The sequence below is a fragment of the Nansenia antarctica genome (genome assembly GCF_963989245.1).
Source record: "Nansenia antarctica genome assembly, chromosome: 4".
NCBI classification, from domain to species: Eukaryota; Metazoa; Chordata; class Actinopteri; order Argentiniformes; family Microstomatidae; genus Nansenia; species Nansenia antarctica.
Genome location: NC_137689.1, coordinates 18,487,549 through 18,601,692, shown reverse-complemented (window position 1 = coordinate 18,601,692; position 114,144 = coordinate 18,487,549). Strand labels below are relative to the sequence as shown.

The 114,144-nt window shown below is 42.7% G+C and overlaps 3 protein-coding genes across 3 annotated transcripts; 1 reads left to right on the top strand and 2 right to left on the bottom strand.

Moving 5' to 3' along the window:
- Nucleotides 1-3,969: 3,969 nt before the first annotated feature.
- On the top strand, nucleotides 3,970-4,965 carry gpr34l (G protein-coupled receptor 34 like; the record flags this gene model as incomplete). The annotated part of the gene is made up of 1 exon (XM_080529149.1): nucleotides 3,970-4,965. One exon carries the CDS (start codon nucleotides 3,970-3,972, stop codon nucleotides 4,963-4,965), a length of 996 nt encoding a protein of 331 aa, XP_080385275.1.
- Nucleotides 4,966-18,786: 13,821 nt separating this feature from the next.
- LOC308155775 (V-set and immunoglobulin domain-containing protein 1-like) lies at nucleotides 18,787-22,579 on the bottom strand (the record flags this gene model as incomplete). Its single annotated transcript, XM_080529148.1, has 7 exons — nucleotides 18,787-18,919; nucleotides 19,347-19,491; nucleotides 19,610-19,729; nucleotides 19,895-20,053; nucleotides 21,272-21,479; nucleotides 22,210-22,370; nucleotides 22,537-22,579. 7 exons carry the CDS (start codon nucleotides 22,577-22,579, stop codon nucleotides 18,787-18,789), a joined length of 969 nt encoding a protein of 322 aa, XP_080385274.1.
- Nucleotides 22,580-35,701: 13,122 nt separating this feature from the next.
- gabrb4 (gamma-aminobutyric acid type A receptor subunit beta4) lies at nucleotides 35,702-72,245 on the bottom strand (the record flags this gene model as incomplete). Its single annotated transcript, XM_080528448.1, has 10 exons — nucleotides 35,702-36,055; nucleotides 36,430-36,519; nucleotides 37,171-37,427; nucleotides 37,867-38,019; nucleotides 39,306-39,443; nucleotides 41,269-41,351; nucleotides 46,223-46,443; nucleotides 48,348-48,415; nucleotides 70,487-70,581; nucleotides 72,166-72,245. 10 exons carry the CDS (start codon nucleotides 72,243-72,245, stop codon nucleotides 35,702-35,704), a joined length of 1,539 nt encoding a protein of 512 aa, XP_080384574.1.
- Nucleotides 72,246-114,144: the final 41,899 nt, after the last annotated feature.

Genomic DNA, 114,144 nt, shown 5'->3' with positions numbered 1-114,144 from the left:
AAGGAGCAATTTTGACACTGAAAATCACTGTACAAGTGCGCCAATGCTGTAGAAATATTGCATTACACAGCAAAAAAGGAGGACCGATGCTTATGTGGGCGCCATACGGCCTACTTGAAGCAGTAGCAGAGTCATTATAGAAATAAAAATAAAATGGACGTAGACTTAATCGTTATTTATTATTATTATTATTATTATTATTATTATTCATTTTTAAGGAATTAAACCGATTTTACAAACATGTAGGACCTATGATTTGTCACATACGAGACCGAAGACGCGTGATAAAGATGAAGCCAAGCAGTGTTGAAAAATAACACTTTCCTGTCACCTCGTGGCTGAATTTGGCCATTGCAATTTGCAACAACCAGGCTTTAGAACAGGGAACTCCAGGCTCGCACGACCTACCTAAGTAGAAATAGTTATAATCGTTTATTTACAGCTGATGACAGAGTTCCTATATTTTTATTTTTATTTTTTTAAGAAAACAGATACTCCACATAATATGAATGCAAGGCAAACACCATTTTGCCACATAAGAAAAGCCCTGTAACTGCAGTCATGTGGGTGGTTATAACAAACATGTATTATTAAAGGCTCAAAACCATAACTCTCCTGTCTATATATCAAATATATATAGATTTAGATTTAACGGTAATTATTTTGGGATGTTTTATGGATCAGATGTATGATCAATATTTGTCTCTGCTTTGAATGCATAGCAAACAGTGTGACAACCTTTAAGTGACTTTAGGAGGAAGATTAGATGCTCTCAGCTTGACTAATGCAGCTGTGTTTTGTAGCCACACCAACCACAACCATACAAGTTAGCCACTTCTTCCTTCTCAGAAGAAGGGGATTTTGCAAAGCTATATGCTACTCTACCACATTAAACCAAGCCCACCGTAGGCATTTGCTGCTTCTGCTACATAGGTTTATGATACGTATGAAATGAAAATGGATTTCTGACATATATTTGTACAATGGGAAAAATAAGAAAGAAAGACATCACAGATGTCTCAAAAAGGTACTGTAGCTGATGACAGGGTGTGGCACATAGGGGTGGACATTGACACAGAAGAGAAAACACAGAAAGGGGCTACTTTTTTGAGATGGCCTGATATTTAAACAGGGCATAGATGCAGCTTGCTGTATTGGAACAGATTTGATACATTTCCATCATTAACCACACCATCATGCAGCTACAGGAATGCGCTACAGAGAGTCGTGAGAACGGCCCAGAAGATCACCGGCGCCCCCCTCCCCTCTCTGGAAGAGCTGTACAACACACGCTGCCTCAGGAAGGCCTCCAAGATCTCCAGAGACCCATCCCACCCTGGGTACGAACACTTTGCTCGGCTGCCCTCGAACAGGCGGTTCAGGACCATGTTCGCAAGGACAAACAGACTGAAGCTCAGCTTCTACCCCAGGGCCATTCAGGCCCTGAACACAGCAAAGACCTAGGTTCTGGGCCCTGGACAGTCTGGACGGATTGATGGCAGCTGCTGGATTGAAATCAGGTGTAGTGCTGAGGCACAAATGTGTACATTTCAAGCCTGCAAACTGCGACACTTTAAATTAATGTGCAATAACACTATGTGCAATATGACAACCCTAGGGTACATAAGGTTGCAGAGAATAGGAAATGTTAGAATAGGTATAGCATAGCATAGAGTACAGCACAGTGTTTTATTTGTATAGTATAGTATAGTGGATAGTGTACATAGCCTTTATTTATGTAAACCAGCTCCTTTCCCTTCTTGTTTTTTAGTTTTTTTCTTTCCTAGCACCAGGGGAGCCCCCCCTCCCAAATTTCGTTGTTTGGTACCTGTACTATATCAATGACAATAAAGACCATTCATTCATTCATTCATATTTGCAAAATTGCAAGATGGAATATGATTAATTGAGACAATCCTGCGTAGATACTTTACTTTTCTACTTTACTAGGTAAAAGGTAACTTTGGAGGTTTTAGTAGGCCTATGTGGGTGGCATGGGTTGAAACCAGTTAAAGGTCAATAATGTTGTCAGCTACTATGAAGAAAATGTTGAGCATGCATTTTTTGGTTACAATTGCATTTATCTTCCTGTTCTACATGTTAATGTTCTTTTTCCAAAGATGGAGGTCTGGTAATGCTGTACAAGGTGCACATTTTCATTACCACAACTGCAAAGCCTTGAAGACTTGCATCTTGATTTCCTGTTTAAGCAAATGTCATTTACCAGTAAAAGGTTGTGGTTAAGGGTCTGAGGTTTTATCTTGACAAGAAGTGAATTCCTGCTAATACAACGACAGAGCTGCAATAGCTTGTGGCAAGACAACAATAACATAAATGTCCTCATGATATGTTGATAACATGTGCATGCAAGTGTTAACAATGTTCCCAAACATGGTTTTATTTGCAACTATTTCATGAGCAAATCAACTTCATTACTGTTATTCATTGTTAGTGACACATTATCTGGAAAAAAGTAGGTATAAATGACACATGTAAAACCATTACACGTTTCTTGTATTGTATGTACGGTAATTGTTTAGATAGTAGAACACAATATTTGAAAGGTGAGACCCAATTACATAATTCTGAGTCTATATTAATGGGGTTAGCTGTCAGGAGCACATGATAACATGCATTAAAGTACCGGTAACACCAATAACTATACCGGTAACTAAATAACAAAACTCATTTATTTACATATTTTGTGACGTTAGAATTATAAGGTTCTATCTCAATTTTTGTCAAAATTGACTAATCCATTAGGTGTTTATTAATGCCTGTGTGGTGTTATTTTTTTTTTTACATTTTTGAGTTACTAATTCATAAAATACAAAGGTTCCATCTCACAAAACATAATGGAATGTAAAAACTTTGACGCTCAATATCTCTGAACTACCCTAAACGGAGATAGAACCTTATAATTCTAAGCTCACGATTTGACAAATATATTGTTTCATTTAGACAAGAAACACTATATGCATTATGTGTAATAATCAACATTGGATACATATTCTCATGCATTCTTGAGCAAAAGTAAGAACTTCCTGTGTGCACTTCCTGTGTTCCTCACAGTACCGTAAGTCATTTGGAAATGAATTACTTACTTTGTAGAAGTAAAAAAAGGAAGAGGAAGCACTTAAAAAATGTAGTTTTAGTGATTAAATACAGTATTATACTTGTTTTTATCCCCCATCACAGAGAATGTACCTGAATGGCCAGGGGCCTATATGCCCATTTAATCATTATTCACAAATGACAGACAAGGCAATCTGTGTCACAATGTCTCTACTCTGCAGACCCAAAGGAATTTAGTGATGACCTCTCTTGACCTTCTCCCTATAAAACTGATGTTTTAGGCGGACATGACTTTGCTGCTGTTTGCATCATGCTACCGGCTGAAGCAGCATTATGGCAGGTCCCTCAGACTATCTCAGTGTAATATCCAAGACATTGTGTGGGAGCTGCAAGATAGAGGAAGCCACTAAAGCTGCCACGTCAGGGGATATTTTATGGTTTATCACGTCACAGTTCAACGTTTCTTTGATGCAGTATCAAAAGCACTAACCCTACACAGTGACTGAGTTATTGCAGCCTGAGAGTGAAGAGAGAAGGCTACACTGGTAAGTTCTACCCTCAAATACTGAGGATACGGGTTATGATCAAAATAGGACTTCACACAACATGTAGGATTCAAGACACCTTTAGACTTTGTAATAGTTTGTTTCCTTGCATTATTAGAACATTCAGACATGTGGTAGTATAACTATTTATATATATAATAATAATTATATATAATATAATATATATCACTATAATAATAATATAATAAGTAAAGAAAAACTATGATGAATTATGATAATTGTGCCTCTGCCTTTTTTTAGGTGACTGATCACCGTACCCTGCCCTGTCAGAGCGATTCAGTATCCAGGCAAACGGGAGTTGACTGAATCCCACTGTGTTGGTGTAACGATGCGGGAACTGAGAGACAACTCCAGTGTTCCTTATGGAAATGACACCTGTGAGGTCCACGATGGCTTCCTGTCCCCAGCCATATCTATTCTCTACATCATCATCTGCTTCATTGGCCTGGTCAGTAACACCATGACCATATTCGTGTTCTTCCTGAGGAAGCAGTCAGACTCCTCTATGACTGTGTACATGAGACACCTTGCCCTGTCTGACTTCCTCCTGGTCCTGTGTCTGCCCCTGCGTGTGTACTACCATAACACAGAGGGCCCCTTCTACCTCTGCAAAGTGGTGGGCATATTCTTCTATGTCAACATGTATGCCAGCATTCTATTCCTCTGTTTGATCAGCCTGGACCGCTACTTGAAGATCATCAAGCCTGTGTGGGTGCTTCGTATCCACAAGGTCAGCTGGAGCCACAGGGCCTCCTGCTCTGTGTGGGCGGGCCTGATCCTGGGCATGTACCTCTTCTTCCTCAGTAATGACAGGAGTCGCCCCTGTGACAGGATCTGCTTTCACTTCCACCACAAAAGTCTTCTGGGGGGTCTGGTCAACCTCTCAGTGGTGGCTGCCTTCTGCGCCCTGTTCCTCCTCTTCCTCTGCTTCTATGGGAGAATCCTCACCAAGATAAAGACCATGTCCCTGGGCAGCCGAGACCCCAAGGCCCAGTGGAGGAAGAACAGGCTCCTCCTCAAGACCTTTGTGGTGCCGGTAATCTTCACACTGTGCTTCCTGCCATATCATTTGGTACGGGTGCCCTATGTGCTTGCACAGATGGATGTGATCCAGGCATTACAGATAAAGCAGGCGCTGCACATCCTGAATGAAGTCACACTGCTCCTGTCTGCCCTCAACAGCTGCTTGGACCCTATTATCTACTACTTCATGTCCTGTACTTACAGGAGAACTGTCCTCTGTGCACTTCAGGGGAAGTTCAAGACCATGTACGCCCTCAACCACAGACGGATCAGCATTAATCGGTCAGTTACAGAGATCTAGAGAACCATGGGTTGGAGATAATAAAAATATTACACTGATACTGTAAAATACGTTTATATGCTGTGTTGATAACAATAGAACAATATATCATTAATAATAATAATAATATCAATCATCATCATAATCATAATCATCATAATAATAATCATATATTGTATATAAAAAGTGTACTGGTTACTGTATATACTGTACATAAAAAGTGTAGAGTAAGATGTATGTGAATATAAGCTTGTTTTATTATTACTGGACAAAATGTTGGTCCAAGGAGAGTGGATTTGTTTGTATTTCTATGTTCTGTATGAGTACAGTACATTACTCATTCTAGTATGGTGACCTTTCTCTGGGTTTAAAGGTTACAAGTGTGAACAACATGACCTTTTTTTAACACCAAGAAGGTCATTTCATGTAAATTATCTGCTTACTCATCTGAGGGCAACAATGTCAAGTTGCATGAAGCATGTATGGTTTTCTGAAAATAAATAAATTGGCTACAATTCCCTGATAAAGGTTGCTACAGTTATAATGTGTCAGTCTAGTGAATTTTAAAAAATAATTTCTTCTCTGTCATGTGAAAATAAAGACATTTCAATGTTTCGATTGACAGCCTTGGAGTTTTCTGTTTTTTTTTCCAGTTCATTGCAAAACGTATATTACTCATATTACAAGTTACTATTCTCTACATTTTCAAACATTTCTATCATCAGATGGGTAAATTCCGAACTGGGTCATTCTGCAGAAATTATGTAAATGAATGTCCAGACTTTTGATGTAAAGTTAAATTATGTATTCCACCGTAATCAATAAACATGTTGATTTACCAATTTTATACAAAATCTGTAATTTTATACCACTTTCTATTGCAAGATGCATCCAAAGATTGTTGTAACTTTTAAACCTATATAGAATCAATTAAACATTGTGATTTGTTTTCATGAAATTAACATTTTCTAGGAATATATTGCTTTCTCTGATTTGCATAGGAATCAATTACACACTGTAGATTAGGCTGTCACTACCAACTCAACAAATGTAATAATTTTCTCTTGATCCTGACAAACTACCCTGTCCCTGATGGTGACAGGCATACCCATAACATGAGGCAGTTACCACTATTCTTCACAAGGGATGGTGTGAAAACTGCATTGCATGCACTAATTTTGCACTAAACTTAATGCTTTGTTCTAAAACCAAATTTCCGGCCACGTTCTTTGCTGTATCACTTGAATTCATTGTTGCAAACACAATTATGGATGTGAGAGGCCACTCGGTGATAGAACAATGCTGTAGAGTGGTTGGGATGCTTTCTCTCAGCCATTCAACTTTGTAGATTTTTGTCTCCCCAGGCCTCATTCCTGAGCAGTTTTGTTCCTGTTCATTATACAGTGTGTAACTGATTCTTATGCAAATCAGACCCTATAAAAACAAAGATATGAATTCCAAAATTACATGAACTATTATCCTTACATTAGGATGGACTCAACTCAACTTATTGAGTGATTTGTTGATGACATTTTTGCATTTCAGCCAATGTTAAGAGTGTCATAGCAAAGGGTCTGAATACATGTACATGAGGTATTCTGATTTTCAATTTGAATAAATTTACTGAAATGTCCAAACATATGTTTTAACTTTCTCATTCTGGGGAATTGTATGTGGATTGATGGCAAATTGATGGCAATTTTAAATTGAATCTATAACACAACAAAATGTGGAAAAAGTTGAAGGGTCTGAATACTTTCCAAAGGCACTGTATATGCATAAGAAACTCCTTCCATTGATACGTTAAAGCTTTGTACAGTACAGTAACTTATAGAGGAAAAGATTGGGGTCAAGTCTTTGAAAGTAGTATAGAATAAAAAATCGGGATCACGTTAGGCTTTATTGTTAAGAGAATGTGTCTATTATGTATGTAAATGTTGTAATCATAATGATCAAAAGTCACCTCTCACACATAGCTAACCCTAACCAACATTTTAAAGAATGTGTCTTTTTCCACTATGTTTCAGTAGTGACAATTTAAGCACTCTTAAGGACTCTTAAAAGGAAAATATATATACGAAAATATAATAATATTTTTTCCTACTCACAATTTGCACAATGTCTGTAGAATGACCAACTTAGCATCTGTAATGTAATTCAATTACATTTTGAACCTATACATTGTATAATGGGTAACACTAGTTTGTTTTATAGTGCTCAAAAACAGGTGTTTTGAGCAAAAAGACTCATCAGATAAAAACTGAGGCGCCGTGAGAGAGTGATGATATACTCTATACCTGCTGTTCAAAGCCAGGCTCTCACGTTGATGATATCACTGTCTGGTGAATCCACGGCAACCTTTCATTGCAGAGAACAAAGTGATTTCAGGTCTTTATCTTCAATAAATACTGATTTGTTCATATTTGTGAAATTTGGATTTGGATGACTTGGACTTTCCATTGTAATAGCTTAAGTAGTATTCATGTCCACATGTTGTTGACACACCTCTCCTCTGCCATTTGTAATTCTATTACTTTTACATTTACAATCATATTCTTATCTCTTTTAATGGTGCACACTGAACCTAATCTCAGACGCGTTTCCTGTATAACATCAAGTCTTTCCAATGAGCGACTCACCCTCAACCGGCACCTTTATCATGCACCAGTAAACCTATTGTCACATTCACATCTAATAATATCATGTAATGCCATTAATGGCCTCAAATCAAGACCAGATGGCAGTAAGACATATTAAGAGATTTTAAACTAAATTAATTTGGATTTAATTTCATTTGTCATTCTGAGCTTCCCTGGAGTTTCAGTTCCCTCTTCTGTTCATTCATGCTTCAACTTAGAAATAAATGTGTCTATTTGAAGAATACTGAAGAGAACCAAAGTCTGTCACTTGCCTATTTGAAGGATATTGAAGAGAACATAGACTCTAACCTAATGTTTTTTCAGCGTTGTCTCCCCTGTCTGTTCTGTTTGACCTGACGTCTGGAGTATCCCTCTGACTAGGCTCCTTCTTTACCTTTATGGTACTTTCTCTCTGACTCACCATCTGTCACTTAAGATGAGGACAGTAGAAGTAGAAGTAGAAGTAGAACATGGAGTCCTGGGCAGCCTGTTTACAGCTGATGAACAGATTTCTGCAGAGGGGCTATTTACAGTGCCCTCCACAATTATTGGTAAAGATGCTTAAAAAAAACCTTTTGCTGAATTAGCTGAATGTTGCGGGATGACCTGACCTGGAAGGACAACACAAAAGCAACCATCAAGAAGGCACAACAGCGGCTATACACCCTGAGAGTCCTCAGGAAGGAACACAGCAAGCAGGAGATACTGGTGACCTTCTACCGCGGCGCAGTGGAGAGCATCCTCACCTACGGCATCTGCAACTGGTTCTCCAGCTGCACAACCGCGGAGAGAAATGCGCTACAGAGAGTCGTGAGAACAGCACAGAAGATCACCGGCGCCCCCCTCCCCTCTCTGGAAGAGCTGTACAACACACGCTGTCTCAGGAAGGCCTCCAAGATCTCCAGGGACCCGACCCACCCTGGGTACGAACACTTTACCAGGCTGCCCTCGAAAAGGCGGTTCAGGACCTTGGCCGCAAGGACAAACAGATTGAAGAACAGCTTCTACCACAGGGCCGTCCAGGCCCTGAACACAGCAAAGACCTAAGTTCTGGGCCCTGGACAGTCTGGACGGATTGATGGCAGCTGCTGGACTGAAAAAAATCAGGTGTAGTGCTGAGGCACAAATATGTACATTTCAAGCCTGCAAACTGCGACACTTTAAATAAATGTGAAATAACACTATTGTGCAATATGACAACCCTAGTCGTCTATCTGTACAGTATAGTATAGTGGATAGTGTACATAGCCTTTATTTATGTAAACCAGCTCCTTCCCTTCTTGTGATTTTTTTTTAAAGTTTTTTTTTTTTTCTTTCCTAACACCAGGGGAGCCACCCCTCCTAAATTTCGTTGTTTGGTACCTGTACTGTAGCAATGACAATAAAGACCATTCATTCATTCATTCATTCATTCATGTTACACTGAAAAAAAAATACTTTTTAAAGTAAATGTATTCTAAGAACAAAAAAATCTGTCATCAAGAAATAATTATTTCTATCAAAACTATGTGTGCCACAATTATTGGCACCCCTGCATTTAATACTTTGTATTAATTTGCCAATAAAACACAGTCTTCTCCTGTAACATCTAATAAGGTTGGAGAATACAGAGCAAGGAATCTGAGACCATTCCTCTTTACAGAATCTCTCCAGATCATCCAGGGTCCTAGGTCGTGCACTCTCCTCTTCAGCTCAGCCCACAGGTTTTCAATGGGGTTTAGGTCAGGGGACTGAGATGGCTATGGCAGAAGCTTGATTTTGTGTTCAGTGTTCATTTTTGTGTTGATTTGGACGTATGTTTTGGATCATTGTCCTGCTGGAAGATCCAATGACGACCCAGTTCTAGTTTCAGATTTAAGATTTCCTGGTATTTCATGGAGTTCATGATGCCATGTACCCTAACAAGGTACTCGGTACTCCAGACCCACATCCTCATAAATAGCCATGTGCGCATGTGTTTGTTGATAAGACGGGCGCTGCCATCAAGGACTTTATCCACAAAGAAAGTTTCGTCGATCAACATACTATTCACGGGACTGTGGTCTGTCAATACACCTTCCGCTTTGTTTTTGGGTAAGTAAGTATGCGTTGTTTACTAAGCTGTGTGTATGTATAAGTTTATATGTTTGTTGCCAACACACCGACAGTGAGTTACATGGCATAGCCAAACGTGTTAGTTTGTTAACTAGTGTAGTGAGTTACATGCTAAGCGGTGTCAGTGTTTACTAGGCTAGCCACACAGGTGTTAGCTTGTTAGCTAGCTAGCTTTGTTAGAAGCTTGTTTGTTTGTTTTTAACAAACAAACATGGTTAACATGGTTTTGTTTGTTGTGTGTGTGTGTGTGTGTGTGTGTGTGTGTGTGTGTGTTTACTACACTAGCCAAACAAGTGTTACCTTGTTAGCTAGCTTTGTTAGAGATATTATAGAAAAGGTAAATGCTTTTGTAATGAACGGTAATGTTGTGTGGAATCAGTATGTAGGATGACTTCAACAAGTACAGTCAGGGCTGGACTGGGACAAAAATTAGGCCCTGCCATGTGGCTCAGACCGGCCCAACACAATCGGTCCGACACCGCCGATCAACATGCTGGCAGTCTGTTGAATATACCATTTGTAAAAAAAAAACTATAGAGCGGAGTAAGTGACATGGACAGCAAGTATACCAATGCAAGTGTGAACCAGTGTACTCACTCACTGTTGACGTACTCCACGGTGATGAGACATGGCTGCTGTATCTGTAGTAGGCCTAGCCCCCACACTCGATCCAGAGAACATATCTGTCAGTTTCTGACATTTTGAGGCATCCTCTGCTAGCTTCTTACTTTTTTTCTCCCTAATTTTCTGGGCACCCCCTTTCACTATCTTATCTACGAACATGACACTGCACTTGTCCCGACCGGCCCAAAACTAGCGCGGCCCACCTGCCAGCGGGCAGGTAGATTGTATGGCCAGTCCAGCGGTGAGTACAGTACACTGTGTTCATGAGAGTCCAGGGTGCGAAATAAGGGGGAGCTCGGGGAGCTATAGCTCCCCTAGTGGTGACATGAGCTCCCCTGGAAACATGGTTTGTGAAATTTTGGGGGAGCTCTAAAATATTCCAAATTGCGATGGATTTATTCCAAGTTGTGACGGATTTTACCTGGTGTAATTTGATTTGTAGAGGCATACAATCTATTTTGATGTTGGTATTAGGTATATAAATGATATATAATAGCCTATATAGCCTACATATAGGCCTTTATTGGCTACAACTATGCGAAGGTAACAGAGCGGGGTGCACTGACGCTGAACCCCTCATAGTGATAAGTAGGTGGACATGGTGCGTGCTGCTGAAATAGCCGACATGCGGTGTGTGGTTTGAAAAAAGTAACGCCAGCTCAGTAAATAATTCAAACTTAATGTTTACTTATAGGCTATGTGAATGTGACTGCACCACACATGTGAACAGTAACAAAGCAAATGCAGTTTAATTTTATGAAAAACATTGACAACTAAATCGGCGCAAAAAATAATTAAAAAATGAATCCGCTTAGCCTATATGCTCCTGAAACGACAGAGCAAACACGCTACATTACCAGGGATAATAATTACAATGAGCCATTCATTAAAAATAGAAAAAATAATATTAGGCTATTAAATCTCACTTAATGAGAAAACTGGCATCTCCCATCGGTCACTATTTGTTGGTGATATGTGGTGATATGGACGTCTTTGAGTGTCTAGAAAAGCGCTATAAGTCTAATGTATTATTATTATTTATTATTATTATGGACGTCACTTTAATCCGGCAGTTCTCAAGGTTTTTATGCACCAATCGATTAGTCTAGTCAGTGCGTCTGTATCACATTCATTGACGAAAAGGACGACTCGCATGTATAGGTGGAAGGGAACATTCATTGTGAGCACGGAAAATGTGAGTCTCACAACGGCTTTGCATTGATGAAACCAGGTAGGATGAACGCATAGTTCACTGTCCATTCCTAAATGCCCTGTTTCCACCGTCAACTTTCCTCTTTAGACCTTTGGAGAGTGATGTTTCTCTTGCTAGCAGGTTAAATGTTTAGCTAACTTCACCCGGCACGCAAACAACCAATCCAATAATAATGTGACCTTGTAAGTCTGGGAGGAGGGGGGAATAATTATCACAATAAAACTATGTTAAATAATTATTAGAATAAGTTAGGCTGCGCTACATCGTCAGTCCACACATTTATTATTCAAAAATATGGAAAAGGGTGAAACTACGTTTCAACGTTGTTGAGAATCACAACACAAACTTGCTAGTCAAGCCAAAATACTGCAACGTAATGGATTGGACTGCTACCTAGTTAACTACAACACTACTTTACATTGTTAGCAGGCTCATAAAACAAGCCGTGTTAGTTGACTAGCGATGTGTCATTGATTTTCGACAACGCGGAAATGTATTCACATTTTTCGAAAGAAAAGTCAAAGCATTAGAACGTAGAACGGAAAATCACACGCGCTTTGCGCACGGAAAGCCACCGGCCCCGATTTGGCCTGATTTTTTTTTTCCGCTAGGAGATATTTTGTTGTTGTTGCTTTAATCCCTGGGCTCCCCCGCACACCGTGATTTAATTCGCACACTGTGAGAGTCTATGGAAAGCATGCAAGCCTACACTATGGAAGTGTCCACACCTCTGACCTGAAATTTGTCTTACAGCATGATGAAGTGAGAGGTTCTGAGAGATGAGACCTTGATGTGAGTCACCAGAACTGCAGGTATTTTATGAACATAGTAATATTTTGTAAAAATGGTGTGTTGATAACAGTGGGCAATCATTTTAAATGTACTGTCTTCTATTTTTATTACAGCTTTGATATCCAGATGGGATGGGAAGGAACTACACTAAGTTCCACTAGATGCATTATGGACTATAATGCTAAATGTACACACACGTTATTATTGTTTCCTTTTTCCATTTTTTCCATTGCCATTTTGTTTTCCCTTGCTGGCTGCAATGTCGACTGAAACTGAAGCCATAAGAATGTTACTATCCTGTACTTGTATAATGGGATGTAATAACCTTTTGGCACACATGGCAATAATCATAACATCATGAATCTTGAATTAATATTATTTAGCAATTTCAACATGTCAGCCCTGCAAGTTTGTTTCCTGAGGGTTATCTGACAACCCCACAGACAGATGACAGGTAGTGTAATGGGGGAGTGGTTGGGGGTGGAGTTAACCAGCTATTGTTCCCACCCATTACCTGCTGGTGAAAAGTGTCTGTGAAAACTTGGAGGCAGAATTTCTCTGTTTGTTGATTTGGGGGGGTATCAATATTCAAATATACATAACTTCTTCAATTTGTTTCAGAATGTATGACACATCATTTGAAAGCTTACAATCTGCCCTTTCATAATCTGGAAAAAACTGATAAAGTATGTTGCCCTAACTGGGGACCTTTTCATCAGACCCTGTCACATATCCCAATTTTGGAGTAAGCCAAAGACTTGTGTGAGGGAGATATTCCACCAGTGCAGTATCATCGGAACAAACGGCTTCAGCCTCAAACCTGGGACTGTCTCCAACTACTACTTGACATCAGAGTACCGCAGTGCCTACCTGAGGGTCGAGGCGATTCTCAGCTCAATCACCCAGATTTATAGCTGCCCAGGATCAGAAGAGATGACATACAGTCCATTGTTGATCCTGGAAAACTGCTGGGTGAATCCACTATGTCCAGACGACATGTGTTTCAGGAAATCACACTCTACGCACACTACAGTTGTCAACCTTCTTCGGTACCAACTTTTCTGCTCCAGACGTGGGGAGGTCGAGTCCAGCCAGCTTCCACCATGTGATGATTGCTTATTCATGCATCCCATCCGTGCCAACTATCAGGCTGCAATCTGGAGACGGTCTCTTCAAACCCAGCCATCTGTACCAAGCCCCAAGGACCATGGGTGGACCACAGACGATGAGGGGCCGCTGGAAATCCAGTGGATGTGCGTCCAGATGTCGTCTTACAGTTGTTTTCCTGCAAATGTGTGAAGTCACAAATGTGTATGTCTCCCAGTTGTGTGTTGCATGCTATAGCTACCGAGCTGACTTAGCTCGTCAGCTAGTAAATAAGTCTCTGTATTGCTTAACTTTACACATATTTCACAATGTATTGATTTGCTGTGGTAGAGAAAGCAAGAGACCATCTAGTGTTCACACATTCAAGTCTCTCTTTTTAATTGTTGTCTGTGAGCGTATAGTTCCTATTATATAAATTCTCATCTAGATCTGTCTCAAACTATGCCGTGTTGGGTCCTTGAATTTGAGGGAATTGAGTCTTGAAAGTGCTTGAATTAGATTTTTCAGAAGGTGTGGGAACCCTGATGGGTATGTGTGAACGCAACTGACCAGGGAAATCCCCCCCAGGCAATTACCCGGGTCGGGACCATGTATGATTCCATGGAATGTACCGGGTCAGCTTATGTGTGAACAGAAGCCTGAACATTCCCTGGTCCTGCACACAGAGGGTTATGTTTGTCTGATGCAAGACGTTTTCACATGGAACAAGTTAACCAATCACAGCGAGTAGTTTCTCACTTGGTACTGATGTTAGGGAGTTGGCTAGTTAACCCACATCAGCCAAAGTAGTGATAAATATAATTCTACAACTGGATACTACTTTATTTCCAATCATAGTTAGCTAGATTACTTACTTAGCTAACTTATTTACTCAAATGTACATTTTGTGATATAGACGCATCAAGTGCTTTTGTTGGCGAGCAAACTTGGTGATGTAAGCATAATACGAGTTGACTCGCTGTTAAATTAATGTGAAAAATATTATGATAAATACGTATAAAACGGAGGTATGATATATGGCAGATATATGGTATATGACAGTCTCATGCGCCTGTCTCGTTTCAGTTCTGCATCCAGTTGTATGCGTGATTCAAGTAGCTTGCGCAGACCAGTGTCGGAGCCATGTGTGAAAAGGAGAACACAGCAATTGTCAGGCATTTAGTTTGACGACAAAAATCACTGGCGGACCCGGATTGGGATTCCATGTAATTTACAGGGAACAATGTGTAAAAGGGGCTAATGTGTCAGATGCTAATGTTCCATCTTGCTTATGTTGCGATCACTTTTATTAAGAAACTTATTTTTCTGACTTTTATTCAGAATTCTTTTTTTCCCCAGACTTTTATTTTTCCGACTTTTATTCTGCAACTTATTTTTTCAGATTTTTATTCTGCAACTTTTTTTCTGACTTTTATTCAGAAACTTTTTTTTCTGACTTTTATTCTTACACTTTTTTTTCTGACTTTTATTCAGAAACTTTTTTTTCGGACTTCTATTCGGAAACTTTTTTTTTCTGACTTTTATTCGGAAACTTTTTTTTATATACATATGCATATACTGTATATACATGAAAACACAAAAGGGCATATCAATTCAGCACATTTATTTATACATTACCATGATGTCAATGGGAAAAGAGCGGGGCAATGCTACCAGCGATCATTTCAAAACGGAGATAACCGAGGCTGCGTTCGTAAATACGCTCTGGAAATCTGATCACCACTCATGGAATGCCTCTTGTCCAATCAAATTACTTGGTCCCTTTATCACGTTGCACCTAGTGTGCGTTCCGGCGCTCTCAGAGCAAAATACGAACGCAGCCCAAGAAACGAGAGGAAACAAGTCAACTCCGACATGGATATAACGATTGCGCGCATGCGCCAACGTCTAACAATTATGTGTTAAATTATATTATATTATAGGTAAAAAATACGGGAGATTTACGGGAAAATATTTAAACGGGAGCACAGTGGGAAAGAAAGGTAAAATACAGGAGAATCCCGGGAAAAACGGGAGGGTTGACAGGTATGCTTTGGGGAGGTTGAACAACAGACAGCCGGTAGCATCCTGGATGAGCTTTTGATACATTTGATAAGTAAGTAAGTAAGCTAGCTAGCTAGCTAGCCAGCTATGTTTGGAAACAAATTAGTATCCAGTTATGGAATGTATCACCACTTATCACCACGCTGATGTGATGATGTGACGTGTTTTGTTTGGCTAGTTAACTAGTCACCTCTGTAACTTTCGTGTAGCGAATTATTGAAATTAGCATGCTAGCATGTAACCAAAATAAAATAACAGGCTGACGTTACAGCCGGCGTGTAGTTCACGGACAAATAAACACAACAGACTTGTTTATCACTATGAAGTTTCAAACAGCACTATGAAGCTCATAATTATAATAACAAAATGGGAGGGGGAGGGGTATTATTCCTTCTCGAGAAATACAGTAGCCTTGAACATTAGGCAAGAATGATTTATGCTAAGTGCAGGCAGGCAAAACATTTATTTTCTTTATTTTCTCTGTTCTTTCATGCTCTCCTTCTTCTCGCTACATCTTTCTCCCACATGTTCTGGCGTATTGTGCAAGAATGACACTTTTAAAGAGCAAATATTGCAATATTTATTACTATAATTTTTAAATTGTAGGAGTGACGGCAATAACAGGACGATGTAGTCGGTTTGCCGGTAGAAAAACAATCATGTGCTTTATTCTCACTCTCTGCATGCGTACTGACAACAACAAACATTCATTCAACTCTGTCCCACTTATATCCCGTCATATCAACCGCTAAGCAGCCTGGGTGATTGAGTCAACACCAACATATAAGAATGCTTTATACAAGGCTGGAACGCCGTGAATTAGGAATACTTTGCTCGCTAGCGAGCGGTCACTACACACGTCCCCCCAGAATTCACAAGAACCGGCCCCAAAAAACGGTCAGGGACTCTGATAACACGCCCAAAGCGACTCTGGCGCCCTTGAGCAGGCACAGGAGACCGAGGCAGGGGAAAAACCACAGGCGAACGTTTGGCCGGCCTCTGAAGGCAGGGCAGGGGGTCTGCAGGAGCTAGGGTCGGGGCTGTTTTAACAGGGGGGCGACCGCGGCGGGGCGGGAGGGCCACCTCGACGGGACGGTCCAAGTCCAGATGAGCTGGCTTAAGGCGATCCACCGAGATGCGTTCCTTACTACCCCCCATGTCGATAATAAAGAATTTGTCGCCTGTCTCCACGACCCGGTAGGGACCATCATAGGGCGGTTGCAGGGGGGCTCGATGGGCGTCTTGGCGGATGAAGACATACCCCGATGCCTTCAGATCAGGCGGGACACGTACTTTAGGAACGCCGTGGCATGAGGTAGGGATCGGCCGGAACGACTTGGCCTTGTCCAGCAGAGCACTTCGCTGTTCTGGTGCTGACCAGGGGACCGTAGCACAAGGGAGGAAATGATAATCAACTTTCTTTTTGAATTAAAAACTTTCTAGCATGTGACAAATACACTTGAAATTTGATTACATTATATACATTATATATATCATTTAATTTGTTCCATGTTGCATGAAAAAAAAAAACAGCAGACTCAGGCTTATTCATGTCAGATTGCACTAATCATTTTACCCGCTTCTCTGCTTCTCTACACATAGGAACATATGTATTTTTACAAGTAGCGATGTTGTAATTTTTCTCTTCTTGTGATATGAAGCCATGCTTTGGACTGTTTCTTCCTCAGCCATGACTAAAAGTAAGTAGGTGAAACAGTGTTGCGCTCCTAGTGTTAAGCATAGAGGTGGATCCATTATGCTTTGGGGATGTGTAGCAGCTGGGGGCACAGGCAATATGTGCAGGTGGAAGGAATAATGGATTCCACCAAATATGAAGACATTCTAGAGGCTAATGTTCAAAGGTCAGTCCAGAAATTGAAGTTGAAGAGAGGTTGGGTATTCCAGCAAGACAATGACTCGAAGCATACCTCAAAATCAACCATGAAGTACCTCCAGGAAAGACGGATGAAGGTTTTGGAATGGCCATCACAGTCCTCAGACTTGAATATTATTGAAAATCTGTGGAGAGATATCAAACATGCAGTGCATGCAAGAAGGCTGAAGAATATTTCTGAGCTAGAGCTATTCTGTCAGGAAGAATGGGGGAACATTCCAAAAACAAGAATTGAAAGACTCTTAGCTGGCTACAGGAAGCGTTTGCAAGCTATTGCAAGTTATAGTTGCCCGAGGAGGAGTTACAAAGTACTAGTTGACAGGGTTCCCAAACATTTGCGCAAGGTGTGTCATGTTTAACTTTGTACCATTAAGAGCTTAGATTCTTTTCACTTAGGTATTAATTGTAAAAGGCATTTTGACTAGGGGTGCCTACATTTTTCTAACCCACTGTATCTAGACATGTCTGTTGAACATGTTTCTACATGTAATACTAAATTGAAAAGAATAGAATGCACACCGTAGAAAATCTAGGCGAGGTACTGGCAAAGGAGCAAATTCCAATTGAAAGAAATAGAAGCCGCACACTCAGGTTCCAGATGCAAAAAGTGTGGTTTGGTTTGTCCTAATAAACCACACTGGAACCTGAGTGTGCGGCTTCTATTTCTTTCTACATGTAATACTAACAATCAGTAGTCCAGACACACCCCTGGGAGAGGATATAATGAAAGAAAGATGATTTCCAGGGAAAGCACTTTGCCAGTTTTGAATGACAGCAATCCATACTTTAAGGGGATAACCATTAATAAGCTGCCAGTCAGCAAGGTATATTATATCAAAATATAATCTAGGGATGTATAGGAATTAAAAAATCACAACTAGAATTTACCCACCCAGATGGTACTGGTATGTAACATTTTCGGTCTTGGCCCATGGACTATTAAGGTCAAGAGGTAAATCATACTTAGGATTGGGTGTGCTGCTCTCATTGGTGCTCAGGTTTTGTTCCATGTCATTGCAGAGCATGTGTACCCACATTACAAATGAGACACACATCTCAGTCATGCAAATGTCAGTTTTCTTTATTTCTCTATAAAGCATAGATGAGTCATCATTGGTTAGAAATGTCCCAATGAATATGAAATGAGAATTGGGACATTGAGTCGGGGAATGGATTTAATCATACTATTAGTATCAAATCAGTGTCCAGTGTGAGTTTTGGAACGCAATATATTCAGAAAGCTGAGAACTTTAAAACATATATCCCTTGTATCACTCAAAGCAGACATGAAGATATTGATTCTATTGTACAACACACACATCATACAAAAACGCAACCTGAGATAATGTTTATACACAGGCATTGGTAAACACCTGTAGCAGTATTACTGCCCCAGACTTCCCGTCTGTAGCCTTTTTCTTAGCAGCAGGCCTCTCTTATGCTTCCGCCTCCTCTCCATCAGCGTGGACGTGGCTGGGTGTAGTTGCCATGGAAACTCCTCCTGTGGCCTGCTGGGTGCTCCCCCTGGTGGGGCCACCGTCATGTGACGCTGTGCTTGAACTCTTGACTCTGGAGGAGGAGATATGTACAGTGCCCTGCATAAGTAAGGGGACAGTGAAGCATTTTGTTTTCTTCTTTTGGCTCTACACTCCACAAGATTGGATTTGGCATCAAACAATTACTATTAGTTTTTATTTGACCTGTCAAGCCAATTTTCCCATTACCTTTGCGTATCCTAAAATAGGGGGACTATCCATAAAAAGCGTTTCTGAAAAATGTCTGATTGGTTAAAGTAATATGTACACAAATACCATCAAAGCTGGGAATCTCTACCTCATCTTAACCTCATTGTAATTAGCCAAAACAAGAAAATGCTTCACTGCCACATTACTCAGGCAGGACACTGTATATCACAAGAGGGGTAACACTGCACACATGATTGCCATTGCATTATATCCAATTCATCACAAGGGCAGTGTAACTGTACCACACTCACTGCATCTCGCTGGTCTCCTGTGCTTTCACTGCACTGTATTTGTGCTTCTTCATCATGTGCAAGACAAACCAGATGATGAGGATGATGAGGACAACTCCTAGTATCGCTCCAATGACAGCACCAGCAATGGCCCCATCTCTTATTTCTGTACATTGGGGGGTTACCAATAAGTGTCTGTAGCAATATATGTATGCTTAAGATCCTATAGGACTACATATGTAAGTTCATTCAATGGAAAAGGCAAATAAATATGATACCCATACCATCATGATTGAGCTCCAGATTGCAAGTAGCAGATCCCACAACATTTGAGGCATGACACTGGTACTCTCCAAACTCAAACTGGGACACGTTTCTGATATACATGACTCCTGTCAGGTGATCTGAGAAGAAGAATGTGAGTATTGCATGTCCAGAGGAAACATTTCATTGCTTGCGCACATGTGCACAGACACACACACACACACACACACACACACACACACACACACACACACACACTGTATATACAGTATAGAACAGTCACTAATACAATATTAGAGACTCACTGGTATCTCCTAGTGGAGCTCGATGGGTCTTGGCCTGGTCCAGTTTGGTCCAGGTATAGGTGGGGGTTGGGCTTCCCTTCTCACTGTGACATGTAAGAGTAACTAGGTGACCAGACTCCACATTGCCATGGACAGCACAGAAAGGCACAGAGGGCTGTTCTAACAGACCAGAGAGAGAGAGAGAGAGAGACACACACACACACACACACACACACACACACACACACACACACACACACACACAGAGACAAGGTATTAGCCTTTGATATGCTGCAATCTGGTTGAAAAGTAGGTGAGATCACATCATCCTACACAAAAGGGTGACTCCCTGCTTACAGACATATCTCAAAATCATACCTGTACTTGTACAATGTTTTATTATATTTTTGTATTTGCATTTGTTATGTGTTTGGACCCCAGGAAGAGTAGTCTCACCTTGGTGTAGGCTAATGGGGATCCACAATAAACAACAATAAACATAAGCAACGATGCAGTTCAAATTTGCCAAGGCTGCCTTCAGTGGCTCTTACCAATGTGGGTGTGCCTCAGGGGAGGCCTACGCTATCAATTACAACATTCTTCAGTGAATCATATACACTCATTCCAATGTAAACAGTCTAGGAAAGATTATTGAATTCTTCGCATGTCTGCCTATTCTTCTATAGTACTATTGGCTATAGGGATAAAGGTGATCGGAAATTGCTGGTTATGGCGTATAAGATAAATGAATGTTTTCTTCTACAGTATATGTGTTTCAAATCAAATATAGAGGTTAGAAAATAAACGTGAGCCGACCACATCATGTATTACACACAGCACAATGCATCAATGTCATTTCTCTGGTGTGTTATACTGGGAATCGCTGATCACATGTTAGATTGAGAGCCATGTGTCTATCCATCCTATTTCTGAATAAGAGACATGTCGGGGGTGGTCTTGTACTGTGTTCCTGCTCTAATTTCTGACACTGACAATGAAGAGACTAGTCTGCTGCAGTTCCCATGGAAACTACTGTGGATACTGAGGCCAGCAAGGTTGTCCTGGTAACTCTGAATGAGCGGAATCACAAACAGCATGTAATTCAATGATCACAAAATTCAGAATAGGGAAAATAGGGTCACTATTTCATGTTTCTGTTTGTGTAGTCACATTCATATATAACTATACAATTACTGAATGTATCATTGCGTTATTTCATTTAGTGAGTGATGATATGATTACATATTTCAAAGCAGTATTGATTATACCATTTTGTAGACAACATGTTGGGAGTGGCCATATCTGAAAAATACAGCAACCAAAAGCAACAAACATTTACAATATGTACTTGTCTTCTGTACAGGAGATATTGTGCACCCTATGACTGACAGAACTTACCAAAGACGTGTACACCAATATTGCCCTCATTGTTCCCACTAATATCAGGGAAGTTGCGGACTTCACAGGTGTAGACCCCTGCATCTGCCACGTGCATGTTGCTTATGGTGATTGAGGCATTCAACGTAGTGTTAGGAGACGTAGGAGGTTTCAGTCTGCCAACATACGGTTTGGAAACGACATCCTCTCCTGACTGATAGTAATACACCTGAAACATAACAGTAATGTGTTAGAAGAAGATCCAAAAGAAAAACAATATATGTAGTAACGCATGATGCATTTGTTGTTGATAGTAGTATGTGCTGCATAAATAAAGAACATTGTGAAATACATCAGAAAAGGTGGTGAAACACTCCTGTGTTCCTGTGTAAATGAGACTGTGTGATTGTTCTGAATGTGAGAGGACTGAGGGTTTCTCTGATACGTTTGCTGTTTGGAGAGCAGGGAGCCACTGGTGCACTGGTGAATGTGCTCTTTGTTGTCTTGCCAGGGTGTGTCCGTCTCCAAATGGGCGCTCAACAGCAACCACCATATTGAACTAACCCGTACCCGCCTCAGCTTCTCTAAAACTACTCAAGCGTCATTGTTTCATGTCCTCATACCATATGTATACATCATATATATATATATATATACATATATATATACACCATATACCATAGTTATACCATAAGGACAAGTAAGAATGTAGTTTCTGAATTGACTTGACATGTATGATCATATCTAAATCATATCTAAATTGCCGCACTGTAAAAGCCAGTAAATACAGTCATATTCCCTTTACCGTGCTTTCACACTTGAAGAGTAGAATAGGCTTTCCTGCAAGTGGAGTTCTGGGTGTGGCGCGTGGCCCATGTGCTTAGAGGACATGAAGACAATGGGTTGACAATGTGGTTGTTCCGGAGCAGAGAGACAGCCACTGAGGGACTTCAACCTACCTGCTGTGGATTCATGGAGGACTTGGAAACAAAGGTCCACTGGATGGTGAGGTCGCTGGTGTCCTTAATGGTGGAGAAAGTGCACTGGAGGGTGACACTTGCACCCACTGTTACGTTCATGAATTTTTGAGGAACCTTCACTGAAATGAGCTGAACACAGCCTATAAATAAAGCAGAGTGAAAAAATATGTATTTTGCACTTTCACGTTAATTTTCCATCCACTGCACAAACTGGGCAAGACAGGCATTTTGTGAATACAAAATCTGTCCACTTCCACACAAGTGTTTTCATAGTAAAAGACCAAATACAGCATAATAGTAACTCACCCATCATGCCGAACAGCACCACGAAGCTCAATGTGGAAGGCATTTTAAAGAAAATGTTAATTGAATTGCTGGTACGTATTTCCGCAGTTGATAGAGTTGTCTTGCTCACACAACCTCAAAAGCTTTCAGAAAGTTTTCTCTGTTCTCACCTATCAACCCCTAGTTGTAATGGGCAACACCCAGCAAGAGCGTAATAACGTAACCTCACTGTACAGTATGTGAAAGTGGATGGAGTGATTTTTTGCGTCTAGATAGCAGTGGGGTTTTCAAGCAGGTGTTTGCACAGCCTTGTTTGCAGTTGACTGAATCACTCAGATTGGGCGGGAATACTTTGTTATTTTTCAAATTGTTCCATTTAGTATTTTTGATCTAGACCCACAATTTTGGCTGGTTTAGCAATGTTTCTTTAGATGAATAAGAATAGTACCAGAGACATTCAATAATATCTCAGAATAATCAAAGAATAATCAAATACATATCATTTTTTGGCATTCGCTTCCCAGAGTGATGGGAGCTTACTTTCAGTAGGCTACCGTCTCTTTTTCTGTGGTCTCACTTTTCTGGTTCCTAGTTGTTTTGAACTTTATTGCACAACTCTAAAAGGTATTGTCACTGAATGTTAATTCATTATTCAGTACTTTGGCGGATGCTCATCTCTCCCTCTTCTTTGCTCTAAATGCACCTTGTAAGTCATTCTGGGTCAGAGCTTCTGACAAAGGAATTAATGTAATGTAATCTCCACTTGGCCTTTATCACCTGGCCTGAGGAGGTGTGAGCCAGAGCACTACAAAACTCTGCTTATCTTTGGGGAGTTCACTCCCTGGTGCTGCTGACTTATTAAGGCAGTTTCGCCTGTGTCACTCTGCTCACACTAGAGCTGAACGACGGCGGAAGAGGGACAATTAATCACGTATGATTAATTGTGCATAATTACAAGAAGGTGACATAAGAAATTAACCATGTGGAAAATGTTGATCAGTCAAGACTGCATTGTCAAAGGGGGAGGGGGAGGTGTAGTTGGGGTTGTATGGCGATTGGGGAGCGTATCATCTCATTGGGCACAGAGCTTTCACTGTATATGGTAGTAGGGGTCATACCATCGTCACCAGGATATGAAAAAGAACAGGGTATGTTGTCCTGTAGCAAACTACTTGGTATCGTTGTGTTGAGCTGTGTGAAAATGTGTCACAGTGAATAAAACCTTTTCAAAGGTATTGTATGACTAAACAAACACACACACACACACACACACACACCCACACACACACACACACACACACACACACACACACACACACACACACACACACACACACACACACACACACACACACACACACACACACACATTGTTGATGATAAGAAAAAAAGTAAGCACCTGGGTTAATCATTGTAGGAACCTTTTGCTATGGCACTGCAAGCGCCTTTAACCGAAACACAAGAGGTCTGGAGGTTCAACACAACATCTGTTCATTAAAAAAAACTTGATCTCTCCATCGGTTGGTTGCCTGGCCATTATTAATTGTCTAAAATATAACGTACATCATGCTGATTGATATCATTATGATTGTGTGGTTGCTGCTGTTGTTTTAGTTGTTGTCCTTTACTTATACTGTTTTGTATTTAGATTATGGTCATAAATCAAGACATTCCAAATGGAAGCTAAATCTTATATTTCAGTGGACATTATTCTGCACAATAGCGGAGAGAAACGCGCTACAGAGAGTCGTGAGAACAGCACAGAAGATCACCGGCGCCCCCCTCCCCTCTCTGGAGGAGCTGTACAACACACGCTGTCTCAGGAGGGCCTCCAAGATCTCCAGGGACCCGACCCACCCTGGGCACGTACACCTTGTCAAGCTGCCCTCGAACAGGAGGTACAGGACCCCGGCCGCTAAGACAAACAGACTGAAGGACTGCTTCTACCACAGGGCCGTCAAGGCCCTGAACACAGAAAAGGCCTAAGTTCTGGGCCCAGGACAGTCCGGACGGATTGTATGGCAGCTAGTGCCGAGGCACAAACATGTACATTTTCAAGCCTGCTAACTGTGACACTTTAAAATAATGTGAAAAAATACTCTTGTGCAATATGACAACCCTAGTTGACTATCTGTGCAGTATAGTACAGTGGATTGTGTACATAGCCTTTATTGATGTAAACCAGCTCCTTACCTTCTTGTGATTTTATGCTTTTATGCTTTTTCTAAAAAAAAAAAAAAAAAAATCCTTTCCTAACACCAGGGGAGCCACCCCTCCTAAATTTCGTTGTTTGGTACCTGTACTGTAGCAATGACAAATAAAGTCCATTCCATTCCATTCCACTCTGTCACAGACAGTGCTTCAGAATCATTGTTGCCATGGGAATGCTCTTGACTGTTCCGAAGTTATCCCCAGAATTCAAAAAAGAGAATTTTGAAGTGCATTGGAAGATATCTAAAGATATATGAAGCACAGTGGAAAACAGTATTGCCTTTTCACTGATATCAAAGAAAAACCCACCCACAATATACAACCAACAACCAACTATGGTAGACAAGATGGTAAGTGGGCTGATTTCATCAACATATTTTATATTGCAACCTGAATGATATTAAATGATATCCACAAGAAACATATTCATAATAATGTGTATGAAGATTGGCATTTACAAGGGGTTGGGTTCCAATAGTGCACATAGTGAATTCCTTCCCTGCCTTCCTGTTCAGAATCAGCATACAGGAACTCTTTTGACAAAGTGCTCGCAGTCCATGAGAACCAAGCCAGTTCCTCAAGCCAGTGGGAAGCACCCCCCCCAGTGTATGAACCTACAGAGGGGAGCAGAGGCTGCAGCAGGGCCCTCCCAGCCCTCCCAGCCCACCCAGAACCACACAGTGGACTCCTCAGGCATGGGTCTCTACTACTCCTTCCTCAACGGGACACAACAAACATACAGGCCACAGATGAAAAGACGTCATGAGAGTGATCCTGAGGAGGGGTCATCCCAAACACATCAGTTTGCCACTGTGTCCTCACAGGTACTGACACTAACACTGTGGTCCAGGTTAATACTATGGGCAAAGACACAAAGGAAACGTTTTTGCTTACTCTTTCCTCAGAAATGTGGACCAAGCCCTCCACGAATTGTGAAAACAGCCCGGCGCCTTTACCAGCCAGTGCTGGAGCGGCAGGGGCATGTTTGGGACATGAACACAGGGCAGAGTGCCGTCAACAGTCCACACCAAGGGATGGATCCAGCAGAACCTGGTCTGAGCAGACCTATCCCAGAGCCCCAGGGAGCCCCCTGTCCTCTGATCCTGCCCACCAAGAAACGCTGGAGAGAGGCAGAGAGAGCCTTCCAGCCTCTCATCCTGCCCCCCAAGAAGCGCTGGAGAGCAGAACCTGGTCTGAGCAGACCTATCCCAGAGCCCCAGGGAGCCCCCTGTCCTCTGATCCTGCCCCCCAAGAAACGCTGGAGAGAGGCAGAGAGAGCCTTCCAGCCTCTCATCCTGCCCCCCAAGAAGCGCTGGAGACTAGAGTGGGAGAGAGCAGCCGCTCGTCCACTGATCCTGTCCCGCAACAAACGCCTGAGACGTGGCTGATCATCAAGATGCTTGCCAATGGTCTTGTAGCCCATGTCTTGTGCAGGTCTACAATCTTGTCCCTGATGTCCTTAGACTACTCTTTGTTCTTGCCCATGGTGGAGAGGTTGGAATCTGATTGATTCTGTGGACAGGTGTCTTTTATACAGGTAACTAGTTGAGAGGACTTAAAGTGAGAGGACTAATCTGTGTGCCTCATGGTCACATAACCAGTCTGTGGGAAACAGAATTCTTGCTGGTTGGTAAGAAATACTATACTCAATAAAAAACTAATATATATTTTTTATTCATATCATGTGATTTACTGGGATTTTGTAAAAAATATTCTGTCTCTCACTGTTAAAATGAACCTACCATTAAACTTATAGACTGTTCATTTCTTTGTAAGGGGGTAAACTCACAAAATCAGCAGGGGGTGAAATACTTAAATACATTTCCCCCACTGTATATCCATTAACACTCTATTAACACTAAGCTTGTTACCAGTGAGTCCTCTTTTTCTACATTAATCACACCATAAAAAAAGAGGCCCCTGTTACTCTTCCAGGAGTCGTGACATGGTCCTAAATCTGAACACAGACCTCTCTTTGCGCTCATTGATTTTTATGGTCTCTTAAAATTATCCCAATCAACTAAGTGTCAATGTTTAGTGAAATGATAAACTACGTTGGCTCCTTGATACCCAGTGGAGGGCTTCACTTACAGTTTTTTGATGAGAGTATTAGCCTGGAGGACACATTGAACGGGCTTGCCCCAAATTAGACATAATCATCCTGTATTAGATTACATGAGGTGACAAAGACATTTGGTTTTGGCTGCTGTTGTTGTTTAACCAGGGCAGCTCACGAGAGAGATGATAGCAGCAGTGTAATATGATAACCTGCCAGCAGAGTGCAGTCTTGGTTGCTGAATAATAATAATGAAAAAAAGAAGAAGAGCCATTTGGGAGATGGAGGTGCAGGGAGCTGGAGGCGAGCGATGACAACAGAGACGAGAGCGCCTCTCTGTCCTCAACATGGCTCACTCGTTGCCCCTCCTCCCATCCTCAGCCGCCTCAGGAATACAGGCCAGACATTTAGCATGACTTCATTCTGTCCCCACAGACACAGAAAATACCACCTAGAAAAGATAGGACGGCTACACAGTGAAATCACATGTGTGAGAACACACAACCACACACCACCACAGCCATGTCAAAGTCAGCCGATTGCTGGGGGGGTTTTCTGAGAAAAAATAAAATCAACATTCAGGATTTCCCCCCCCTGAATAGAAGCCAAATGCAGTGCTACTGAACCATCACCCTGCATTGCTGTCAACTGCAAGGAAGCAATATTGTTTTGTTTTCTTGCGACTGCGTTTGTTGCAGTTATTTCGTTTGAAGAGAGCTAAAATAAGAGGGGCATAGATGGAGTCAGAGCCAACCTCTCGCCTTTTTCCATCTCTGCTATTCAAAGTCTATTTGGCTAACATTTGTGAGGGTCTCTTTGTATGTGCTGAATAAATAAGGAAGAGAGAGAGAGAGAGAGAGAGAGAGAGAGAGAGAGAGAGAGAGAGAGAGAGAGAGAGAGAGAGAGAGAGATGGGGAGTGAAAGAAATACATTCAGCAGAGCAGCGATGATCACATTGTATGGATAAAAGAGCTGTGTCTTAATATTTTATTAGACGCATTCCATCTCCACTCCCCCTCATGTCTCTGCTCTCTCCACAACCCCAAAACAAAAACCCAAAAGCCAAAACATGGATGGTCATCCTAAAAATTGAAAATGGGAATGGACAGCCTGGGGTGAAGTGACTCTTTCTCCAGAAAAGCAACTCATATCGGTTCTCTCAATGAAAAGGCCATTTTTCTTTTACAGTTGCCATATGTTCCATATTTACATTGATACATGTTTCTTATATAAGAATCAACCATCAATTACCTAAATGTGTCACAAAGCTGTGGTACAGTGGGACTGCTGATGTTAAGCCATCATTTCACTCTCACTTTTATAGTACAGTATATTCTAGAAGAGCACGATAAGTCCTTTGGAATATTTCTGGCCTCTAACAAGCCATTTCATTCCCTGAAGCAATCTTCCTAGTCTATTTATAAGTCAACTCAAAAGGACACCAAAGATCTGTCTACATGAGATATTCGAAGAGATGATGCTCGGTCGCTTTTATCAAGCACAATAGTGAGGTCCACTGCCTTATGCTTCGTACAATTCGGGGGAACAATGTCTGACACTGTGCTTTACATTGCTATTTTCTGTACAATATTCTCAACACAACTCTGTTTGATCTTGTACGATGACTTTGTGCTATCACTGTAGGCTTATACTTGGCCAAAGGTGATTTCAATCCGTTGTAATGTATAATCATACTGCATGTGAATGGACCACCATACTGTATATCCACCACCTCCATCAATTCAATTGCAAAATAAAATGTTCACCATTCAACAGTGCAGGTTTAGGGTTACAGTAGCTTTGGTTATGCCAACATGTCTTTTTAGAGGAAAAAAATAAATAAAAAGCAGCAGAGAGCATGAGCCATGGAGTGAAAGCATCTTCTGCTTTTTTTTTTCCTTTTTTTTTTACCATTTTCTTCTCTTTTTTCCTCAGTGGAGCAGCCATCAATTTCTGGCCCATGTTAATGCACCTTTTCAATATTTGATGTTTTTATATGGAGTGCTGACAATAGAACATGGAAATGGAGGGCACATTTTGCCGATCTAGTTCAATGGCTCTGCATCCGTCTTCTTAACAGAGCAATGCACTCCAATTCTGGGAGTGCTTCTCCTCCACTGGGGCCATTTTCAAAGTTTACCATAGAAAGAAATACAGACAGACAGAAAAAACAGCCAGGAGGCCCAAGACGTTCTGCACTTGCTCCTGGATGATCTTGTCTGTCCCATCCCAAACATCATAGTTTATGGAGCAAGGAATCTAAAGAGGCTCTTGAATAACAGTATGTGACTATCCTGTTTGTACCACTGTGTTAACTTAACATGTTACAGTACTACTTGGTTTGGTACTCATGTCCATATTGTATATCAAGTCAATAGTTTAAAATACAATAACATCATTCTTGCAGATGACCTCCTGCTCTTTCTCCTCCTGTATGCTTTCTCTCCAAATGCCCTCACAAACTGCCTCCACGTAGTATAAGCTAGTGCACCAAAACAATAGGATGAACCAGGTGACCCAATGGTTCCCGTTTGACCAATGATTGGCTCAATGTAGACCTTAGTTTTTCCATTTAGTAGTCTCTCTCTCTTTCTCTCTCTCCCTCCCCTATATCTCTGGCCAACATTGGGAAGGGTTTGGATTTAGTTGTGCCAAGGCTTAAGTTGAATAAGGGGCAAACATTACACTTCTCAGCAGGAGTCACTTTGCGTCTTTATTCAGGAAATAGGGTATGAAAGGAGGTATACTCTCATTAATGTGTCATGGTTGTGATCAAATTAAAATCTGTAACAAGACGACTCTCTTGTCTTTTCTTTCTTTTGTACTTATGGCTGTCTTCATAAGTCAACAGCCCTTATGAAAAGCAATACACCAACAAATAGGTGAAACCTCCCATGACAGCCTGGAATTGCTATGGTATAGAACTGATTTTTATCCTCATTATATCATTTTTGTAACAGAGTATGCTATTTACCTTTTGGGGACTAACATGTCAAAATAAATTCATCAAAAGTTAAATGAAACAACATATATTAGTCCTCAAAGGGCAAACGAAAAGACATTAGCATTCTTTACTGTATAAGCCTTTATTTGTAAAAAGTCAGTTGTTTGAATGATAACCCTTTTTATACCACATACTTTAACACCTTGTATTTGTAAAAAACACATTTTGCTCAAACACCTAAAAAAGCTGATTGACACTTTAACATTAATTGGCACTGACAAAAAAGGAAATACAACCTCATACTATACAAATGTTGATTCCATGAGTACAACTCATACCCCAAATTAAATAAAACACCTCATTAGATAATCAAATAAAGCGCCCAATGTGAACAAAACATTTACAGTACAAAAACAAAATGTATTTTACTTCCAGGGCAAGTTGTAAGTAGAAATACATTTCCTTTTTATGATAAAACAGTAATAACAACAGTAATAATAACAATTCATAACAAAAAGCAACAAATACAGCCAATTACGAATGAAAAAAAACCCCAAAACTATTTACTTTTGATTGATTGATACTTTAAAATAAATCTGGGTTGTTGGCCTTATGTTTTTTTTTTCTTTGCCAATTTTTTTACATAATTCTTTCCCCTAGCTATTTGTTTACAAGTTATGTGTTCCCTGGTAAAAGCTCCTTAAAAGAGGGAGGTATACTGTATAATCGGGACTCAGCCTCCTGCAAGTATCATCATAATCAGCAACAGACCAGAGGCTACCTTTAACCTCCCAGACCAGAGGCTACCTCTAACCCCCCAGACCATAACCCCCCAGACCAGTAAAAAGTAAGTAGCCTTGAGAACCGATGGTTCTCGAGCCTAATGGCCCATAGGGCAGGAGCCTATCTCCTGTTTCCGTAGCATGAGGCGGCTTGATGTACAAGTACACCCCCTGGACATGACGCTGGTATGTCGCAGACCAGAGGCTACCTCTAACCCCCCAGACCATAACCCCCCAGTCCAGGGGCTACCTCTAACCCCCCAGACCAGAGGCTACTCATTTAAGAGAAACGGCAGGGACACCCACTCAGTGTGCAATCTCATGGCTTAAGTTCAGATGCTACTGATGAGCATCCTTTACATCCTTAACATCCTTGTAGTTGGAGGGCGATTGATGTTAGTGCTAAAGCTAAACCTGATAACACTACTGTATGGACTTGGTGCATCTATTCCAAATTGTATGTGCACAGTAAGTGAATATGATGGAGAGGTACATATCATTCATGTTGACCATGAATCATATTATGTACATTCAATTTTTTCTATTATTTTCCAGTTTTACGTAAAGTTTGTTTTACAAGGTTTTGTCGAGCTGGCTGTAAAACAAGTGCAACTACAGCATGTAAACACTGGATATTTCCTTTCCTGGCTGTGTGGATGATACTGATGAACAGTTCGGAATAGAAAAAATACGAAAATAAACCTTTCGAAACTTGGGTCATGCAAAACAAAACCTATATCTTGTCATCTTTTCATTTTTTTTTAGAGGTTTCGTTTGCAGAAGTATGCCAATGCTATAGAAGCTGTCCATGCCATTAGCAGTGAGGCTAGCTGCTATCACCAACTGCCCTGTTTTTGTTCATGCATTAAGAAATATTAAGTGAAAGATATCATATTTACAGTACAATTCACATGTAATTACACATATACACAAGAGGCAAGAAAATTCACATTGAAATCAGTTCAACAGTATTTTTTTTTTTTTTACCTCCACTACTCCTTGTACATGAGTGTGTCAACAAAAAAAAATGTGGCATAACCGAAATAAGTCATATGGAACCATCAATGGAAAAACCTTCCTCACAGCTTTAGAGATATGAAAGTGGGTACATCTTGTCCAAAAAGCACATTAAGTAGATGATGTGAGTCTTTAACATAATGTAATGAGTATATTAATTGCAAGCATGCAAGTGTTGCTATCCTGACAAATCATTAGTTCTTTTTTTGTTTTTGATGTGTTTGAAATGAAGCAAATTATGTTTTCTCCCCCAAAAAGTCCACAAACTACAGTAGTTAGAACTCATTGAAACATTGCAAAATATAGATAACACAAACAAATCCAACCAAATTAATTTCTAAATATCTGTCAGTAATTTCTATTAATAATCTAAAGAAGATTGCTACTGTAGTCATTATAGGTTCAAATCCAAATGTAAAGCATTTTATGGGGCGGGGCTTGTTTATCAGGACATCTGTCCTGCTTCACTCTGATTGGTCATGATACATTAGATCAAGACTATGGTGCAGATAACCCTATGGAAAGTAAGAATGCTTAATAACACTAGGCCTATCAAACATGATATGTGTGAATGTAAGACAATCAACTCTCCCCTGCCAAAGATGTATAATAAAAATGCCTGAATGTGCCTGATTCAGACTCTAATTATCCACTGAAATCATTAATCATCCCTTCAGCCATAGGTGGGGATTTTCATTGTCATTATTGATCACTGAGAGAGGAAAATCAAAAGGAGCTACATTGTTCATCTACTACACTGGCTATAGACAACACACTACGAAATAATGCCAGATCTGGTTGATCTCTGTGAAACATCCGGTTGAAGAGTGCTGATTTGGGGGCTCGAACAACATAGAACTCAATGACTTTGAGTGTTAACTTAAAAAAGAAATGCACATTGCACTGGGATACTTATGAGTTACCAGGACTAAAAGCCATAGCCTAGTATGCTTCCTTAAACATGGCATGACACATGGGTTACAACCAATCATGACAATCCATCAACGATCACTATCCAAACATTCTATAATTGACTGCCTGTAAGCTAATTATGGCAGCACCCTAGCAAACCTTAAGTCCTTATGTGACATCACAGAGGTCATTAGCCACAAAGAGATGAATGGTTACAACAAGAGTCATGTCATGTTTATGTATGTATTACTACATACTATGCCTTATGATATAGGCTACTGATCAATACATTACTATTACCCACTTAGGCCCAGTCCTTAAGCTGTTCTGCGTATTTTCTGCTACAGCATATAACCCAACCAGGTTTCATTTAATGCAAATTCGGATTCAGTCCTCTATTAGCTTCAAGGTGAGGCAGATAATAACTAGCCTACATCGTTAGCCTGGCTCAGCGCTCATTTTGGCTCCCCTACATGACACTTACAGAATGGACTTATCAACAGCATCAGGGTATGAAGCTGGAATTCAGCTTTTTTTGGGTGACCAGATTTAGCTCTTACACCCATTTAAGATCCAGGGGGGGGGGGAGTATCTCTCTGTTATCAGCAACCTCTACTTCCTCTCTCTTACAGTAGCTCTCTCTGCAACTCCATCGCTCCGTCCCCTGCTTTCTTTTTCCATTCCTTCCCTCAGGATACATGTCTTTTCTTCTCCTCCTCTTGATTTTATTCCCCTCCATCCTAGCCCACTATGCGTTCTCTCCCACTCATGTCTCCCCCCCCATCTCCTCTTTCTCTCTCTCTCTCTCTCTCTCTCTCTCTCTCTCTCTCTCTCTCTCTCTCGATAGGAGGGGGCCCCATGGTACATGTTGTTCTGTGTGAGCCCTCCTTTGGGCCAGGAGCCCCCCCCCCCATTACAGGTTGAGCCTGGCCATGCCTGTCTGGGCCAGGGGAAGGAGACTATAGGGAGAAAGGCTCCTGAAACTCAGGCCCAGTGAGAGGCCATCAGTGAGATCTGAGGAGAGCTCATCAGTCTCTGCAATGTGCAAGGCAGTAACTCTGACACTCTCGACATCCTCTCCTCTCCTCTCCTCTCCTCTCCTCTCCTCTCCTGTGTCCAGAGGTGCCCTCATCTCTCCTTTTTGGCTATGACTGTTTTTCCGATTTGGCACGTTGCCTCTCCCTCACAAACCCTGTGCTATTTGGTTACCATACAAACCCAGCAGGTTTCGATTCAACAATGCTCTGTGGAAGTTTCAACCATGACATTTCTAAGCTCAAATATTCCAATGCATTGCACCTCATGGCATTGTTGAATCAAAGTTATTCTAGTTTGAAAGATGGAGAGCCTGTGAATACCTGTTTGTGAAGAGATGAATGCATGAAGCATCTCTCTTTTCTCCTTTTCACTCTTGGCAGAATAAAATAATGAAAAACAAGGTCCAACTGTCGTCCTACACCCTGGATCAACAAGGCATGGTATCAATCCAGTAGTGGCCAACTCATGCAGTTACTTAAAATGCGGGAATGCAGTCACTTAAAATAGGATAACAGAAAAAATATAAATGTATGAGTATAGGCCTTTTGGTTGTCACCTCATTTCATGGCTATTTATTACACATCTTGGTTTGCCCCCTACAAACTCAAAACCCATTGTCCTGATTATGCTGATGTTACTAATCTTTGGGGTTTCACCCTCAGAGACATAACCTGTGTAGGGTGGGTGGGTCTGCAGTGTGTTAAGAGGAACTGGTTGTAAGAGGTGGAGTACTTTTTCTTCTTATCCTCCCGCCACTATAACCCTTACTGAATGAACAATTTAGGACACGCCTTTTGAAATTCAAGACAGGCACGTTACCGTTTCACAGGAACTATAACATTAGTATCCAACATTCTGAGGGTGAAAAAAAAAAAACGTTATACAGTGAGAGAGTACATACGACAACAGGTCAAACTATGGGCTGATATGTTGATTTCAATATCAAACACAATGGCGATATCCCCCTTTTTTTTCCCTTTTTTTTTTTTTTAATACACAACATTTCCTCACATCTTTATAGTGGAATAACTTCAAGTTGCTCACTAGGGTATGCCCCTTTCCTTACTGAACACAATATGGATATGAAGTCAATGAGTACTGTATCTACAGATTAGTGAATCACTAGGTGGTGGTTAAAAAAAAAAAGAGTACTGTACAATTATACTTGCCAACTATGTCCATGAGGATACTCAATGACAAAATGTACAGTATATGTCTAATTTTTTCAAACAATCAAAATGAGAAATGCATACCTGTGACTCTTTATCTAATAATGCACTAACTCTAGAACATGTTTTAAGTGACACTCTCCCAAACACAGTATTTCTTCAAGACAAAATAATAAATTACAATAATCATCATCTTCATAACTAGAATGAAAAATACCCCAAGGAACTGCTCTAGAAACCAAAATGAGAAGAGAAATGAGAAGAGGAGTTTGCACTGACTCTGGGCAGGAACGCAGTTGTTTAACATCCCATCCCAGATGGCCCTCACATGGAGACCATTGTGCCAGAGCTGATGTCCAATAAAGAGAGCGATGTCACTTGAAAAAACCCAAGGAACGGCACATAATCCAGACAAGGTTGCTGTACAGAGTAGAAGCGGAGAATTCCGTGCATGTTATCCATGGGAGATGGGAACAAAAACGCTGGAGATCAGGGATTTCACTCAGCCGATGCTCGAGCACACAAGCCACCTCTGATTTCATGAACTGCAGTAGAGGACGCTGATTACAGTGAGTGTCAATAAAAAGCCAATGACTCTAAGACGTCTCTTCTCTCCCTCTCTTTCTCTCCCTCTCTCTCCCTCTCTCTCTCTCTCTCTCTCTCTCTCTCTCTCTCTCTCTCTCTCTCTCTCACTCTCTCGAAAGAGAGCTTTCGCTTTATTTTTTAGCAAAAATATCATGCAGTCTTTAGTTCCAAAATCCCTCACAGGGATCTGATGTTTGTTTGTTTGTTTGTTTCAGGAGGAAAAGGAAATTCAAAGGCTTGAAATGTTTCTCTCACAATTATTCTTAAACATTCAAGTCATTATATTAATACTTTGTACAGGAGAAAAAGTCCTTCAGATTTACACACACATGTGTATATATAAATATAATATATAGAAATATGCATATACATATGTATCAACTTGTATATGTGTATACATATTTTCCAACCGTATCAAAGCCAATTGAATGTGCTCTCAAAATATGGCCCATGATTCCTAGAGGGATGCACATCAATTCACGTAGTACAACCAGTAGATTAGGTTGAAAAATCCAAAGGTGATGGGGAAAATGACCCGGGACCACTTGTCAATGGTGCTGACATCTGCCAGGTTGGGGATTTTCAGCTTGAGCTTGGACGAGCGCCGTCGTAGCCGACAGTTGGCCCTGCTCCGCATAGCACTCCGGTCCAGTGAGTGGTGGCTGAACCCATCCCGAGGCGCCATGGGCTTCCTGAACTGGACCCCGGAGCTGTCGAAGGACATGACTGAATTCCGGGAGTCGCTGACGCTGCTGCCGACGTCAGAGGGCATCACCTCATTATTCATCTCCAGCGTGGTGAGGAGAATGTTCCCGTATGCGTCCACCTATCAGGAGAGGAGAGGGAGAGAGGGAGTGAGTGTCAGGGATAACTAAGGCCCAGTGGTATTTCCCCCCCAAAACTCCTGTATTAATGCACCCCTAACCCCGTTCCACCCGTCCCTCCCCTCAATACAGCTTTTTCATTTTCAAGCTAAAGCAAATGTAATGATGATGAGCAATGTCATTTTACCATGCCTCTTTAAAAAGATTTATTAATCAAGGCACTTCTCAAATGTTCTCCCTTACAGAGTCTTACAGTGCTTTTTCACTTAGAGTAAATTGACACAAATTAATTGCCATCACTCTATCAACCTTTTTTTTTATCAGACCTCAATTAGTCTGCTGTCCCACAGCTCATATGATTTCTAAATGCATGTACCCCAACTTTTCTTTGTTCCTCGAGATACAGATTTCTTCGCTGTGTATATGACCTGAGGGTGTTGGTTTGAAACGGCGCGGAAATGGAGTCCTTGCAATGTGAAAAAAAAATGAAGAGAACATTAACATGCCTATAGAACACTGACAATTAAGCACATTTTTCTTAAAAATACAGAACGCATAAACATGTGGTTAACAACAACATTTTTCGCATAAGCATGGCATGTCATATTTCAGACACAGAGACAAGGGGCTTCATTCAGTCTGACCATTAGCATCTCCTTCTCTTTGTATTCTGTTGTTTCCTCCTGCATATCATGTTGATATTTGGAAATCTTTTGGGGGAAGTTGGCAAAGGTTTATCCAATGTTTCCCAGGTAAGGCACTGTGGTGAAACTGAATCAAGCCCACAGCAAAACATAGACAACCTGATAGGAGAATGAAAATGTCGTTTTACACCAATCTAGAGCTATACCTATATACTCATACTCATTCAATTTTAAGAGTCAGTGCTTGAAGAAAAGCAATGGATGATGGTTGTTGGATGCGTATCTGGTGAAGGGTGGCATCAGTATGCTTCTGAAAGCACTGTCTTATACAGGCTCACATAGGGGAATAAGGGTGTTGGGGTCTTTGTGGAAAAACAAAATAGATGCCTGTGCTAGGGATATCAAAAATGGTTGTTTTACACTGTGATTGACATAGTGAAGAAATACATAAATGGGCCAGAGAGAAGGCCAACCTGTTCCCTCAGACGCTTCTCTTCGTATCGCGGCCGCTCGTTGTTGGCTTTGTTCAGCCTCTCGTTGATTTTCTTCTGTTGTTGGGGGCCCCGGCCAAAGAACACGTAGTTTACGAAGGCATATTCGAGCAGGGCCAGGAACACAAACACAAAACAGCCCATGAGGTAGACGTCGATGGCTTTCACATACGGGATCTTTGGGAGGGTCTCCCTAAGGTGGGTGTTAATGGTTGTCATGGTGAGCACCGTTGTAACACCTGAAAAAACACAAACAAAAAGATATCTTTATTAGACACAAACCTGACGTAAAGTATTCAGTCTACAGGGATACAGGGATATTCAGTCTGATATGAGAATTCAAGGCAATGATTTTGAGGAGGATGTACAGTATGTGCCTCCAAACATTGTTGGACAAGTTGCTATTGCTGAGTTGCTGATATTATTGCTCTCTATATTCAATGGAAGGCACACTTTATTTGTGGTTGTAAGGGCTTCTTTGTGCAAGTGGGAGGTACACACTAATCTGTGTATGGCCATTCACAATTGTGCTGTGCGTAGCATTTTGCACTGTTGTGGCAAAATAAGTTACCGCAATGTTACAGCAACCTTGTGAGCAAAGTTAAAGGCAACCTTGCCTATTATGTTTACTGGGAATACTTGTTGTATTGAAACATTGCAGTGGTGGCAGAGCCTTACCCAGGGCCACCCGAGCTGCAGAGGCATCATAGTTGATCCAGAAGGAGACCCATGAGAGGATGGTGATCAGGATGGAGGGCATGTAGGTCTGCAGGATGAAGTAACCAATGTTCCTCTTGATCCTGAAACTCAGCGACAGCCTGGGATAGGAGCCTTTAAAGAGGGAACAAGGCGAGAAGATGGGAGGATTGGGAGTGGGACAAGGAGAAGGCAGAGAAAACACGAGTTAAAATGTTCCAATGAGAAAGGGAACAAATGCTAGCACAACTTATGAGTTCCAAAGTCTACACTTTGACAATGCGCAGGGGTAGTCATTTCTCCATTTGTTCAGACGGAGCACTTAATTTCCCCAAAGCAATGGATCCCTTCCCAGGGACAAGTTCGATTCCAATTAAACATGGCAGAAAGTCGCAAACACGGCAGATTTTTCTGCAACCCCCCCATCTCAGTAGGCAGCTCCAGCATCCCTCTGAGAATTGTCATGGAGAGCTGCTGTGCTTTTCTCTGTTTAGCACTTTCTCTGTCCTCTAAATATCACCAAAAGGGGATTTTAAAAGGTGCGTAATTGGAGAGCAAGCCTTCCTACTACGTAAGTGAGAGTGAGGGAACCACACAAGGTGCGGGTGTGCGGGTGAACCTACGTGATTACCATTTCTGCTTGTCCCAGAGAAACAAATGTCAGTCGCTTGTGATGAGATATTCATTGGTGCATTGCTTGTATCGATTATTCAAACGAGCCTCAACATCAAGTTGTTGATGTGAAAGAAATATCAGGATATTCCCTGTGGATTTGACTTTCCTTACTTCAGCTGAAGTGATATATTTACCGCTATGGATGCATAGCTCATTCCAACCAGGGACTTTGTATAACCACTTTATCAAAATGGGAGAAAGGACTTAAGATCGCTATGAATGGTTTTAATTTAAAAGGCAATTGACTGTGAGCTACACATAATGAGAAATGACCCCATCATCTCGCCCTTCCAATAAATCTTTTAATGAATCAATAGCTGGGCATACATATTTTATCCCTGCAGGTCTGTTCCTGGTTCCTGGTGAATCTACATAAATAAACAAGTATATACACACCAGGGCAAGACCACTTAAATGATGGCAACATTTTCTAAATGAATTCAAGCGAACTGTCACATGGAGATGACCTTAAATCTTCTTCGGGTCTCCTTCTCTGAATTGTTAAGCAGCTTGTTGGAAGTGCTGCCCATCAGAAAGAGATTAATAACGCACAACAGTGAGTGGCCGGATAAGATTTGCTCCATCCGGCAAGCAAAATCAAGCTCTACACAGCCATTACAAAGTGATGGAAATATAGAGAGAGACACCAAAATGTTGAAACACCTTTCTGCATTTTGATTGTGCCTCATAGAGGGCTATTGCGTATATTTGAACGAAAGTATGAGCTATGTGACTGGATCCCTTACCTGTGGTAAACCTGACCTCCCTGGATACCAGACGGAGCTCCACAATGGAGAACTGAGGGAGCTCCAGCTTGTCCACCCCTGTCACGGCACTGTCACCTCCTTGCCAGAAGAACACAATGTCGTCTGTGGTGTATCCATCTGTCTCAGGGGAGGGGAATGGGTGGAGGGGGGTAAAGAAATAATAAAGATTCAGTTTCAGTAATATCTCTCATTCTTGCCAAGAAAGGCTGAAAAGACAAACACAGAGTAAATATAACTGTTTTATTGCCATGCCATCGACTTGTCAGTCAATTGTTGACATTTGGTAATTTATGCTCTAGGCAAGGGGTTGGCCATAGATGGTGACCCTGGAGCAATTAGGGGTTTGGCGCCTTGCTCAAGGAGACCCCGACACGTGTCCAGTCGGGGTTCGAACCGCCGAACGGCTCTACCTCCTGAGCCACTGCCATGTGAGTTTCCTTAGTAACCCAAACTCACTTCCATGCCCAGTTAGCTAAACGATATCACTGCATGCATTACGATATAGCTAAGTGATGTCAGACACACAACATGAATATTTATGACATATGTCAAGACATGCTTATGTGTCTTGATTCATGTGGACTCTCAAGACGCTCAATCAAAAAAGGAATGGCATCAAAGACACCTATGATGGAGATTTACGTTGTGCAGTTCAAAGCGATGCCACCTCAGACACTTACTCTGCAGTAGCTCTTCATTGCAATCACTTTCATATGAATGCCCATGCTGTATTTCACATGTAATGACCCCTCTTTTGCCTGTCCAGGACCATATAAAACCCCGGGTAGTATTGGGATATATCCCATTTTAATCTGTTTATAACATTGGAGGTTGAAGAACTATGACTTACATGTTTACTGTACATATTTGGCTGCATCGTATTGTATACTATTAAGTTGATCATGGACACTACAGTATCCCCGAAGACATTCTGTCTTACGCCAACCTAGCTGGAACAGCAGCAGCACAGTGTGTACCTTCTATTGATCCATTTCAAGTGTGACATTCACATCATTTGCATTGTAAATTGTTGATGCACTGGGTTATAAAATCAAGTCACTTGTGTTTTTGGCTCAATAAATGCATCCATCCTTTGCCGTGATCCTGCGCTACTGTGCCATGAAAAGCACCATTGATGTTGCTACAGTATGACAGAGACAGTTCATCTGCCAGGTTAAGTAGCATTCAGTGGTCAATACATTGATATACCTGCAAACATGTTCAATATCATCTGCATTTGTCAATTGCAGTCATTGGCCTCTGAGCTATCTATAAGAAATGGTGCACACAGTCAGAGAAGCCAATAGTGCTGGCCAAGAGGGCTGCTTTAAATGATCCAAATGATCACATCTGCTGACTCCAGGTCTCTGAGGACACCATTCAAAACCACCCCAGAACCCAAGTTACAACAGCCCAGACTTCAACTTCGCACTAGTTTTTACAAGGAACGATTTTGACCTGAGGGCTGTGAAAAAGAACTCACATTGGATGAGAAGGTGATGCCAGATGAAGAATACGGCAATATGTTTTGGAGGGGAGATTGAAAATAGTGATTTTGTGAATATCTAAATGGATACATATACAGTATATCCATCAGTTATTTGGCTACAGTAGCCACAATAAAATGGAAAATGAATGACAGATCCAAATGTTTGATTGTGCTTTAAATGTATAGACAGACCGACATGAGCTAAACTACAAAAAAAAACTGCTTGAAATCATATAAGGTGCTTTAAAAAAGAATACTGTGATACCCAGTGAAAATAGCAGGATGACATTCATGCTGAGATGCTTGAGAAACGATGTGTGTGTGTGTGTGTGTGTGTGCGTGTGCGTGTGAGTGTGTGTCTAGGGAGGGGGGGTGGGGGAGGGGTTATTTAAAGGGTGAGGAGCCTCTGAGGAGTGGGATAGGTTGAGAGGTATTTGAGTTACGTCCACCTACAGCTTTCAATTTCCAGGGTGCAGTTCTGTTCGTCCAGGGGGTACCTCCTCAAGTCCATCATGCAAGCTGCCGTGGTGGTTATTCTGGAAAGAAAAGGAGAGCAGAGACATAGAGGGTGAGAGAAAAAGAGGGGGGGGGGGGGGAGAGAGAGAGAGAGAGAATCGCTGTTACCTTGGTAACCTTAAAAAATCGTAGCTTAGCCTTGACTGCACGATGTGAATCTTTAAATGAGTAATGTTAGGCAGTTGTCTCCTGTTGAAAAAAAGGAAAACAAAGGTATTGCAATCATTGGCAGGCCAGTGTTGCATACAACCTGCTCTGTTTCTGTGGCGCAAAAGAAGAACAGGAAAGGGGGAGAGAGAGAGAGAGAGAGAGAGAGAGAGAGAGAGAGAGAGAGAGAGAGAGAGAGAGAGAGAGAGAGAGATACACGTTGGTTCATTCGTCATAATCTGGCCCTGGGTTGGAGATCTTCTCTAATAGCGGTGGTCATTTCTTAATGAATTTTGAATGAAGGAAATAGCATTAAGTGACTTTGCTAAGGATGTGTTCTGACTGAGGCAAGTGGATTACAAACAGAGCGGTTGGAATACAACATGAATGCACCACAGTGAGCAGTGTGTTAGGGTGCGTACAGGCCTCATGACAGACTCATTTATGTTGTGACTGTGGACTCACAAACATCTTACTCAGAGTTGTGGGAGATAGAGGTGGGAGGAAAGGGTAAACAGTGGGAGACCCCACCACAGTCTTCCCTATACGTACAGTAGATACCTCCAACATGCATACGTGGCATTTTAGAAACATAAGAACATTACACCTCTAACCTAACCACAAACAACGTGCACCTCCAAACACATCATACCCCACATAAAATGTATTCTATCTTCCAAAAAAGCATGCCTTGCATAAGTAGAACAATTGAGCAATGCTGTGGGTTTGCTGATTGCGTGTGTGTTTCAATTTCACAATAAATTGTGATTGAAACAGAAATATGTTTCTGCCAGGTGTGTTTATGAGCGGTGTTTGCATTATATTCAATTTCAATAAATCCAGTGGCCCAGGAAAGCCGCACTGGTTACAGATTATTTGTGTGGGAGTCTTTGGCGTTTAACTGAGATATTTACTAGTGCAGCACATTTTTGTAATTACATTTGTGCTGTTAAATCATACCAGCTTTCTCCCGCTTTCAGGCTTCTTGTGTAAATGAAATAGGGAGCTCACTGGTTTGCCTGAATAGAAAAAGTAATTGAGTTTCAACTCATCACCTCTGTGTCAGATGCACCGACACATTCACGCAGAGAGTTTGATAGGTACACAGTTTGTGTGTTTGTGCGTTAGGGGGCAGGGGAGAGTGGAAGGGAAGTTTAGACTTAACAACAGCCCATATTACATCTGGGATAGATAATTTAAGGAGGCCTTGGACCATGCTATGTCTTCCAATCTGGTGTACAATCAGCCGCAAGGTTTTAAGATTGGGCATGCTTAGATTAACACAAGGGACCACACCTACAGATTGGGTAGGCTTAGACTAACACAAGGGACCACACCGACAGATTGGGTAACCTTAGACTAACACAAGGGACCACACCTACAGATTGGGTAGGCATAGACTAACACAAGGGACCACACCTACAGATTGGGTAGGCTTAGACTAACACAAGGGACCACACCTACAGATTGGGTAGGTTTAGCCTTAGACTAACACAAGGGACCACACCGACAGATTGGGTAGGCTTAGACTTAGACTAACACAAGGGACCACACCTACAGCAGCAAACCAATCTATGATAATACCTTATTGGTTAAATGAAATCCCCATATCGATACTGTATCATCAGCCTCACACCTTTTTTTTTCTTTTGGAAAATAACCTTGCATTCAATTGCATACAAAACAAAACTATCTCAATAAAGCAGATCTGGACAAAGCTAATCAATTAATGATGGCATATACAGTACATAGTACTGCATTTCATTGTCTGGTACATGTACTCTGCAATGACAACAAAGTTGAATCTAATCTAATCTAATCTAAGGTGCTGGTGAAGTGTATATGTTGTGACGGGGGGAGGAATGTGTGGTGCTGTGTTTTCTGCAAAGGCCAAACAAACAAGTCACCCTTGTTGTTGTCTGTACATTTTCATACTTGGCACGTTACAGTAAGTTACATTCCGTAGTGAACGTTGTCTGACTTAAGACGGCCAAAGAGGAGCTCATCACTCCTCTTTTTGCTTTGTTAACATAAAGGGACTTTTCACTCTGCACTGTGCACTGTCTCCATCATACGTTTACTGTATATGATTCCTGTAAAGCAAAGCAGCCAAAAGTTGTGAGAAAAAAACGAAGCCTCTGGCCTCTGGGCCCCAGGGCTCCGGCTGTACTCTGACTTTGAAAGGGCCCCAGGATGCTCCCATTCTTCAGGCTGCCCCCCAGTCGTTTTGGGTGGGTCCCTCTGGGCGCTCTCATAGCAGACTCCCTGTCTAGTCTGTTTCATTGATGAAACTGGGACAATGTGCTGGTAAGGGATTAGAGCATTTTCTGTGGGCTTTTTTTTCTGGGGCAGAGAATTCAGGATGGACAGAGCACCTTCCACCCCCTCCAAGAAACAATTAAGTGAGCGTGAAGTTTTAGCTTGTCTTGTGCAGAACACGATATACAATAACATGGAATCAGTATCATTAACATTATGAGATATGTCATTATGTATTACTGCATCCTGCACTCTAGAAATAAACTGGTTCTACACCATGTTAGCCATTCAGTTAGGACTAGGGATGGGAATCGATAACCGGTTCCAGTGGAGTACCGTTTCCAAATTGTTTGATGCATCGGAATTGTATCCCTCCGAGGTTATCGATTCCTGTTATCGATGCCGGCATGTTTTGTGCATGCGCTGACAGTTGCGCATTGCAAAAACTTGTGCGTCATGATGCCGTCAAACTCTGAAACTTGCAACAAGGAGTCATGGCGGAGTCGAGGAAGAAACGGTCGACATATGCTCTGAGAGCGCTGGAGCACACCCGAGGTGCTCTCTGGTAATTTGGAAATTCAGAGCGTCCCTGTTAGAAAATTCAGAGCACTGTGCTCTAGGAGCACTGAGAGCGCACACTGGGCACTCTGACTGAAAAGACGGTTTGTCAGACCGTCTGAACATTCCAATCTAAAAATGACGGCGCAAGTTGTTGCAAAATGTTATGGTTGCGGCTTGATTGGTACTCTCGAGAGTATTATTCAACATGCATCTACGTGTAACAAAACAGGTAATAATCATGTTTAGACATGGAATGAATTAACGTTCATTTGAATTGATTTTAAAAGATGAAATGGCAACTTTACTTAACGAGTATGTACTGTCAACATCAATAAAGTTAGCACCAGAAAGCTAGCTAGCGTCAACGTTATGATGGTAATGCTATCATTGGTGTCCGCCATATTTACAGTTAGTTTGTAAAGACCATTCGGAAATTAACTGATTTCAGAGCACTCTTATGTTGAAACAACGTTGAAACCAGAGCAGATTTCCATAGCGTACTGTATTTATGAATGCAGTCATTTGTTTTCCATTATTTTATTTATTTTTATTGATGTTCAAATATTATGTTCAGATATCATGTACTGTGTTCAGAGACTCAAGATAATAAAACAGCTGCGTTGACGCTGAAAACCTGTGTAGGCTTACTTTTTTCCACACCGATATATTTATCAGGAATCAATAATGGAATCGGTATTAATAACATCTTATCAATTCCCATCCCTAGTTAGGACCCCTTCTATTTCATACATTGTCTACTGTGTGGTATGTACTGAAAGTACCCTGGATTTGCGTAGAGTATAGGCTTTTATCTCATATCAGAAAAACTCTTGGGTCAATCAAATTAACAAATAGACATTAAAAAGGGTGTGGTGCAGTGGTAAATCGTGTCACACGAGCATGTGTTCAAAGTGTAAATGCACTGCACACACCCCAGCAATTCTGTAGTCTACTTGAGTCTGTATCAGTCTTTACTTCGATCTCACTCTGTTGTTCTTGACAGCGGGGAAAACTTGGAAGCTGCAAACACTTAAAGCCCTCCCCTGCACCCACAGCTGATTCCACCAGGAGATATATTAAGCAAGTATTTAACACTCCATTAATTTCCCCTCTCACTCCCGAATATCATCAAACTCTCGCATCAATACCACACTGACACCTCCAGAGATTGGTTGGATAGACCGAAGACAAGAGGCTTGTATGTATGAAGTCCTGCGAATCTCAGGAATAGTGTTTACTAATTGCATGCTGGCTGTCTGAAAAATGACCTGGGAGTGTGAGAAGATTACTTCCTGACACTAATGCTTTAATTATATCCTATGTCAATGAGCATGTGCATGAGCAAGGTATTGCATTGTCAAAAATAACAAAATCCTTTTCCAGAGGCTGACCTAAGCTATATTTAATCGTTCCAGACAACAGGAAAAGCACATGACAAGAGTGAAATGCCATCCCCACTGATTGTGTCGAGTTGAATGAGGTAATGGAGCAGGCGTAACATAGTAATGTAGCCATTACAGCAGCATCTGTGCATTTAGCTGTAAGCTTCCTATAATTAACATTTACAGCTGAATTTGTTTTTAGCATTGAAACATTTCAAAATGGGACTGCCCTGTGGAACAAAGCAACATCAGTGGCCAAGCACAACCACATTATATAACTCAAAGAGCAGTAATTATCTATCTCGTTTTCTGAACCTGCTATGTGCCAATAACTACAACTACTAATAACCAATTATATTGATATTACATTTGAATGAAATTGATAACTGAGAGGTCCTGAATAGTATTTAGAGTATTTTAGACATAGCGCTACTGTAGTTCCTCTCATGTCTTACTATTTCCAAAATCTTGTCTGGTTCTGTCTGATAGGCCAGGTGTCACAAAGCTTTGTGACAGTGTAATGCAATTGAAAGTGAAAGTACCTCAGCCCGTATAATACAGTGCCATCAGGATGCAGTCGAATCATACGATTCTTCACTGTCACACCATGCAGGAAGGACTTCTTGTCGTTGAGGAAGTAGGTGTCAGGGAGCCACAGCTGGTCTGCTACACGGTTGTCCAGAGTCAGGTTGAGGTCCAGCTCAGCGTAGGCCAACCGCTTGTCCCGCCAGCTTTGCTGGAAATACATTGTGATGGTGTAATCCTGGGGAAAAAGGGAAAACAGCAAGTGTGATTGAGCTGAACGGCGTTTCAGGTGTGATGTTTATTTCTTTGTGTGTATTTTTTCTTTTCTTTTTTATCAATTGCTCACAAAAAGACAGTATGTGTTCAATAGTAAATAGCACTGTTAATGTTCTTAAGGAGGCTCCAAATGGCACATTACCTGGCTTGTTATATTGATTAAATACTATGCTCAATGAATATATGTACTGTATTATATACAGCGTGCAGCTACAGTATATGTGCATTGTTAAGAAACCTTATAAATAAATAAATACATACATTTGTCATCATTATTCTGTATATTACAGTACACGAAAAATCTATCAAAACCAATAGATTTAACAGGTTTAGTTTAATAAGCAACCTCTGATGACAGTGCAGTCCTTCTGAATTTTGCATGATAAATGCTGCCAATTATTTTGGGAACGTCAGTGTCCAAGTGAACCATAATGTACATCACATTTTATAACCAGACTGAGAGCTAATCGGAGTGGTTATTCAGCTGGACATAAAATGACCTACATTTGCAGAGTCTTACCCTATGAAAAGGGTATTACATATTTTCCATTAAAAAAAAATCGTAATTTTCTTTGGTTTTTGCGGCATCGTGAAAAATAGAATAAAATGAAATATTAACACAAAGAACCTACTGTCCTTTACCTACTGTATGGCTTTCATCTGATTGCAACATCTAGGAAGGCCCACGCCAATAAACCAATCTTGTTATAAAAATATATAGTTTTCTATTGCAAAAACGATGTTATCTGACAATATAGGCAATTTACATAAATATAAATGAGTACAGATTTGTAATGCCATTAGACATTGGATGTTCAGTTTGTGAATAGCTTTCTAAGTTGAAAAATGACACATTCCTTTTGTCTGTATTTTTGTCTGTACACAGGAACCTTTGGCAACCTTCTCTGCTTTGCACTTTATTCTGCCTCCTCAAATGTCCAGGGAAACCAAAATAACATCAAACAAAAACCAAAAGAGTACAAAAGAATCTTCTACAACAACTTCCAAGATGAATAAATCAAAGTGCTACACTTGCTTGCTCATAAAAAGAATGACAACCGCTTCATACATGAGTGACTACTTCCATCAAATTAAAAATAAAATCGGATGTTTCGTGAAACTAGATGAAAATCCTCATGTGACTCCAAATGGTAACGTTGAAGGAAGAAGAAAAAGCAACAACAAAATAGCAAAGCTCCTTTTGCTTCTGGGGGGAGTGAACTCTGTGAGCAACTGTGCCACATTGAATAAGATTTTTTTTTTAAATAGAAGAAAAAAAAGGAGAGTAGAGAGACAGAATGATGTCATTGCTCAGACACCAGCCATATTGTTTTCTTTAAAGACACACAAGACTGAGCCTGATCTCTCCCAGCTCTCTGACCATCACAGGTTATCTAATAGAATCAAGCATAACAGATGCACACCATGTCTTTGGTTATCTAATGTTTGGAAGGGCAAAAAAGACTGACTGAAGTAGTATTACAAATCACATTACAATGAAAGTAATTTGATATCAAGCCATTGTTCGATACACCATGTTTTAACCAGGAGTCACAAAAAGAAAGTCTTGTTGTGACAATGGACAGCAGACTGCAACAATATCTCTTCAACTCATACGACAAAACCACAATCTGATCAGTGGTGGTTCAGATAGTAAGCCGATAGGTAAAGGTATACACAGTAGTGCAAACTAGTCAGCCCAAAAGGTAGAGTTAGTGGATTTGTGTTTACAACACAGGTATATAAGATCATTAATTTACATTACAATATTACTTAAACAGTAATCCCAAGACCAAAGACAAAAGTGGAAAAGTGGGGTTTGCAAATGAATGTACTATAGGTACAGTACTAAGGATTGTAACTCACCATGTTTACTTCTGAGATGGAGTCGATGCTAGCGATGTTGATGCTCATTCCTACGATGACTGGAGGACCTGAGGGAACACAATTAAACCAGTGCAGTCAGACACCAAATTCTCTGAGAAATGACTCACAGAGTTATGAAATAATACATTTTTAGAATCCTGATTATTGTAAACGGGATAAAATACATATAATAACAACATTATCCAAAACTGTCTTCCATCACAGGAAATTATCATTATTGTACTATATGTACCATGGAAAAAAACCTTTATGAAGCTCTTTGTGATAACATTTTATGTGTATTACTCATAAGGCTAAATTTGGACATTTCTAAAGTGGGACATCAGTATCAGTGAATCGGACATTTCCGGAAAACTGTCATAAATGCGTCACTCTGGGAACAAGCCTTCGGTGAGAGCAGAAGACCTTTGATGATAGCTAGAAGCATGATACGTATTACAGTAAGTAAGTAAAAGCATGCCAAAAACACAGTAAAAGCATCACAAGCATGAAGACAACCCTTATCACTTAAAACATCATATTTGTAGGACCCATATCTTTTCCTGATCAGGTCACCCTGTCAGAAGAAACTCGGAGCTCTTCTCATTTGGCATGTGGAAAGTGAAACAATGACCGAAATCATGTAATCTTTGATAATCTCCTCCTACAGTACCTTTACCTCCTTACAAGAAACTTGAACTGACAGATATGTCATGGCGTGTTGACATTCAGCAATTTCAAAGTGAATAAGATAAGGAAATATTCCTTCAGATGCAATAACAGTCATATACTGTGCATCAGTGGCCTGGATTCTACAACAGACAGCAATTTATGTGGGATCAGTTGAAAGAATAGATTCGAAAATAACTATACTGTATGTGCAACAGTGGACTAAAGTCATAGTAAACAGCAGGTCAAACAGGTTTTAAACTACTCACAAATATGCTTACAGTAGGTTCTCTGTATGACTAAAGCCTGGTACACACATAAAGATTTTCTAAATCTTTACAGATTTTTTTTATCTGAGAGAGAACCCACACATGAAGATAACAAATCATGGATTGAACAGTTTTGATCGTATTGTGTGTGGTGTGCTCCGATATTCCCAATACAGCACACCACATACATAAAGATCTGATCTACAACAGTCTAGTAGTTGACAGAGTGCAGCAGCTTGCACTGGGCCTGGTCTTCAAGATTCGCTACACCACAAAGACACCCAAGTACCTGTCAACATACTTCCAAAAAGTGAACAACGTCCACACATACAACACCAGAGGAAGCTCCACGAACCACGTTCAACCGCGTTGCACCACAAACAAGGGGTTAAACTCGTTTGCAAACTATGCAGTAAAAATGTGGAACGCCCTTCCTATAATCTTAAAGGAGTGCAAAACACTGCCCACCTTCAAAACCACTCTCAAAAAACATTTACAGGAGGCTGCAATCCGTAACTGGACCCTCTAAATCAAAAATCAGATTAAAAGACCCGAACTACCCACTGTACATACTTTGTGTTTTGTCCCCCGCCCCCACCTGTGGTGTATGTCCCCACCTGTCCTACCCGCTGTACATACCTGATGTTTTGTTGTATTGTTCTTCCCATGATGGATGTATTTTTATCTTGTAGATAGTAATAGTTATTTGTCTGTATTATCTTGTAGATAGTACTAGCTTGTTTTGTCGGTCTTACATGTAACGATGAATTGAGAATCAAGGACCCCAATTGAAATAAGCCAGTGGCTTTCTTGGGTTTTTATCCTGTTAGATGACCTTGTATGTAATATGTACTTTCATGTACCTACTTCTGCAAATCTTCTAATAAAGTTTTCAATCAATCAATCAATAGTCTCGTCCCCCAAGCCCGAAATCTTGCGTGATCAGGGTAGTAGTACCCTAACTGACCTGTACGAGGCAGCCATGTGCGACAGGGTAAATAAACTGCCGAAAAACTAAAAGAAGAAGACGAGTCAGTCAGCTTCTTGATTGGCTACATTCCATGCCACATCACAATCGGACTCGGGAGTCGCCCACACACAAGAGGATTTTTGATCGTAAATATTGAACACGTTTAATATTTACGATCGTCGGCCCCGACCATTTTCCGAGCAGATTGTCGGGAGAAATTAACTCTTAACACACCTCCCACCACAGGATAATCTTGTAGGCAGGGGTGAAAGTGGTTTGAGTTTCTTACAGGAACTACAGTATAGGCTACTACCCCAACCTTCATCGTTTCATATTGTTCTCCTCCTGCCCCCAGCTTCATGCATCCCTGAACACACACATCGTGGTGTTGGTGTCGAATTTAGAAACACTTTAGGGCTGCCAAGTTTCACCAGAGTTTGGAGTGAGAGTTTTTGGTGGTGGAGCGACCCAAAACTGTGCACGTTTTGGTAGTGGCGGCCCCTCTCTCCCACACAATTATTTGTGCTAGTTTCCTGCAATTTTAAACCAGCACAAGAAATGAAAATAATTGGAACATTTGATAAAACAAGAGAAATTCAGATAATATATCTTAAGTCTTAATAAACAAATACAGTAGCCTACAGAGTCTAAAACAAAATTGGGCCTCATCAAGTGAACTCAACCCCTTGGTCAGCTGCAGAAAGACCCTTGGTCATCATCTTATATACAGTGCATTGCTCATAGATGGCTATCATGTTATACAGTACATACCAGGGTTTTTCCTGGGTCAGAATCAAGCCTTGGAGGTTGATGTTGTGCGCGCGCAGTGCACCCAATTTTTCTTTGAGGGACCCCCAATTGTTGTATTTGTATTGTAAATTGTAATTATTAATAATAATACGATGCGATTTGAAAGTACCAGTAGGCTACCAGATACGTATGCACATATTTTGCTACCAGGGTTGCCAGATGGAATTGACAATTTCCAGCCCAACCAGTCTAAAAGCTGTCGAATCCACCCGTCCAGTGTGACCAAAAGTAGCCCAATCTGGCAACACGGCTTGCTTATGGAAGCATATAGTGGACTAAATTCAAATGTTAATGCAATTTGAGATTGCATTTGCATGTTCCACTTTTGCATGCATTCTTTCAGACAATATTAAAATTCAAATGCAATTCTAATGAGCGTATGTGTTTCCTAGAACATATAAATGCAATTGCTAATCACATTATTGCATAACAATTTTATTGCATTACAATTTGAATATTGACTCAAATAACGCAGGCAAAAGTGGCAAATGAATATGCTATTTTGGGATTGCATAGTCATTTTCACATTAGAATGAAAATTTGAATTTTGTCAGCTACAAAGCGGATGTGTTTACTAGAACATGTAAATGTATTGCGTATCACATTATTGCATTACAATTTGAATATTGACTCAAATAACGCAGGCAAAAGTGGCAAATGAATATGCTATTTTGGGATTGCATAGTAATTTTCACATTAGAATGAACTTTTGAATTTTGTCAGCTACAAAGCAGCGCATGACTTTGAAAATTAAATTTCAAATGGCTTTGCATTATCATTTTAATATTGACAGCGAATGTGCACATCAGGTACATGAAAATGAAAATGCTAATCATTAGAATTGCATTTGAATTTGAATATTGTCTGAAAGAATGCATGCAAAAGTGGAACATGCAAATGCAATCTCAAATTGCATTAACATTTGAATTTAGTCCACTATATGCTTCCATACGGCGCGACTGTAATCCCGGTCGGACTGTCTCAGTGCCCAGTGCTGCCCACCCAACCACGTCGCGTCGGGTCTACTGTAAAGCGGGTTAACATGTCCTTTTCAAAGGTATTAAAATAGACGCAAGGAAACATAACGTCAGCCATGTGTTTCCTTGTTGGAAATTATGGATCGTGAATCGTGATTGCTTCTGCACTCTGCAGCAATCGGATTTTGATTGACAGGCAGCTGCATCTCTTCCCCCAACGGCGTTCCGGCACAGAAAGTCTTGCCGGAACGCAGCACCGGACCGTTCCGGCCCACTTTCACCTATGCTTGTAGGATAATCTTTAGAGCCATCCGATAATCAGGCGTTTGCTGTCCTTGGTCGGAAGGGGGGGGAAATCTGGCCAAAATCGGCCAGATTATCTTAATGTGTGTATCAGGCTTTAGTCAGCCTTTGGTTATGCGGGGTACACACATAAGGATTTTCAGGCCGATTTTCGGATGTCTGAAAACGACAGAAAACGACAGAAAACGCCCGATTATCAGATGGATCTTAACATTTTCCTATAACAAAATCCTGTGGTTTGAGGTGTGTTAAGAGTCAATCAATTGTCAATTGTCAATTGACTCTCCCGACAACCTGCTCGGAAAATGGGCTTGGGGAACGACAGATTCCGGACTCTCTAGTCTCGTTCCCCAAGCCAGAAATCTCGCGTGAACACATCCTTTTAATATTGCCTTTAAATTAAAAAATAATTAAATTAAGATTATGTAATGATTAAAGCTCTTTGAGCCGCAACGTTTGCAGGAAAAGCGCTATACAAATAAAGTTATTATTATTATTATTATTATTATTATTATTATTATTATTATCTAACGTAGTACCCTGACTGACCTGTACGAGACAACCATGTGCGACAGGGCAAATAAAGTGCTGAATAACGAAAAGAAGTCGGCAAAGTGGAAGTCAGCTCGCTTCTTGATTGGCTACGTTATAGTTGGACTCGCGAGCAGGGTTGTCAGATGGAAATGACATTTTCCACCCTAACCACAGTCTAAAACCGCTAATTCCACCAAACAATCTGGCAACCCTATGATTTCTGGTCGTAATTATTGAACACATTTCACATTTACGATTGCCGGCCACGCCCATTTTCCGAGCAGGTTGTCGGGAGAGACAATTGACAATTGACAATTGATTGACTCTTAACACACCTCACACCACAGGATTCTGTTATAGGAAAATGTTAAGAGCCATCTGATAACCGGGCGTTTTCTGTTGTTTTCAGCCATCCGAAAATCGCTGAAATCGCAGAAAATCCTTATAATTATGTGTACCCCGCTTGCGTCAGCCTTCTCCAGATCCTTGCCACAAGGAGTGGTTTACCGTCATTAAAATGAAGGATATCAAAATAAATTGGTTGAGACCTTTGCTCCCATATGAAATAGCAGTTGTCATTGTATATTGTTCAAAGCTAATAATATTTTTGGGTTTAAAGAACTACTGCGTTGAACAATTATTTGAGTGCAGAGTGAAAGAACACTACTGTATATATCCACCTCTATATTTCCATTCATTTCAATAACATGGATGAGGGACCAAAATTTCGGGTTGTTTTTCAGTTAATCATACTTGCACAAATTCAACAGAAAATATGTGTTCGTCAATACATGTGTGCGTATCTCCAATATGTATGTGCATTGTATATTGGCTGAATATTTAAATGCTTTTAAGACTGAAAATATTGTGACATCAACATGGAATCCCATATACATTAATCTCTCAGAAGATTGGTTCACTTCTATAAAAGTGTGAGAGACTGTTTGAAATACTTTCCTTATAGAAGTTGGGTTATAACATAGGTGTTTCACCTTCAAAACATCTGGTGATAATTTATGCAGCGCCAACTTTGGAGCTCAAAGCAAGGACACCCCCCCTCCTCTCACCCCAAATGTTCGCTCTGTGATTTGTAACAATTCCAAAATTTCAGCACAAGGGAATTGTGTCACCCCCACAAGGAACAAATTAGTACCGTAATTTCCCAGTTAGCAGATCACTGAATCATAATGATCAAATGAAGGAGAAAGGAAGTATGACCACAAAACAATGACCAAAAACAAACAAAAATGGCTGAAAGGAATGTCCAACCTTTTGGTGCGGGAATTCATCAAAGGTTCCAGCTGAATGGTTTATTTACAGTCCAGTGCTTAAGCAGTTTTTGAACTGATTTGCTTGAACAGTTAGCTTGGTTTGGTCAGCTCCATCAGGTGGGTTTCATTCATGGAGTCCGAGATTTGTTTATGGGAAACAACCTCCCTGTGGACTTTTGAAATGTCTGGCCGGCCATCAACAGCAATGTTTTCTTAGTTGCATTCATATTTCAGAGCTGGCTTCAAAACACATACCACTACATTTCTGTTGAGTACTTCAATGTTGGGCATTGAACAAAGGATCTCTCAAACTATGGCAGGCAATGGAGGTTGGCCTAGTCACTTAGCCAGCCAAAAGTTGTTCCACCTTCTCTCCACTCTCATAGGTCAAAGACATACTGTAGACATACTCCAAGACATTGCTGTATTCTTAACTCACAGGGGTTGTGTGGTTGTGTGCAGTTACCATAACATTTCAAAAGAAGTTATGTGGAAATTAGTTTAAAAATATTTTTGGAATATTGTACAGTAGATCGCAATATCTCTGTGTGCCATACATTTTGTCCAATGGTTAAAGGGACCGTTCATGAGAGTCTATGGACAAGGACAGACTTCAAACCAGACTTTGTTGTACTGTTTATCTAGGCACTGTCACTAACTGCTAACTGTTAGCATTTCTAACCAAAAACCAATGGAGAGTCTATGGACCCTAAATTACCATGTTTGAAATATGCCTAAATCATCCCAAATTCGCTGAAAAGATTTAATGACTTGAATGACTTGAATGAGATGATACAGGCATGATATTTCAAACATGTTAATTCAGGGTCCATTGTTTTTTGTTTTCAAGATGCTAACAGTTAGAGGTTACTGACTATACCCAGATAAACAGAACCAACATTTTGATTTGAAATATGTCCTTCTCCATAAACAACTTTCAGAGTAGGGAACCAAATATGTGATTTTGTAATTTGGGTGAACTATCTCTTTAAATATTAAGTTCTGAGATATCCTGGTGAAAGTTTTGAGACAACTATGTTGTGTTTCACATTGCAGGAGTGAGTTAAGATGGAAAAATGTCACCCAAAGAGAGGGAGGGAACATTGTGAAAGATGGTCTTGTATGGCTACCATATCTGCATTTCAGAATGCATCTCAATTTGTGTCATTTTTCAAATTAAACTTCAAAACAGTGATTTTTTTGCATCCTTCTCAAATCCATTGCTGTTGTTTATGTGTACTGTACCCACTTTCCTTCCTTCAAATAATACACAGATGACTCCTGCTCAGGCCTTCTCTGAAAAGATCGGACAATTACCATGTTCCTCCAAATACTGGCACTGAAATATTAACCAGCACAGCACTTGACTGAGAGTGCACATCTTTCCTCTCTCTTCTTTTTTTGTAATCCTATTTTCTTCCCCCCTCTCCTCCCACTACAGCTGCTATGTTGACACGGCAGCCCACCTCTCTCTTAAATGCCTTGCAGCTTTGTCATATTCCCTGACCCATCTCTTCCAAAAAAAAAAAAAAAAAAAGTGGGGCCATTTTCCATTGCGCTTTGTGAAGGCAACCAGTAACAATTTTCCCCAGAGATGTCAAAGTACATTCGTTCGCTAGTTGTAAACACATAAGCACCAAGATCTCTCTCTCTCTCTCTCTCTGCTCACCCTGCTTCAATGAAACAGAGGGATCCACTTTGCCGCCATGGCTTTCTCAAAATAAAAGCACTTACCTGCAGCTGCACTTTGCAAGCTGAAAGGAAACATCGCAATAGCACCGTCAAATTCTCAAATGTCTGTTTCTATCAATTCATGGGTTCACATTTTGTACATAATTTGGAGATAATGTTGGAAGTATTTGTCCAAACAATAATATCAGATTTCACGCAAGATTTCACGTCAGAGAATTGAGCCTGTATGTGTACGTGTGTGTGTGTGTGTGTGTGTGTGTGTGTGTGTGTGTGTGTGTGTGTGTGTGTGTGTGTGTGTGTTAGATGGGCGAACACTGATGTCCAGAGCCAAGCCCCAACTACTACCCTGCAATTATCACATCAGAGTATGTCAGCACTTTCCAGTGCTTTCCCAATAAGCTGCCTCTAAGCCACTGACTGCCGTGACCTGATGCTGTTTGCCGACATCAAACTCTGACCTGATATCCCAGGGACTACTTCCAGCAGAGTCCGATAACTCACTGGGTATTGACGTGGCACGTTAAAGGAGTGTTGGTTATAATAAAAGAGTCTTTAATAAAGTCAGACTTCGACCAAATCTGCATCCAACATTCAGGCACTTTAGTTCATGTAACAGATATCCTGATCTTTGATTGTCTGCCAGGCTCCTTTCCTCTCTGATCTCAGCACATTCCCCAATGCCAAACAGGGCACAGCCCTTAGAGGAAGGAAACACATTCTCCATTTTAATTTAAATCTAAAACACAGGAAGAATGGATATTCTTAATCCTCGGTTTGCACTTGTTTATCCCAAAGTCTTTGATTTTTGGCTTTGGCCATGAACATCTAACTCAGCTATTGACAAATGTGGGTGTGGTCCTAACCATGGAGCGAGCCAAAAAGCTTTGTAAGTGTAAAGCGGCTGGAGCCTTCAACTTACAGCCAGCACTACTGACATTAAAGGTACAGTATGTCGATTTTAAAATTTGTGCTTTAAGTGCTTAATGGCCATTATAATTTGATAGCGATCAAGGAATAAGATCACTTGATCAGCGAGGAGTCCACACAAGGCACTTTCTAAAATCTGGTGTACATACACATTTTACAACTTGTTTGTTCACAAGGATATGCACATATTACAGTAGCTGTAGATGTATGTTAGAAAACTTAGCATATTTATGTTTTTAAATTGTCAGTGTGGCCAAAGACGGCAGGAAAAGTGCTTCACAAGCAACAATCTGCAATTTGACAATACACCTAAACATCAGCCCCAACACATACAGCTGAGGGATGGGTTTGGAAAAGTGTTACCACTCTCAAATTCATAGACAGAACTTTGGATGCAAGGACTGATGACTGGCATTGTTGAAAATCCCCAGGCCTCCCTCCCCCACAAGGTTGAATCCCAAGGTTTAGGCATACAAAACAAGACACGCTTTTCCGATTTCTCATGCACCCACAAAGCAAAGAAAGAACAACGGCCGTATGTATAATGTCACTATCAGATTTGATCTGTGGAATTTGGGCAGAGCAAAATGTATAGTGTGGGCTGTAAAAAAATCAACTGTTTCAAACTATTTTGTTAGTTAAAAACAGACAAACCATATGAAAATGGAGGTTATCGATTCCTCTTATCGATGCTGCCATGTTTTGCGTATGCACTGACAGTTGTCCGACGTCTGAACATTCCAATCTAAGTTGTTGCAAAATGTTATGCTTGTGGCTTGATTAATACTCTAGAGAGTATTATTCAACACGTACAGTACAGGCCAAAAGTTTGGACACACCTTCTCATTCAATGCGTTTCCATAATTTTCATGACTATTTGGTACATTGTAGATTCTCACTGAAGGCATCAAAACTATGAATGAACACATAGGAATTATGTATTTAACAATAAAGTGTGAAATAACTCTAAATATGTCTTATATTTTAGATTCCTCAAAGTAGCCACCCTTTGCTTTTTTGTTGTTAATAAAATATATAATAATAATATGTGTTAATAATAATATGTTATTATATATATATATATTTAATATTATTATTATATATTTTATTAACAACATTTTTTAATTTTATTAACAACAAAAAAGCAAAGGGTGGCTACTTTGAGGAATCTAAAATATAAGACATATTTAGAGTTACATCATTCCACATGTGTTCATAGTTTTGATGCCTTCAGTGAGAATCTACAATGTAAATAGTCATGAAAATAAAGGAAACACATTGAATGAGAAGGTGTGTCCAAACTTTTGGCCTGTACTGTATCTACATGTAATAAAACAGGTAATAATCACGTTTATACATGGGATAAATTAACTTAACATTTGAATGAATTTCAAAAGATGAAAATGGCAAGTTAGTTAATCTACTGTCAATATCACTAAAGTTAGCAACAGAAAGCTCTCTAACATCAACGTTAATGTTACCATGATAAGGTAAATTTGCTGACCGCCGTAAATTTGCTGAGCTGCCTTTCAGTGGACTCGTCCCCATATGGATGGTATTGCGGCCAGAACGTTTGACCACACTCTTACTGAGGGTAAATATCCTATGCTAATAGGATGCTAATGCTAATAATATTAGCGCCACGCAGGCAGGTTTAGCAGATTTTTTCTTTGACTAAGGAACCCTAAATGAAAACTAATGCTGCACAAATATTCTCCCATTTCATCCATTTTAGATGATGACAAACAGACTGTTGCTATAGATATCTCTGAAGCTACAGCCAGCTGCTCAAGCTCATTTTATTTATGTTCAAATATTATGTTCAGATATTATACACTGTGTTCAGAGACTCAAGATAATAAAACAGCTGTGTTGACGCTGAAAGCCTGTGTAGGCCTACTATTTTTCCACACAGAAAATTGATCAGGAATCGATAAAGAATCTATCCGATAAGTACAATTGATAATGGAATAGGTATCAATAACATCTTATCAATTTCCATCCGATAGAACTCCCATAGAGAAATCATTGTCTCAATCCGAAGTTAAAGATACAACAGAGTAGTCTAGCCCAAACATGACGTGTGTTTACATTCCCTTGTAAACATCGTAGTAAGACTGCCTTGTATTATAGATTGTGATGGGGTAAGACAGTTGTACAGTATCTAGTTCATGAGGCAACTATCAGTAATATTCTTCAAGAATCAATGGGCATATACCATAAATATATACTATATATACTGATTTTCCAAACACTGCAGCAGAAATGACAGATTGTGGCTTTAATACCAATACTAACGTCAATACCAAAATCTTTCATAAAACTTGACACTGAACACAGAAAATACATGAGAACATTCGTGAATATATTTTTGGTCAAAGCATAATCAAAACGACACGCCATATTATGACAAACATACTGATACTGTGCCTTGCATTGCATGCCATTGCATCAAGCATGAATCAAATATAGGTTCGGGCAGTAGACAAGGAAACATGTGCTTGTTTGTCCCCTCAAAGCCACAGCAGACTGAATCCTCCCTGATCTTCTGACCCTCACCACTACGTCTCCTAAAGACACCCGCTTTCCCCGCTACTGTGTCCCTAAGAACTTCTATTGCCCCCCTTGTACTGTTTCTCAGTTTCTCCAGTAATATATAAAAATAAAAAAATAAAAAAAGTTTTAGTAGAGAGAAGGTTTTTCCTTCTATCAGTGGCCCCGGGCCCGAGCTAGAGTACTCTTCCTGCAACGAATAGTGGACTGCTGATTCACATGCTTAGTATTCAAATGTATTGATTGTAAGTCGCTTTGGAATAAGGCGTCTGCTAAATGCCAAAAATGTAAATGTAAATCTCTACCTTAGCTTTGTTTGACATTTCCCCTCTACTTATTTTGGGCTTTTGGGCTTCGCTGAGCAGGTCCATTGCAGCCTCAAAAGTTTATTCTTTTGCACAATTTTACACTCAGCAGCCAGGTGGCCCCATCATCTGTGTACATTATTTTAAATGACAAATGTAAAGCAGGTGGCATCTCTGGAGGTGCTGACTCCATTCAGACTACTGTCACTCTCCCCCAAAAGTTGAGATTTTCTCAAACAAAACAGTCAGTAGAGGGTCTACGTGATATGCTCCATGAAAAAGCTGATTTTATTATCGGGAGTACCGCAGATAGATGGAGGCATTTTATGATTGGTTTCTCTTTGGGCCAGCAGTCCTCCCTTACCAGATGTTTATCCATGATACTGCAATTCTTCTCTCATACAGGTAAAGACAATAATAATGATCTTAAATAGTTTAACAGTAGGGGGGTTAGGGAGGAATTGGGACTCACTCAGAGAATCTATCTACCTGTACACGTACAGCTTATATACATTGGTAATACATGGTATATAGAAAGCTCTGGCTTTGCAGTGAGTACGTATAGCAGGTCTTTTAGATCTATTGTCCTAATTCTCTTCAAAGGGCTGAGAATGGTCATGGTGTTGAGATGGCTGTTGGGGATTTCATTGTGACGCTAAGAGTGTCAGGACTTCCTTAAAACCAGAAAGCTTCACCTCCCACTGTGCTGTACCTTAAATATGCACACTGAGGCAATAGCACAAGCTCCCACGTCCCTCGACGTAATCTCTGCTCCGATTCAGGCGTTTGCTAGATAAGGGCTGTGTGATACCTAACAATGCTGCATTTGTAAGAGTATGGATATATACAGTGGAGCAAGGTTATTTGAAGCATGTCATATCACACCACCAGTCATTTGAAGGTGGAGATGATGCAAAGACGTTGTGGATAATAAGGATGTTGTTGTTGCACTTTGGTATTTGCCAATTCTATGTTACACTGGAGTAATTGCATTGTTGTGAGGTTTGCGTTGGTCATGCTATTCCATGGATGCAGTCAATTGCACACGGAAAACAAATTTGCTGGATAACGCCATTGCAAAGAAAATACCACTCTGGCTCAGATATATATATATATATATAAAAAATCTAATAATCGACTCATTGCTTAGCAACAGAGGGTTCCATGGCAACTGCGCAGCATTCTCACTATAACATTACAAGGGAAGCACAGTGCTTTACATACATAGTGTTGAATCTGCACTCGCTGCCATGAAAGCTCATTTTTGAGACAATAAACTAAGATGCTATGTTACTCTGCAATGCTTCCATTGTATGCAATGTTACTGTGCACAGGGTAGCCACGATAGCCAAGGTGCCAATGTCTATGAGTCATGCTGTATACTCAGTATAGGAGACATCAGTAGAATGTGCTAAGGAAGGAATAGTTTAACATCATTCAAGCCTGATGGTGCCTGTTGTTCTTGCCATTTGAAGCATGTGGTGGTGGAGGCTCTGAATCATAATTCATGGCTGCCATATTTATGCCTCGATAGTCATTGGAAACACCCACACAATCAAGAGCAATGTGTAGTCGTACAATTAGCCCAAATTATCATTTCAAAATCATATCGCTATCATCATTATTTGTGTTACTATTACACAGTCCCAGTAATACTACAGTAGTAGCAGCAGCAGTACTGCTGATTGTTGCAGTAGTCAAAGCAGTGCATAAAAGTGCTAGCAGCGATGCTACATATGAGATATAGTATGTATGTATCCATATAATACAAGCGAGTCAATTGACTCTCTTTCACACCGAGCTCAGTACCCGAGATGTCCATTGCTCTATTCGGCTATTAACATAACAATCACAATCTAGCAGTAAACACTAATGCATTAGTAGGCCAGAATAGTACATCATCTCTTTAGAGGCACTGAAAGATATAATTAAGGTAACTAAGGCTAATGAAATAGCCTTCTGACACTTACGATGGTTGATGAATGAGGGGAGGTCATTACATCAGATCTATACCAGTGGAGACGGGTGAAGGTAGAAGTCGGACGACGGGCTCTTTGTAATGCATGGACTGGAATAAGGAATGGTATGAAAGACGTGTTTGATACCATTCTTCATTCCATTCCATGCATTACAATGAGCCGGTCCTCCAATTTCTACCTCCACCAGCCTCCCCTATACCATAGTGGTGTCAATCGTAGAGGGCACAGGGGAGAGAGAGAGAGAGAGAGAGCGAGCAAGAGAGGGAGGGAGAGAGCAAAAGCAAGTCAATTAACGAAAGACATGGGACAATGAGGGAAAGGGGTAGGTAGAAATGTAGCCTCATCCAAGAAAACCATAGTGTGCCTCCAGAAAGGTGGAGTTTAATAATGAGATGGGCTTTTAAGCATGCTTCCTGGTATTGGGACTGGCGGCATCAATCTCGGGATGCCGTAAATGACATTTCTTTCCTTGTTTATCTATCTGAAACAATTGGATAGCTCCATGTCGTCCTTGGCCGCTCTCTCACCAGCCCTCTCAAGGACGCACCTTCCATCAATCACTGAGGGTGCAAAAAGGGCGTCACTGGGGGCATTAGTTGGAGAATCGAGAAGAGAAAAAAACGCCCTCCATGCAAGATCCCTCACCAGTGTCCTGAACCTAGGGTTTTCTGCACTTCGCAGTCCGCTGGGATCCATTTTGGTGTAATTTACATCAGCGTTTTTTTTTCTCCTTCACTATAAGGTTGCTGAAAACAACACTTTGAATTTGAAGATGAAGCACCTCCCATTCCCTGCATGCCATTTCTCGCCACCCCTGCCCCCCCCCCCACCACCACACACACACACCTCATTTGATTCACTACAGAAAGTATAGGAAAAGGGAAGAGTGCAGTGCTCCCTCCTTAAGCATTTTTGCCAGTGCTCTCTTTGCAATAAATCATTTTCTGTTCTCTCTTCATCAGGATAGATATCATTCCTGCACGCTCTGACATCCATCCTGGTGTTCTGACAACACACTCCTGTTTTGTGCTGAATGTGCATTACTTTTGCTCTGAGTTACAGTGGGTCGTGTAATGAGCCCACACGCAAAACGGCCCATCATTTAACATGTGGCGACACAGACAGACAGACAGACAGACACACATACACATACACATACACACACACACACACACACACACATACACACACACACACACACACACACACACACACACACACACGCACGCCTCCAATGTCGTAAAAGTGTGGGGTGAAATCAGTAGAGTGGGCTATCATAAAGATGCATGCATAAAACATGTTAACGCTGTTGCTGATGTGCAGGTTTGAAAAAAGACTGTAGGCTTGTTTTCATCGATAAGGAGTCATGCTTATAAAGGACACATTTCACAGCATGGAAATAGCTCTGTGGACATACCGTACAGTATGTCATGGGTACCTTGCTCAGCCTCTGTTAGCCATTCTAACAGCCTAAGAATTTTACTCTCATGCACCTGTGCATTGGATGTAACAAAAACAATTCTGATTCTACTTTCATAAAGACACTAAAAAGGATGTGGTTCTTTGCATACTGTCCATGGACAATACATACAAACGGACGACATGGATAAGAACTAGCTTCTGCCTCCACCAATGGCAGAAATGCCTGAATCTCGTAAACAACGAGAAACTACAAAACAACAACGTTTGCATTCGTCCTCCCGTTAGGTGCACATACTGTACTCAGTCAACAACGTCACTGCTGTTCCATGACTACGTTTACCACTCTGCCATTACAAATAAGATCATACTCATACTGCAGCTGGGTCTCATTTGGGCTCAATGGGGAATGAGATCAGTAAAAAACAGGGATGTGTGTGTGTGGCGTGTGGAGGCACTGGTGGCCTTGCTCTGATGCCATGGCTGAGGGGTGAACTGACACTGAGCCGCCACATCAGAGTGTGCGGTGCCCATATTACAGTGATACTGTAGTAGTCAGAGATCAGGTGCTTACGGTTATGGCTGAATGATGCGCACAGCCAGAGTGGAGCTCCTAGACTCCCGCTTCAGATGACTGCAGCCCCCTCACCGTGTTTCACACTAGAGGATCCTTTAACTTTGGAATGTCCCTGGTCCCTCAACTGGAACCAATAACACAAATGACCAGCAGCTTTACAGTAGACTGTGACAAACCCCCAGGCCAGTTTTTCTACAGTATGCTGCAGCTTGTGTGAATCTGTCTCCACAGAAGGAGCCAGCTGTGGAGGCATCAGGGTATAGGAGAAGCACCTACTGTACACAGGGGCAGAAGCTATATTGTCCCCGGTCCGAAACGTGCACTTTCAGGGGCCGAAAACCTGTGCTGGGCATGTTGAGAATGTGCTTGTACAAAACAACAGTACGTGCCATTTTATCATTTAAGTGATAAAGCCTGAGTTATTGTGGTGAATACGACAACATCTTGGGATTGTTGTGTATGAGGCAGAAGCCACATAAATCATATCCTTCGACACACAGTTCATACACACACACACACACACACACAGACACACACACACACACACACACACACACACACACACACACACACACACACACAGAGCGGCCTAGCTCTGGGCTCAGAGGTGAGAGGAGCATGTTCGCAGCACCAGTGATACGTCACCTCCATTTCAAGCTTTTTTAACGGTGGAACGCTGAGACCATAAAACCCATTTCAGCAGTGATGACAGCTAGATTTAAAGTGTGTCCTCCTGGGGGGAGGGGTGTGGGACGGAGGTGACGTCTAAGCCGGGTTTTCTCGCCGCTTGGCTCCGACTTGACTGCAGCTTTGCTTTTTGTTTTGGGACTCTTGTGCGAGATCATTACACCGAATTCCCCTCGGTAGGATCTAGAGCACCGCTGCACACTGGTGACTCATGGTCCCCGCTCCTCTGCCCAAAATCAATGACGACGGTGGCAGAGGCAGAAGCAGAACCATGCTCTGGTCTCTGTGTGTGTGTGTGTGTGTGTGTGTGTGTGTGTGTGTGTGTGTGTGTCCACCCTCCCCTCCCTTTCCCACCACCACCACCGCCAGCCCCATAGCAGCTCAGGACCTCCAACACCAGCGGTAAACAGCCTCAGGGAACAAAGTAGCAGCCTCATCTGAGATTTACAGAAAGAAGAAAATAACACATAAAGAGGAACCTTCAACTCAAAAAGACCCTCCTCAACACATCAGTGTTGTTTCTCAGCTTAATGTCATTGTCTTTGGAGAGGATCCGCATCGAGCAATGGATTAAACAAGTATTGAGAGTCTATGTTTGGTGACCACAAACACAAGAGGATAATGATGCTTCACTTGCACAACGACCGTAGCTCAAACCTGTGCTAAGGCACACATGCAGCAATGCTGGTAGCAGCAGTCTGCCCCCTGACTGTGACAGACCTTCACAATATCCTCCATTTCGTACAAAGAAACAATTTCTTTTCTTCGCACTGAGCTCCTCCAGTACACATTTCGTACTGGTCGTAATGTTGGAATGAAATACAAACACAGAAATATGCTTCACCATGTTTGCTTTCCAAATACCATCTGTCTACAGTATCTTAAACAGTTGAGGATACATTGTGTTGGGGGGGAAGGACACTAACCAGGAGGAACACTCGGAACCTGGAGGAACCAGAACTCCAGTGTTCTGTTGTGACCGCCCCAGTCTGTGGCTGGGGGTGTTAAATCACATCACTAACGAGTTCTGCTCCCCTCAGGCTGCTGAATGCTGCCATTTGTCTGAGATATGCTGTCCATTACAGTAATATATAGACCCTGCAATCATGTAAATTGCCATATAAATCAGATGTGTATGGCCACACCTTGTTCAAGCTTTTAATTCAACCTTGCAATCATCAGAGACAGTACACTACTATATACTGTATGGAAGCATTGAGTACACTAGGACAAACAAAGCTGGATAAATGCATCTTTGATGTTTAACGACCTTCAGCTACACCTTGCAGCAAAATGTAAGTTTACTACACTTACCGGGACTACAAGAATGGTAATCCATATCAAGAGTCAGACTACCTTTACAGTGGTATTCACTGACGTTATACACATAGCAGTAAAATGGAAATAATTTCCATTGTAAACAAATTTGCTGTCAAATCATTTAACAAAGCTGTTAAGTGCTGCCAATGGCACTAAAATGGTGGAAGATTAGATAACATAGCAGAGAAAAACACTTGCTGATACAATTTACAGACCACTGGTTTTTATTAGATTCAACAGTCCGTTGAGGCCACTTAAAACCCCAAATGGTGAGCTGCTCAAAGATAATGCAATTAGCCACTCAGTTCATGGTTTAATTTTTCAATAGAATGTCCAGTGGCTTCCCTATTGGACCATTGCCTTAATTATTGATCAGTTATTGACTGATAAGACCATCTGACCACTGTGTTCACATGACAGACTGTTGTTGGTCAAAATGTGTCATGATATGTGACATCTAGATCCACTAGATCCAAACAAACACGGGTACGTCCTCAAGCTGACAAAGAGAAGTCCCTGATTAGTTCAGATAGTGTAGGATGTTGGTCAAAATAGAACATTTGCTTCCACATCTTATATTTGATTTCTTCACATACAATACTGTTCATTGTGCTTCTTACGAAAAACAATAGTATCTATGTCTCAGAATATAGCAGAATATTTCATGAAAATAAATCCTCGTCAGAGGTCATGCCACGCTTATGTAGAAGTCCTGTCTTATGTTATTCTATTTCAATCTTGATCAGATGATCAGAGAGAATATACTATATCAATAGCACTCTATCCACCTGATTGAGGTGGTCTGAAAAGTGAGATGTAGCAGTCTGGGTTTGTGCACTTTAGATTGTAATCATGGTGGCAGCTGACTCAGATAGGGATCTGTACAAAATGATCCTCTGATGCAAAAGAGATAGACAGGTTCTTGTGCAGTCTGAGCATGCTTTGTGTGTGTGTGTGTGTGTGTGTGTGTGTGTGTATGCTTGCGTGCGTGCGTGTGTGTGTGCGTGCATGCGTGCGCCTGTCTACAGTAATAGGGAGACACAGAGAAAAGAAAGGGAGTGCATATGTCTGTTTGTGAGAGAGAGAGAGAGAGAGAGAGAGAGAGAGAGAGAGAGAGAGAGAGAGAGAGAGAGAGAGAGAGAGAGAGAGCCGAAGAAAGAAAAAATAAATATGAAGAAAAAAAGAAAGCAAATGCCTGTGTTCTGCAAGCAGGAGGGGTTTAGTACTGACTACATGCTCTCACAGTGCTGTGATTTCCCTGCAGTGACAGTGGGATGACGATGTGTCCTCACTTTGTTCAAATTAAAACAAGTTCAAGAGCAGCACATTACTCACTGCTATGACCACACCACATCTCTCTCACTGCCTCTATTTTCAACCAAAACCACAAAGCTGAAATCGAGAAATTCTATGTTACAAAAAGTCATTATGTATCATGGCCGCGGGTGTGACAGTGTTGTGTATCCTAGGCAACTGCTTTCCTTTCAATTTCACTAATTAAACCTGCACCATGTTTAATATGATGTGGTTGTTAATGGGCGCCTTGGACTTGAGACAATCCTGGTGTGGAGTCCCATGGTCACATTTAAGTGTCTTTGTTGGCCGGCTTCAAATGACAAACCACAACCCCCCCCAAAAAATCAAGGTTGTCAAAAGATGACCTTATAAAAGGGATTGTAAATAAGGCTTTTATAGAAGGTAATTCATTTAATGGCAGTGGGACAATAGCTGATTCCATATACATTTTATAGTGGGAATTATAATGTAAAACTACAATAGCAGAACATGAGCACATACAAAATTGGATCGATGAGTGGGGCAGGATGATTTAAGAGATTCTTGTGAAAATATAACCAAGCAGTTGACAACATCTAGTGCAAGATTTGACTACCCAATATTGACTACACAGGTGCATTTATATTTGAGAGAGTAACATCAACCCATGGACTTGGTAGCTTTTTAAATGACAATAAGGGTGGAGAAGAGACAGAACAATCATACAGTTTGTTGTGATGGCCTGTGTACCACCTCCAGATATTGCCACGTTGGGGGTGTCACATGCTCAGCTTACATTGGCTTCATCAGAATCTTTGCCTTAAAAATGAATCTATCCTCACATCTATAAACCTTACTACCAGTATCATCATCCCCATCATCCTCATCAAGTGCTTTGACATCTATTCCTGCACTGTGTCTTTAGTTACCTCAATGCATAATCAAATTCAACTGAGCACCCGGGTGGTTTGGATTTTGCTTAGCACACGCTCTTTCTCCGTCAGATAGTATACTACATCCATGGGCTATTTGTTGAGAAGCATTGAGCCAAAGCCAATAATCCACACAAACATGAAGCTAGTCTAAGAGTACAAGAATACAAAGCCTCACCATTGGCAACTTACACACTGAATACAATGGACATCTTTATTGTTTGATTGCAACCATCTTTAAACTAACTGTTTACGCATGCAATCCTGGACCCAGATATGTAAAGTCTGCATATTGTATATATATATATATATATAAACAATTTTTAAAAACAGTTACAGTTGCCCTTTTTACCTCACAAAATGATGATACAAATGAAATCCCACTAAAATGGGTAAAATATCAGGTCACGCCATGCAATGTACTGTCTATACGTGTGCTGCTTTAAACATTTTTTCAATTGTCTTTAAACAAAACCATGGAGAATTAAATCCCATTGATATGATCCCCAGGGTTGCTGAGGGTTGGGATTGGGGTGGGAAGATATGTGTTCAAGCCTGGCATGGTTGTGTTGACCGTTTTAGGGCTCTGTCAGTTGAATTCCAGGTTGGCTCAGAGATCAATGGAGAGAGGAGAGGACAGGGGGCTGTGTTGAGGAACTGCAGCCTGGGCTTTTCATGGGGCTCTTCTAGCGTTAAGGCCACCACACATCAAATGAATCCTACAGCAGCACCCCTGGCAACCTAGCATTCAACCATTTACAACACAGCCTCTTTGCTCCAACCTAGCATTCAAGCATTTACAACACAGCCTCTTCTCTCCAACCTAGCATTCAAGCATTTACAACACAGCCTCTTCTCTCCACCGAAGCATTAAGGGGCCAGTTTTATCTCCACTGCTGGTTTTGGCCAGGCTCACAGAAGCCACACTCTCTGGGTCCAGCATGGAGCCCAATTAAAACACAGCCCTCGTCTGCTCTCCGGAACTGAAGTTGGTCAGCAGTTGTGTCAGGACAGAAGTGGCTGACTGATGATGGAATTATCAGAATGTGATGGACTACAGTTCCCTGGCCTGAGGGACATGCGGCTGGGGAAGGAGGCGCTGGCGCTCCCTGCCCGGGACACTCAGCCTACTGCAGTGTGGAGGCACAATGAGAACTGACTAGGGTTGCAAAGGGAGAGAGCTGGACATGAAAAAGCATCCTGTGCTGTTTCTTTTTCTTCTTCTTGTGACCTCAAGTGTAGACCGTATAGACACAGCAACTTCATTCATCAATCACCAAGAGAGGGGTGGTTTCTCGGACACAGATTAAGCCTGTCCTGGACTAAGTCACACTTTTAATGGAGATTCTCTATTGATGTGCATTAGATATCATATAAAGAAACCTGACAATATAGATAATGGCTGTGAATGAATGAATGAACGGATGAAAGTGTTTTTCAACGTCATTGTAACTACCCCTGTTCTTCTCTGGCAAATCTGCCAGCCAAGTATCTCATCGGGGTGTTCAGTCTGCTTCTAAAATAACGCAAATGCTCTGCTTCTCTTCAACTTACCAAGTTGAATAATGTATTATGTTTTTGAGAGTACATGTACATGTGATAAGAAAATGGTCCATTATGATGAAACATGCATATGCAAATATGTTACAATCAGTATGTTGGCTTTTGCCAATACTTTGAACAGTCAAATTCAAATTTAAGTTCAGAACAACATCATACTATAAAAAACCCAACCCTGTTCTTTCAAGACTCTCAAAACAGAACAATATTGTAATAGATGAGTGATATCGCCATTGCTTCATATTATAATTTAAGCACCATCAAACCTCAACTTATTCTTCATCTCACTACATATTGTTGTCATTGTCAGTGTTTCAACAGATACTGACACTGGATCATTCATTGCACAGGATTAACTTAAATATGGCCTCATCTGCATTTTAGAATGGATCACAGACAGTTTGAATGAACGTAGGTGTAATGTATAGTTTACTGAGAATACAACATAGGCTGTTGTAAATTGATCTAGACAGTTTTGTGGCAAATGCAGATTTTAGTGTGCCATTCATTTGTGATCCCATGAGCCTGCTGTGAGCAAGAGGCTACTGTATCAAGTCAAATAACCCAAGTATTAATTAAAAATAATAATAATCATGGTGTCATGACAACAATAATGGGCTGTCTGAAGTTTACATGTTTACTATTTTATGCCATTTAGTGTGCTTCAATGATATGAAACCTAAACATATACAAAGTTGAACCCACTGTGGCTTTACTTTCTACAATTATAGCAATGTACAGTAGGATATCAAAAAACATTCCTACTTCAGTAGGTGACAGCTTTGTCAATGACCCCTTCCAAAAGCCTATAGTTTTGGTTTAACAATCTCTCAGTTTACAGTAGCTGGATGCCAAGAAATGTACTGTAGTGTTCGACTGCTTCTCGGCGCATGTGCCCTACTTCTCGAGAAGAAGCCATCTTCCATATGTGGTGGTGAATAGATGCATAGCAATGAGATGGTAGCAGACACTTCAAAGCCTTTGCCTTTGGTGTGCCAAAGGCTAACATTTCAACTGGTTTCAGAAAAATAACGACCAGACTTCTCTACATTGTTGGTGAAGGGAGGTGGGGTACTGTATTCCAACCACAGGTGTATCATCTAAACATACCTCCAAAATCAGGTCTTAGACGGATGTCATAGCCCTTCAGCAACTTGTCCACGGTGGTCTTGGCCCAAGACATTCCGGTGTGTCCAGTGGAGGTGCTGAGGGTGGAAACCATGTACTTATGAACAGTTTTCAACGTCTGACGGTATTAACTGGACATCTTGCTCAGTTGTTTTGGGAAAGGCATTTCCAAGTGCGTCCTATACTGTAATTAGTAAGTACACTCTCACACACCCCATCCAAAAATAGTTTGTTTCAGATTGAGGTGTTTCATTAGACATGCATTCTACAACTTATTCAATGTTAAGGACATTTTCAATAGGCATATGGCATCCTCAGCACCTTTGAAAGTGACGCCAGCTGTGTTTTGGAGATCTAGTGCACACCTGACATGCTTTCCCCTCATCTAAGCGACATTTGAATATTGAGAATTAATGTAAACAAAACAAAAAGACATAAATATTATAACAGAAGTAATAATCACATGACTGACACAGACCTATGGACATAACCAACATTGGAAAAACAATATCACCTAGGCCTAATTCAACAAGGGGCAATAACATTATAAAGACCCCAAAATCATGCAATTCAAATTGTTAGCTTTATGCGTGTACGCGCGCATCGGCTATATTCGTATTAACGTGATCATCCTATTCATTTCCTGTCATGGTGGGCGACTGAAATGCTATCGAAATGTCAAAACGTCAAAATGGAAGACCCAGTTTGGGGCCACCGCTGTTTGATGATTAGCAGGAGGATGTCAGGATCTGTAGTAGATAGCCTATAATTTTGCCTGGGACTGTACAGTGATAACGTGATATAGTCGTTATATATGATGGCCTACATGCTGGATACATATCTTAATTCACGCTGAACAATAAATACAACCATTAAAAAAAATAAGACTGTTATTAGCCTGGCCCACTTCATCATCTTCCAAAGACGGTTACAGGTGCTCAGAAATACGCAATAGGAGAGAAAGACTGAAGTGTAGGCTATGGGAATATTTAATTTAGTAGGCCTATGTTTAGTAACATATCTAGGCCTACTGCATGCATTGGATGATGATGTATGGCTACTTGAAATTACTGACAAAGGGATTTGGTTTTATTTTCTATAATCAATGATGAATCGTATAAAAGGCTACGCGACATGTTGTTGATAGGGGTGGGGGGTGGAAGCAGCGACTTGCCATGATTATTTGCATTTTTGTGGATTTATGATTCTTTTGACCATGACAATGTCAATGCGATGTTATTCGTTCATAGTTAAATAAACATGAGACTCATTCATCTGGCTAATATCCATTAAACAGTCGTGCTGATTGATCAATAGACTTGTAGGCTGTGAATCTAGCTATCCAGCCTACAGCTTCCTAATTAGGTACCTGGTAGGCTACACTGTACAGTCGTATCAGATTGATAATCGCCAAAGACAATTAACGGCTATTTACAATTTGGACATTGGAGTGGGGTTTTACAAAAGGCAACATGCACGCGCATCCTTTGCACGCACACACGCGCGCGCGCCGCAGAAAAGGTTTTCGTACAAGTGCAATGTGAGTAGTCATGTTGCTCTTATGTCGGTACCGACCAAAGCTGGTTTCCAGACAGTGTGTGCTTTTTTATCTTCCTACTGAGCACTTGAAATAATAAACCTCAGACATGCTCTCGTCTTACCTTTGAACAAAGCAAACGAAGGACAGAGCCGCCAAAGCAGAGAAAATTCCACATAATTTATCTTCTTGAGGACCCAACATTTCCACAAATCCTTATAGACGTTCAATAATCCAACCGCCTGTGGTCCAAAAAAAATGTGAAAACAAAGTATGAGAGCCAATCAAAATAACTTGCTTGAAAAAAAAAGATATGATGCATCTACTCATGCAATGGCTTTATTAAAATATGTGCGTGTGTTTAAACCTTGTAATTGGTCCCAGCTGTTTTCCCAAGCTATGGAAATCCGTGCAGGTCACAGACCCCCTCAACCAACACCAGAAGATCAGACATCTTGCTCAAAGCAGCCTACTCAAGACTTTCAAAAAGTGATAATAAGTATTCTTCCTTAGGATACAAAAAAGTCCGGCATAAATGAAAGGCGTTTGATAGCGTGCAGCAGTGTCTTGTTAATTAAATTGGCAGTTGCAATTTCCCAGTCCAAATCTGCGGAAGAGGCATGGTTCCAGCGATGCTCCGGCGCTAGAGATTGTTCCACAATGTATCTTGTGTTTAAGGATTTGTTTTAGCTGTAAACGATGGGGGGTGGGGGGAGCGGTGGGTAAAAAAAAAAGATAAATGAAATCTTCATTCCCTTTTTGTTGCTGATGATGATGTAGATTTGCTTCTCTCAACACAGTCACTAAGGGGAAAAATGCACAGTGAAAAAAATCACTGGGCAATATCTGATGCAGACGTCAGAGCAGGCTATATTACCCCTCTGGTGAGAAATTAGGTACAGCGAAATATGGATGACCCGTCATATGTCGGCCAATGCATGTAACAACATTGGATAGAATGTTATTGATGCTAACCTAATGAAAAGCCCAGTCCTCTCCGTTGTCCAACCTTATCTCTCCATTGAATACCTTAACATGTTCCGTTCGTCTCCTCCGCGAAACACTGAGCAAATAATGACACAGATTGAAGAACACCCGCAAGAGCCCTGATGGTGAAAACCAAGTGTTGAAAGTAAATTCCCTTGTGAAGCTTTTATGGAAAAGGAGTTTTTCCTAATGTATAAAATGCTAAAATTCATTTGAATAAAAAAAACATCTGAAAGCTAAGGAGCAATTTCAGCGGCAGCCTATCCATGCGCTGAATCGCCAAGGAATGAAGAGAAATGATGCCCATAAGAGTCTGTTCTCCCTGCAACCCATTAGAATGCTGAGAGTGTGTGCCGGTGCGTTTTCATGCATTTCTACCACTTTGCCACATATGAACACACACACACACACACACACACACACACACACACACACGCACACACGCACGCACGCACGCACACACACACACACACACACACACACACACACACACACACACACACACACACACACACACACACACACACACACACGCACACACAAACACTGTCCATACCATAGGAATGAAACATTGTCTCAAGTGTGTGTTTGAGTCATAATCAGCCTTGATATCAATATAGGAAAACGGCTAATATGCACATCACATATTACAATCAGACAAGATGTGTTTTATACAGAAGAGGAGGTTTTCTGCAGGGATCTATGTGCTGTCCAGTTGCTAAGCAACCCAGCGAGCACTGATGCAGTTGTGGTGTTTCGAAGGCTATGTGCAAAGGCTCATTTAAAGGAGCACTGCCACCACTGTGGCGTCTGTGGGACACAAGAACAGACATTGTCCGATGTATAGGCCCCTCAAATCAATCCAAGCAGAGAAAATATATTTGAGCGTCATCACGGCTCTGAGACTTGTGATGGCCATCATTTTCATCATTGTCATGATCTCTATCGTCATCATCATCATCGTCATCATCATCATCATCATCATCATCATCATTAGCATCATGACAGTAGGCTAGTGTCATCTAATCAGGGGAGGAATGCCATTTATATCAAATACATGATACAGATGATCACACACTGAATTAAATGCAGCCTGGACCTGTAAGGAATATTGTCCCTCTCTGTCGGGGAACCCCTCTGTTCTGGGTGTCTGGTGATGTGGGAGTGTCAGGGATTCTGGACTGATTGATACTGAGGCCAAACCAGCAACTATTTAGGCTTTCTCTGCATCATGAACTTAATTGAGGGTGATAAAGTACACATTTGCACAAAAAAGTGTTAAAACAGCTAATCTATATCAGTGGACAGCACATTGTCAGATGTGCCAATAGCTGACAGTGATCTTAATCAGCAGCAAGCCTTTACTCCTGGGCTTTCTTAATTCACGGCAATCTGCCCGGAGAGATTTCATTAACTTTAATTCTAAGCCTCTATATTTACATTTTAAAAGTTAATTACATTTGTTGCATGAGTAATTTCATTCAAATATACAGTGTAATACAGGGCATGATGTTGAATATGTATATTTCAAATGTTTTTCTTGCTGTTATTTGATTTATTTTCCTTAAGAAATCTATGACACGCTTATAATTAACATGCCTCATTGCTTACTTTCACATTCTGTGCACTATGTTGCATATACTGTATGTCTACAATCAGGGCCAATCTCAAACCCTCTCTAGTGAACTGTCTTTTGTCATCACAAAAGATTTCATACCAAATAACATATCTTAACAAACACATTGTATGTGTTGTTTATATCGTCGAAAGTAAATTATTAAAGAGAAATAAATGTTCTGGAGGTACTGTCTGAGAGAGAGAGAGAGAGAGAGAGAGAGAGAGAGAGAGAGGGGGAGAGAGAGAGAGAGAGAGAGAGAGAGAGAGAAAGAGAGAGAGAAAAAGAGAGAGAGAAAGAGAGAGAGAGAGAGAGAGAGAGAGAGAGAGAGAGAGAGAGAGAGAGAGAGAGAGAGAGAGAATGAGAATTGCACTTCACTGAAGCCAAGGCATTTCTTTTTGCTGACTCAATGAACACGGCCAAGCCTGCTGTTTGGAAATGCAATACTGCAATTACTTTTTTGTATCTTACTTTGTAAATATCACACATGTTGGTTGTTGAATTGCTTATACTTGTATCTCAAAAAATGTGTCATTACTTCAACGCAAATCTTATCACGTATACTACAGTGAAAAGGACAGACAGGTATTTAACTTGCATGGATTGTTTTCCCGTAGGGAAACACAATACTGTTCTCTGTACGTCTTCAGCGTACCGTACCTAACCAGGCCACGGTGGAGGGTCAGTGCAGTAGGGAAGCTGTGTGAAGACAGAGCCTCTCAGTAGAGGAGCTGTGTGACGACAGAGCATCTCAGTAGAGGAGCTGTGTGAAGACAGAGCCTCTCAGTAGAGGAGCTGTGTGAAGACAGAGCATCTCAGTAGAGGAGCTGTGTGAAGACAGAGCCTCTCAGTAGAGGAGCTGTGTGAAGGCAGAGCCTCTCAGTAGAGGAACTGTGTGAAGACAGAGCCTCTCAGTAGAGGAACTGTGTGAAGACAGAGCATCTCAGTAGAGGAACTGTGTGAAGGCAGAGCCTCTCAGTAGAGGAGCTGTGTGAAGACAGAGCCTCTCAGTAGAGGAACTGTGTGAAGACAGAGCCTCTCAGTAGAGGAGCTGTGTGAAGACAGAGCATCTCAGTAGAGGAGCTGTGTGAAGACAGAGCATCTCAGTAGAGGAGCTGTGTGAAGGCAGAGCATCTCAGTAGAGGAGCTGTGTGAAGGCAGAGCCTCTCAGTAGAGGAGCTGTGTGAAGGCAGAGCCTCTCAGTAGAGGAGCTGTGTGAAGGCAGAGCATCTCAGTAGAGGAGCTGTGTGAAGACAGAGCATCTCAGTAGAGGCGTTGTGTGAAGACAGAGCCTCTCAGTAGAGGAGCTGTGTGAAGACAGAGCCTCTCAGTAGAGGAGCTGTGTGAAGACAGAGCCTCTCAGACAGTGTGCCAGACGGATCCCCCATAGCCTCATCACAGCCTCTGGGGAACTTCAGACCCTCCCCTCTGTCCTCTTGCCTTCCCCGCCAGGCCCGTCCATGCACAATGCTGCCCCGGTCCCAGGGTCATCACCACAGCACCTGGCTGTAATTGGCCTCTGAGAGAGGGCGATCCTAGCCCCTGAGATGTGAATGGTTGGTGCTCTTTTTCTTTCTTTCCCCCCCCCCCTCACATGTTGCATAACGCATGTGAGTTACTGGGTCACCCTTACTCTTGATATAAATAGTATCACATGCTTAATGCATTGCTGCCTTCCAGTCACTCTCCTGATCTTCTCCTCTTGCTGTTCATTTCTCAAGCTCCCCCCTAAACAACGCAGACAACATTGGAATGAAATATTTAAGCTTTGAAAATTATAATCAGATGATCCATGTTACATTTTCTACCTCACCACCCTGTTGAGACAGAAATGAGCATACAGTGTTTTACTTATGGCACTGCATAGCTGGGCATGACATACTAAGTACATCTTGTGCTTCTTTCAACACCATCTCCCTCATTGAACAATGGAAATGTGGTGGCTGAGGAGAATGCAGTAAACTAGGTCTCTCTTCGTTCTCCACATGTAGAAGTCTGGTTATCAAGAAATACCCATCAAAACGTCTCGAAACCATCTGTGTGTGTTTTCATTTATCCAAAGTGACTTACATTGCAGTGAGTGGATACACTTTTCAGTATATAGGGTCCCAGCGGGACAATGTGAGTTAATGTACTTGATGAGTCGGGTGAAAGATCAGTTTTGGAGGGGTCACATTCACACATTGAAACAGACAGGGAGGGATGACAGTGTTGGGTGTAGGGCTATAGTCCACCCCCCCGAGGCACACCATCATTCTGCTCTCCTCCATGGGGAACAGTGGGCCAATGGCTGCCAACTGTGACAGCAGTGTGCACTTGTACTGTACACTACCCCTCATGGATTTAAAAAGGTATGGACAAGAAGTGTAAGGATCACAGAGGATACGCTCTTCAGCCATGCTTGCACCAATCCAACCCTTTTAAATACATAAAGGAAAGTGCACAAATGCAGGAGAAGCGTTGAGAATTGGAATGTACCCTGGTTTAACAAGTGATCATGCCACGATCATCCTCTGTGAAAGTTGGCAGCAATAGGCCTAGTGAGTTCTGGCAGACCTCCGTAAGAGCACCAGGGATTGAAAAATACAGCCTTTCCTCAAGTCTCACCTTGATGACTAGTGCCTTGGCTAAAGGAAGAAAGGAATGTTAAAATCAATGGTTGTATAACTGATGAATGCTTTGGGCATCATCTCACTGATGAGTTTCCACATCTACTCACTCATGCTACTACTCTCTCTGGTCCTTGTTGATACTACTCTCTCTCTCTGGTCCTTGTTGATACTACTCTCTCTCTCTGGTCCTTGGTATCAGTTCACTTTTCACTTTTCTTATATAAGTTCAGACGTAATACATGTGAAGGCCAATGACAAACTATGAACGCTACGCTAAAAGGCAGACGGCCCTAAACTGGTCATCACTGGAAGTAGTCATGGAGGTCATTTGGTTTGGTTCTCAATGCAATGATGCTCCAAAATGTATGGAAGGTTTAAGGGGCATTCCTTACAATAAAAAAAAACTGTTGCGGTGAATTTTGTCAACATGCACCACTTTCCCTGAGGCTATAAAGACAAGCAGCAGCAAATTAAGGTCACAGGGCTTGATACGTCACTTTCATTAGATCTGTGCTCTGGTCTGAAAAAGAAATGATGAATTTCAGTAGTCAGTGAATAGTGGACAATAGTTTTATTGAATGTGGAAGTCAATCTGGGGGACATGCCCTCTAGATTGGCTAAGTGCTAACCCTGCTGAATCAGGTAATGTGTACTTCATCCCTAAAACTATTTTTGGTTATTCAAATATATATCGTCTGGCTGATAGTCCTGCGAGCCAGGATGAGTAACAATGCAAAAGCGCATGTTGAGTCAGTTGACCCGAATGTTTCCCTGCTTGTGTTTGGAGCTTCAGGGAGACTGGTGCAACTGAAACTCACCTGAACGGTTTTTATGGTAAGAAAAACAACTTTGTCAGTTGTGGAAATTGGATAGGATAGATTTTGGTTCCATTCTTTAATTTTTACTTATTGAACTTCATCATAATGACAATCCACAACTTGACAGTGTCAATAGGATACCACAAGGAGATCGTAAACATGTAAACATCCTCATGAAGCACTCCACCCTCTTAACTCAGGGTTACTAGGGATGATGTATGATTTAACATTCGTGTCAATGAACAAGCGCCACAAAATGGTGTATTCCTCTACAGACATGTACGTAGAAGACATTCAAGCTCAGTCATGTATGTCATACTACTGGCTTGCGTATAGTCTGTAGGCTGTTGCAGTCATTATGTTATGCTGGTCAGAGAGTCAAAGGGTGGATGAACACAAATAGATACAGGAACTCTAAACCAAATGGATGAGCAAGTCTTGACGGAGCATAAACAAGAAGGGTAATGAACAAAATAGGCAGAGAGCAAAACAACAAACAAAAGGCTGGGTGCACCCAATCATCCATCATGTAAGGCCCTCAGAACCCAGAGCATTATTTTTGCTACCACGGTATCTCTCAACACTCATTTCCATAATGAAAGTGTGTCATACTTTGTCCTGAAAAAAAAAAGGAAACTCTTCTAGCCTATTGAAATGTGTGGGTTACTGTGGCAACAGCGTTGTCACAGAAAAGAATATAGCAATCCTACTGTACGATACTGTACTGTATGTGTCATGCACATTGTGGATCTACTTCCTGATGCTGTCACAGTATCCATAGTGCCTCACTTTTATACAATGTCATATAATGACAATGTCATTATTGGGATGCGATTAATAACCCACATACATAATACATATTACATACATAATAACCCCCAGGCCCCTCACACAGGCTACCTGTGCATCCCCATATCAGATTGAACCACAGGCTCACCTCTCTCCAGGCAGCTCGCTACCAACTGACCCGTAACACTCATCTGTCCTCTAAGCCAGGAGAGTGCACATCTCACACAGTCACATGACCTGCTCCCAAATTAGCAAGGATGAGGCCCTGCCCAACACTTGATGCTTGATAGTGGTGGTGCAGTACAATGATGCAAAAAAGTACTGGATGTCTGCAATATTGTCCCTTTACTCAACCCTTCTCTCTCAATTTATTAACCTTTAGTTGTACAGACATGGAACCTATTAATTCAAAACACATGAATAATTAAGTGTTTTGTAAAGGGCAAGCAAAAGGTTAATCTTCACAATGGTCTATCGTTATTGAACCATATTCTTACCAAGTCATCATCATGTCGATGAGGCACATTCAGCAATGGTACAAGCACAATCACGTAATGTAATGTTGCTTCACACACACACACACACACACACACACACACACACACACACACACACGCACGCACGCACGCACGCACGCTTGCACACACACACACACACACACACACACACACACAAACACACACACACACACACACACACACACACACACACGCACACACTGTAAGGGAATTATAAGTATAGTCTAAATAGAAAATAGAAGACGGTAGCCTGGTATCTTCAAGGTGGTCTGGGGGTTTCAGACCTGACAAGGTCTGTCAGTGAAAGGTTCTCAAAAAGTAAGCTCAAGACAGAGAACAGGGATTTTTATATAGAGGTAATAGTCACGCCCTCAGGTAAGGTACAAGCCAATCACAGACATTTCCTGTCTGCATCTGTAATGAGGAGGGGGGGTCACATGATGCTAGTTGTGATGCAAAAGATGAAGAGGTTATGGGGGGATTGACTCCCACTTTCTCTTAGGCACACCAAGGTGGAAAAGGAACCCAAAGGCCAGGAACTGGTCTGGTTTCAGATTGCTAGGTCTGGTCTAGGTGTTTCAGATTGCCAGGCCTGGTCTAGGTGTTTCAGATTGCTAGGTCTGGTCTAGGTGTTTCAGATTGCTCGGTCTGGTCTAGGTCAGATTGCTAGGCCTGGTCTAGGTGTTACCTGGTCTACGTAGGTGTTACCGGTGGACAGGGCAAGAGAAAAGAGGGCAATCATGCCTTTGTGATCATTTAAATGTGTCTGTTGTCTAGCAAATGCCAAGTCTAGTAGAGCCTTTCTTTACCGGGGTGGGGTCCTCAATATGTTTATCTGTCCAGACAGTCTGACTGGCAGTCGCAAGAATAACAATGACAAAATGTAGTACACTGACAAATATTTCCCCTACAAACACGCATGCACACAAATGCACACACGCAAATGCACACACACGCACACACACACACACACACACACACGCACACTTGTGCACACACTCACACACGCCACATACTCACACACACACAAACAAACACATACACACACACACACACACACACACACACACACACACACCAGTGTGACAACAATCTGAGGCTGGCCTATTGAGCTAGTAGATGAACAGACAGGGGGCTGATGTCTGTGAAACTCAGCTGTTGTGTTCACTTACGCCCCCGTGTCTTAAGCCATCTTCTGGATAATCATCAGTGAAGTGGCAGGTGTGTGTGTGCATGTGTATGTGTGTGTGTGTGTGTGTGTGTGCGCGTGTGCGTGTGCGTGTGTGTGTGTGTGTGTGTTTGTGTGTGTATGTGTGTGTGTGTGTGTGTGTGTGTCTGTGTGTGTCTGTGTGTGTGTGTTTGTGTGTGTGTGTGTGTGTGCGTGCATCATGTGTGCATGTGTGTGTGTGTGTGTGTGTGTGCGTGTGTGTGTGTGTTTGCTTGCATGCGTGCGTGCGTGCGTGTGCATGTGTGTGCATGCGTGTTTGTTTGTGCGTGCGTGTGTGAGTGTATTTGCGTGGGTGCCTGGGTTTTCTATGGACATATTTGTCTCCCTTGGCCTGTATCTCCTTTCTCTCTTTGACAAGCTGAATTTCAGCAAGCTCTTTGTTTATCAAACATCTTGGGCCTTGCTATGTCTACCTGTGATGTAAACCTGACTTAAAGGGGCAAACAAGGAGCTCCATCTGGACATCCTCTTAACACTTTGTTTTATAGCTGCAATGCTAAATGCAAATCCCACCTGTATCTGCCAACGGTGTAACGGATAAAGAAAATTCGAATGGATTTTTTTTCCTGGCATTTAGACAAAACAGATCTCCTGACTTTATTTCTGTTAAAGCTGAATTGTCAATTGATGTCTACAGTAATGTATCTCACAATAATGAAAACAACAGAAGTCAGCAACTCTGTCATCATCCAAAAAAATAGCCAGTGTGGATTTACTATTATGTATGAAATGTGAGAAGCGATCTGTAAATAGAAGCATCCCTGCCTGTTTGCCTATCTGTATTCTATGTGGGATTTCACGGAACCCCTGCGAGAAAGGGTTAATGAATTCCTCACACAGATAGATATTGCCATGGAAACAGCTGCGTGACTGCTTGCAGCTTGTATTCGGTACACACAGGAGAAAAAAAAAACAATGGTGCTGGCGGTATTTTAAAATTCAGTGAGCGGAGGCTTTCCAGCACACATAGCTGTGTTTAAGAATAATAAAAAACCTCAAAAGCACCAGCCACAGAGAGTGAAGAGTAGCCACCTTGCACCCCCTATCCCTACCTTCCTCCCCCTCTCCATCTCAGTCTCTTTTTGGTTCAGAGGAGTGCGACTGGGATTGGGGCTGCATGTGGGGATAGCCATGGAGATACCCAATGCAGCGTATTCACAAATATGAGGTCTAGGCAGTGAAGAAGTAGGTGGGACATTATGCTTTGTTCTGTATTGTGTGGGTGTATTATGGGCTGTGGCATTATGAAGTTCACACACACACACACACACACACACGCGCACACACACACACACACACACACACACACACACACACACACACACACACACAACAACATAATATGATGGATAAATTAACTCATAGACTATAGACCTTGGGCAATCTGCCTAGCAGTAAGAGTGAATGAGGAGAGACGGAAATATTGAGAGCTCTGATGACGTACACACACACACACACGCACACACACACACAGACACACACACACACACACGCACACACACACACACACAGACACACACACACGCACACACACGCGCACACACACACGCACACACACACACACACACACACACACACACACACACATGCACCAAGAACACACAGGCAGGCACAGGAACTTGCACATGCACATACACACTCACATACACACTCACATTGTGTTATCCTTTACCTTTATATTCCTAATGGCTCCATATGAATAATAAATAATAGCATTTACATCAGTCTCATCTGGTAAGATTCCGGAGTGAATTTCCAAATCTTGAACGTCTCCCGGGCCACTGAATGGCTATCATATAAACTCTATAAAATAAAAGAGACATGAGCACAATGATACAGGTTTTCAAGCCTTCAAGACATCACCTGGTATGGTACGATATAAAGGCTAGGAAATACAGTACCCTTCCTGCCTATGGCTAGTCAATATAATCTAGTCCTGCCCAAATGTACTTTTATGCTTGAGTCTGCAGATCTGCAGCTATTCTGTAGTTGGGTTTAACAGCATGCACCATTGGCACTCAGTCGTTGCAGCAATGTAACTGGATTCATAAATATTTTCAGAAGCATTTAAAAGCCTTTTAGATCCATTGGGACTACTAATGTTTGGTATGGAATGGGTTTGTGGGTGAGAGAGAAGGGACATAGAGTCCAGTGTATTCTGTAGAAACAAAAGCCTTGCCCTCTGGTGTCTCTCAGAGCTTCACATGGCTTTCTGTCCATGATTTAGGACCAACCTACAGCATACTGTATCTATTCCCTCCTATTCCTCCCGTACTGAAAGGAACTCACACTGGAATCACATTCCCCTAACCTTCCCAACTGTCCATTATGCTGTGTGAAGTGAAAATAAACCCTACTTAATTTTTTCCTAAATTTCCTAAATTGTTTTAGTGTTTTAGATTTACACATGTGGGCACGTAAACACACACACACACACACACACACACACACACACACACACACACACACACACACACACACTTGACACATGCTTGTTGTTCATCAGTTTTTTGGGGTTTATTTTTTTTATTTTTTATATCAAATATCAAATATCGATTGCAATCAGTGAAGAAATGTCACAATTTCACTGTGGATCAGTCGACTCATGACTGGAGCGCCGGCCAGCGCGTCAGCTGTGAAATGGTCCATTATATCTGTTTCTGAGCCGTGTCAGGCAAGGTTAATTAGGAAGGGATGGATTTCAGCATTCGCCATCAACACACATGGGGGGAGAACTCTGAGAAAGTATAATTACAGAGCTGCAGGCGGGCCAGAATGGGTTAATCATTCACTGGAGTTCCTTTTGGGATCCCATCCTCATGTGGGAATTTTTAATTGAGGAGATTGCTCATTGCTACTGCTAGTTACAAGATTAGGTGGCTATCGTTGCTTATCACAGAGGCATAGAGAATAGAGCAGTAAAGCAAATTAGAGACATGCTCTGTGACATTGTTGGGCAGGTATGTGATGTGATTACCACTAAGGATTATAATATGGGCCAAAGGAACAGTGAAACATCAGCACTCTGCTACATCAGTCTGGACCAAACTGGGGGGGGGTGATAACATAACATAGCTGTTATGTTAGCACACTAGTGACAGCAACATGGTCATACGCGTAATCATATGTGTCTTCCCCCCGAGACGTGGATCACAGAACATGATGTGGTTATCCCTTAGGGCAACCACAGAGGTCAAGGAGGTCACCATCATATCCACAAACATCTTATCGCGTGTTAAAGGTCTCAGGACAAAGATAATTTGAAATAGATAAACATGAAAAGAGACTCTGAAATGTGGCAGTATCTGTTTATGAAGAGCAGCAGTTTCTTTGATTCATTAGTCACCTTCTAAATTGACAGCCCAGCAAGGTTATCCCCAATACAAATGTTATAATCTCATAATTTGTTATAACCTTGTCGAAAAAGAGGACGTTGATCAGGACACTGTCCCATTCACTTCTACAATGCTATTGTAAAAAAATGGCATCATAAAATATCCATCTGTGCTAAGTTGTTATTAAATCAAGGGGGAGAAACAAATTGAAACAATGTACTCAATTTCGAACGCAGTCTTTTATCGCTGTGTAAGACTGGAATAAGAACAGTAAAACAACCAATCCGATGAACCATCTCACTTTGGTCACATAGGAAAGCACAGCTCTTTATTTCTATCCATGCATCTTCTTCCACAGTGAGCTCAGCTATATTTGGAGATGTTACTCAGGGATGACACGCTTTTCACATTTCTCCACAGGCGCTGTGGAAGTGTGGGGGGGGGGGGGGGGGATGGGGGGGGAGAGGCAGGGGCTGTCCACCACAGCTAGCTGGACATTAGAATGTCTCTGCTGTAGAATGTTCTTTCCTGAATGCTACTGTATGTCTTATTTTCATTTAGAGGGTCCTCAATTCATTTAGAGAGTCCTAAACTAATTGAGACTGATGCCATTTTAACCTCTGCCATCTACTGTACTGTACTATGCCTCATTGCCCGCATGTATCGTGGTCAGATCGATACATTGATAGATTGGTGTATATATTGAGGGGAGGAGACGTTAAACAGGCCTCCTTTTTCCCATAATACCTTATGACTGATGATTCATTAATTTGACAGGCGATGCAGAGCACGGATGGATTACACAAAACAATCACAGTCTGTCTTGTGCACAGCTAGCATACCGATGAGGAAACAGAGTCACGTAGAAATACAATTGTTGGAGGAAGTTTCCCATGTTCATTAAAATAGCCTTCAAGTGCCGAGTAAAACAACAACAAACAACAACAACAACAACAACAACAACAACAACAGATGTATTTTTTCCCCCAAATGTATTATTTTCAATCAAAGCATTCCAAATGTTACCTAACTGTGTGTACATGCTGGAGGATGACGGGATTGAAATCTTTCTGGAATAGCTAATGCTGTAGCTGCATGAAGCACTTCCATAATGATATACAAAATGAAGCAGGTGGCATTTCTTAATCCTTCAATATATCTCCAAAGGTATGATTTTCGGTGGTTATTTGAGGAGGAACACGAAGTGGTTTAAGTCCACACCTGCTCAATGATCTCACTGTGCCAAAGTGCCGTTCTGGCAAAATGCTGAGGACTTTTGTGCACACCCCTCTTAACCACTTCACTTCTTACATTTCTTCCCTGTGTTTGCCTTCCTCTTTCATTACTGACATTTATCTCAAACAGCCAAATGGGCACTGTATGTGTACTGTACAGTATACTGTAGTAGTAAACTTTTGCATGAACACAAGAAGAAGAAGAAGGTCATGCTGACCTGAAGGTAGTACTACCGAAGTTCTATCAGCATGTTAAATGTGCAACAAGAGGAGAAAAAACACTGGATAAGGTATACACCAACATCAAGCTTGCTTACAAGGCTAGACCGCTAGCTCATCTAGGCATGTCTGACCATGTGTCAATCCTCCTGATCCCAGCCTACACTCCCATGAGGAAAAGTGCTCCCATCACCACTAAGACTGTCAGAACCTGGCCAGCAGGGTCCGCTCCACTGCAGATCTGCCTGAATGACACCTCATGGCAGGAATATGAGCATGAGGACCTGGAACAGTTCACGTCGTCGGTTCTGAACCACATAGTGAACTGCACCAACTCAGCCACCGTGGACAAACGGGTCCGGGTCTACCCCAACACGAAGCCATGGATGACTGGGAAGGTCCAAAAACTGATCAAGGAGAGGGACAACGCCTTCGCAGGGAAGGGCACACTGCTGTACAGCACCACCAGGGCTAACCTAAAGCGCGGCATCCGGGAGGCCAAGGCAGACCACAGAGAGAAGATTGAGGAATGCTTCCTGAGCAACGACTCCAGGCGGGTGTGGCAGGGGGTTCAGCACATGACAAACTTCAGAGCCAACAGGCTCACAGCCGCGGAGGACGACCCCCTGCTGGCGGAAAAGCTGAACTCCTTCTACGCCCGGTTCGACGAGGGGCGAACGGAGGTAACCACAACACAAACACCACGGATGGCGTCCTGGGACGGGTGCTGAGGGACTGCGCCGACCAGCTGGTCGGGGTCTTCACCAACATCTTCAACCAGTCCCTGTCCCAGGCCACCATCCCACCCTGCCTGAAAACCTCAACTATCATCCCAGTCCCGAAGAAAAGCATGGTGAGCTGCCTAAACGACTACCGCCCGGTGGCACTCACACCAATCATCATGAAGTGCTTCGAGAAACTAGTCCGGGCCCACATAGTCACACGCCTCCCGCCCAACCTGGATCCATACCAGTTCGCCTACAGAGCCCACAGCAGGGTTTCCGTTAGAAAAATTTGCCGTCGGACATCGTGTCCGGGAAGAATTCGATTTACCGGACAAACGTGATATATTCCGGTCATCATATTAAAATATAATTATTATTTTTTTTTGCAAAATCATATTATTTTTTTCTCCAAATCTAATATAGCTGTTTGTCGCGGTGATTACTGTTGTGTAGCGGCCTATATATGCCATTTAATGTCTATTTCTCATCCGATACGATTAGATGCGAGCTATATAATATATAATAATATAACATGATTTGACGGATGCGCGCTATGCCATGCGTCAAATCCAGCGCTGAACGGGTCCAGCGCTGAACGGGCGCCTCACTGGGAACTGAACAGACAGCATCGATCAATGAACGGACTCCACATTACGTTAACTGAAGTTTGTTAAATTGTTTGGGATTAATGTGAGTTTTCTATTTTCTCTTTCCAGTTTTACCCTTTTTTTTAAAATCAATAAAACAACGTCATTTCTATAAGTCTCGCTGGTTGGGAAGGCATTTCGTTTAGCTCGGGAGTATGACAATGGGAAGAACACAACTGTATAACTGAATGACAACAAATGTATGAGTAATGAGTAAAACAATGTCACTTTTATAGTATGTTGTTTAACTTGCCGTTCGGTCGCCATGGCTCTAGTGTGTGTAGCAGCTTCAGCTAGCTGGCTAGAAACTTCTAGGGGTGCGTTCGTAAACACGCTCTGAGAGCGCCGGAGCGCACGCTGGCTTCGATGTCACAGAGCGACCGAGTCGTTCGATTGGACGAGAGGCGTTCCGCGAGTGCTGATCGGATTTCCAGAGCGTGTTTACGAACGCACCCATATATGGGAAATCAAGAAACCGTATTACTATGGTGGACGGATTGGCAGGGTTGCCAGATAGGCATGGGTTACCGCCGAATGGGCTACTGTGTTTAAGCGGTAATAGACTGGTTAAGCTGTAATCCCATCTGGCATCAATCCCATGTGGCACCTGTGCGCTGTTTCGCGTAGGCCAGCCTACACATTAGGAGTCATCATCATGCCGGTGTCAAATCATATCATAATAAAAGAAATACATAGCCTATATATTCGTCTTTTTTAAAATAGAAGGAATCAGAATGTGAACTTTAGCGAATTGTATTCAAAGGGAATTATTTTCACCGGACAATATGTCCGACGACTTTTCAATATGTCGGACTTCAACCAAATTTACCGGACAAAGACCGGTAATTCCCGGTTAACGGAAACCCAGGCCCACAGGTCCACAGAGGACGCCATCGCGACGACTCTCCACTCCACTCTATCCCACCTGGAGAGGGGAAACAGCTACGCGAGACTGCTCTTTGTGGACTTCAGCTCTGCCTTCAACACCATCCTTCCAGACAGGCTAGTGACCAAACTACTAGACCTGGGACTATCACACTCTATATGTGCATGGATCAAGGACTTCCTGTCTGACGGCCCCCAGAGGGTGCGGGTGGGCTCCCACACCTCCACAGCCCTCAGACTCAGCACTGGGTCCCCCCAGGGCTGCGTGCTAAGCCCCATCCTCTACAACCTCTACACCTACGACTTCACCCCCGTCCACCCCAGCAACTCCATCGTAAAGTTTGCAGACGACACCACCGTGGTGGGCTGCATCTCGGGGGGGGACGAGGCGGCGTACAGGGATGAGGTAGAGCAGCTGAGCAAGCTGTGCAAGGTTAACAACCTGCTGCTGAACCAGTCAAAGACCCAGGAAATCATCGTGGACTTCAGGAGGAAATAATCTGAGGTCCAGCCCCTGCTCATCGACGGAGGGAGCGTGGAGAGAGTCTCAACCCTCCGATTCCTGGGGGTGCACATACAGGATGACCTGTCCTGGAAGAACAACACAGCAGCCATCATCAAGAAGGCACAACAGCGGCTCTTCTTCCTGAGAGTCCTCAGGAAAGACCACATCGGACAGGAGATGCTGGTGGCCTTCTACCGCTGCGCAGTGGAGAGCATCCTCACCTACTGCATCTGCAACTGGTTCTCCAGCTGCACAGCCGCAGAGAGGAATGCGCTACAGTGAGTCGTGAGATCGGCCCAGAAGATCACCGGCGCCCCCCTCCCCTCTCTGGAAGAGCTGTACAACACACGCTGCCTCAGGAAGGCCTCCAAGATCTCCAGAGACCCATCCCACCCTGGGTACGAACACTTTGCTCAGCTGCCCTCGAACAGGCGGTTCAGGACCATGTTCGCAAGGACAAAACAGACTGAAGCTCAGCTTCTACCCCAGGGCCATTCAGGCCCTGAACACAGCAAAGACCTAGGTTCTGGGCCCTGGACAGTCTGGACGGATTGATGGCAGCTGCTGGATTGAAATCAGGTGTAGTGCTGAGGCACAAATGTGTACATTTCAAGCCTGCAAACTGCGACACTTACATGACATGAATGTGCAATAACACTATGTGCAATATGACAACCCTAGGGTACATAAGGTTCAGAGAATAGGAAATGTTAGAATAGGTATAGCATAGCATAGAGTACAGCACAGTGTTTTATTTGTATAGTATAGTATAGTGGATAGTGTACATAGCCTTTATTTATGTAAACCAGCTCCTTTCCCTTCTTGTTTTTTAGTTTATTTTTCCTAGCACCAGGGGAGCCCCCCCTCCCAAATTTCGTTGTTTGGTACCTGTACTATATCAATGACAATAAAGACCATTCATTCATTCATTCAAGAATAAGAAGAAGAAGAAGAAGAAGAAGAAGAAGAAGAAGAATGCGATGGGATGGGAACACAGAGTCCAGACATTCCCATGTAAAGACTCAGCAGGGTGGAGTCCTCTGAGAGTCATCGACACACGTTGGCCCATCAAGTGTTCTGCTGCATTCATCTTATCCTGGGACTCCTTGCATAAGGTTAATCAAACTGCTAAAGATAAATCACTCTGCATAATACTGTTGTGAAAATAGACGGTCGGAAACAATTGTTGGGGTCAAAGAGAGGGTTGTTTGGTTAATGTTCACAGGCATGTTGTGAATGACAGGTATTGCATTGTACATTCTGATTATGTTCTGACTATGTTTTTGACTTCAAACATTCAAAACATGTTACAATGAGGGGCTGTATTCCTGGACAAGGGCAGAGGTAGAAGACAGGCCCCTTCCCTGTGATAGACGACAGTAGAAGGCTGAGGTAGGAGACAGACCACTTCCCTGTGATAGACGACAGTAGAAGGCTGAGGTAGGAGACAGGCCACTTCCCTGTGATAGACGACAGTAGAAGGCTGAGGTAGGAGACAGGCCACTTCCCTGTGATAGACGACAGTAGAAGGCTGAGGTAGCAGACAGGCCCTTTCCCTGTGATAGACGACAGTAGAAGGCTGAGGTAGCAGTCAGGCCACTTCCCTGTGATAGACGACAGTAGAAGGCAGAGGTAGGAGACAGGCCCTTTCCCTGTGATAGACGACAGTAGAAGGCTGAGGTAGAGGACAGGCCACTTCCCTGTGATAGACGACAGTAGAAGGCTGAGGTAGAGGACAGGCCACTTCCCTGTGATAGACGACAGTAGAAGGCTGAGGTAGGAGACAGGCCACTTCCCTGTGATAGACGACAGTAGAAGGCTGAGGTAGGAGACAGGCCACTTCCCTGTGATAGACGACAGTAGAGGGCAGAGGTAGGAGACAGGCCACTTCCCTGTGATAGACGACAGTAGAAGGCTGAGGTAGGAGACAGGCCACTTCCCTGTGATAGACGACAGTAGAAGGCTGAGGTAGCAGACAGGTCCTTTCCCTGTGATAGACGACAGTAGAAGGCTGAGGTAGCAGACAGGCCACTTCCCTGTGATAGACGACAGTAGAAGGCTGAGGTAGAAGACAGGCCCTTTCCCTGTGATAGACGACAGTAGAAGGCAGAGGTAGGAGACAGGCCACTTCCCTGTGATAGACGACAGTAGAAGGCTGAGGTAAGACAGGCCACTTTCCTGTGATAGACGACAGTAGAAGGCAGAGGCTATGACGCTACGGCTAACGCCTGCGCTCAGTTCTGGTTCGGAGGCTGTCTGGGAAACAGGAACCAGTTTGAGACGCAGAAAAGCTGCAGAACAGCCTGCGTGAAGGCCTAACACACACAAATGAGGTAGAACACAGGCCGTTTCCCTGTGATAGACGACAGTAGAAGGCTGAGGTAGCAGACAGGTCCTTTCCCTGTGATAGACGACAGTAGAAGGCTGAGGTAGGAGACAGGCCACTTCCCTGTGATAGACGACAGTAGAAGGCTGAGGTAGGAGACAGGCCACTTCCCTGTGATAGACGACAGTAGAAGGCTGAGGTAGGAGACAGGCCACTTCCCTGTGATAGACGACAGTAGAAGGCTGAGGTAGGAGACAGACCACTTCCCTGTGATAGACGACAGTAGAAGGCTGAGGTAGGAGACAGACCCTTTCCCTGTGATAGACGACAGTAGAAGGCAGAGGTAGGAGACAGGCCCCTTCCCTGTGATAGACGACAGTAGAAGGCTGAGGTAGGAGACAGACCCTTTCCCTGTGATAGACGACAGTAGGAGGCTGAGGTAGGAGACAGGCCCTTTCCCTGTGATAGACGACAGTAGAAGGCTGAGGTAGAAGACAGGCCCTTTCCCTGTGATAGACGACAGTAGAAGGCTGAGGTAGGAGACAGGCCACTTCCCTGTGATAGACGACAGTAGAAGGCTGAGGTAGAAGACAGGCCACTTCCCTGTGATAGACGACAGTAGAAGGCTGAGGTAGGAGACAGGCCACTTCCCTGTGATAGACGACAGTTGAAGGCTGAGGTAGGAGACAGGCCACTTCCCTGTGATAGACGACAGTAGAAGGCTGAGGTAGGAGACAGGACACTTCCCTGTGATAGACGACAGTAGAAGGCTGAGGTAGGAGACAGGCCACTTCCCTGTGATAGACGACAGTAGAAGGCTGAGGTAGGAGACAGACCACTTCCCTGTGATAGACTACAGTAGAAGGCTGAGGTAGAAGACAGACCACTTCCCTGTGATAGACGACAGTAGAAGGCTGAGGTAGGAGACAGGCCACTTCCCTGTGATAGACGACAGTAGAAGGCTGAGGTAGGAGACAGGCCACTTCCCTGTGATAGACGACAGTAGAAGGCTGAGGTAGGAGACAGGCCACGTCCCTGTGATAGACGACAGTAGAAGGCTGAGATAAGACAGGCCACTTCCCTGTGATAGACGACAGTAGAAGGCTGAGGTAGGAGACAGGCCACTTCCCTGTGATAGACGACAGTAGAAGGCTGAGGTAGGAGACAGGCCACTTCCCTGTGATAGACGACAGTAGAAGGCTGAGATAAGACAGGCCACTTCCCTGTGATAGACGACAGTAGAAGGCAGAGGTAGAAGACAGGCCACTTCCCTGTGATAGACGACAGTAGAAGACTGAGGTAGAAGACAGGCACTTTCCCTGTGATAGACGACAGTAGAAGGCTGAGGTAGGAGACAGGCCATTTCCCTGTGATAGACGACAGTAGAAGGCTGAGGTAGGAGACAGGCCACTTCCCTGTGATAGACGACAGTAGAAGGCAAGGGTAGAAGACAGACCACTTCCCTGTGATAGACGACAGTAGAAGGCAGAGGTAGAAGACAGGCCCTTTCCCTGTGATAGACGACAGTAGAAGGCTGAGGTAGGAGACAGGCCCTTTCCCTGTGATAGACGACAGTAGAAGGCTGAGGTAGGAGACAGGCCACTTCCCTGTAATAGACGACAGTAGGAGGCTGAGGTAGGAGACAGGCCACTTCCCTGTGATAGACGACAGTAGAAGGCTGAGGTAGGAGACAGGCCACTTCCCTGTGATAGACGACAGTAGAAGGCTGAGGTAGAAGACAGACCACTTCCCTGTGATAGACTACAGTAGAAAGCTGAGGCATACTGCATTGATAACCTCACCAAAGTATTTAACATACTGTAGTTGTATGCAGCCATGTGCTATGAAACATTGTCATCTGTTGCCAGAGTAAACCAGAGGCCTTCATCAAATCACCGACCAACTGAGGATTGAGTTGAACTAATTGCCCTGTGCCTGACTTTGCAGTATTCAGTGAAGCAAATAACATTGGCCGCTGTATGTTCTGGGTTTAGCAATCTTGTTAAATAATAACTATATCAAGGCATGTCTTGGATGATGAACCAGAATGATTTTCAAGAGGCTGAAATCGCCTATGAAACAATGTTGCCATCGACATCTTTCCTCACATAATTGCAGATATTTTCAACTCCAAATGTTTAAAATACATATGATTTGTATTCATTTTAATCATATCCATTTTAAAATGTACTGCACTGTACTAATGTGGATCACAAAGATCCCGAAGCTTTGAAGCCTGAACTCAAAGGTTCAATTCTCACAGCCCCCTGCATTCTTTGCAATATTTACGAACAAAGTGCTAAATATAAGTCCTGTACATTTAGAATTTATATTGACTGAGTCCCTATTACCGTGCCTCAAAATAGATGCTGCAGGAGATGTGATGCGTCCCCCCAGCTAAATGCCCCTCCAGCTAGATCTCCCCAGTCTATTAAGTCGTAGGCCTACTGTAATGCTGGATTTCCCTTGCTTTGTCATCCTTTGGAAGCTCCAGTTTGAGTCAATTAAAAACTAATTTCCACTCAAGTCATTCTAACATCAGGTCATACCATGACTGATTTCTCCAGGCCATTTCTCTGCATTAATCAAACGTGATCTCCTCAATATTAGACATAATGTGATGTACCTAGTGTAAACATAGTGTTCAGAGTGACCTCTGAATGAAGACGTGGTCCTTCGTGGCTCATTTGGCAAAGCATGGCACTGACAGCCTTTAGGTTGTAGGTTTGATTCCTGCTGGGATCATACAGTATAGACTGACAAATGTATGCACTCACTGCAATGTAAGTCACTTTGGATAAAACATATTCATATAAATGCCATATATTTTATGTAAGATGTTAATCTTCACCGTTTCCATGAAGCACATTAGCAACAACTTGTGTGATGGTTAGGCAGTATTAGACATTAACTTCAGTGGTTAAGGTAAGGATTAGAGTTAGGCATTAAATTCTAGTGGTTAGGGTTATGGTTAGGGTTAGGGTTAAGAATAGCTGATTAAGGTACAGGTATGTCGTAAGGGGAAGGTATTAGCAAACAATAGCAAAAAAAAAAATGCTAAGCATTTTTGTCAAAATTGTCCCAAAGACATTTGTGTTGCAAGTCTTCCATCTACCGACTATCAAAGCATTCGTCCTCTATCTTCCAGCCAGGTGACGCCGCCTGATGTGTAAAATATTTACACCCTACTGACCGCCCACACAAACACATCTTTACCTCTTTTATATTTGGACAACCTTGTATAGGTCAGTGACTTGGTACAGCACATTGAAATCCCTTTCATTTGCCTTGAGTCACATCCACACTATGCTATGTCCTCATAGCCCCCATCTTACAGTACAAAGCTTCGGCCCCACCGCTTACTCTCAAAGTGTACAGTATACAAGATGGCCGTCGGCATAGCCCAAGAGTAAATATTCATGCCCACTGCCTCAGGCGTTGTAGTTTTTTCGCCATAGTTCTGTAGATTTTGTTCTGGCCCTGGTGGTCCAAACCACACGGTTTCCCCAACAGGAACAGCTGCGGCGCCCACACCAGGGGACAGGGGGGGGGGGGGAGTGGGTTCAGCCAAGGGACCTGAACCGTCTCAGAGCAGCTGCGCTACACTCTTATAGGTGGCCACACATAGATGGAAAATAAGCAGATGCAAACAGCACACATTAGTTTGAGATTCCTGTTCCCCAGAAAGAACGAGGAAAACCCAATCAAGCTCATTTTAAAAGTTTTTTTTTTTAATGCGTATGCATGATGGAAATAGCACCTCTTTATCAGCTGTTAAATTACTTCAGCACTTCCTGAAACGAGCACTCATACACTGTACATACACTTGCATACGCAAAAATACATTTACACACACACACACACACACAGAATCTTCTCAGAGATGGTCAGTGTTGAATTAGGTGCTCTTGAAGCCTGATTATGCATTCTTCCGTAATGCAGCCTTCAGTGGCCACTAATTTAGTAGCAGAGTCTTCCCCAGGGCTTATTTCTGCTTAACTTGGTATATAAACTTGCATATACAGTAGATGATTCATCTCATATTTTCAGACAAGGGACTCTGAACCCGTGGGCAGGTCCTGCTGGGTCAGGGTTTGGGCTCCCCATGTCCTCTGCTTCTCACACAGAACCAACCCAGAATGCAGCAGTCCAAGCCCTTCTCTTGTGGTGTCACGCCAAATGTAAACTAATCTGTCAACCTAAATGTGCACAGCTCAGTATTCTTCATGCCTGTAAGTCCCAGGGGCGGGGGTACTCATATGAAAAGCAGAGTCGACGAGAACCAACTCAAGGGTCTTGAAGACAAAGTGAAAAGGAAGTAAGACAGTATGTACAGGCAACGTAAACAGAGAAGGGGGGTATTTATTGAGATATCTTACTCAACCAGGAGTACCACAGTAGGACCATTGTGAATTTCCCACAATTTGTACATGTTCGTCCTATGTCCTTTTATAGCCTTGAAGGTTTTAAGTTTAAACAACCCACCCCCATCTTGGACAAACCTCTTGCACTGCCCCCCTCCTTCTATGTTGTTCAGGGACACGGTCTCCTGGGGAGAAAGAAGATGCAAAGAGGACACATCTCTGGTGCCTGCAATGGGGAATTGGGCCATCATCACCATTATTACTGTGCTGTACATCATCATAAACATCATCCTGAACCTCAATTAAAACATTGGATGTACCATTTCTTCATACAATGGCCCTGGCCTTTATTCTATAAGTATCATATTCTATATTCCATATATTAAGGCCGATCTCATCATCATTCCCTTTGGTACCTCATGGTTATTTGTGTGTGAAGATCTGTTGTGGCTCCTTCGGGGCACACGTGTGGCTTCTGATGTCATCTGACTGAGTTCTTAAAAAAAAAGTAACCAAACAGTGGTGATTTGTGCAGATGCAGGGCGTCCTGAGGGACCCTTCCGAACACACGCTTAATTGATTTCCCAACAGTGGTTACCTCCGGGCCGGGAGGTTGGAGCCGAGTGCCCTTCCACAGATCCGTGTCCTTTTCGGGGTGATAGTATGGACACAACATGCTCGGAAAACACGTGTCACATGACATACTGTATTGTCCACGCCTGGGAACATACAGATTTATTTGCTATCTCCTGCGGAATCTATTACAGCAGTTCCATCTCACCTAAGGTCATCTGGAGTGTTGAATCCTGTAGACCACCCTAATGCACAAGTTATTTCATCTTTCATCAGAGCAGGCTCACCTTCACGTGGCACTGAAATAATATGGGTTAGTTGTTTTCATGTCTTTATGCCTTTATTGTGTTATTTTGTTGCGTTTTGTTGTTATTAGGGGGCTGGGAGGGGGCTATGCAGAAAAACTTGAGGGTCCACTCTATACTGTGTGTCCTCTACATACAAGGCCTTGGATTAAATGAGTTGAGTGAACACATGGAGATGGACATCCACCGTGGAGCATCTGTAAAGAGAAAGGGCCCGTGGGGATGTTTATAGAGAGTGGGAGAGAGGAGGGACACTTCCGACATTTGTTCTATTTTCTCTTCAGGTAGAGGGCATCAGAACCCACTAAATCACTCCACACAACTGCGTCTGCCAGCAACAGAGGTGACGCACAACTGTCTGTCTCCACATTCATCATGCAGTAAAAGCTGAGGGATAGTAAGCAAAGCCAAGAGAGAGAGAGAGAGAGAGAGAGAGAGAGAGAGAGAGAGAGAGAAGAAAAAAAAAGAAGAAGCAACTTGTAAATTGTGTAGAGGGTGGAATGGATCTCTTTTGTCATAGGCAGTATAGGAAGTGCTGCTCAGTGGTCCAGTAGTTTAGCATCGCGCTATACTCCATCAATGTCATTTCCCTGTTCAAAAGCAGTCTATCTGTCTCTCTGCCTATCGCGTCACTGATTTACAAAGTGCTGCCTGATATGAGTTATTTTCATGGGTTCAGCAAAACTGTCTTTTTTTTTGGGGTCAGCTGACATACTGTACAGTACAGTACAACATATTCTGTCATTTTAGAAACTAATATTCTGTAAAACCAGACCAAAAACACCAGATGACTAACATACCTCCATTGTCTAAGTGCCCGGGGTCTAACTAGACCTGAAGGAGCGGAGTGATTGATGAATCTACCTCCCTCTGCCCAGCGGTATTGATAGAGCGCTCGTCACACCGCTTCTCATTGCCAATATTGATTGGGAGGTATTTCAGGGTGGGCAGCTGTGACCTCAGACACTGTTAGAGATTGCCTGACTGTCACTCACTCCAGTTTGGGGTCGCACCCCCTTGACACCGACCATAATGTTCTGCATTAGAGGCTGCCATATTTCCCGCCTGAGAGGCACTCACTGTGATTATTCAGGTGCCTACCCTCTCTGCGGACGTATGCACTGTGTTTGCATTGGATTGTGAGTTTTTTTTTTCTTCTATTGAAAAGAAGGTAAACACTGAACGCCAACACCATCTAATTAGAATGGATAGAACAAGAGACCTTCCTCCATGATGTACTGCCCTGTGTATTACTGTCCCAGAGGTCTGGCCTGGTAAACTAATGGTAAACCAATAGAACATATTTTAATTGAAGCCGTCTCAATTTGGTAATGTTTGGGATCGTGACAAATGTTGCAGATAGTATAGTGTACAAAAACTAGACCCCAAGTATTCTCAGATATGCAATTAGCTGTGAAATCCAACCAGACTCTGCTAGGCCGGCCATGCCGTCCAGAGATCCTCATGGAGATGGCACCAGAGAAAATGTCTCCTTTAAATCTGTTCCCCCATGCAGCCTCTGTAAATGAAGATAAGATTTCTGGAGTGAGTGAGTGTGTGTGTGTGTGTGTGTGTGTGTATGTGTGTGTGTGTGTGTGTGTGTGTGTGTGTGTGTGCACATGCCATGTCTGTCTGACTGTCTGTCTGTCTGTCTGTCTGTCTGTCTGTCTGTCTGTCAGTGTAGCCTACAGTATGTGTGTCTGTATGACTATAGCCTATGTGTATATACTGTACAGTATGTACCTGTTTGTGTGTTGGTGGGTGAGTGTGAATGTGTGTAATAGTTCTGGATCCGTGACAGGTGTGGCAGGTGAAGCCATTACCAACACAGCTGGCCCTGCTGTGTCCACCTGCTCCCTCGTTGCCATGTGATGTTGAGGGGGCCGACCGTCGCCATGGAGAACGGAAGGCCGGTGACAGGGCCACCTATAGGGTATCCGGGCGGGCCTGGGGGGGGGAGTGTTTAGCACCTCCGGAGTATTGGACTCTATTAGCATCTCGACATCACCTGTGAAGACTGGCACAGAATGCAACAGATAATTACCGTCATCAGCTCACTGCTGCTGGGAAGCGTGGATGGACGTTCTCAGTGGACTCAGATGTGTGCAAGCACTGTGAGTGTGTGTGTGTGTGTGTGTGTGTGTGTGTGTGTGTCTGTGTTTGCAGTAAGCCTCAATGGTTCAGAGTTATTTCTGTCTTGCTTGTGTTTCATTTGAACGCCTCCTCTGAACCTCCCCCTCTCGAATATGTCCGTACAGTTATAGCCCCAGTGATTCTATATGCATCTGTGTGTATGTGTGCTACTTGTTCCTCTGTACACTGAAGCCTCCAGTAATACAATATGTTTGTACTGCCAGTCAGTGGCCAGAACATGTGACTTGTAGGAACCCCGCTAGCGGCTATGTATATGCATACACATGTACAGCTATGTACATGCACACACACACACACACACCCACACACACACACAAACATGCACACACACATGCACACACACACACACACACACATGCACACGGACACACACACACATATGACCACGCACACACACACACGTGTGCACGCACACACGCGCAGGCACGCACACACGCACGCACACACACACACACACACACGCGCGCACACACACACACACACACACACACACACACACACACACACACACACAGGCACGTGCATGCACACTCACTCTGTGGAGGGTAGACAACACCAGGACCAGTGGATGACTAATGGCTGGAGCACCAGCAGTGGAATGATGTGCACGCTGAATAAAACGCTCCTGACTAATCAAATATCCTGAGGTGGCGGCAGCATTACCTCCCGACAGAGGGGAGAGACATGGCGGATAACAGGTCTGACACAATCCACATGGACACTGGTAAGAGACAGGCGTTGGATGCACCGTGACATGTCGGGGAGATGTCAGAAGGCGAGGCGTGCACTCCTCAGCAGGATGCATTTAAAAACGGGGAAACCCCCTTGAAGGAAGCAGAGCACACACAGACATTTTTGGTTTTCACAAAAGTAGGCCTCACAGTGGTTGCAAAACGCATGACATCCAATCGCCTCTCATGAGTGAGGCGTGGGATAGTGCAGATTTACTCTACAACAGCACGCCCATTGGTTCAGAGAGGAAAAGACAGCTCAATCCGCTCCTGGGGTTGGGGGGGGGGGGGGGGGCGGAGAGGGGGGTTGCGAGGGGGGACACAGCATGGAGAGATTAGAATGCATGGGAGGCAGCAGGCATGGGAATACTTAAGATATTCAGAGAGTGTTTAAAAAAGAAAACCGTGTGGTAAAGGACTGATCTCAGCCGATGTAACAATAGGAAAGGACAACGAAGGCGTAGAAAGCAGAAAAGGGACCATATTAGACAGTTAAGGCTTTCAATACAGTTGCCATGGAGATGAGCAAATCTCCCAAGCCTCGTCATCTCTCTGACTCCTCCCCCTGAACGCTGGGATAAAAATAGACGCGGGCAGAGAACAAAGAGCTATTTTAAAAAAAAAAGGCAGAAAACGAGTGAAGAAGAAAGGATTGGGGTTGAAAATGGGGGAACACGTTCGTGTGTGTGCGTGTGCATGTGTGTGTGTGTGTGTGTGTGTATACAGTATACAGTATGTGTGTGTGTATAATGGTGTGTAAAGGAAGCATGACATAGCCATGCTCCTCTATAAAATGGCGGGGCAGATTGAGTGACAGAAGCAGCCTGCTTGTCTGGGCAAGGAAATCCCATCATTACCACTTCCAGTTATTAAAGCAACAGAGCCGTCTGGGGTACCACTGCCTCCTGGGCCACAGCCACCCTACTCACACACATGGGTAGGGAGATATGGACTTTATACATCACTGTTGTCTGACCACACTTAGTAGTGTAGCACAGATATCAACAGAATCAACAGCTGTACATGTGTGTTACAGGAGAATGGCGGACGTAGCAATCAGAGGTTCATTCTAATGCATGAAATGGAATTAGGAATGTTATCAAACACGTGTGTTTGATACCATTCTTCATTCCGTTCTGTGCGTTACAAATATTTCTACCTCCACCAGCCTCCCTCTGAGGTGTGTGGTCTTTAACTATAGGTCTATAACTGTAGGCAGCATACTGTACTATACACTTGTAGATAAGTGTGGCAGTAACCCATATTTGATTCTACTGATTTGCTACAATGATGCATTTTCAAACTGATGTGGGAATAAGAACTGATTATTTTTCAATTGCGCTATGTGGGCTGGTACAGGTATCTACAGTACTGCAATGAACCATGAATCAAATCAGAAATATACATTACATGACTTGCTAAACAGCTGATAAAAAACATCATCTTATGGTTAATGCCATTGTGATCACAGTCAGCTGCACTACTGAATATCAGGCAATTTGAAAAGTATGTCATTAAATTGGGAACCTGGTGCCATGAGGCTATATGATGTGAAATATCTGCACATTTCTCATCTCTCCTTCGATGAAGCTGAATACAGACGTGTTCATTTGAAAGGGTAGTGGAGGGGAGCGTTTAGCTGGGGCTCCTGATGTTGGGGACTCCTCAGGGGGTGGGGGGTTGGGAGGGGGGGGGGTGGAGGGGGGTGTGCAGGGTCGTCCTCTCAGGGGGCCTAGAGAGTGGCAGCTGGCCCTAGCTGACGGGACACTGCTAAATGGACGCCCAAACCCATCTGCTGTTCCTGTCTGTCTGCCCGTCCCCCCCCCTCCCTGTGCCAGCCAACCTCTGGGCTTCTGGAAGCCCTCCTGAGGTCCCCCCCCCCCACACACACAAACACACACTATTTATTTACCAACACATCCACAATGGTTCTTCCGATTTGCATATGTAAAGTGCCCACAGTGCCACTCAGTTACACAGTACAAGTACTGTATCTTAGTGATTATCTGGGTGAGGATCTCATGCTGAGAAGTGAATTACCACTATCACCAATTCTAATTTCATTACTACCTCTCACAAGTTACATTATCACAATTCTATCACAAAAAAGTGTATCATTGATCAAGTTTTGTGACTAGATATGTGTTTCAAAATGTGACAACAATAGTGTTGTTTTTAGTGTTGTTCTCTCTTGGGATGAAAAATATAATCAGCAGTAATCAACCCACAGGCTCTCTGTCGAAGCCCAAACTGAAGCGAGAGTCATTAGGACTGTCTGCTGCGATGATAAGGTAGGCCTTTACCCCTGAGCAGTAAAGAACCCTCTCCCCCTGGGACTCCTCTAATTCGGAAAGTAATGCAGAGGATCTGTCTCCCCACCACAGGGTGCATGACAGCCTCTTTCTCTTATGCTGGATTTACAGCAACCATCACTCCCTTGTCTGCATGCCAGCCACCCAGAGTGATGATGATTATCATGATGTGGATGCCCCTCCACTTCCTCATTCCTCCATCCTCCCCATACTACAGTACAGCTGCTTGGCTGAGCAGCACATTGATCAAACCCACCTCTGCAGCACCACCTGCTGGCCGCTGCGGTGATCCAAAAAGCCCTCTGAAAAAAGAAAAGAAAAGAAGACTTGCAATACAACCCAGAGCCTCTGGAGGGTGTCTCAAACCTCTGTCCACCGTCCTCTCCATCAACTTGGATAGTTTTTCTATTTTTAACATACAGACAAACAGTAGGAAGGTTCTTCCTCCTCAGCATGACTATATGATTATGAGTGCAATACCTCTTAAACGACTGCTTTTTGCAATGTATTGTGGTATGAGGGATATACCTCCAATCCCCCCCCCCCCTGTGCGTTGCGGGCTGTCCCATCCCATCCTGTCCCGTGCCTCTGTTCTCTGCTCCTGGAACCTCTTCTGCCCACCTCGATCTCAGCGAATAAAGCTGGAGCACTGCGGGGTAATCCCATTGTGCTGGCCCTCTGATTAGAGGTTATTTCCTTTACACCACGACCATGTGGGCTCAAATAACTGCAGTGAGAGAGAGCAAAAAAGAAAAAGCCACATGCCCCAAAGTGAGAAAAATCCTTAAGGGAGAGGAGAGAGAGAGAGAGAGAGAGAGAGAGAGAGAGAGAGAGAGAGAGAGAGAGAGAGAGAGAGAGAGAGAGAGAGAGAGCTGAATGGCTGAATGGAGTCTAATCCCTGCCAGTGATTATTCTTACAGGGTTGTCTTGACCAACAGTGGGAGAGTCTTTTTTAACAATGTGGGATAAAACAAAATCATTGTGTGCCCAAAGGTAGTGTGCTGTGCTGACAGGCAAAGAAACTGCTGCATAGAGAGAGAGAGAGAGAGAGAGAGAGAGAGAGAGGGGGGGAGAGAGAGAGAGAGAGAGAGAGAGAGAGAGAGAGAGAGAGAGAGAGAGAGAGAGAGAGAGAGAGAGAGAGAGAGAGAGAGAGAGAGAAAGTGATGCAGGAGATGAGGTCCAACCAGGGCTGTTTGGTACTTTCTGGAGAGGTGGCCCTGAGTCTAGCTGCTCAGGAGGAACTGTACATGAATCTCTGAACATTAGCTGGTAGCTATGTACTGTACTGTACATAGAGTAGATGGAGGGTTAAGAACAGTTCATTCCACTTGATTTCAATATACAGTACTGTCGGAATGCCACCTGTTTATGGTTTGAATTAATTCCTTAAGATTGAAAAGATTCCTTCATATGATTGATGGGGGAGTGGATACTGCAAGGAAACATATTTATATTATGCAGTATTGTCTGAAAAGTTCAATATAAAAAGGTAAGTTACTGTACCTTAACAGTAACAAAATGCAGAGAACACACTTAATATCAGTGGTCATGTTTTAACTCCCATTCTAACCCCTCACCATCCCTCTGTGAGACACCAGAGAATAAGAGGCCATTTCAGGGTAAACACACGTTACAGGAACAAGAAATACTATTATATTTGGGCTTAACTGAAATCAGCTTCATGTTGCACAGCTAAAACGCACACATACTGTATGTTGTGTCCATAAGCATCTCTGTTCCTGACCCCAGCTGTTAAATGTTGTTAACTGTAGCTGATGCCGTGCCTCGGCCATCACAGCTGTTGAGTCAGGCTATACCATAACAGCACAGACCATTTTTATTCAAGATCACAGTGAGGTTCTCAGGTTCATGCCTCATCCACAAACATTAACCTCTCATCCAGTTGGGGGCAGCCCTCTGAGAGGGGTCATCTATGGTGGTGAGCAGAGCATTTTCCATTACAGTATATATGTTTCTGACTAATACCCCAGATCTAATATTATATGACAGGGTATACAGGAGGAATGTTGTGAGCAACTCTCTGGAAAGGCTTTTAGCAATAAAACTGTCACCTCACATAAAAGTGTAAAGCTGCAAGTTTCACATCAAGTACCTCTTCAAGATAGACAGCATTTTGAATAGTCCCCCCCCCCCCATATAACATTTGGTTTGTTAAACAGCAGGTGAACTACTGTATTCTTCTGATTGCAAATATGTTTTTTCTCCATACGAGGTACACTGATGAATAAGACAGTCAACACAGTCAGTCATACACGAATGTTAACGTTTCAGGGACCTTTGCTCATGGATCTGAGGAAGTTATTCAGTTTGATACATTTTTAAGGGGGCAAAGTGGGGTACAGGAGAAATGGTTGGGTGGGGAGGAGGGTCATACTGTCCGGTACTGTTCTATACACTTGGATGTTTCAGAATACGTCACTGGAAGTTGTACTCTATCACTCTAAGTAGAGTACCTCTCAGTCTTCTTCACAGTATGAGGGCTGACTGAGACACATGGGAACTCACATCAGAGGGAATGTTTGAGTTGAGTATGACCTGGCTTTGGAGCTCACATCCTGTTTTCTCTCCTTCTCAGAGTCCACTATTCTTTAAAATCCCCCCCCCCAAAAAGAATCTACCTGTGTTTGGAACTGTAAAATTGAAGACACATCTCAAGAGGCAAGAGAATTCTTTGAGGCCCAGTTCTGAAGTGAATGAACAAAAAACTAAAAAAATCCAAGGGAATAGAAAAGTTTCTGTGAAAAGGTACCATTCAATCCATTGCACAGAGCACCCTTAACAGGCCCCATAACAGATTCCAACCAGATAATTGACTCACACCATCAAGGCCCTGGGTCGATACTTGTTAGGGTCATTTTGATTTGATTACAAGAAACAAGTCAATTTGAACTGAGTGTGCCTCTAAATGAAAGCTCCATCAATGGTGAGGAGGGTTCTTTTATTCTTTCACATACACACACACACACACACACACACACATGTACACAGACACACACAAACATGAACACGCACACAGACAGACAGACACACAGATACACATACACATAGACACACACACACATGCACATGTGCGCACACACACAGACTCGAACACGCACACAGACAGACAGACAAACAGACAGACAGACACACAAACACACAGACACACACATGCACACAGACACACACACACTAAAGCTTCTGGGTTGGGCTCCTCTGCAGTGCTTCCCATCCCAGCTTAGTATTCAGGCCGCATTGGCACGCATGATTAAATGATCATGTGGGTTGAGCTCCGGCAATACGATTGGAGATAGTGATCCTATAGTAAAGGGCGAGAAGAGGAAGAGGAGGAAGATGAAGACGAAAAAGGAGAAAATTAAGAGGTAGAGGAGTGGCGGTACAGTAATGTGAGAAGGAATAAATAGGCCAAGGCTAATCCCCAACATTAGAGCACAGCATATGATTAGGGGGAGAGGAGAGAACTGCATAACTAACTAAAATCCCATGAAGTCCTAAAAATAATAGGATATTTGCCTGTCCTTTGTGACCTTTTCCACTATTCCTATTAATCAGATAGGCGCTTATATCTTTGGTGAACTGCCAAGCCATATTTAACATTAAGAGGCTAAAAGATTAATAGGACCCCTTGTTCAGGTCTTTATGAATGCTTAATCAATGTTTATAGTGCTCATATCTGCAGTGTATGCATACAGTATACTGTACACAAGGGCATTCTGTAGGTATATTCACCCTCAAGGACAGATTTCACATTGTGAAATCAGACGCTGCAATTCACATATATTAAAGGGAAAGTTCACTCTAATATCAAATTTATTTGATTGATCACATACTGTACTGTAACTTCACTCCAGTTGATGTATTGTGTGTGTGTGTGTGTGTGTGTGTGTACATAGGTATAGCTACTGTATGTGGATGTGTGTGCATGCGTATGCGTTTGTGTGTGTGTGTGTGTGTGTGCATGCGTATGTTTGTTTGTGCATGTGTGTGTGTGTGTGTGTGTGTGTGTGTGTGTGTGTGTGTGAGTGTGTATATAGGTATAGCTACTGTATGTGTATATGTGTGTGTGTGTGTGTGTGCATGCGTATGTGTGTTTGTGCATGTGTGTGTGTGTGTATGTGTGTGTGTGAGTGTGTATATAGGTATAGCTACCGTATGTGGATGTGTGTGTACATGTTTGTGAGAGAGTGAGAGAGAGAGAGAGAGACAGAGAGAGAGAGAGAGAATCTGTGTGCATGTGCAGATGTCTTTGTTGTGCACTGAATGCGGAGCAACAAGCCGGCAGCAAAACCCAACAGGAGAAAAGCCAAAACCCGGCTATCTTGAAGGACTGCGGTATGAAATGATTTGCATAAGCCTCCTTTCATCTGAAAGCTGGGGAGAAGTTTATGAACCCCTTTATATATTTACTATTTCACTGTGCCAAAGACCTCTTTTTTTTGGTAGAATACAATTGTTTCCAAGCTAAATGATTAAACCTTTTTCTGTGGCACACTAACTGAAGCAAAGGGAGTCACACAAGGGCTCCTCGGGCTGATTTATATGAAATTCCCAGCATCTCACAGTCCTGCTCACTTAGATCGAATGAGGAGCACAGGCCCATTTGTCATTGTGCCTGGCCAATGCCACAGCAAAGCACCTGAACCACTCTGCTGGACCTGCTCATTAGATTCATCCTCATGCTGTAGACATACACACACACACACACACACACACACACACACACACATACACAGACACAGATACAGACACACATACACACACACACACACAGAGATAGACAGACACACACACACACACACACACACACACGCAAACACACACACAAACACTTTTAGCTCTGCTTGATTTCTCTCATTAAAGTGAGTTATAGCTTTTGGCACATTCTTGTAAGAAAACACAAGTCACAATTTTATTTTGTTAATTTACAGTGTGTGTGTGTGTGTGTGTGTGTGTGTGTGTGTGAGAGAGAGAGAGAGAGAGAGAGAGAGAGAGAGAGAGAGAGAGAGAGAGAGAGAGAGAGAGAGAGAGAGAGAGAGAGAGAGAGAGAGACAGAATGATGAGGGCTCCTATAGACTTGACAAGTTGTGCAGCCCCTCGTGGACCAGGTCCCCAGGCTGTGCTGTGACGTTGTTAAAGTGCAGTGAGGCGTAGCACTGCAATCCCCCACCCACCTAAAACCCTGCAGGTGATTGTTGACAGAAGCCTTATTGGTCCGCTGGTTCCATATCAATACAATCCCAGAGCTGACATTAATGTGATGAGTGTTTCCAGGCCCTGTGTGCCTCCGTATTAATGATGACTTGGGGGTCCTGATGCTGACCCTCCCAGTCGACCTCCTCCTCCTGCTACCCTGTTCTGTACCGCTCCTCCACTCCCAGTACTGAGGAGGAGGAGGAGGAAGAGGAGGAGGAGGAGGAAGAGGAGGCGGAGGTTGCTACTGCACACCTTATTAGGTGATTACCGGTGAAGTACACACCAGGCCAGTCTGAATGTGTTAGTTAGCATGCAGGTGGAAATGATCTGTCAGAGAAGCTAAACATAACACTACAATAGAGCAGATGTTGGAGTACAGCGTGGTGAGGGAGATGAGGCTGAACCCTTCTCAGTCTCAGGGTTTGCCAAGCGGCCCGAGCTCCAAGATGTGTCGGTGGTAAGGACTGGAGGCATGAGGCTGTGCACAATGGCCTGCCCTCGTCACTGAAGCAGCAACTCAGCATCCCCCAGAACTGCATTCTGCTGTGGGGCATCACCATTTCAAAAGGACAGTATTGCACATTCACAGAGATAGTTCCAACCCATATCGTATACAATGTATACTGTATACACTGTGAGGGGAGCTTTGCTGTAGAGTATGACCCTCAGAAAATTAGATTTCTACAGTTTCTCAATTCACTGTACAAGCCTCATCGATCTTTGTCAACCCCAGACCATTTAAAATAAGGCATAAAAATGTACCAACTCACTTTCAACCAGATATGAAATTGGTGCCTGAAATGTATTTCATTTAGTAATCTGGAGAAGAGGTGTGGGGTGGTGTGGGGGTGGGTGGGGGTGATGGGGTGTGGGTGGATGACCTGGAGGGGGGAGGTCTTGAAAATATATCAATAGCCCTTTGGAAGGAGGGTGAGGAACAATCATTTGAACAGAGCACAAATGTTCAGGACAGATTCTGAACCACAAACTTTGCAGAAGATGAAGATGTTCATTAGTCCAAACACCTTACAATGATATGATATATAATGATACTGCAATGTCTCAGCCAGCGGTAGACGGTATGTACTCTACCTGATAAAAACCTTACATTGATATCACTGCAGTGTCTCCTCAACCCATGGTTGTTACGTTATGAACCTAATAAAAGGACTCTACTTGTATTTCTTCCTCTCAACCATCCTGCAGTAATGTTTCAGCTGTGAAATGCAGGCAATATCAGTTTACCCATAAATCATAAAATGCACTGAATGAACTGAATCTGCAACAAGGGGACAGACAATATGTATGCAATGAATATTGAATAAGGTGGAGATACAGCATGAGCACAGCAGCCACTCGGATTGTCGAATAAATTATGTTGTATAATGTGGTGAAGATTAATCTATAGTATGCTTCACTTTTATCTGTTAAAAATAGGTGCATCCGGGAAAGATGGCATGTACAATGAATCGCTATGCCATTCCCCAAACATCCAAAAGTAATGATAGTTCACAGCTATGACAAAGCTCACAACAGTAAAATAAATTCATTCAAGACTCGAATAATGCAATGGACAAACTACACAATGTTTCATCTTATGAAATAGTAGCAGCCAAGAGCTGAAGAAAAATAGGACACTCTACTTGAACCCACCATCATAATGCCTGGATAATGCTGTAGACATAACAAAATAGATCTACAAAATAGATCTATATTAATAGATCTATAATATATCTATTTTAAATATTATAAATAATAGTCATAGTAATAGTCAGAGTCATAACAGCTGATGTCAGCAGAGTGTACTGTACTGTATGACCTGGTGTTGCATACAAATAATTATATCTTATACAAAAACAGGCGGCTGACATAGATCTAAGGTTGCCACCTTTCAGTCAGAGAAATAAGGGACACCCCTCGCAGTAGGGGCCCCGCTCCTCGGGACCACCACGGGCCCAAGGGCGGGGTGGGGGCGCCAGTGCTAGTAAATCATAAGTTAAACATCGTTTCAATAAAGCCTTAAGGGCTGCCAAGTTTCACCAAAAGTTTGGAGTGAGATTTTTTGGCGGTGGAGCGACCCAAAACTGTGCACGTTTTGGCAGCGGCGGCCCCTCTCTCCCACACAATTATTTGTGCTAGTTTCTTGCAATTTTACATGTTGTTCATAATAAACCAGCACAAGAAATAAAAATAATTGGAACATTTGATAAAACAAGACAAATTCAGACAATATATAATATTTATGTAAGTCTTAATAAACAAATACAGTAGCCTACAGAGTCTAAAAGAAAATTGGGCCCCATCAACAGGACTCAGCCGGGACCGGGTCAAGCAGGCCAAGTACAGGTTCGCCAAAGCGGTGAAGGAGGCGAAGCATCGCTTTTCGGAGAAGCTGCAGAAACAGCTCTCTGAGGGGGATTCCGCCTCCGTCTGGAAAGGCCTAAAGACCATCACCAACTACAAACCCAGGTCCCCGCTGATGTCCGACAACCTCCCCCTCGCTAACGAGCTGAACGAGTTCTATTGTAGGTTTGAGAAAGAGAGGTTCCCGCCCACCCCCGCCCTCTCCCTCCACACCCCCCGGCTACAACCACCACCCCCGTCCCCCAGGGGGGCCAATGTCCCTCCTGCTACCCCCACCCTCCCCCCTCCCCCCCCCCCTCCCTCCCCCCTCCTCACCCGCCCCGCCCACCCCCACCCCCCCTTCCCCACCCCCTCTCTCTGTCACAGTGCGAGAGGTAAACAGACTGTTTAAGAGGCAGAATCCCCGGAAGGCAGCTGGTCCGGATTCCGTCTCTCCCTCTGTCTTGAAGCACTGCGCCGACCAGCTGGCCCCGGTGTTCACCAACATCTTCAACGCCTCGCTGGAGCTGTGTCACGTCCCAGCGTGCTTCAAGGCATCAACCATCATCCCCGTCCCCAAGAAGGCCAAGGTCACAGGCCTCAACGACTACAGACCCGTCGCTCTGACCTCCGTCGTCATGAAGGTCCTGGAGCGCATTGTCCTGGCCTACCTGAAGCTCATCACGGATCCTGTGCTGGACCCCCTGCAGTTCGCGTACAGAGCCAATAGATCCACGGAGGACGCCGTGAACATGGCTCTGCACTACGTACTAGAACACCTAGACACTGCAGGCAACTACGCCAGGATCCTGTTCGTGGACTTCAGCTCGGCCTTCAACACGATCCTCCCACACATCCTGGAGCACCAGCTATCCCTGCTGCAGGTGCCGGTCTCCACCTGCAGGTGGATCACGGACTTCCTGACTGACAGGTCTCAGCGGGTGAAGCTGGGGAAGAGCATTTCCAGCTCCAGGACCACCAGCACGGGCTCCCCGCAGGGCTGCGTCCTGTCTCCAGCACTATTCTCCCTCTACACCAACAGCTGTGTCTCCCGCCACCCCTCGGTCAAGCTCCTGAAGTTTGCAGACGACACCACCCTGGTGGGCCTCATCTCCGGGGGGGACGAGTCTGCCTACAGGGGTGAGATCGAGGGGCTGCAGAGATGGTGCAGCTTAAACAATCTGGAGCTAAATGCTCTAAAAACAGTGGAGATGGTGGTGGACTTCCGAAGGAAAGCAGCCCTGCCCCCTCCCATCACGCTGGGAGGTACCCCGGTGGCCTCCGTGGAGTCATGCCGCTTTCTAGGCATGACCATCTCCCGGGACCTAAAGTGGGAGCAGAACACCGAGGTCCTCACAAAGAAGGCCCAGAAGAGGATGTTCTTCCTCCGGCAGCTGAGGAAACTCAGGCTGCCGAGGTCCATGATGGTCCAGTTCTACACGGCCATCATAGAATCCATCCTCACCCACTCCATCATCACCTGGTTCCCTGCTGCAACGACCAAGGACAAGGCCAAGTTGCAGCGGGTGCGACGTTCAGCAGAGAGGGTGATCGGCTGTCCCTTGCCCTCCCTCAACTCCCTGCATGACACCAGGGCTCTGAGGAGGGCAAGGAAGATCATGGCTGACCCCTTCCACCCCGGCCACGGCCTCCTCACCCTGCTTCCCTCTGGAAGAAGGTTGCGGCTGCCTAAGGCACTTAAGGCCCGCCACAGGCTCAGCTTCTACCCCTCAGCCGCCAGGCTGTTAAATGACTCTGGCTTCCCCCCCCCCCCCGCCCCCAAGTCTGCCCAGGACTGAACTGGACTCTGTAAAAAAAAAACTCTGCACTGCACTTTACTTTATACCGCACTATCCAATGCACTGTTGTCTGTCCTGTGTTGTTGTTGTGTTGTCCTGTTTTTTGATATGTGAAAAAAGTATAAACGCACTTGCTGTGGTGACGAAGCAAATTCCTATATGTGTAACGCATAGTGGCAATAAACGTTATCTCAATCTCAATCTCAATCTCAATCTCAATCTCAATCTCAGCCCCTTGGTCAGCAGCAGAAAGACCCTTGGTCATCATCTTATATACAGTGCATTGCTCATAGATGGCTATCATGTTATACAGGACATACCAGGGTTTTTCCTGGGTCCGAATGAGGTCTTTTGGATGGATTTTTTTTTTTTGAGGGACCCCCAATTGTTGTATTTGTATTGTACAGTGTAATTAATAATAATAATAATAATAATAATAATAACAACAATGTTATATCATGTTACAGTAGAGAAACAAAAAACTGTTACCAAAACTGTAAAGTTGCAAAGTAGGCCTATCATCTCACCCAAATTAATCAACGAATCACGCAATGCGGGTGGATCGAAAATACGGAACAAACAGCGTTCCGTATTGGTTCAAAGCGGGACGCATCTTTTAACTGTCAGATACGGAACGATTCTGTATTTTAAGGGACGGGTGGCAACCCTACATAGATCTGTAATCAAAAATAGCATTTCTTAAAGAGAAATAGTACGGTGGCCGACAAGGGCAAACGCGCTGCAAATACCGAAACACGCTGCATATAGAGAAACGCGCTGCATATAGAGAAACGCGCTACATATAGAGAAACGCGCTGCATAGAGAAACGCGCTGCATATAGAGAAACGCGCTACATATAGAGAAACGCGCTACATATAGAGAAACGCGCTGCATATAGAGAAACGCGCTACATATAGAGAAACGCGCTACATATAGAGAAACGCGCTGCATATAGAGAAACGCGCTGCATATAGAGAAACGCTGCAATTCAGTTCACAACACAACGGAAGTGTTCTCACAACACAACGGAAGTGTAGAAAACGCTGCAATTCAGTTCACAACACAACGGAAGTGTTCTCACAACGGAAGTGTTCTGGGGGGGAACGATAAGTGGAACGGACGGAGACGTGTTTTTGAAGAAGTTCCGAAAAGCAGTTCTGAAGAGGTTGTGGAGTGAAGAGGCGACATAAAAGATTTTACAGGGGGGTAGAGGGGATGAAGAGGTCTTAGGAGGGGTAGTTAAGGTGAAGACTGAAGAGATAGGCCTTCAGTCAAGCAAGCGCTCGAGGGTGTGAAATATGAGTGCTATTTTCAGGATCAACATTGTTTAGCACACCTGATCGCACTTGACCTGCTAATTGTCATGAACACATCTCTATGACCTCTACTCCATCGACCTGACCGCAGGATAAACAACACTCTAGCGCTGTGGTAATTTCAACAGTTACTGCTGACGCAGATTGCCAATACGCCTGGATACGGAACGGACCGGAAACGTGTTTTTGAAGAAGTTCCGAAAAGCAGTTCTGAAGAGGTTGTGGGGTGAAGAGGCGACATAAAGGTACATATTATATTTCTTATTTATGTCTGCAGATAACATGTGCTGTATTTCAAACCGAAGGGCTCATTCTATGCCCTACACCCTACGAAGGGTTCGTAGAAGCTTGTGCAGTGGAGGGATTCTTTATTGGGAATTCACAGCCGACTGAGGCACTCTCCCCTCCCGCGACGGAGGGTTATCAGCCTGGCTGGGGTTCCATACTATAATTGTGTTAGTATTAATGTTAATCTCTAAATACTGATGCGAATTTAGCTCGATGACCCTGCAAGTCCCATGTCCAGATATTGATGCACTGTTTTCTACAGAATAAATGAACGTCAGCCATCCAGCTGAGAGTGATTCATGCAAAGATACACCCCGTCACACTTGCAAACTCTTTTTTTCACAGATGTATTGTCCATTTTGTGCATCCAAAGTGACTGCTTTCCCAGGCTTTTGTTCTGTGTGTGGCAGAAACATCACATTTCTAAAAGATGTGGGAAACGTCCCTGCGGAGATGCCGACCACCAGTGCACATCCTAATGAACAGCCTAGCACCAGTGCACATCCTAATGCACAGCCTAGCACTAGTGCAGGTAAATAAGTCATTAGAAGACTTGGTTTATAAGTTCCAATCGTGTTCCTGTATTCAAATACATGATCTCTGCACTATGTTGCTTGGCTAGTTCAATAACTAGCATATTAAATGTGTTCTAAAATGCCCTGCATGAAAAATTTATGCTGAGACTCCATAGGAGCTTAATAAGGAAGGAGTCGCCTAATTAATGTCTCTTTCCTATTATTTGTAGCAGGAAGCTCAGGTGTAGAGTCCTTTACGAAATGTAGGGCAATAAAAGAGAGTGAGAGAAAGACATTCTTTTCAAAGACACGTCAGAACTCTAAGAAGGAACAGAAACAGAAAACAGTGAAGGTATGCTCTTTAACATTGTTTTTATTAGTATAAATAAATATGTTGCTCACAGTGCAGACTCACACACTGTCAAAAGACAGATTGTATCAATTTGTTTACTTTTATTAATTTCTATTTTCTTCTCTTTCTGTAGATATTTGTTGGCATTATGAGGAGGACAGGTGACTTCTTTAAACCTGTGAGAGGGAAGTCACTTCCCCTTGATGTTCAACCACAATGGTCATCTGACCAACTGTTGGATGCTGCTTTAAAGAAGCAGAAAGATTTTAACCAGGACATGAAAGATGTTGCCTATGTCTTGCTGTACCCCGATGGTCAGGAAGTTCGAAACATTCCAGGAACAGACACCGCTTTCACAGTGGAGAAATACAAGGAGGCCATTGGAAAGGTCTACCAAAGAATAACAATGTACATTTGCCCTGGTGAACAATTCACAAACAGTTGTAAGTGCAAGTTTCCACCTTGTTTTAAGCTCCACTCTGTAAAACTGAGGCAATGAGTGAAATTCATCTTTATACCCACATCAATTATGCCAATTATTATTTTTCAAAGGTTACAGTGGACAGTCTTCAAGTGAAGATGATGACGGTGTGGTTAATTTGGCATCTGGAGACAGTCCACTTTCAGACACCGTGGTCAGTTTGCATCATGGCATTTCTCCTTAAATGAAGTGAATTGACAATATTTTGATAATATTTTCATTTGATCTAATCTGTCATTTGTGTGTTGTATGCAGGTGTGGGACGATCCAAATGAAGTGAGCACTCCAAATGAAGTGAGCACTCCAAGAATGGAGAACATTTTGCAAGGGTAAAACACAGCACAGTCAACATGAACTTTTCTTGCACAAGCAGCACAATACAGTACAGCAGTTTAAATTGTTGTTTTTTTCCAGACCTGCCAGACGCTTACAGACAGCATCTCATCAAGTAAGAAAATCCATATCCTCTAGTGTTGAATGTGTGAACCTGAAATTATGAAATGCCTGTAAATAATTTCATTAATTCACCAAGCCAAACTACATGTAATGTGTGCTGTTTTAGTTACTAAGCCAATAACACTGTCATTAAATTAACTGCTAATTTTTGGGGTAAAACTAGGATGGAGGACAAACCGCAGTCCAGGAACAAGAGCAATGTGCCCGGGGTCAGAACAACTTCTACAGGTAAGCTGTGTTGACAGATGCAACCTTTACACATTTGCTAGTTTACTCAGAATTGTGTGGATTTTCAATTTATTTCTTGCATCTTTGTCAAATGTTTACGGGCAGTGTGCACCAATAATATTATGCCAAATGTGCTGGTATTGTATGTTTTAAACCTAATGTTTTTCAAAGAAACCAGACGAGGATTGACATCTGAATTTAAGCCGTAGGTATTTTAAAGTGTTTAC